This window comes from Castor canadensis, unplaced genomic scaffold (assembly GCF_047511655.1).
Source record: "Castor canadensis unplaced genomic scaffold, mCasCan1.hap1v2 HAP1_SCAFFOLD_66, whole genome shotgun sequence".
Lineage (NCBI taxonomy): Eukaryota > Metazoa > Chordata > Mammalia > Rodentia > Castoridae > Castor > Castor canadensis.
This window is the reverse complement of record NW_027395332.1, coordinates 10,317-154,495: the sequence shown is the minus strand read 5'-3', so window position 1 is coordinate 154,495 and position 144,179 is coordinate 10,317. Positions and strand designations below refer to the sequence as shown.

Below are 144,179 nucleotides of genomic sequence, written 5' to 3'. Positions count from 1 at the left end.
CCCCTCCAAACTCCAGTGAACAATCCTTTGGAGAATATCTCTTTGAGTGGTCTATGGACCTGAGGTCTCCATGATGCACACACACAGAAAGCTGACAGAGTAGAAAGAACCTGTAGAAACTGAAAGAACAAAGTACTGTGTCCACTTCACAACAGACATGGAGTCTCTGACTGACCATGGTGGCTCACACCTGTAATTCTGGCTCCCCAGAAGGAGAAACCGAGGCCAGCCAGGCAAGCACAAGACCCTGTCTGAAAACAAACTAACAGCAAAAGGACTGGAGGCATGGCTCAAGTAGTACAGTGCTTGCCTAGCAAGTTCAAGGACCTGAGTTCAGCTCCCAGTACTGCCAAATAAAAACCAAGTCTCTGATCACTGACTTGAGATGTAACCAGAGCAGTGATTTGGACTTGGGCAGCCTCCCCCTCCCCCAGCACATGAGCAGCACAGGCTGACAGGAGGGAGCCAAGCCTGTGAAGGACCCTGGTGTGAAAACAGGGAGCTTCCGGTCCAAATGGTAAAGAGACCCAGGGGTAATGGAAGCTGAGTGCCTGCCTGAACCTAACCCAAGATCTTCAGTGAAGTGCTGGACATGAAAGAAAAAGTACTGTTCCTTAGTAGAACCAGAAAACAAAGTCCATAGAGCTGTTTCATGCAATCAGCCCGTTCATGTCCTTAGCAGGTCAGGTTAACTTGCGGCTTCTCCTCATCCCCCTAAACCCAGGAGTGACCCGGAGACCGAGCTTAAGCCATCCCAAGGTTTTGTAGCCATCGTCTACATTTTAAGAAAGCTTTTGGGGAAATTGTTTGGGAGGGATTTGAGGCCGTGGTGCAAAGGGTGTGCTGGGGGAGAGGCAGTCAAGTGGGATGAGAGACAGGGCCTTGGGTTCCTGGGCACTCTGAACTACTTCCTCTTCTCTGCGGAGCTTACACCCTCCTCACACCCACTTGGACACTTACCCAAGTCCTCCTCACCCTTGGGTTCCACCTCAGTGGACTTCATATCCTCCAGCTCGGTGAGGAGAAGGTGAACACGGACTGCCAGGTCTGAGCAGGGCATGTTGAGCAGCACATAGGCCATAAGCTGATTCAGGCAGGCCAGATCCATGGACTGGCAAAAATCCTCGGGGTACTTGTCTAGCCATGTTCTCAGGATGGAGCAGATGGCTCTGGGGGGAGGTGGGAGGGCAGCAGAGTCAGGGCTTGGCCTCTGCTTCCCCAGCCCCTCCACCTTGCAGAGGTTGCTCAGCCCATGTGCAGCTGGGCATGGTGGGCAGAGGTGTAAAGCCTTGTGAGCAAGGTGCTCCCCTTTACCTCTGTCCAGGCCATGATGGAACACAGTGCTGGACAAGCCTGTGGTAGGGTCGGATTCTCACAGGGGCTGAATCTGAGCCCCCAGCCTCCCCTCTGCTCCCTGGGCACCCAGGACTGCATCAAATCTGTTTTTCTCTGCTTCCATGTGAAGCCCCAGGCCTCAGCCCTCTAATGGAAATCACAAGAGGGGTTCCCAGTCTCCAAACCAAGTTCCCCAAATACTCCTACTCTGGAGATGGGAACCCTCCCCCTTGACCGAACGCCCACTCACTTCTTAACTTGCTCATCCTCCTCACAATCAGGGTGGAAGAATCCATACCTAGAGGAAGCCAGGAGAGTGTCACCTTTAATGATCTGTGTCCTCACCTGCCAGGACATATAGGGGGCTGGTTGACTCCAGATAGAAATGGAAAATTGGGGGGGAAAGGAAATTTCTCTGCACTCTTCCCTGAATTATATTTTAAGTGACTTTTCTCACAGTATGTGCTTCATATATGTTTGTGCGAGGAGTGAGCCCAACCAGCTCCTTCCCAGATATCTCAGTGGACACAGGCCTCTCTCAGTCCTCCCTTGGGGTCCCTGCTTTGGCTACATATGTCAGACACTCTGCAGATGGATTTTGGAACCTCCTTACAAATGAGAAAAGTGCTACCCATGAGGCTCAGATAAGGGAACCCTAGGGAAGATGGCTTCTATGTGGAAGGGGAAAGTCACACATATCGGGCCTACAGCCCTGGGCAGCCCATTCTGCAGGGCTAGACCCAGGGCAAGCACTTCCGGGGCTCGTCCTACTTGGTTCTACAATGTCCTATGTGAACACACGAGCTCAGAGCAGTGCAGAACATTCCTGGCCAGGAAGAGGACAGCTCCATGGGCTTGGAAGGGGCACTCACCTCTTGAACAGCAGCTCTAGCACCTGCTGGGTGGTGGCAAACCTTCGGTAGGCACACAGGAAGGCAGGGACAAAGAAGGGGTCCCCACTCTGCATGGAAGGCACCAGGTGGTTCACCAGCTTCTCCAGTGTGCCTACCTCGAGGGGCCTTACCCTGCAGGCCTCATCCAGGCTCGGTGACTCATTTTCACCCTGGGATGTCCAAGGAGGGTTGATTCAAACATGGAAATGATATCAAATTGCAAAATGACTGAATACCACACAGTGACATGAAAACTGCAAAAACACTGCTTGACATTTTCATTCCAACACACTTATCTGCGGAGGGTTGTGACTAGGGCAGGGGGAGTCAAGAGAGGTTTCCTGTCGTGTGTGAACCTTCCTTGAGTCACGTTTGAGTCCCTGTGGAAAAATGGCTAGAAACGTTGAGGTCGGGGGCAAGGGCTGACCCACCATCTCCAGATTCAGACTAGGCAGCCACTCTGGGTTTTCCTGAGGCCTGAGCACGAAGCTGAGACACAGCAAAGAAACATCCTGCTCTCTCCAGGTCCCTGGACTAAGGGAGCTGGCCTGGGCTCGTTCTGTTATGCAGCTGTGTAGCTACAGAGTTCCAAGTTCTGTGTAGTGCACTGTCAAGGAAATGAGGTCACCATCCAGGGTCCCCTACTTGAAACTCTTCGTCACACAAGACCTCCCCAAGGACTGCTGCCTGCTGTTCCCTCCCCCATCAGCATGAGCACATCTGGACAGTTCTGCCAACTTACCCCACCCCACTCCACCTTATCTGGGCAGAGTGGGTGCAGAGAGCACCTCAGCTTCAAGCAGACAGAGCTGAGTTCAGACCTGGGCCCTCCCTTGCACCAGGTGTGTCATTCTGAACAGATCATGTAGTCTCTCAGGGCCTCTCCTGTTTCTTCACCTGCTCCTTCAAGATTACTGCAGCACCTACTTCCTACATTGTCATCAGTTGTACATGCCCATAAATGCCTTTATTACCTATGAAACCTGAGGGCTGGTGTCATCTGTTGCTATCATACAAAGTTAAGAGATGAGACAATCACAGTATATGAATTCATTGCCACAGAGACACACGTACACACACGCAGAGACAGAAATGCAGACACAAACATACACGTGCACACATGCACGCAAATAGATGTGCATAGGAGGACCCAATGCTGTGGCTGGCAGCCAAGTGGGTCAAAATGATGGGGCCCTGGCCTGCTGGGCACCCTGGGAACTCTCACCTGCTTCCTCCGTGGCCAGTAGAGTGGAGGGAGCTGGGCCTCTGAGCACACAGTGCTCTTCAGGACTGGTGCCTTCCCGACAGACTGCAACTGTTTTCCCTTTCTGGGAAGAGGAAGAGTTACAGAAACAGCCATTACTAGCAAGAAGATCAAGAGGAAGTAAGGGTTTGTTCACAATCGAGTCACAACTGGGTTGGCCACACTTTTGAGGGTGGAAACAGGGGGTCCTTCTTGCCTCCATGATCATGGAGTCCACATAGAATCTGTCACAGATCCAGAGTGTAAAACTCCTTAGTGGCTGGTCCACTTGGGTTTCTGGAAGCCTGACTGGGCTAGGGTGGCCAGGCCATGGACTGCACAGGCTGGATGCACCTCTGTCTCAAGTCCAGACACACCAATGGCAGGTCAACACCTCAGGCCCTGATCACGATAAAGGACACATTGAGGGTCAGCTTTTAGCATGGGTGACAAACAGCAGCCCAACTCCACAGAGGTGTGCTGTGCAATAGCCTGCCCACAGCCTCCTCCCCCATGGCCTGCCTGGCAGACACACTGAGCTGCTTCTGCCACGGTGCCATATCTCACTGCCTCTGGTTCCCTGGCTTGCTTGCTGAGGCCTTGGAAGACAGCCTGGGATCCTGTCTCTCTGTGTGAAGGCCTCACACTACAGAATCCCTCTTCTAGATAACACTGCTACCTGGAAGACCAAGCCCGCAAGACCCCCTGCTCACCCATGGGCAAGGCCTTGTCCTCTGTGGACTTATCCACACACACTTGTCCCAGACTGGGGTGCTGTACTAGCCCAGGGCTGACCAGAACCAAGTAGGTCCTGCAAGGCAGATGCCCTCACTCTTTAGGGCTGTGTTGACAGTTCCACGGGGTGTGGCTTTCAATCTGCCTGAGCCAAGGTCAAATGCCACTCACCTGGTGAGAATTGGCTCCAAGTCTCCTTGACTCTGGGGAATGCTGGGCGACTCAGGGGAGACAGCTGTGACAGAGGACGAGAGAGCACATGAACCCGTCTATCCCATGTAGACGCTCCCCACAACCTCCCCAGCTACTTAGCATCTCAGTGATACCCAGAGACCTTGCTCTGGACCCCACAGGAGTAGTTTTCTTCTGACACACCCTGCCCCTGCTCAGAAATCTCTCTGTGGGTGCGGGGATCTAGGGGTGGCTCTGCCAGAGTCCTCCTTGACTTTGCCCTCAGTGTACATGTTGCCTGACTCCCCTTGTTCTGTTCACCAAGCCATCACCCCTCAAAACACATGTCCCGATTTTCACATTTTGGTTTTGCTGGAGCTAATCTCGCAAGGGCAAAGGCATGGTGTGGTTGGGCAGAAGACCCACCGTGAGTATTGGTGACCATGAGGGGGTTCCCAAATCTCCCCTGAGCATGGATGAGGAGGGTCACAACTTGGGAACACTGTGCTACCTCCCCCTCCCTCTGGGCTCAGCTAGGGCTGACACTGACCTTGGTGAAGATGGCTGCTGTCCACCACAGGGAGGGGGCTGTGCCTGGGGAGGGTGCCAGTGACAGCAGCTGATCTACCATTTTTACTGACTGGAGGTCTTTGCTGAGGGGAGCTCCACTGAGGTGCTTGTGGCTCACTTGGCTTGTGGGGCTGGCATGTAAGAGCTATGGCTGTGTCCTCTGGCGTAGGCCCTGCTGTGACCTTGTGGCTCTTGTTCAGCACAGATCTCCTAGGGATCTGCTCAGCTGACAACGGGTTGGATGTGACATCTCTATTGTCTACCATGAGGTCCTCAAACTTCTGGCACAGGGCACGACTGCGTGTCCTGGAGGTGTGCGTTTTCTGATTACACTTCTCAACGTCCCTGGGGCTGAGCTTGGCATGTCCTGGGGAGCCTAGGCTCTGGGGAACATCAATGTTGCTTTCTTGGAATTCTTCCCCATGCCACTGTGGCTTGGGGAGGCCACAGGAGCCTTGGACCTGGATCCAGTCCTCATTGACATACAGCCTTCTCTCCTGGGAAAATGTCTGCATAGCCATGGCACTCCTCATAAGGAACGAGGTTCTGGTGTCTTGGAAGGAGGTGGCATTCCTAATAGAAAGAAAGGAACAACAGTCTGTTAGTCACCTACTTGCTGTTATAACAAAATACCCCCGATGTTAACAACTAAAAAGGAATGGTCTGTCTCATGGTTTTTGTGCTTTTAGTCCCCCATGGAAGGGCGTGTGGCAGAGCACAGTAGCTCACATATGGCAGCTAGAAAGCAGAAAGGCAGCACATGCCTAGGCTCCCAGCCTTCTCCTTTTCCCCCTTTCATTCCATCTGTGCCCCCAGTCTACGTGATGGTCCTGCCCACATTTGGGCAGGTCTTTCCCCCTTAGTTAATTCCTCTGAAAATGGCCTCACAGACACACCCAGAGTGTGCCTTTCTAATCTCCCAAGCACTTCTTAATCCAAGCAAGTTGTCAGTCAAGGTTCACCATCAGCAGTCCACCACAAACACTTCTTAAGCTGTAAGATGTGGATTTATTCAGTGATGTTAAGGTTTTTTAGCTAAACTCACAAGACCAGCAATATCAGTTGAGTTTGTCTTTACAATTCTGAAACTACAGCCCCTGATGCCTTCCCATGACTTCTCTCTTTTTGCTTTTTTGTGGTGCTAGGGATAGATCCCAGGGCCTTATGTATTTTAGGCAAGTGCTTTACCACTAACCACATTCCTAGCCCTTGGTTTATTTGAGACAGAATCTCGCTATGTATCCTAGGCTTTATTCCAACTTGTGATCTTCCTGCCTCAGTCTTCCGAATGAGTGCTGGGATTAGAGAAGTGTACCACCATGCTCGGCTTCCCTTTCCATGATTTGGGATGGAATCAAGTCACTATTACTGAGACAGACACCACCCTTAGTGTGGTTCCATAAGGAAGGACACATTTTGTATTGCATTTAATAAAGGACATTTCAATCCCTTGTCTTTAGGGTTATGAAGCAGAGGCTGAGAACCACAGGCCCCGAGCATGGTCACCAGCTGGTGTTCACAACAGGCCCCTACCTTGAATTTCCTGCTCTCCCACTCCAGCACTGATTCATTTGCACATGATCCCCAGATGCTGTAGAGGACCAGGTGCGATGCACGTTGGACACAGGCAGATCAGATGTGGGGAAGGTGGGCTGACCACAGCGTGACAATGCCGAGGGCTTCTGTTCTTGAGGAAGGGGTTGAGTGGAGCTGCTGAGCTCAGCTGCAGAAGAGCTGGGTTCTGGACTGGCTGAGGACACATTTCTCAGGGAGTCTGTAAATGAACAGGAGAGATGTCCTTATCCAATAGTGGGTTGTCAGAGAAGACCAAATGACAAGTGCAGAGGAAGCAATCACCCAGATTTCCCTCTTCCCAGAGAAGAGGTGAGACCCTGGTGGTCTTGGATGGAGAGGGGCTGTTCCTCCCCCTAAGCCCCTAGAGCAGGTTGCAAGGGTATCACTCCCAGTCCTTAAAGCAACGCCTGTCCCTTGCAAGCTCAGCCCCTGGAGCTGTGAGTACCACCTCCCTTCTGTTAAAGCTTCACCTGCAAAGCCTTGGATGGGCTCTACTCCATGTGCAAGCAGCTCCTCCTGCCTGGTACTCCAAGTTCCCCAGGGACAGTTATGCTTGCTCATGCCCCCTACAAAAGGACCACCAAAACAAACCCCACACATGCAATACAAAATCTTCTTCATGCTTTACTCAGACTTGCTTTTCCTTCCTGAGCTCATCCCTAGGAAGAGAACTCTATCAGGAGGTAGCTGTTTCCCCCAGCATGAGGTCAATATGCAGACTTACTTCCCTTCCCAGTGTGGTCTTAATCCTTCAGGCTTTCTCCTAGACCTGTCCCTATGGAATATGGAAGGACTTGGAAGGTAGTAAAAGCAATAAGGATCCAGGAATGAAAAGAAGGTTAAAAAAACAATGACAGCAGGACTTGGAGGAATGTGAGTCCCTCACCATTCAAAAAACTGAGGTAAGAGGATCAGTTGAGCCCAGGAGTTCAGGTCGACCTTAGGGAACACAGTGAGACCCAATCTCTAAAAAAAATTTCCTTACATAAAAGACAGACTCCACTTGCTACAAATGTAGCTGAAAGAAAAAGAAAAAAAAAAAAAACCCACAAGTTTTTTGATGGGTCCCTCTGAAACCCTTAAAAAAAGAATAAAAAACAGAAAAAGGGAGTGTGTTCTGGGGAGCACCTCACATGAAATCTCACAGGCTGAGGGGTGCAGGGGACTCCCCTCCAAACTCCAGTGAACAATCCTTTGGAGAATATCTCTTTGAGTGGTCTATGGACCTGAGGTCTCCATGATGCACACACAGAGAAAGCTGACAGAGTAGAAAGAACCTGTAGAAACTGAAAGAACAAAGTACTGTGTCCACTTCACAACAGAAACGGAGTCTCTGACTGACCATGGTGGCTCACACCTGTAATTCTGGCTCCCCAGAAGGAGAAACCGAGGCCAGCCAGGCAAGCACAAGACCCTGTCTGAAAACAAACTAACAGCAAAAGGACTGGAGGCATGGCTCAAGTAGTACAGTGCTTGCCTAGCAAGTTCAAGGCCCTGAGTTCAGCTCCCAGTACTGCCAAATAAAAACCAAGTCTCTGATCATTGACTTGAGATGTAACCAGAGCAGTGATTTGGACTTGGGCAGCCTCCCCCTCCCCCAGCACATGAGCAGCACAGGCTGACAGGAGGGAGCCAAGCCTGTGAAGGACCCTGGTGCGAAAACAGGGAGCTTCCGGTCCAAATGGTAAAGAGACCCAGGGGTAATGGAAACTGAGTGCCTGTCTGAACCTAACCCAAGATCTTCAGTGAAGTGCTGGACATGAAAGAAAAAGTACTGTTCCTTAGTAGAACCTGAAAACAAAGTCCATAGAGCTGTTTCATGCAATCAGCCCGTTCATGTCCTTAGCAGGTCAGGTTAACTTGCGGCTTCTCCTCATCCCCCTAAACCCAGGAGTGACCCGGAGACCGAGCTTAAGCCGTCCCAAGGCTTTGTAACCATCGTCCACATTTTAAGAAAGCTGTTGGGGAAAGGGTTCTGGAGGGTGATATAGTGTAAATACCGTGTACACACGTGTAAATGCAAAAATGACACCTGTTCAAACTATTCCAGGAAAGGAGGGGTAAAGGAGAATGGTGGAGCAGGTGAGTTCACGGATGATACATTGCAAATCCCACAATGTACTCCCACCCAGCCCAACAATAAAAAAAGAAAAGAAAGCTGCTTGATTAAAACAAAACTTATTAGGTGACCAGATTCCCCTTTCAGAAGGAAGAAAATCGGCTGCCATCATCAGAAAGAGTTCCCAAAGAACCAACTCTCTCTTAAGACAACTCATATCCTTGCTTGGCAATTAGACCAACAGACAGCTAATAAAACAACTCCTCAGAAAAGGAAGCCAGGGTCTTAAGGGAACATATCCTCTAATAGACCAAGAACTTGATAAAATATTCAGTTGATTACTTCCTACTGAGGATCTTCCTGACCACGTAACACTCCCAAATCCTCCTTCCATCACTAAGTTTGAGGAGCCCAAGCCAGCGTCTCCGACCCTGGTGATGCCTGCTGCAGACGCCCCATGAGTACGGCTGCACATCAGCGCCTCCACCAGGTGGGGACCTCTGCACCCCGGAGGCTTGCTGTTCACCTTTACGTCCTCATCGGTTACGACAGGGATGGCACAAAGTGCTCAATAAACATAGACCGACAGAACGCGTGAATGAATAACCTGAGAAGGAGCAAATGAATCTTCCCACCAATGAAAGCAAGCCCAGAAAATGTGGATTCCACACTTTCGTTGTGCTTAACCCCTACTCAGTAAGAGCAAGGACTCAACAACATCCTCACATATGTGACTGCTCGAAAAGGCATCTGCACCACAGTAAGTTTTCTGCATCTCAAGGATGTGTTTGCACTGCTGTGAATACCTCCGACCCCTGAGGAAACAATTCAATTAAAAGCAACTTGCTTTCTGGCTACTTTCCTCCTGCTCAGACCTATTTCCTAAAAAGATGAGGTACTTCTTGGGCATATTTCTCACATTTATAAAGGCTCTGAGGCTGGTGGTTGTGTGGAGTTTTTCTACTGCCTCCTAATCCCCTGATTTTCTTTTTTTAAATGTGAATGAATTGTTCTTCAAAATGAAGAGGAGAAACAAAATAAGGTGTATGAAACGTATAAGTGACAAAGATTTGCCGAAAACAGAAGCAAAGATTGAACCAAAGAACTTAAGAGGAGATGGGCTCATTGTCCTTCTGTAAGGATGACAGAAACCGCGGAGCTCAGCCGTCTATCCAGGCAGTCTGGTTACCATGTAAGAGACACAGAGCCCTTGCTGAACCATTCACAGGAACTGACATCACAGTGCTGAAGCCAGTGTGGCCCTCTACAAAGAACACCGTTGAATCCGCTGGCCTCACTTCTTCTCTGAAACTGCTCCTAAATCTAGGGCTCCCATACTTAGCTGGTCTTTAGAATCATCTGAGGAACTTCTTTCCTGTTTTTTTAAACTGAGTTAAAACTCATCCACTCCAAGTAAGGGTCACAATTTTAAAATGCAATAACCAGTGGTTTTTAGTTTATTCAGGTGTGCAATAGCCATCACTATCCAATTCAGAGAGAAGTCCTTTAATCATTAGCGGTCATCTCAGTCCCCAGCACACTGCCCTTCTACTTTCTGTCTCTATAGATTCGCCTTTTCTGAGCATGGCTTACCAATCCCAAACATAAGCCACTGCTTCCTTGTCTCACCTGCCTTTTCCTAGGAAAATGAATTATAATCCACAGTAGTCACAAGGGATCCCAAACAAATGAGAGTATAAAATTCACCCCTCCTTCAATGCCTTTAAAAGGCCACAATACTAAGGAATGGGACTGCTGGTCAAGGGTAACTGCAGGGTGGAATGGAAAAAGTGGGATGGACAGGCAGAGATAGGCCAACAACGACATTCCGACAAGGGCCAGGAAGAGCCTGGTGGGAAAGAACTAACAGAAGGGAGAATGACAGAGGATTGTGAAGGTGGTGTCAAGGACCCTGAAGAGCATCCCAAAATTCCTTTTGATTCATGATAGCCCACATTTCTTGTTTTTCATTTGAGTGCAATTAGGGTCAGGGGTCTCTCTAAAGTTTGAGCAATCCCTTCATCCTATTACCCTTTGATACCTCTGCCAAGGAGCAGTGCTTGGCCAGAGCTGCTCTCCCAATCTCAGCCCTCTGGGGTCTGCTTACCTGTGTTCTCCATGTCCTGTATGAAGCCACAGACCTGGCAGATGCTCTGCACCCACTTGTTCATGTCCTCCCTTGTCTTGGTCACAAGATAAAAGGTACGCTCAGTGGTCTGGATGTCAAACATAAAACCAGCTGGCACCTTTATCTTATGGAGGGTCACTCCTGAATGCATGCGCTCACACAGGTTCAGGTCGATACTCCGCAGGGGCTTCTTGGAGTGCTCTTTCTTGAAGTATTCCAGAACATCTGGGTCATCGCTTGTCTGGCCACGCCGCAGGATAAACCAGCGTTTCCTCCAGGCCTAGATCCCATCAGGAAGACAGAAGGGGGAAGAGATTCACTAGTTATTTCAAAGGTTTTCAAAGGCTGCTAAGTTAAGGATAGAGGCTGCACATGGTTTCCGTCTCCCTTTCAATTTTCCCTAGTGTCAGAAATGACGGATAATTTAAAAATGCATGTTAACACAGCATCTCTGGCAAAAGGTCTTAGCACTGTAAAATAGGACTTCAGGTAAGGACATTGGCTGAAGACCTAGTACATCACAGCAACCATGTACTCAGGTGCAAAGACAGATCCAGGTACACTGTACTTTCAGGCACCGTAGAACTTGCCATGCCACGAAGTCTCAGTGTACAGATAGGGGCATCCCTCCTCTAAGACATGTTCAGATGAAAAAAATGTCACACAATGAGTATGAAAAAATCAAGTTTCCTTCTTTTAGTACAATATACTTTATACCAATTCATGATTTCTTGGAGGAATTGTGAAGAAACCCCTCTGAAACCTCAATGTTTTTCCCTGTCTTATTCACTGATGTATCTCAGGTACTTATAGTGATGCCTCATAAATAGTAGCCAATCAATATAATGAGGGTTTGTACACGTAAGCAGTCAATATGTATCACTGATGAATAAAGTCCTCACAGCATTTCACACTTTAAAACCTAATACTTCACTGAGTGAATAAAGCCCTAATAGCATCCTATACTGCAGAACCTAAAATTGATTGGTTTTCCCTTGAACTCTATTTTACATTCCATTTCTGAAGAGGACTGAGCAACCCACACACAGACCTGAAGGAAGTGGGAGAAATTCAGCACACACAGAGCTATGGCCAAGTCTGTGCCTTACCACTGTCTTCCTATGTGACTTTTGATTAAGTCCATTAATTCTTGGGATCGTTCATCATCTATATAATGAGAATCACTAGTACCCACCAACCTTACTCTGTTTTTCTTATGTCTACATTCCAAAGCACATTGTATACCACTCCAAAGCATTGCAAATGCCAAGATTCTGATGATTTTTCACAGCTTCTTAGGTCCCAAGGAAACTAGTCTCTCAATCCTGCCCCCTTTTGCTGTCTCCTTTTCCAACTTTGCTTCTGTGATCCATCACCATCAGCGTCCCATGCTACATTCTCTACTTCTCATATGTGGCAGAACCACAACCCCAGCTCAGTCTAAGTCTCTTCCTGTTGTCACTTACATGTGCACACCTGGGACATCATAAAACCATGCAAGCATCTCACTTGACCTTCAAGTGAGCCTTGCACTGCCCAACAGTCCTAAGGCACTGACCAAGGCCAAGGCTGACTCCTGATCTGTGGTCATAGACTCAGAACTTCTCTATGAATCGCCAACACCTCTACTCTGTTGTCCCTTATTTCCCGAGAAAACACAAGCAATCTAAGAGTTCACATAGGGTCCACCTCCACTTGGCCAATGACCCTGTGTTTGGATCCTGGACAGATACTCATTCAACCAATGCCAAACTTCCACCTACTCCACTTGCACCTTCATGACACCACTTCCCCTCAGAATTTGTAGTCTTTTCTTCCCTAATAGGCTCACTGCCTTCAAGCTGCAACTTCTTTGCTCTTAGAAAAAACAACTAGAAGCTGAGGTGGCAACACATTCCCCACATGGGTGGCTGAGCTTTTCCAACCTTTTCACATGGAAAATTCAAGAGTTTACTGGACTATCAGCCACTGTGTCCTCTCCTCCATTTCTTTTCTTGAAAGGCTCTTTTCTGCAGTACCACTGACCTCCAAAGCTGCCATGTGGACAACGAGCTCATGGCCTCACTTGATCACATCATAAGTAGCCTGAGAGCGAAATGAAGATGGAGGTGAAGAAAGTAAAGTACTATTTATGTGTAGTCACCTAAGATTTTATCTATGAAGGTAAAACCATTGAACAATTATGGATTTTTCATCAGAAAAAGGAGGCCAGAAAGAAGTGGCATAAAATTTTTAGGTTCAGAAAGAAAAGAACTGTCAACCCAGACTTCTACATCCACTGTCAGTATGCAAAGATGATCCAAGGTAAAGGAGAGCAGAGAATCTGCTGCAGGCTGACCCAGCCTAAAAGAATGTAAAGGGAATTCTCTAGAGTAAAAAAGAACAATGGAAGGAGGACTGAGACATCAGCAAGGAAAACAATTCATAGCAGACACAAATATAAGTAAACACCATAGGCTTTCCTTTTCTATTTTAGTCCTCTGAATTGTTTGATGATTGAAGCAAAACTATAGTACTATGTGATGTAGAGAAAATATGTAAGACATTTATACATGGAGGAGGACAAAGGAACAAAAACAGAGGCAAAGTGTCCATGCCTCTCTCAAACTCTCAAAGGATGACATGAACAAACTATTGTACATACAAGGTGAAATCACAGCAGCTGCTGAAATGCTGTACAGAGAGTTCCACTCAGAACAATTAATTCAACATGAAATTCCAACAAATGTCCAAGAAACCCTCAGAAAGAAAAAAAATGAAAACAGAAACAAAAAACCCTAACAAGTATAAACAAAAGCAGACTTAAGCTGTAACTTATAATCATATTTAATGTAAGTTTCCTAAGCACACCAATTATTATTTTTTTTAATTTTTATTTTTTTATTATTCATATGTGCATACAATGCTTGGGTTATTTTTCCCCCCTTCCCCCACCCCCTCCTTTACCACCCATTTTGCCCCCTCCCCCCCACCCCCTCGATACCCGGCAGAAACTATTTTGCCCTTATCTCTAATTTTGTTGAAGAGAGAATATAAGCAATAATAGGAAGGAACAAGGGTTTTTGCTGGTTGAGATAAGGATAGCTATACAGGGCATTGACTCACATTGATGTCCTGTGCGTGGGTGTTACCTTCTAGGTTAACTCTTTTTGATCTACCCTTTTCTCTAGTTCCTGGTCTCCTTCTCCTATTGGCCTCAATCTAAACACACCAATTAGACAGAAGTTGCCACAGTGGATTTAAATCAGGACTCAACTATATGTTGGTATATGAAATGTCTAATTCAACAATGCAGATGGGTTGAAAGAAAAAGATGGAAAATGATGTATCCTGTGAACACTGATAAAAGGAAACAGCTGCATTTTCAGATGTAGGCTACTGCATCAACTAGCAAGTAGACTTCAGAGCAAAGAAAATTACTACGAGAAACTCAGAAGGCTAACATGTAATGAAAAAAGGTCAGGCCTCCAAGAAGACATTGTAATTCCCAACACACACGCACCAAACGACTGAGTCCCAAAATACGTAAAGCAAAACCTGACAACACTGAAGTGAGGAATGGACAGATCCTCAGGTGTAGATGGAGACGCCAACATCTGCCTCTCAACAACTGAGAGAAGAGCTGGACAGAAATTTGACCGACTCTAGAAGAATTCCACAGCACCATCAGTCAAAAGCACATTTTAGGACACTTTGCCCAATGAAAGCAAAATAAACAATCCAGTACCCATGGAACATAAAGCAAAACAGGCTTGCACAAAAAAATAAAACTCTACAAACTGAACACAGTCAAACTACGCAGTTTTTCCTAATCCCACAACAGAGTGAAAATGAAATCAGTCCAGAAAGACAACAGAAAAACCTTCCAATATTTGGAAATGAAACCACACACTTCCAAGTACTCCATGTGTCAAAGAAGAAATAACACGACACACCAAAGCAAAGAAGAAATTAAAATGCAACTTTACAAAAGTTGGGGGACATAGCTAAAGTAGAGCTGAGAACTATCCAAAATAGCCAAGTTATGGAAACAGCCAAGATGCCCCACCACTGACGAATGGATTAAGAAAATGTGGTATCTATACACAGTGGAATTTTATGTAGCCATGAAGAAGAACGAAATGTTATCATTCGCTGGTAAATGGATGGAATTGGAGAACATCATTCTGAGTGAGGTTAGCCTGGCACAAAAGACCAAAAATCGTATGTTCTCCCTCATATGTGGACATTAGATCAAGGCCAAACACAACAAGGGGATTGGACTTTGATCACATGATAAAGCGAGAGCACACAAGGGAGGGGTGAGGATAGGTAAGACACCCAAAAACCTAGATAGCATTTGTTGCCCTCAATGCAGAGAAACTAATGGAGATACTTTAAAGTGACAGAGGCCAATAGGAGAAAGGAACAAGGAACTAGAAAAAAGATTAGTTCGAGAAGAATTAATTTAGGAGGTAACACATATGCACAGGAAAGCAATGCAAGTCAACTCCCTGTATAGCTATCCTTATCTCAACTAGCAAAATCCTTGGTTCTTCCTATTATTGCTTATTCTCTCTCTACAACAAAATTAGAGACAAGGGCAAAATAGTTTCTGCCTGGTAGTGAGGGGGTGGGGGGGAAAGAGAGAGGGCAAGGGGGTAAGGGAGGGGGTGGGGGGAAGGGGGGAGAAATGACCGAAACATTGTATGCACATAGGAATAAAAAAAATTTTTTAAAAACCTTAAAAAAAATAGAGCTGAGAAATTTGTAGACATCAATGAACAATTACACAAGAAAAGTTTCAAATCAAAAATCTAGAATAACAAAATCAAAAGAAATCTAATGCAAACACAAGAAAGTATGTAATAAAGTGCAAAAATAAATGAAATTAAAAACAGAATCAACAGAGAAGATAAATGAACCAAACAGCTGGTTCTTCAAAAGAGCAACAAAACTGACAAACCTCTAGCAAGACTGACAATCAGAAGACACAAGCTACTGGTACAAGAATGAAGCCAGAACCCAGTGCTGGAGGCTCAGCCTGTGATCCTAGCTACTCATGAGGCAGAGATCAGGAGAATGGTGGTTCAAAGTCAACCCAGGCTAATAGTTTGTGAGACCCTATCTCGAAAACAGAAATCAAAAGAAGGGCTAGTGGAGTTGCTCAACATGTAGTACCTGAGTGCAAACCCTAGCACTACACACACACACACACAAAAGAATGAAGTCAGGTGTGGTGGCGCACATCTGTGATCCAGCACTCAGGAGGTGAGGCAGAGGGATCACTAGTTTGAGGCCAGTCTGGGCTATGATGCAGCAAGTTCAAGGCCAACCTGGGCTACATAGCAAGACCTGTTCTGAAAACCACAGGGCAGAACCTGTAGATATTGAGAGGAAAATAGGGACTACAACAACCCTACACACATGTGTTTAATGACTCAGATGAAGTAAAGTGATCCCTTCCAAACATAAACTAGTATAATTCACCCAATATGAAAAGGTAATTAATGCAGAAATTGAATAAATACTCTAAAAGATCCCTAGCAAAGACAATTCCAGGCCCAGATGGTTTCATTTGGAGAGTTTAATCAACTATGCAGTGACTTACACCAATTGTACCCAATCTCTTCAAGAAAATAGGAAAGAAGGGACCATATCTCAGTTCAATATCCTTTTGATGGTGGTGGGATTTAAGCTCAGGGCTTAACACTTACTAAGCAGGCACACTGTCACATGGGCCATGCTTCCTGCCCTTTTTGTTCTACTTACTTTGGTGACAGGGTCTCACTTTTTCTCCTTGCTGGCCTTGGCCTTGATCTTCCTATTTTACTCTGTCTGCTGTATCTTGGATGACCAGTGCACCACTGTACCCAGCTGTTAGTTGACATAGGGTCTCCTAAAGTTTTGCTTGGACTGGCCTGGAACCCTATCCTCCTGATCTCAGGCTCTCAAGTAGCTAAGATTACAGGCACAAGGTCAGGTCAATTTTTGAAAGTAATATTACCTTGAAACTAAAAACAAAAAATGACAGTGCAAACTAAAAAAATCTATAGGATGATATCCCCCATAAATAAAGGTGTAAAAATTGTTAACAAAGTATTGCTAAGCAGATTTCACCAATACATACAACTATGTACTATAACTAACCAGGTTTCATTCCAGAGGCTCAAGTTTGTTTCATTATTTGTAAATCAAGCATTGTATCAACTGAAATAAAACAGGCACTCCACAAGATTTAACATCAGTTTAAAATAAAATACTCTCAGAAAAGGAGGAACAACTTCCTCAATTGATAAAGAACAGGTACAAACCCCCACAGCTGACCTTATACTGAGTAGAAGAAAAACAGGGTTTCGTTCTGGGTATGGTGAGTTTCTGTTGACTGATGACACCCAAACAAGGCTGTCCAGTTCATAGTGGATACACAAGAGTATGCATTTGACCTACCTCTAGACAACAGGGAAGGGTGAGTGTCGACAGTGAGCAAGCAGTGAAGGCATTAATGAAACTGAGAGTGAAAAGCTATCTTATGGATTTAGTGACTTAGATTATTGGTGCCTTCATGGAAACATCTTTGATGAAAAAGGACAAGGTAGGTCTCAGGCACAGCTGATTGAGGAAAAAGTGGGCGCAATGAAGACAGATTAGACCTCATGGACAAGCTTAGTCCAGAGAAAAGGAAAAGCTTAGTGAGCAGGAGGGGTGACACTGAGGGACAGTTTTGTTAGGAGCAGTGGGGAGGAACAGGTAGGGAACACGTTGATGATTCCTGACAGGAAGGCTCATTAGGTCACAAGTTTGTCCACTGGGATCTCCACATGGTAGCAGGCCAGCTCAGACTGAAGCAGCTGTGTTTTCCAATCAAAAAGCAACTTTTGCCAGGCACTGGTGGCTCAAGCCTGCAATCCCAGCTACTTGGGAGGCAAAGATGAGGAATATCATGATTCAAAGCCAACCCTGGGCTAATAGGACCAAAGGCTCTGTCTCCAAAAAACCCATCACCAAAAAAGGGCTGGTGGAGGGGCTCCAATGGTAAGGGTGTCTGCTTGTAAATACAAGGTCCTGAGGTCAAACCCCAGTGTCCCCAATGTCATAGAAGCCCTGGGGAGTGGTGCTGCCACTTTTTTTGTTCCTAAATCTTTTAATTCAGTGAAATTAATGGGAACTGAGGGTACAGTGTTCACTTAGATCATCTCTGGCTTTGGACTGTGGGAGTCAAGCAACCCCCAGAGGTGGACAGAGGAAAGACTGGGACTGCACCTCCCGGTGCCATGTCCCCAACCCACGCTGCTCAGGGTAAGGTGGCCTAAGCTGAGACAACCCACTGTCTCTGGCTCCTGTATGGTACAAACTCCGAATTCAATCAGTGTTCAGGGAGGGTGTCTGGGGAGGAGCTGGTGACCATCCCCCATGGAGAAGGATCAGCAACCCTGACCTCTGCTGGCACCTGCTGCCCCTGCCACCCTGTCTACAGCCTCACTTGGAGCCACCAGAGCTGGGGAACGTGCTCCTCACAAAGAAGAACCACCATGACCCTTGACTGCCAGCCAGGGTCCACCTGTGGATCCTCCCAGCCTCTGCTGGACCCCAAGCTGGGGACCACGCAGTCCCCTGCCCGCACTCACAAAGAATCTCAGCTTCTTCTCTGGGGGCGACTTCCTCAGCCAGCCAGAGCACACCACCTGCCCTCCGTCCATGGCGAGAGCGCAGCAGCACACGGGCGAGGTCTGGAGAGCGAGGAGCAGAGGGCTGGGCCACGCGGGCGTGCGCATGCGCGTTGCCTCCCGTAGACCCCCCCCACCCGCCGGAACTCCCTCCCGCGCCCACAGCCGGAGCCCCAGGCCTTGCACCCGGCTCAAGGCTTTCGACCCCCCTGGCCAAGGCGGGAGGACAAGGGGCCCCCAGCTGCCCTTGGTGAGGGTGGGGTGGACAAGGGGTGCACTCTTCCAGGTAGATGGAGTTTTCTTGGAGGGTCAACTGGGAGGGAAGTTGAGGACGGCTGAGCTTCTTACCCATTCCTACTGTAATGCTCCAGTGGGTGAGGATCCCCCCAAATTTGGTGACCTTCTTCCAAGCAAGTCACGATCTCCAGCAGCCCTTGGAGGGAGAAAGAAGGGAACACCCCCTTGATGCTACAAGCTTTTGTGGTGGTCTTTGCCTCCAGCATTATGTCACACAGCCACCAAGCAGACAGGCAGTGGTACTTGCACTTCACAGGTAGCCAAAGTTCCCAGATGTGCAGAGCCAAGTTCTAAGTCAGCGGTGTGGGAAGTGGGGAAGGGTCCTGCTTGTCTATTTGCAGTGTATTTTTTACAGGGGGGCCTTGAAATGTGACAGTTGCAGAGTGTGACACCCCCCTTCCAAATGGCCTTAGAAAGAAGCTCTTCTTAGCTTTCCTGCCTTTCTCACTACTATCAAACTGAATTTGTCTTGAGTCTCTGTGCTAGAAACGTCCATTTAACTAGAAGTCTCACTCAGGTGAGACTCTGTAACAATCTGCTCAGTCTCTGCGAGGCTGGGTGGCAGTGATTCAGAGGAGACAGCACTTGCCATCTTTGTATCCAGTTAAGCTGTTCTGTCCTCACTTCTGTGTTCAGGGCATAAAGTGTACATCACCATGTTCCCACGGGAGTTCTGTGCCCCTGTCCTGATATAGTGGATCTTTTTACCTTGTTCAAATAAACTGCTGAATTGACTTTCTCTAAGGGTTCCTGTTAACATGACTGTAGGATGAAACTAAAATTTAATTTTAACACAATTATGGATCTGAGTCTTTCTTTTATGCTTACAATAATATGTTAAACAAATCTAGGAGTGACACTGAAAATAAAACTGATCACATAGGGTTTGTGAGGCATATTGTACTTTTTAAGATTTTTGCCTTTAAGCCAGCACTTGGGAGGCTGAGACAAGAAGATCCAGGGCAGACCGAGCAAGCTTGAGTCAGCACTGTAGACAGAGTGAGAGCCTCTCTCCAAAACACCACCACCACAAGATTTTCCCTTTAAAACAAGTAAGTGTAATTATTTTGAAATGAAGGATTTAAAAATTAGTTAGTGGCATATATACAGAAAAATAACTTTGAAATATTTAAGTGCAGAAAATCATATTGCCCATAGTCTACGGTTTTCAGCTTTGACTGATTTTGGCCAGTTTTGCATCCAAATGTCATGCTTGTAATAGAATGATTTATACTTAATTTTTTTTTTGGTGCCATCCATTGAATGCAGGGCCTTGTACATGGTAGGAAGCCCTGTGCCACTGAACTATTCCCTCAGCCCCTAATTTTAATTAACACAGTTCTGGTCAATGTCATCATAGGTAATACCGGTAGTTTGTAATGATGTTTGTTTAACATTTGAAGCCACAGTCTTACCGCCAATCCGCTGGCTGGGGTTGGTTTCTGGCCAGATTGGAGTACTGGGTAGGGGAGGAAAAGCACTTCTAGCTCTGGTAGTCCCGGTCCTTGAGTGTCCAAGGCACAGGGGCTGAACCCAGAGCCTTACAGCTCCCAGGCCTGAGAGCTAAGAGCCCATTGCTTCAGCTGTAGGTCGTGGCTCTAGGCACTCAGCTGGGAGGTTAACTGGTTCTGGCTTAAGTAGAAGCACTTGGAGGCGGTGGGATCCTTGGCTTCCAACAGCAGTGGACAGAAGACAGCAGCAAGCAACAGGCAACACCTGAGAGAGAATAGGTAGAATAGCTAACGGGCCCCAGGAACATTCCACTCGGAAGCAGACCCAGTAACATTTTATCTTGCAAAACAGCTTTGCACTCAAGGTTGCACAAAATGTTTGAAATCACTGAGGATCTCTCAACGTCTTCCCCAGACCAGGAAAAAAATGTTTTCTTGGAGTTTTTCCCTCTGGCCTGAAAAGGGGGGGGTGAGGAGGGAGGCAGCAGGGACCTAAATGGGACAGTTGGTTGCCCTTGATGCGAATAAGGCAAACCTAGCTCTGCGATCTGTGCTTGCCGTGATGGCGATCAGCCATGAGCATAGCTCATTTCATGCACCTAATGATCATGTATGTTGAGCCATATTTAGAACCAAGTCTATAAAAACCCTAGGCCTCCCTTCCCAAGGGAGCTTTTGCTTGTTTGATTCATAAACTTTGCTACTTTTACACTAACCCGTTGTGAAGTTCATTCTTCGGCTTCCCGAGACCAAGGAAGAACCTGGAATGCCAACGCTCACCACTGGGTCAAAGTCTTTAAGTTGGTTACAATTTACTGCACATCATTAGTTGATGTGATAGAAATAAGAAAATCCTAACAGATCAGAGAAAGTGCAGATAACTCACTTCTGAAAGGATATAAATTTATTATAAAACCAAAGTTACCTTTGACCTTACTTTGAAAAATTGATGGAAACACAACACTCACATAGATTATTACATCAGAGAAACAACATTCTCAGTGGGTGCCATTTAAGTGCCTTGGGCAGATAGCATTTAGATTCTTAATGTTCTGTATGGTCCTTCTTTGAGTGTGACTCTTTACAGAGTCTGCTGGGAATTTGCTGTTATTGACCCAGGACAGCACTGCAAACCAGAAGACGAGTGGCTACTTTAGGGTGGGTGCTTGGGGAAGGCAAGCTGAGGCTGAGTCACTAAAGTGAGCCATCCTTGAGTAGCGCATATGGAAACGGATCCAGGATGGGAAGAGCCAGAGCCAGGCCAGGAGGCAACAGGAGATTGGAGCTTTGTTAGATGAAAGGAAGGCCTGGGTGGTCAGAGGCAGTGGATGAAGGAGAAGAACACAGAGGTAGCCAGAGGCCAGGTCAGGTGGAAATCTGCCTGTGGTTGTTAAGAAAGGGATCAACATGGCCTGCTTAGAGTTTTGCATCACCCTCTGGCTGCTGAGTGAAAATGAACTGGTGGATAAATGGATCATGGTAGGTACAGGAAGTTCTCTTGCCCCCCCCCACCTTGTCTTTTAGCATCTCTGTCATCTTCCATTGTGTGATGACTTATTCAACCACCAGTGGAATCACACATATTTGGCATGTGGGTTATAATAATTCTTCTGTGAATATCTTCTTCACGAGTCACTACGCTTGCTGTTTATTTCTTCTGCTGATCGTCCCCGCTTTCCGTTTTCCTTTCTTTTGCTTTTGGAGCGGTGCAATTATACCCAGGCCCTGTGCATGCTAGGCTGGCCCTCTGCCATCCCCAGATGAAGGCATCTGCTTCCTAGGCCCTTCTTTTTGTGATATGTGTGTCCTTTCCAAGTTATGTTTCCCTAGTTTCATTTGATCAGAAATTTCCATTGTCAGGAAACCATTGTAGGCCAAGAGACCCCTGACTAGAGGCCCCTCCCTGGAGAGGGCAGGCAGCTCCATGACAGGACAAATGCCAGTGGCTGATGATTTCCACAGGACAGCGAGAAATTAAGTCCTGGGTGGGTGGCTTGTTTCTTTATGACTTTTTTTGTGGGAAGGGTGTGAGGATCCTTACTGAGATCAAAGGGTTAATTGATCGCATCTCAGTTCACAGCCCTTTATACATAACTGGGTCACGTAAGACACCTTACTATCTTTATGTATTCCCTTGTTTTCCCAACTCGATTGCCTTTTCTTTCCTCATCCCCCCAGTTACGCTGTGCTTTATTAGTAGTCTTTTACTGCTGTGTGTTTGCAAAATGTGGATTGTTCTGGAAGCTGTTAAAGATGCAGACTCTGAGTCCATCTCGCTCCATAATGGTACTGTACATCTTCAAAAGAACTAGTGTCAGAACCTCAATCCTTACAAGATGCTTTGTTTCATGCTTATTAAAGTTTAAAACAAACTTGATACACAAAACTACCTCGGTGCTTCTTTTACCATTTGCGTTTATGTTTGAGACACAGTCATGCTCTGTAGCCCAGCCTGGCCTCTAACTCACAGTCTTCCTGCCTCAGCCTCCTGATTGCAGGCATTACAGACGTGTACCTCACATCCCACCTGTTAACCATTTCTGTTATGAAAATTCAAACACAGGTCGGCGTTGAAAGAACACTACCAGTGGCCATCACCCAGAACTTGCTACTGGCATTTTACTACAATTGCTTTATCCCAGTGTCCATGTTTTCATCCCCTATGCGACCACGAGTGCGTCTTATTTTTGGTATATCTCATGGTATAATTTAGATGTCAGCAATCTTTCTTTACACACTTCAGCTTGTCAGCGTGTATATCGCTAACTCGTGTTCAGTGTTTGTTAGCAGTTGTGTGTGTGTTTTGCTGGTATCGGTATTTGAACTTGGGTCTCGCACTTGCTAGGCAGATGCTCTGTACTTGACCCTCACCCCCTGCCCCTTGTGTTTTTTTCTTTTTGGCTTGGCCCTCCTCTCTGTTAATGCCTACTCTCCAGGGCTGCTGAATGATTCATGTGGTAGAGTGCCTGTCTCGAAAGCATGAGGCCCTGAGTTCAAACCCCAGTGTTGCCAAAAAGAAAATAGAATTGAAAATGTTTACCTTTCCTCCTTCCCTTCCTTCCACATGCTAAGCAGGTGCTTTCCCAGCAATCCATGCGCAGCCCTCTCAACGCTTCCTTTTGAGAAGCAGCTATTTCTGCCTTTACGTCTCTCTGTTTTATAATTTTCCTTCAACTGATTTTTGTGTCAAATCTGGTAACTTGCTTTGGGTTTGTAAGTCTTTAGTGTTCTGCTGGTTTACTTTTCTGTACTTACGCCAGCACTATATGTGCAGCACCTCTTGCTATGCAGTTGCTGTCATTTTCAAACAGACTGTGTTTACACCTATGAGCATGATTACTGGATTGTGTGGTCATCTAACTTAGCTTCATAAGAAACTCTTCCAAAATTGCTGTACCATTTTGTGTCCCCCAGCAGTGGATAAGAATCGTTTTGCTCTACATCCTTGTCAGAGCTCGGTGTTTTCTATTTTGCTATCCGAATGGTAACGGGTGTGTAATGTATCTGCAATAGGTTTTCTAATAGGCATGGGACATCATTTCAGTGTGCTTTTCAGCCACAGCTCCCTAGTTGCTAGCATTACTGAGATCTGCTCATGTGTGGTTTCACTCTCTGTATATCTGCCGTGCAGTGTGTTTGCAGAGATTGCCTCGTTTTTAAGCCAGTTGTTTCACTGTAACCGAGTTTTAAGAGTTCTTTGCATAATGTGCCTGAAATCCTTCATCAGAAAATGATTTGCTAATACACTCACCCCATCTACGGCACGTCGTAGATTTTCATTGTCATAACCCTCCTGTTTTCCATGCAGTAAAATATTTTCACTTTGACGAAGTTCATTTTCTGAATTTTAACTTTATAAACGGATCATACCTCTGGTATCATATTTAAAACCCATCGCCCAAACAAAAGCACAGAAATATTGTCTTGTTTTCTAGGACTTTGACAGCTTAACTTTTTACCCCAAAGTCTATGATCCATTTTGCGTTAGTTTTTATATAGGGCATAAATTATGTGTAGAATTTCATTTTTTTGTGTATAGATTTACAAGTATTCCAGTGCCATTTGCTTAAAAACATGTGTTTTTTCCATTGGATTGTCCATATAAAAACTCAGGAGAAATGTGTTTTTTGAAGATAGTTTGTTTCTAGATCAACTATTCTGTTCATTCACCTGTGTGTTTAATTTTTCACCAGAACCACAGTGTGTTGCTTATATAGTAAGTCTTAAAAGTGATGATGGGGCTATCTTTCCTTTGTTTTTCTTTAGAATTGCTTATATTCTTTAGAATTTCTGAAATTTCTTTCAGAAAGCTTAGAGCAGTTTTCTTTAGAAACTATGGGCTGGGCACTGATGCATCATTCTGCAATCTTAGATATTTTGGAGGCTGAGATTGGGAGGATTGCATATTGAGGCCAGTCCTAGAGACCAGAACAAATTGGACTAGAGGTGTGGCTCAGGCCATAGAACACCTGCTTTGCAAGTATGAAGCCCTGAGGTCAAACATCAGTACCACCAAAAAAAGAAGCCATTGAAGGTTTTATATTGCCTTTCCCTAGAAATTCTAGAAAAGTTGTAAATAGCTAATAAAATGCCTTCTTGCTCACATTTTGGTTAGTTTCCATTGAATCAACAGAACACATTCAGGGGATTTTACATCTGAATACTACTGAATTTTCCAATCCATAGACACAGTGTGCCCCTCATTGTTTAGATTTTTGTTCTTTTCTTTTTTTAATGTATTACTAGGATCAGGGTCTTACTATGTTGCACAGTCTGGTTTGTAACTCATGGAACCAAACCATCCTCCAACCTCAGCCTCACAAGTAGCTTGGGCTACAGGGAATGCCCCATGCACCTGGCTTCTCTGAACTTTCCTAAAAACAGTGTTTGTACTTTTGAGCATAAAGATTCTGCACAGGTATTTAGTTGTGGTCTTCATGGTTAATTGAGGTTGTTATAAAAAGCAGTGACTTCTTAATTTCAACTTCTCATTCTTTTGTAGTGCCACTTAGGCATACCACCAACTTTTAACCTGTGTCTTTATTTTGCTAAACTCATGTGTTATTAAACACAAACATTTCAAATGGTCTTGGGATTGTTCTTTATAAACAATCATGCCATGTACAGAAATAAGTCCAGTTTTCTTTCTTTCTTTCAATCTGTCTGCCTTTAGCTGCAAAATATGGAGTTTTTGATTAAGGTGCTGGGGATCTGACCATGGGCCTTGTGCATGCTGGACAAGTGATCTGCCACTGGGCTCCACTCCAGCCCCAGCTTATCTATTCTTGAGTTAGCTTGAGAATTTACGACTTCTGTGGAATATGTTAAGGTACAGAATTTATCTAAATAAATTTATTTATTTAGCATTTTTTTCTTTGGGATTTGATAGTGAGATCCTCTTTTGTTTCTGACATTTGTAATGTGTCTCGTCTAACCTTTTTCCTGTACATAGATTTCATTTCATGTGGGTAAATACCTAAGAGCACAGTTGAATGATTGTATCATAAAAGTATGGTTAGCTATGCAAACAAAGTGACTGCACCATTTTGTGCCCCAAACAATGATCAATTAAAGTTCCCATGGTTTCCACATCCTCTCCAGCTTTGACTTCTCATTGCAATTCCATATTTATCTTTGATTCCTGAGACAAAACAAAGTTTCATTCACTCTCATGTTATCTACATCTAGTTCAATATCTGGGGCCTACAGGTCAGAAACTGCTGCAGTTGGCAGGCGACTGATTGTCCTGGTTTGCATTGTGCTCTGGGGGCCTTTTGCCCAGGGAACACTGTGGAGATGGTCCTTAGGATAGCATGAAACTGTAAAGAACAGTTACTACAGTTCTCATGTGTGAATAAAGAGATGTCTGGTTTTGTGCACAATCATGGATGTTTCGATTCAATTTTTGAGTTCTCATAAAGGGGAATTCAAACAAATACCTTAACCAGCTTGTTGTTTTCTAGAAACTCAGTAAGCTGAATTGTGATTGGGTGAATGTCTTCTATTTCAGGGACCACTGTCATCCATGGACTAGTGTGTGGATTTTATGTGGAAGGTGTGGTGGCCATTTGACCCTGCACAGAAGACCTTGTAAGCGGTGGGATGATGGCAACAACAGACACCTGGTGTCCCTGTGTGGGTGCTCCTCCACTATGGAGGAGTGTGTACAATCCTCAGGCCTCCCCACAATTGATGAAAGCTTGGGTTCTTCTGTGAAATACTTAGTAATGTTAGACTTTCACACTTCAAGGTCAGATTTTCTTAGTCGCCCACTTGCATGGGACACCAGCATGTGCAGGTCAAATAGTCTTTGCTTTGCCAAAGTGCAGCTACATCACACCATCTGTGAAGCAAATCTTTCCAGTCCCTGAATCCCAAGCAGTTTTGGTGTAGGTTGTCTATGGCTGTGTGTTCAGCAGGTATCAAACTCCAAACCTGTCTTCAATCTGGAACAAGGAGAAGAACGGTGAATGGTGCAGGCCCAAACCCCACACAGGGCCCTGAGGTGAGTGGTGGAGATGCCTAGATCCTTTCCCTCATTCAGAAGTGATGGATTCTGATGTGATGTGCCCTCTCACTGGTACTGTTTTTCTCCCATTTATGGCCCTGTTCTCCCACGATCTCTTAGTCCCTGTCTCTCCCTGGCCCTGTGTTTTCCTTCAGACTTCTAATAGTGGGCCCAATATGCTTTCATACTGCACTGTGATAGTGAGTTGTGACTGGTGAAGTTGAAATGGACGGTGTTAAGAAGGTGTGTAAAGGGAATTTTCCCTAGAAAAGAAGCAGACACCTGAGGAAAGCCACCTTGTGCTTTTTACCCTTTCCCGTTTTTATTGCAACAGGAATGGTGTTTGTAGATACAGTGGCATTCCAGGACCCAAGTGCCTCTTGAGGATGTGCAGCAGAGAGATGGAGTGACCTGGCTCTCTGACAACTCAGGAGCTTCTGTTCCAGCTTAGGACACCTGCATCTGGTTGTTTATCACAGGAAAGAAAGATGGACCTCTGTGTTTGAGCCACCTTTGTTGTTTTTGGTAGGAGGGGAGTTGGTTCTGTGAGGTGTAGCTGACCTTGATCATAATTGGAACACTGTATGCTGGGAAGGTTTGTATTAGGAAATCTTTTAATGTAATTAACCACACTCCTATGTCCTCTGAGAAGGCAAAGCTCTATCATATAGAATACAAAAGTTCAATCCTAAAGGAAATATGATATATCAGATTTTATTAAGATCAAGCAATTTAATTTTTCCAAATGACATCTTCAAGATACCGATAAGCTTGACTGGAGGTTTAGGTCAGTGTGAGACCACATGTTAATCATGCCCAAGACCTGGGTTGAATCCCTAGGAACACACACACACTCAAGGCTGCCATCTGGAAAGGAGTTTCTTTAGGGACGTATGACAGAGAGCATAGAAATCAGGGCTGCAGTGTATCGGTGGTAGAGCTCTTAAACAACATGCATGGGTCCCTGGCTTCAATACTCAGCAACCCCAGAACTCCTCCTCCAAAAAATGAAAACCGCAGAACATAGCAAAGAAATCAGTATGAAAAGGTAAGACAATCCCGTGTAAATTGGCAAAGGACTTGAGGCAAGACTTCACAGAAAAGGGTAACTAAATGAACAGTGTGCACATGAAAATGTGCGCATCAGAACATTACAGAACACAAACGCCAGAAATGTTGTTGCACCACACACCCTCCAGAATGACTGAGATGAAGACTGAAAATACGAAATTTATGTAGGATGAGGAGAACCTCGAACTCTCATGCACTTCTGAAGGAAGTGCATTTTTCTGCAGCTACTTAACAAATTGAACTTTTCTTCTAAGGACAAATTTGTGGCTCCACCATATTTCAGCATTTTCACTCCTAGGTGCTTACTCAAAAGGAAAGAGTGCATGCATCTACTAAAAAGCATTACAAGAATGTCCATAGCATCTTTAATAATACACAAATGGCAGACAATTCTCATGTTCACTATTGAGTGCATGGATAATTTGTGATGTATTAAACCATAGATTTCTTCACCACAAGAAAAAGTAATGAACTATTGCTATTTGCGACAACACAGATGCATCTCAGAACACCGTTGAGCAAGGTAGCCAGACTCAAAGGAAAATATCCTCCATAATTTTGTTTCCATGAAATTTTAAGTTAGGCAAAACCAGTCCTCAGCAGTAGAAGCCAAAACAGTGACTGTCTTTGGGGCACTGCCTGGAAGGGACACAGTGATGTCTCTGAGGTGCTGTGTGGATCTGAGTGCGAGGAGAGGATTCCAGTTCTGAAAGGTGCAAAAGCAGGTCAAGGGTCAGGGAGAAGTGTGGCTACTGCTGGGGGTACCAAGTGGACATCGGTATGAGAGAGCCTTAAGGGTCCTAGAAATGGTGAGAACATAAATATACACATGTGCAGAAAATTCCGAGATGCACGCTCATGATGTGTGCACTTTCTATAAATTGTACCTTCACAGAAAAGTATAGAATAAAAATCTTGCACACTCAGAACTTTTACTACACACTGATTTTTTTGCACTTGTATTTGTAATCCTTTCTCACATGTAATATTTAAGTAAGTTTAATGCTCTAGTTAAGAACTTTTATGGATTGCTCAGTCACTCTTTTGCAACAAAAATATACAAATCAATTTTTCCTGCTCAAACATGGGTAGGAAATCAGCAAACTCTTTCTTAACAGGATAGAGTCCTCAAAACCAGGGACCGTCATTTAGCTCTGAAGTTGGGAACCTAAGTGTCAGGACAGTTTGCAGCGTGAGGACAGAAGGTACGTTCCGATGACCTTTCCCTGCTGTCCTGCCCTCCATGCACACACACCCAGTGTGCTGCTGGGTGACATGAGAACTGGGGAGAAACCAACCCCTCACTCCCAAGAGTTACTCCTGATAGCGCAGGCTTCCGTCCCAGAGGCAGTGGCCATGTTGTCTAACATCCATTCTTTGGAGCAGATGGACCTCACACTGCACTCTCCTGTGATGGCAGGCCAGTGACTGGACCTCTTCAGTGGGCATTGATACGTGGGAATGAAGGCAGAACACCAACTCACAGATTCAAGGAACGCAGTGGCTGACTTGAGCTGCCCTCTGCTGATATGCCCAATAAACGGTGCTTGTGCTCTAAGTCCTGTCAGCACAAAACCTGGCATCTGACTCTCAACCAGAGGAAAGAAAGGATCGGATCTGGTGAAGAGCCTCAGGAAAAGGGAAAGAAAACTCTGTAAAATTGGTCTTGTCTTTATTTAAAATTTAGGTATTTCATTAATCATGGCATATGTTTTGATTTTTCATAATATTGCATTAAATGTTATTTTCATTGCTGGGTTTCGGGTGCATCACTTGCTTCACCCTAGTCCCAGCCTTATTTAGAAGGAAATCCAGATTCCGGGAGTGCTGGTCCCCATCTGCTGGGTCACTGCACTTGGAGAAAGGCTGGGATCCAGGAGGCTGAGGAGGCCCATCACAAGGGAGGCCAAAGCTTGCTTCCCCAGATCTCAGCTGGAGGGGCAGTCAGAGTGGTCTGAGCTTGCGAAAGGATGGCTTCCAACCCTCAGGCATCGCCTGTTATAACCACGACAGGTTGTTCTTACTCTGCTCTGGGTCAGTATGTGGGGACATTTTCAATTGAAGATCCTGTGTTCCTATTTTCTGCCCCCATTCACCCCTGTCTGTGAGGGACTTCCTGTCTCCAAGAGAGTAAGGATAGTGGAGTTGCTCTAAGCTGTTACATTCCCATTTCCATTACGGGATTCTGTCCATACTTCGGGCGTCCCTAACACAGAATTTTATTGAAGTTTAACGGCCTTGGAGTGTCAAGTCACCTCCCCAGGACCAGCCTATGGGGAGTGATCAACATGGAGATTGTAAAAGAAATATGAAATGCCTCAAGAATCCCTTTGCATATGCAATTACCACCTAAGAAAACCTCACAGTCAGAGAAGAAATTTAAAATACGAGAGATTATAATGACACGGTAATGGGCAAAAAGCAACTCTTAGTCAAAGTAGCCCATCTTAACAGGATTAGACCAGAGCTTGTTGTGTATTTGGAACCATGCATAGGGAGACATATGAGGTATACATCCCACAGCTAACCCAATCTCGAGGAGGGTGCAGCTGCATCAGGCCTCTCCCTTACCGATCTACACCAGCCCTCAACCCTGTTGGTTGTATCATTGTCTCTTTTTAGTTTTGCAAGGATATAGAGTCAAAAGCTCACGTCAAGAAAAGTTTAATTTGCAGCATGCAAGCAAACAGGTCACGAAGGAGAGAATGGGCTCTCAGCACGTACGCACTGAACCATGGATCTCCATTTTAGCTTCCTTTTGCATATCCCATCACTGTGTCTAACTGGTACCTATCAGTTCAATAGCAACAAATAATAATCATAAAATTAATTCAGTTTACTTCAGTTCAATAACGTAGGTACTTGCACATTTTAGCTTCCATTGAGGTTTAAAATTCATTGGTACATTGTGATGTGCGCAATGAGAGGCATTTCCACGGACCATGTAGTGTGTCCTCTGTGAGTGAGGAGCTCTCCGCAGACCACCTCTCATTTCTGGTCTGTTCTGCACTTCAGGGCTTCTCCAGCTTCAATACACTTGGGCAGTCAGGATTGCTACCCCCGCAACCCTGTCCTGTTTCCTCTTTCTACTCCTTGAAAAAAATTTCAAATACAAAACAAAAACTATAATTTTATAAAAAATAGAAAAGATAAGGAAAAACAAAATTTAAATGTCTAATACAACACTGTCAAACACTTCTGTTCTCTCTGGCGCAATCATGATGCAGTGTACACAGTTCTTTCTCTGATTTCCGAATGGGCTCACTACATTCCCACAGTCTCTGCACAACTGTGTGGTTCTTTCATGCATCGTGGTCATGCAACCTCTTGAGCGTGAGTGATAACCAGAGCACAAAACAGGAGTGTGTCAGAAACACGGTGCACTTAGCAAATCTTCCCAGGTCTGCTTGGGTTGCATTGATTCTCACTGCCAGGTAGGTGTTTGCCCATGCCTTTTGTATATGCTTATGTACCTGATGGGACATCAGAGAAATTGTTCTTCCAGTCAGGCTTTGGTAACCCTTTGAAGCCAGCTACAGGTGCACCAGAACTGCCTTTCCCAAACTCTCCCTCGCTGTCCTCATCCAACATCCATACAGCTGCAAACTCTACAGGCTGTGACTCTCCAATGTCTGAACATCCTGGATGTGTCCTGGGTGTTCCCTGATTTGGCCTAGGTCCGTGGGAATGGCTGCAAGTCATTGTCCTGCTGGGCCCCCTAAGTGGCACTTCCTCAGGGTCTCAAGGGATGATGCCCTTCTTCCCATAAGGCAAGGGACTGGATGAAGCTCTGGGAATAGGCACCAGCTTGACTGCAGCCCAATTCGGCTCATAGCCCTCCAGGATGCAAGTGAGTCATTCCTGGGTCACAGCTCCCTTCGACTCCACTGTCAAAGAGGGTTCATGGCTCTGTCCCCATCACCCAGCCTGGCCTGGGTCTCCAACGTGGCTGAATCTGCCTCAGCCTGGACACTTTGGAGCATCTTGCCTGGCCCAGTACACCAGCTGGTGTGCACTGATGGAACCAGAGCTAGGGGGCTCTAAATGGGACCAAGCCCAGGATCTAGGATGGTTGCCTGCTTGGGACCTCAGCACAGAGCTAATGTTCTATCTTTAACTGGGTGAGGCTCCATTAGTGCCAGGACGGCTCAGCCATGGACTTCACAGGAGCCCTAGCTTCCTTGGTTGAGCATATAATCTTTTTGGGACCCAGCCCTATTCGTCCCACGCTCTGTCCTACTCCCTAGCTAGTGGGAGCAGTGGAGGAAACCTTGCTTCTGGCAGGGCACCTTCCCTCTGTGGACACCCTAGAGGCCCCGGTGGAGGTGCGATGAGGGCATAGAGTAAACCAGAGCGCCTCACCGTGGGGGAGAACCATCCTCAGGGAGGCTCATCCTTCAGGACATCTGTGACATTAGCTGGGGTGGTAGTGCCAGAAGCAGCATCGCACTGAGAAGGTGTGTGTAGGTAGAAGGAGCTTTGCCACCCTCTATGCCTCTGTTGAACCTGGAGGCCTCAGGAGACAGAGCGTACCTTGTCCCAACTGGTGTCAGGGACTGGAGGAGAAGACAGGGAACAGTGGCCTGGGGCAAAGGGAAGGCTCAGAGTAGAGAGATGGAAGGTGGCAGAGGCACCACGGTTAGTGGTCTGTCCACAGCCACCTTTGCTATACAAGGAAGTATTTTGGGGGGTTCATTAGAGTGAAATTCTCCATGTGTGTGAGATCACCCTATCTTTTCTCAGGTGAGCTATTACCTCGCTTTGCAAATGTCTGTGGCCTGAGAGTCAGCAATCACCTGTCTCCTGGAATTGGTCTGAGGACTGATGGACTGGGAGGCCGTGGTTGCTGATGGTGCGCTCTTCACAGTTCTGTGTTGGCAGAGTGGCTGTTCTCACACAGGGCGCAGATTGTCCTGTTGCTGTAGAAGGAGCATTGGGCTAGCCCTCATCAGAACTGGTGACCTTCATGGGCAGGCTGTGCCAGCACCTGCAGGACAATTTTTCTGAGATGCAGCCTTTGGTGGCAGCTGTTCTGGACAGCCACCTAAGTGAACGTGGCCTTGGTGTGGATCCATGTTGTGGTCCAGCAGGAGCAGCAGGCGGCCTGTTGACTTCTGGAGGAAGGACTGGGGGAGGGATGAAGAGATCGGCAGCCTCCACCATCACCAGCTAAGTCCGGATGGCCCACTCTCCCTTGGCCAAATGATAACCAGCTAGGCAATCAAGTAAAACTACCCATTTATCAAGTCCGTATTTAGTGGTGACCGTGAGGCAAGGCCTTTGCCAACTAATGAACAAAGTGACTGCATAAAACATGGACTCCCTTTGCACTGCTGCCACTCTGACAAGCAGGATGGTCACACGGACCAGGATCTCCATCCCCTGTTAGGATGAAACCAGACCTTTCTTGTACTCATGTAGTGACATCTTGAACCTCAGTACATTTGGCACCAAACCCTGACATGAGGCTGGGCATTCTGGACACAGCTGTAATCTCAACACTTCCAGCATTAGGATGGCTGAGGCAGGAGGCTCACACATTTAAGGCCATCCTGAGTTACACAGCAAGTTTGATGCCAGCCTGGGCTACATAGTGAGACTATCTCAAAAAACCAAAATACAAATTAAAATTAAATAACCAAATCTGGCCTGATTTGCTGTAGAGCTACCCCTGGTATTTGTTTGTTTTCCTCTTGCTGCCTAAATGGTGGTTTGCTTGTGTAAACTGTGCTGCTGCGTTGTGCTGGCCTGGTACAAACTGTGTATGATATGCCTTTCTTCCTGAAAACCGACAAATATGAAATCTTGTAAACATCTGATACAAAGAGTCTTGGAAAAGGGATTTGGGATCTTGTTTTTCCCTCTCTTTCACCTACAGTACAACCCATGCATAATTCATTGTGAGTTTAACTCCACGACATCAGTTCCCTCCAAATCTACTTCTACCTTTCACTCCTAGAGCTAAAGCCATGTTCTGCCCCCTCAAACTGTTCAGCAGCCAGAGGGAGTTTTAAAGTGTAGAGGGATAAACCTGGCAGCGCTTGCTGTCCAGTGTCCTCCCTGTCCCATCCCAGCTGTCTCTAGGGCTTGTGACCTCCTTTCCTGCCCTGGCACTGCTAAAAAACAACCAAAAAACAATGGGGTCAACCCTCTGCTGTGATGCCCAGTGACTCCCAGACCACGAGGCTGAGCCACGTTGTCAAGAAAGCACAGGCCACAGGAATGAGGGTTTGGTCTGTCCTGTCCTGGCCAGTGTTAGCTGTGAGTCTAGCTCTTGCAGCTGTGACGTATTAACATGGCCACTTCTGTTTCCAACAATTTTCCTAACACAGATTAGGTATTTCTAAATTAATTAAGGACCATGATTCGTGGTATTCTGACTGTGGAGCAAGTGGGAACCAGCTCTGGCAAGGCCGACTGTTTGCACACACGATGGGAGTAACAGGTGATGGGGATACACACAGGTTCTCACCTGTGAGAGAGCTGGTGGGGTTAGGAAAATCCAGGCCATGTCATAGAGCTGAGTCCTTACTCCAGAACTTTGTGATGATGGAAGGGTTTCTCTGTGATGGGCACCTGAGCACATGGGATGTGACTGACACAATCAAGGAGCTGGACTTTAAACTTCCCTTAGTTCTAACTAATTTAAATCTGAATAGCTCATGTGGATAGTAGCTTCCAGAAGGAATGGCACAGCTCCACAGAAAAAGTGAGATGTGGATTTGTTCAGTGATGTTAAGGCTTTTACCTAAACTCACAAGAGCAGCAAACTAGTTGAGTTTGTCTTTACACTTACGAAACTCCAGCCTCTGATGCCTTCCCATGATTTCTATCACTTTGCTTTTTTGTGGTGGTGGGGATAGATCCCAGAGCCTTGTGTATTCTAAGCAAGTGCTCTACCACTAAGCCACATGCCCAGCCTCAGTTTATTTCAGGCAAAATCTTGCTATGCTGCCTAGGGTGTATTCTAACTCATGACCTTCTGCCTCAGCCTTCAGAATGAGTGCTGGGATTACAGATGTGTCCTACCATGTTCGCCTTCCTCATCCATGATTCTGGATGATAGGAAGTTTCTCTGGGACCCAATGGTCATTGTTAGTGAGACAGACACCATTAGCTGTGGTTACATCAGTAAAAAAAAAAGGTGTTTTTTATTACATACTGAATGCAAGACTTTTAATTTGTTGTCTTTTGAATTACAAAGCAGAGGCTAAAATGCATAGCCCTGAGCCAGGTCACCAGATGGTGCTCAGTGCAGGCCTCTCTCTCCCTCTCCCACTCCGACGGAATCGGACGTAATTCCCAGACCCTATGGTGAACCAGGTGCCATGCATGTTGGACACAGGTGGATCAACCATGAACAAGGTGGGCCGGCCACGGCATGACTGGACTGAGGGATTCCGTTCCTGAAGATGGGGCTGAGTGGCGATGGTGAGCCCAGCTGGAGAAGAGCTGGGCCCTGGACTGGCTGAGGACACATTTCTCAGGGAGCCTGTAATAAAAGAAGAGAGGTGTTTTTATCTTAAATTGGGTTGTCAGACAAAAGCAAATGCTAAGTGCAGGGGAAGCAATGACCACACCTTTCTCTCCTCCCACATACATGCTACCACTCTCTGCTCCCAGGGAGAGGTGAGACCCTGGCCATCTCAGCTGGACAGGGGCTGTTCCTTGCCCTGCTGCCCCTGGAGCAGCTTGCAGGGGTGTCGCTCCCACTCCAGAAGTCAATCCCATTTCTTGTAAGTTCACCCACTGGAGCTGTGAGTACCATTTCCCTTCTGTTAAAGTCTCATCAGCAAACACTTGGTTCAGGCTCTACGTGTGAAACAGGCTCCATCTGCCTGATATTCCCACTCCCCAGGGATAGTGAAGCGCTGACCAGGCTCCACTGCACGTGTCACTGGCTCCTCCTGCCTGACATTCCAAGTCCCCAGTTATGCTTGCTCATGCACCCAACAAAAGGACCACTGAAATAAACTGCACACACGCAACAAAAAATCTTCTTGCTGCTTTACTCAGAATTGCTTTCCCATCATGAGCACATCCCTGGGTCCCTTGGGCACAGAACTCTGTCAGGAGGTAGCTGTTTCCTCTAGGCTGAAGTCAACATGCAGACACAGTTTCCCTTCTAGTGTACTCTTAATCCTGCAGGATTCAGACTACACACTTTTGTATGGAATATGGAAAGAATTGGAGGGTGGCAAAAGAAATGAAAATCTGGCAACAGCAAGGGAGAAAAAAAAAATAACAGCTGTGCAAGGAATCATATGCCTGTCTCTCTACTGATAAAGCTTAGGCAGGAGGATCAGTTGAGCACAGGAGTTCAGGTCCAGCCTGGGCAACACTGTGAGACCCCCATCTCTCAAAAAATTTCCCCAGTGAAAAGAAAGACTCCACTTTCAACAAAACTAGCTGAAAGCAAAAAAGCATAAAATGAAAAAAATAAAAACAAAATAACAAAACCTGAAGTTTTTATCCCTTGATGAAGGGATAAAGAGACAGAAAAAGGAAGTGTATTATAGAGAGTGACTGTGAGAGGACTCTCACAGGTTTAAGGGTGCAGGGGACTCCCCTCCAGACTCCCAGTGAACAGTCCTTTGGAAATGTTCACCTTGAGTCGTCTGTGAACCTGAAATCTCCATGGTACACCCAAAGAGAAGCTGGAACAGTAGGGGGAGAACAGAAAGAACTCTGCCCATTTCACAAAAGAAACGGAGTCTCTGACTGACCACGGTGGCTCACACCTGTAATTTTTGCTACTCAGAAGGAGAAACCGAGGCCAGCCAGGCAAGCACAAGACCCTGTCTGAAAACAAACTAACAGCAAAAGGACTGGAGGCATGGCTCAAGTAGTACAGTGCTTGCCTAGCAAGTTCAAGGCCCTGAGTTCAGCTCCCAGTACTGCCAAATAAAAACCAAGTCTCTGATCATTGACTTGAGATGTAACCAGAGCAGTGATTTGGACTTGGGCAGCCTCCCCCTCCCCCAGCACATGAGCAGCACAGGCTGACAGGAGGGAGCCAAGCCTGTGAAGGACCCTGGTGCGAAAACAGGGAGCTTCCGGTCCAAATGGTAAAGAGACCCAGGGCTAATGGAAGCTGAGTGCCTGTCTGAACCTAACCCAAGATCTTCAGTGAAGTGCTGGACATGAAAGAAAAAGTACTGTTCCTTAGTAGAACCTGAAAACAAAGTCCATAGAGCTGTTTCATGCAATCAGCCCGTTCATGTCCTTAGCAGGTCAGGTTAACTTGCGGCTTCTCCTCATCCCCCTAAACCCAGGAGTGACCCGGAGACCGAGCTTAAGCCATCCCAAGGCTTTGTAGCCATCGTCCACATTTTAAGAAAGCTGTTGGGGAAAAGGTTCTGGAGGGTGATATAGTGTAAATACCGTGTACACGCGTGTAAATGCAAAAATGACACCTGTTCAAACTATTCCAGGAAAGGGGGGGTAAAGGAGAATGGTGGAGGAGGTGAGTTCAAGGATGATACATTCGATATATTTTAAGAACTTTTGCAAATCCCACAATGTACTCCCACCCAGCCCAACAATAAAAAAAGAAAAGAAAGCTGCTTGATTAAAACAAAACTTATTAGGTGACCAGATTCCCCTTTCAGAAGGAAGAAAATCGGCTGCCATCATCAGAAAGAGTTCCCAAAGAACCAACTCTCTCTTAAGACAACTCATATCCTTGCTTGGCAATTAGACCAACAGACAGCTAATAAAACAACTCCTCAGAAAAGGAAGCCAAGGTCTTAAGGGAACATATCCTCTAATAGACCAAGAACTTGATAAAATATTCAGTTGATTACTTCCTACTGAGGATCTTCCTGACCACGTAACACTCCCAAATCCTCCTTCCATCACTAAGTTTGAGGAGCCCAAGCCAGCGTCTCCGACCCTGGTGATGCCTGCTGCAGACGCCCCATGAGTACGGCTGCACATCAGCGCCTCCACCAGGTGGGGACCTCTGCACCCCGGAGGCTTGCTGTTCACCTTTCCGTCCTCATCGGTTACGACAGGGATGGCACAAAGTGCTCAATAAACATAGACCGACAGAACGCGTGAATGAATAACCTGAGAAGGAGCAAATGAATCTTCCCACCAATGAAAGCAAGCCCAGAAAATGTGGATTCCACACTTTCGTTGTGCTTAACCCCTACTCAGTAAGAGCAAGGACTCAACAACATCCTCACATATGTGAGTGCTCGAAAAGGCATCTGCACCAAGGGTAACATTTGCTGTAGCCGAAGAATGAATTTGTATTTATGTGAATACCTCTGACCAATTCAGTTAAAAGCAACTGGCTTTCTGGCAACTTTCCTCCTGGCCAGACCTATTTCCTAAAAGATGAGATATTTCCTGGGGACATTTGTAACATTTATAAAGGCACAGAGACTGGTGGGCTGGTGGCGTTGTTCTGCACAAGTTTAATTCCCATCTTCTTTTCCTTTTACCAATGAGCATGAATTATTTTTCATTAGAAACAAAATAAAGAGGAGAAACAAAACCATAAAGCCTGTAAGTGACAAAGATTTGGGGTAAACAGAAGCAAAGACTGAATCAAACAACTTTAGAGGAGATGGGCTCATTGTCCTTCTCTAAGGAAGACAAAATCCATAGAGCTCAGAGTGGGATGCACAGGGCAGGCAGTGTGGTCACACTATTTGCAGGGAGGGCCTGGAGTATGAGGGCCACAGATCCTGTTGAACCATTCACAGGAACTGGAGTACAGAGCTGAAGCCAGTGTGGCCCTCTGTGAATGACACACTTGAGACCAGCTGGCCTCACATCTTTGCCTGAAGTTGCTGCAAAGTCCAGGGGCTCCCAAACATGGCTGGTCCTAGAAACATCTGAGGAAATTCTGTATTAAAAAGACTAAGATAAAAATTCATCTACTGTAAAGGTCACCATTTTAAAGTGCAATAGTCAGTGGTTTTTAGTCTATTCACACAGGTGTACAACAGTTATCACTATCTCATTCTAGAACATTTCTCCCCTTCAAAGAGAAATCCTGTCATCAGTAGCAGTCATCCCACTCCCCAGCCCACTGTCATTCCACTTTCTGTCTCTATGGATTTCCTAATCTGAACATGGCTCACGAAAACCCAAAGCTAAGGTACTGCTTCCTTCTCTCACCTGCCCTCCTCCCTCACAAATGGATTAAACAACCACAGTACTCACAAAGGATCTCAAAAAACAAAAGAGGAGGATAAAATTCACTAGTCACTTCAATGCCTTTAAAATGCCAAAAATTAAGGGACTGTTGGTAGAGGATAACTGCAGGATGGGTTGGAAAAAGTGGGATGGACAGACAGAGATGGAGCACTGGCCAGCACAAAAGAGCTGAATTTCAGAGGACTACCACTGGTTTCCTACTGGAGCATAATTAGGGCCAGGGATCCCTCTACTATTTACCAACCCCATCTTCCTTTTACCCTTTGACAACTCTGCTGAGGACGAAGGCTGGGCCACAGCTGCTCTCCCCACCTCAGCCCTCTGGGGTCTGCCTACCTGTGCTCGCCACGTCCTCTGTGAAGCCACAGATCTGGCAGATGCTCTGCACCCACTTATTCATATCTTCTCTTGTCTCGGCCACCAGGTAAAAGGTGCGCTCTGCGGTCTGGACGTGAAACACAAAACCATCTGGCAGCCTCTTCTTAGGGAGCGTAGCACCTTCATCCACTCGCTCACACAGGCTCAGGCTGATACTCCGCAGGGGCTTCTTGGAGTGGTCGTTCTTGAAGTATTCCAGAACATCTGGGTCACCGCTCGTCTGGCCACGCCGCAGGATAAACCAGCGTTTCCTCCAGGCCTAGATCCCATCAGGAAGACATAATGGAGGTCAGATTCTCTAGTTATTTCAAAGCTTTGAAAGGCTGCTAAGTTAAGGATAGAGGCTGCTCATGGTCTCCATCTCCCTTTGAGATGTCCCTAGTGTCAGAAATGGAGGACAATTTCAGAATGTACATTAGCACAGCATCGCTGGCAAAAGGTCTCATTTTGTAAAATAAGAGGTGGCACCCCACACTTCAGGTCAGGACATTGACTGAAGACCCAGCACCTCACAGCAACCATCTACTCAGGCGGGAATAGAGATCCATGTACACTGTACTTTCAGGCACGGTAGATCTTCCCACACTATGGGGTCTCAGTCCACAGCTAGGGACATCCCTTCCCTCAAACATGTAGAGACGAAAAAATGTCACACAATGAGAATGAAAAACTCCTGTTTCCCTTCTTTTAGTACAATGCACTTTATGCCAATTCATGATTCTTTGGAAGAATCATGGAGAAGCCCCTCTGAAACCTCACCATGTTTTCCCTGTCTGTTTCACTGCTGTGTCCCTTGTACTTACAGCAGTTCCTCATACATAGTAAATGTCACACAATGAGAATGAAAAACTCCTGTTTCCCTTCTTTTAGTACAATGCACAAAAAACATGACAACCATAAACAAAGCACACTTAAGGTATAACATACAATTCTATTAAATGTAAATTGTCTAAACACACCAATTACACAGAAGATGGCAGAGTGGATTTAAATCAGGACTCAACAATCTGCTGTCTATATGAAATGTCTAACTCAACAATGCAGATAGGTTGAAAGCAACAGATGGAAAATGATGTATCCTGTGAACACTGATGAAAGGAAACAGCTATCTTATCAAATGTAGGCTACTTTATCAAGTAGCAAGTAGACTTCAGTGCTAAGAAAATTACTATGAGAAACTCAGAGGGTTAGCATATAATGATAAAAAGGTCAGGCCTCCAAGAAGACATTATAACTCCCAACTAATATGCACCAAACGACTGAGTTCTAAAATGCATAAAGCAAAAGCTCACAAAACTGAAGTGAGGAATGAACAGATCCTCAGCTGTAGCTGCAGATGCCAACACCTGCCTCTCAACAACTGAGAGAAGAGCTGGACTGAAATTTGACCGGCTGTAGAATTCCACAACACCATCAGTCAAAAGCACATTTTAGGACACTTTGCCCAATGAAAGCAAAATAAACAATCCAGTACCCATGGAACCTAAAGCAAATCAGGCTTGCACAAAAAAATAAAACGCTACAAACTCAAAAGAGTCAAAATATTCAATTTTTCCTAATCAAACAACAGAATGACAATGAAATCAGTGCAGAAAGAGAACAGGGAAACCTTCCAATATTTGGAAATGATACCACAATCTTCCAAATTCTCCATGTGTCTAAGAAGAAATAACACAACACACTAAAGCAAAGAAAAAATTAAAAAACTACTTCACAAAATTTGGGGGGCATATGAAAACAGAGCAGAAATTTATAACCTATAATGGACAATTAAACAAGAAAAGTCTCAAATGAAAAATCTAGGAAAACAAAATCAAAGAAATCTAATACAAGCACAAGAAAGGATGTAATAAAGAGCAAAGATTACTGAAATTAAAAACAGAAAAACAACACAGAAGATAAAGGAGCAATGAAACTGACAAACCTCTAGCAAGCCTGACAATCAGAAGACACAAGCTACTGGTACAAGAATGAAGCCAGAGCCCAGTGCTGGAGGCTCAGCTGTAATCCTAGCTACTCAGGAGGCAGAGATCAGGAGAATCGTGGTTCAAAGTTAACTCAGGCCAATAGTTTGTGAAACGTATCTTGAAAACACAACTCAGTGAAAGGGCTGGTGGAGTTCCTCAAAATGTAGTATCTGAGCTCAAACCTTAGCACTACAAAAAAAAAGTATGATGTCAGGTGTGGTGGTGCACATCTGTGATCCAGCACTCAGGAGGTGAGGCAGAGGGAAAAGTGGTTTGAGGCCAGCCTGGGCTATGCAACAAGTTCAAGGCCAACCTGGGTTACATAGCAAGACCTGATCCGAAAAACTAAGGCAGACCCTGCAGATAATGAGAGGAAAATAGGGACTGCAACTCTACACACATATAATTAACGACTGACAAAGTAAAGTGATCTCTTAAAAATTATAAACTAGGATCATTCACCCAATATCAAATAGGTAATTTACATAGCTCTATAACTAATAAAGAACTTGAATAAATAATTTTTTAAAATCCCTAACAAAGATAATTCCAGGCCCAGATGGTTTCGTTTGGACAGTTCAATGAACTATTCAGTGACTGATACCAATTGTACCCAATCTTTTCAAGAATATAGGAGAGAAGGAACCATATCTCAGTTCAATATTCTTTTGGTGCTAGTGGGATTTAAACTCAGGGCTTCACACTTGCTAAGCAGGCACACTGTCACATGGGCCATGCCTCCTGCCCTTTTTGTTCTACTTATTTTGGAGACAGGGTCTCATTTTCTGTTCAGGCTTGCCTTGACCTCGCTCTTCCTATTGTACTCTTCCTACTGTACCTTGGATGACAGGTGCACCATTCTATCAGCTGTTAGTTGACATAGGGTCTCCTGAAGTGTTGCCTATGCTGCCCTGTAACCCTATCCTCCCAAGCTCAAGCCTTCCAAGTAGCTAGGATTACAGGTGTGAGCCACTAGCACGTGGCTTAGTTCAATTTTTGAAAGTAATATTACCCTGGCATTAAAAACAAATAGTGACAGTGCAAACAAAAAATCTATAGGACGATATCTGCCATGAATAAAGGCACAAAAATGGTTAACAAAGTATTACAAAACACATTTCAGCAACACACAACTCTGCACTATGACTAACCAGGTTTCATTCCAGAGGCTCCAGTTTGTGTTTATTTGAAAAACAACCATTACATCAACGGAAACAAAACAGACACTCCACAAGATTCAACATCTATTCATCATAAAATACTCTCAGAAAAACAGGAGCAACTTCCTCAATTGATAAAGAACAGACACAAAAACCCCACAGCTGACCTTATGCTGATGGTGGAAGACTGAAAGCTTTCTCCTGAGATTGGGACTTAGGACAAGATGTCCACTTTCAACACTGTTATTCAACATCTAGCCAGCTCAAGAAGGCATGAAAATGAAACAGAGCTTACAGATTAGATAGGAAAATATAAAACCATATGCCAAATCCTATATGCAAATGACAGATTCTCTACGTAGAAAAATTCCAAAGAATTCTCTATTAAAATCCTACAACAAGTGAAGTCTTTAACATCAGAAGAGCCAAGCAAAATTCAGCACCTACAGTTTTACTTCAAGATATAGCCAAGCGCCAGTGGCTCACGCCTGCAATGCTAGCTACTAGGAATGCGGAAATCAGCAAATCATGGTTCAAAGTCAGTCCCAGGTAAAAAGTTCCCAAGACACTATTGTTAAGAAAACACCGCACACCGCACACAAAGGAGGATACTAGAGTTTTCTCATGTCCAAAGTTTACTAAGCATGCTGGGTGGCCCAGAAGAAAAAAATGGCACAGCAGCTTTTCTCCGGGGGTCTGGCCTTAAGTAGCATTTGGGAGAAAAGAAGGGCTAGGGAGGGACAAAGAGAGGTGGCAGGAGATAAGGGGCCTTGGGGCTTTGTTCTGCAAGGGATGAACCCAGCTGCGACTCAGGCTGCAGAATGGTGGCAAAGGGGCAGTTCTTAACACCTATCCAAAAAACCATCAAAAAAAGAAAAAGCAACTTTCTTCATAGAAGAACTGGCGAGTAGTGCTGCCACTTTTTTGCCCTTAAACCTTTTAATTGATTGAAATTAACGGGAACTGAGGGTACATCCTCACTTAGATCAGCAGTGGCTGTGGACTGTGGGAGGCAGACGACCTCCATCCCCCCGGGGGTGCACAAAGGGAAGGGTGGACTCAACCCGCTCCTGGCATGTCCTCAACCCACACAGCTCACGGTAAGGTGGCCTGAACTGTGACAATGCACTGTATCTGGCTCCTATATGGTACAAACTCCACATTGCAATCAGTGGTCAAGGAGGGGTCTGGGCGGGAGCTGGTGACCGTCCCCCATGGAGAAGGACCAGCTGCCCCGACCTCTGCCGGCCACACCTGCTGCTCTGTCTGTGCGCAATCCTGGAGCCCCTGGAGCTGGGACTGCGCGGCCGCCTGGTGTCCACCTGCCACTGGGTCAACCCCTCCTGAAGCCCCAGAAGACGCCACCCTGACCCCTTCCAGCCACCCGGGGTCCACCCGTCCCGGCCTCTGCTGGACCCCAAGCTGGGGACCGTGCCACCCCCTGCCCGCACTCACACAGAATCTCAGCTTCTTCTCGGGGGGCGATTTCCTCAGCCAGCCAGAGCACACCACCTGCCCTCCGTCCATGGCGAGAGCGCAGCAGGACAAGGGCGAGGCCTGGAGAGCAAGGAGCAGTGGGCCGGGTCCACCCGGGCGTGCGCATGCGCATTCCACTTGCCCCCCCCCCGCCCCCGAGCTGGGAGGGACCTCCCTCCCACACCCACACCCACAGCTGGAGCCCACATGCCAAGGTGGGAGGACCCAGAGACCCCCAGCTGCACCCCACAAGATTTTGCACAAAATGTTAAGTTTAATTATTTTCAACACCCAAGTAGTAGTTTAATAATTGGCACACATACAGAAAAGTAGCTTGATAACTTCATCCAAATTACATAAAAAATAAAAACAAATATTTTTAAACAAAATTCGAAGGGAAAAATAACCTTGAACTAGTAAGGTGCAGAAAATAAGATTGCTTACAGTGTTCAGTTTTCAAGTGCCTTTGACTGATTTAGGCAAGTTTTTCATTAAAACGCCATTCTTGTAATATTTACGGAGAATGATATAATTTGGTTTTCTGTGTGTGTTAGCAATTGCATCTAGGTCCTTGCACATGTTAGGAAACCCTCTACCAACAAGCTATTCCCCAAATCCCTAATTTTAATTTAAAAAGTCTATTCATTTCATACAATATTGGTAGCAGCTAACTTTGTTTAAGATCGGAAGTTACAGTGTTACCAATGTGCTGGCTGGGGTCTTTTTGCTCTGGCCAGATTGGAAAAAGGGGTAGGGGAGGAAAAGCACTTCAGCTCGGCAGTCTGTGGTCTCTGAGTGTCCAAGGCACAGGGCTGGACTGCAAGACCCCCGACTTTCAGCTCCAAGTCCCGAGAGCTAAGAGCCCATTGCTTCAGGCTGTAGATTGCAGGTCTGGGCACTCAGGCGGGAGGTTTATGCCTTAAATTAACTTCCAGTAGTTCCAGCGCTTGGAAGCCATTGGGATCCTTGGGTTCCAAAGGCAGTGGCAGAAGACAGCAGCCAGCAGCTACAGGTGGCACCTTATACAGAATAGGTGGAAAAGCTACGGGAACCCAGAAAAATTCCTCTAGGAAGCAGACCCAGTAACAGTTGATGTTGCAAAAGAGCTGTGCACTCAAGGTTGCACAAAATGTTTCAAATCACTGAGAAAAACATCCTGCTTTCCTGGAGACTACCCCTTAGGTTAAAGGGTGGTGTGTGTAAGTATAAGGGACAAAAGGTAAGAGGGGCATAAATGGGAGATGTTGGTGCCCTTGATGGTGATAAGGTAAATCTATCTCTCCAGTATGTGCTCACTATGTTGGCAATTAGCCAGTGAGCATAGCATCCCTTCAAGCACCTAATTAGCATGTATGTTGAGCCACCCCTAGAACTCGGTCTATAAAAACCCCTAGACCTGCCCTTCCATGGGACATTTACTTTTTTTCCTTAATACCCTCTCAATTTTAGCTTGGCCTTCAGCTAGCTGTGTGACAGAAAGAACACAGAATTCAGACATTCCCTCTGACTAAAACCCTGTGACATTTAAGCCAGCAGTTGGGGCAAAGGCTTTTGGTCCTGCACAAATCTCCCTTATCATCAGTGTGACAGCTCTCATACAGACCACAGGTGCGGGGACCATCAGCCCTGCAGTAAGAAGTGTTAGAGTTCTGGAGTTTTTAACACATTAGTCCTTAGGCTATTGGCAGCTCTCTGAACCTCTTGCACTGGCCAGGGACCACAGTTGTCCATCTTCATCTCTTCACAGCCCTTTTTGTCTCTGTGGCCTCTGCTCCCCATCATTTCTGCCCCAGCTACTCTCTATACATCTTCAGCTGTCCACTTCATTGCTACTGCCACTGTCACCACCGTCACTGCCACTACTCTGCTGCATTTCCACTATGGTCTCTTTGTGTTGCCAGCTCAGCCAGCTCTACTAATGATAAAGATAAAAGTAAGCAATAATAGACCACTGAAGTGAAGCTATAATTACCAGAATATTTGTATTGATGAGAAAACTTTGAATGTAATGCAACCCATAAAAAGTATAATGTTGGCTTAAGTCCTGGTTCACATCAGCGTACTCATTTTCCAGAGAACCTTTGCAAAAGTAACAAATGTGGGAACATCTTTCATCACTACTCAAAGTCTTATATTCAAGTCTTATATAGAGACTTATAAATGTAAAGACTGTGGCAAAGCCTGTCATGAAATATTTAACTCTCAGACATTAGCGTTTATACTGGAGAGAAACCCCTAAAAATGTAAACAATGAGAAAAACGTTTACCAAGTGTTCAAGCCTCAGTACCTCATGCTTCATATGTTAAGAAAATCATTGAATGTGAAAATACGGCAGAGCTTTCCAACGTTGTTCCCACCTTAGTGTACACCAGACATTCCATGCTGGAGATACCCTACAAATATAAGAGTGTGTCAAAGCCCTTTCCAAATGTTCAAGGATCAGACAGCATCAAAACTCATATTGGAGAAAACCTCTACAAATGTACACAAGTCAAAGTTTTTAACCAGAGCTCAAACCTTACTGAATTACAGAGAATTCATACTGGAGAGAAGTCCTACAAATGTAGTGGGCAATACATCGAACAAGTATTCAACCTTTACTCAAAATTAGATCATTCATAGTGGAGGAAAACCAAAAAAATCTAAAGACGACAACAAGGCCTTTATTCAATTTTCAAAACTTATTCAACTTCAGAGAATTCATACTGTATAGAAATCTCATACATATAATTACTATGGAAAAAGTTAGTTCCAAAATACACAGCTGGGAGGACAGTAAAATATTTACACAGGAGAAAATACTTTTTGCAAATGTAGTATATAGTTAAGCTATATACTAACCCTAACCCTAACCCTAACCCTTTCCCCACCCCCTCACTTACCACCCACTCCACCCCCTCCCTTTCTCCCTACTTGCTTGCTACCCAGCAGAAACTATTTTGCCCTTATTTCTAATTTTGTTGAAGAGAGAGTATAAGCAATAATAGGAAGGAACAAGGGTTTTTGCTGGTTGAGATAAGGATAGCTATACAGGGAGTTGACTCACATTGATTTCCTGTGCGTGGGTGTTACCTTCTAGGTTAATTCTTGTTGATCTAACCTTTTCTCTAGTTCCTGGTCCCCTTCTCCTATTGGCCTCTGTCACTTTAAAGTTTCTGCACTAGTTCCTTTGCATTGAGGACATCAAATGCTATCTTGTTTTTTGGGGGTGTCTTACCTATCCTCACCCCTCCCTTGTGTGCTCTCACTTTGTCATGTGGTCAGAGTCCAATCCCCGTGTTGTGTTTGCCCTTGATCTGAAGTCCGCATATGAGGGAGAACATATGATTTTTGGTCTTCTGATGGTCTCCAGTTCCACCCACTTACCTGGTGGTCTCTGAAGCAGTCAGGAGCTGGCGTCTGGCGGCACGGGAGCCCTCCTAGTTTCTCTGTTTAACACGGTGTGTGGATGCCGTGCACGGGCTGGGGGTGTGGAGCTGTCACAGTTTTGCCTCTTCTTGGTGGTTGTTCCTGCCAGGTGTATCTTCAGCATCTGTCCAAGAGTTTACTTTAGGAAACACGCTTTCTGCTTCCTCCCTCTGGTCACCATCTTGGAATCTCCTGTCAAAAATGTTAAAGACAATTATTGAAACGTAAACCAATAGCTTGGGAGTATACTAAAAACATCCAGGCTTTCAGTAAACAAACACAGGCTGTGGTTGCCCAGCTTTGAAAACATTCTCTTCCAGGCAGGAGTTGAGTCTGTTGGAAATCAGATGCATGTTAGCAAGAATCAGATATTTACATTCTTGCCAGTGAACAAGGACGAAGTTTGCATTTAAGCTTCATGGAGTAATAAGAGCCTTGTTTCCAACTCTGAAAAACAACATGAATACCGTAAGCATGATTCTTGGCTTTATTGATCTTGTCTCTCTGCCACAAAGGAACTTGCATAGAGGAGGGCATTTTATGGGAGGGAATTTCCAGTTGTAAAGTCTCTGTGCAGTGGCCATGGAGCTCTATGTCAGAAACACCAGGTTGACAGCAGTAGATGAAGAAGCTTGCGGAGCTGTTAAACGTGCAAGTCACAGGCTGACTCACCGAGGTTTCAACGAACTCCATCTCATGTTGGATAAACACGATCATGTCACCATGACTGACTTCCCATTACAATGCTGAATGGTATTTCAGCAGAGGCGTAAAGTGCATTAGGAGTGTCTTCTTTCCTGCCTGTGAAAGTGAACTTTCTCCAACCATTAGTGACACCAGGAGCGAGGATTCCTTTGATATTGAAGTTTCTGTCAGCAATTACACAAAAAATGCAGACTAAGGATAAACTGCTTCATCCAGCAGCTCCAGATGGTAAAAATATTGAAACAGAGGAGGGATCTCATTTCTCATTAACTGATGAAGGGTGTGAGACAACTCAAAGCTTTGTGAGTCAGAGAGAGAAAGTGAAGTCAGGCGGGTCAGCTGTCTTCTGCTGCGGCGCCTCTGGACACCTTCAACAGCTAAAGGAAGCCAGTTCCTCAGAGCAGACTGCACATGATGTTCAAATGACAGCATGCAGTGAAGCTTTAGAGGAAACCAAAGGGCAGGTTTTCTGAGGACAAGAACACAACTGACAATGACATCACGTTCAAGGAGGAAGCCCCTGGCTCTGAAGAACACCAAGATGAATGCGCTCCCCTGAATGTCTTGTCATCATTAGCAAGGAATCCGAGTCTTTCTGACATGAGGAACACATGAGAAGAATTAGTCACCACAGGTAAGTGTTACTGGGGGTTTCTTCTGCAGGCAGTGTTGTAAGCTGGGCAACAATTTCCCCTGTCCACACCTGAGTTCAAACCCCAGTCCCACCAAACCAAAATAAACAAAGCAAGCAATTTCCCTGGACCTGGAGAAACAGACCGTGGAGCAGTTACACTGAAGAGAGGCACAGAAGGATAGGTAGGAAGCGGCTCAACATCAGCACAGGCTTTATTCGGGAAAGAGAGCCTGCGGAGGGGGTCTCCAGCTAGACCCTACTGCCACGTATGGTCTTGGGTAGATGTAGCGGCGCTGGTGGAAAAGTGCCAGGAAGGTCACTCACTGGCTGGAAGAAGCTTTTGTGGGTCACAAAGGGATGCTGTTGGTGGGCGACTAAGGAAGGTAAGTTGTAAATAAGTCATCTGTTCAACTGTCCTTCGTGCCTACCCAGAAATAAATGTTAACAACTGTCCCGTCGTCAGTCTTTGGGGTGGGTGGGGTGTTTCCAGCCACCTGTGATAGGGAGGGGTTCTGGTCCTAACATGGCTGCCATTGCTGTTAAGCCTACAAGAAATGTTAACTAACTAAAAAGGAAAGGTGGCTGTCAGATGTCGATTACAGAAAGAAGCAAATATGTTCACCAAGCAATGGAAGGAAAATAAGCAAAATATTACATTAAGTGTGGAAGCAGCAGGATTTGGGGGAAAATAATTTAGTTTAAGATCTTGGATATTTCTAATATGTATTTTTTTAAGTTACTGTAACCCTATTTTCAGCCACTTTTGGCGTTCCTTTTTTCTTTTTTTTTCCAATACTGGGGTTTCATCTCGGGGCCTTATGCTTGCTATCAGGTGCTCTACCACTTGAGCCATTCTGCCATTCTGTAATTCTGTCAGCCCTGTTTACGATCCCCTCATTTTGGTCTTTTTAGGACCAAGGCCACTATATTAATAAGTAAACCCTTTTTCATCTATAAACTTGATTCATTCTCAATGTCTTCTGAAGAACTATTGTAACAATTCTGCTAAGCAATCTATTTTTAAAGTAACAAGATAACTATGGCAAATCTAAAATAGCTTTTTTCAAAATAACTTAAATAGAGGTATTGCATATTTAAAAACTTCGCATCAGCATTTTTGTTTTGTTTTGGTTTGTCTGTATGATAAACAGGTAGATCACTCGATTTCAAATCCCGGCCATGGGCACCTGGTCCCGTGGTTTAGTCACCAACATGCAGCTCTTCACTGGCACCCAGGAACTACATGCACACCCTCGAGGTGCCCGGACAGGAGACTGTGAACCAGGTGAAGGCTCATGTGGCCTCACCCAGAAGATCAGTCGTGCTCCTGGCAGGCACGCCTCTGGAGGAAGAGGCTACCGTTGGCCGGTGTGGGGAAGCGGTGCTGACCACTCTGGAGGGAGTAGGCCACGAGCCTGGAGGTAAAGTCCATGGGTCCCTGGCCTGTGCTGGAAAAGTCAAACAGGAGGAAAAGAATCCTGGCCGGGAGAAGTGGTGGAACCAGCACCTTCTCAATTCAGTGTCCTCCTTCGACTACAAGAAGGGCCACAGTGCCAACTCTTAAGTCCTATGTAATCCTGGCTTTCTCTAATAAACCCCCATCACTCCCCAAAAACCAAATGCCAGCTATAAGGGGAAATGCAAATATGATGGAGGGGGTAAGAATTATTACACTTAAATTTCCTCATATTATTAAAATATGCTAATTCATTTAAAAAGAGCAAAAAAGTAACAGCTTAAAAGAGAAACAACTTAAACAAGTCATACTTCTCTTCCTCTTTCTCTCCTTGAGCCTGAACTTTCTGAACATTATAATTGCATTGATAATTTATAAAGACCAGGCCCTTAGTAGACATTCATTGAATTAATGCAAAAGCACTCGATTTCATATATTCCCAATGTAATTAGAATAAGCAAATCACAGGACCAAGACAAGGGGAAGACCACAACTGAGCACCTTCCTACTGCCAATCAATCCCTGTGTAAGACTTGAACAATCACCTCCAGCACTGGAAAAGACCTCACAGGTCGGTTGTTCCTGGTGCTGTAGTCTTGTAATCCCAGCTGCACGGGAGGCAGACATGGGAGGAGCATGGCTTGAGGGCAGCCCAGGCAAAGTTAACTTGAGACCTATCCAGAAAGCAAACATAAAGCAAAAGAACTGGAGTGCGTCTCAAGTGATAGAGGCCCCGAGTTCAGCCTCCAGTATTGTGCAAAAAGAAGCAAGCAAACACAAAACCCTCACTCGTGGTGCTGGCAGTGAGTGGTAGGGCACTCCTGCAACCCAAGCTACTCAGGAGGCTGAGGCAGAAGGACCTCAAGTTGGAGGCCAGCCTGGGTTACACTGTGGGACCATGCCTCAAAAACCCCAAATTACTGCTCAACAGCAAAACAAGAGAAGTCATCAGCACCCCAAACGCTGCTGCTGAAAGTCTTAATTATAAACGCTGGGTCCACACTGTACCCTCAGCATGAGGCAGTAATTCAGTAGCTGACTGTGTCTCCACGGGAAATACAACCCCAAGTTCAAAAGCACCAGGTAAGGCTCCAGAGCAGAGGACCAGAAACCCTTCAAACTGAGTGTCCCCTGTTGGCGAAGTGTGTCCAAATTCCAATGCCCACTTAAAAGCAAACTGATAGCCTGTCAGGTGTTTCCGACAATTGCCTAAAAGTCAATATATCCAATAGATCGTCAACTCGCTAACAAGTTGTTACTGTCAGCAGGCATCTGATACTGTCGAGCATCGAAACAGGCTTATAAAAAAATGACTAAGGAGGGCTAAAGGAGAGGTGAAATGATTGAGGTGTTTTACATGCATGTACAAAACTAGGATAACGAAGCTTATTAAAATTATTTTAAAAGAGGGAGATAAGAAAGCAAAAGGGGTAAATTTGATTGAACTACATTCTATGCATGCACGGAAACTCACAATTAAATCCATTTACACAAGTAAGATAATGAAATAAATATTTCAGAAAAAAGAGTGTGGAAGAGAAGAGAATGCAGACAAGTGGGCTTTGGAGGCTTACTGGCAAAGCTCCCCATGTCGGTGAAGCCCAGAGGATGAGGTCTAGGCAAAGGGGAGAAGGCTGGGTGCTCAACAAGGACCCAGGAGAGGGGTGGGCCCTGAGCCAGAAAAGCCCAAACGCTGCTGCCCCCTCGTGGCTGCTTGTAGGTTCACGTGGAAGATGGGCCACAAGTCTCTGCTCATGAATGCAAACAAGGAAGTTTTCTCCCTGGGGAGTTGTGATGCGAAGTCAGCACAAGGCTTGTCCCTGCCTCAGGAAGAAGGCTGGCAATGCGGCCTGAGCTTCCATGGTTTGAAAGAACTTTGCAGCTGTTCCCGAGTGTGAACACATTCTGCTTTCAGCCACTTCTTTCAGGCCTGGGGGAAGTGGACATGGAGCGTCAAATTAGAGAAAAGCCGCCAGAGTGGCCTGGAGAGATCATCAGCTGCCTCCTGGGCAATGTCCAGTGTGTGTGCAGGAAGAAGCTGATTGCTACCTTGCAGGAGGCAGCTTGCTCGCAGAGAGGCTGACACCAACTGTCAGGGTGACCAGCCCAGGGGCAGTGCACCCCAGATCGCTGCCTGTGTCACATGTCCTTGCCTCAGCATGGCCTGTGTGCAACATGCAGTTGGACATTTGACTGTGAGCAGCAATGAGATGCCAGCACTCATGCAGTACAGCAAAGTGTCACAGCATGTGACAGACAGCCATGTGCACATGGGGAGTGACATGGGATGAGGACATGGACACAGGAGCCTGACACAGAGTACAGGGGATGTGCACATGGACACCTGGAATGAGGTGGAGATGTGTGCATGGACACCTGAGAGGGGTGGGGACATGCGTACGGCCGCCTGACTGGAGGGTGGACATTCATGTGGGCACCTGACTCAGCATGGGAACCTGCACCTAGTGGGTGGGGACATCCACACAGGTATCAGGCAGGGGAAGGGGAGCATGCATGTGGTCACAAGATGCCTTCCTGGGTGCATGGCCTGTGAGAGCTGTCTGCCTGAAAGGGCTAACCCCCTGCAGACATCTTGTTTCCTGAGCTGTGCTGAGAGGTCAGTACTGGAAAAAACATGAAATAAAAAAGGAAAAGGCAAGGAAATCTCCTGTCCTCAGTTCACCCAGGAGGAGAGCCCTGGAAACCTCAGGTTGGGGGCCCACTTTGGGTGCTGCCTCCAGCCACCATCAGGGGAGCTTAGAGCCCAGGGTGGCTCCTGCGCCCCCTCCTCACCAGGCACTGTCCTCAAAGGCAGAAGCATCACAGGCAGTGGACTTGCAGCCAGGCTTCCCCTCTCCTGTGCCGCCTTTCGGAGGAGCCCCTGACTCCCTTAGTGTCTCCTTCCTCCCGCCCCTCCTGCTGGGCAGCTCTTCTGGGCTCCTGCTCTTCCCACAGGCCCCACACTTGTCATTTCCTGCTCCGTGCCTGCTGGCCAAAGCATGCCTCATTCTTCCCTGATTTGTTCAACTGCCACTGGGCCACTGTGCCATGCACAGGCCTGCCATCTCAGGAGGACTAGGTGAGCAGCCACACAGCCCTTCTTCCTTTGTGGGAAGGAATCTTACACCTGGCACCTGCAGAGCCCCATCAGAGCCTTGACACCCAGAACAGTGCCATGGCTGTCTGACCTATTCTTCCCTGACACCAGTTTCAAATACCACTTCCTCCAGGAAGACTTCTTGGACTCTGTCAGAACAAATCCTAGTCCTTGAACTTCGAGCATTTTCAGAACTTGCTGCTCAGGCTCTCACAGGAAGCCTATCTTCCCAATCGGAAGTGAGCTCCGAAGGATTCTCGTCTATGCTCCAGGCCACCTGTCACTTGGGTGGCCTTGGTCATTCCTTGGCTAAAGCAGATGTAAGTAGGATTCAAGACCCATGGAAACCACTGGGCACTGTCCTGCTGCCTAGCCATGCATGGCCCAAGGTCCATCTGATCTCTAGACCCTTTAAGGTCCTGGGGCTCCAGGTGGAGCCACTGTGCCTAGATACCTGCAGACGCCACCCACCCGTGTGTACAAGAGTGGCCTGCTTCCCTCCTTGGACACCAGCTGGGTTCCCAGAGGTCATTTCCTTGCTCTGCATTTTACCCTACTTTTCTGCTTTCTCTGCCCCCTGCCCTGGGATGCAGCCTCTTCACTTTGTCGTCTGTGTAACCCTTCCCTGGCCACCACACCCACACCCCGCACCCCACATGGCCTCCCACCCAGGCTCAGTCTCCAGCTCCAATGAGCACACGTGCACCAACAAGGGTACACAGCAGATGTACACAGAACATGGCTCTTGCCATGCTGCATTAACACTATTTGCCTGGTTTCCCTTTCCCATGCCTGGAAACCCTGAGTGGCGAGCTCCCATTCCTAGTCTGCTCGCCTCAAGACTGACCTCATTTAACCCTGACCGAGTTGAGCGATTCTATGGTGAACATGGTTCAGGGTGTTATTGAGGGAGTGGGGGCAGTGATCACCTCGCTGCCTCCTCTTCTGACAGGGAGGCTGGAAGAGGCAACTTTTTGCCTCGTATGGAGGGGTGACACGGCGGGAGGGGGAGGAGGAGGTAGCCCCAACAGGCTACAGGTTGCATGCGTGGCAAGGCCACAGGAGTGGAGAAGGCAGAGGACACAAACCAGTCTTCCCTGCTCAGGTCCCCAAGGAAAACAGAAGGAGGCAGCAGAGCTGTGGCCATCCCCAAAACACTGCCCAAGGTGGAGGACCCAAGGGCCCTAAATGATGGGTAGAAAGGTGGGAGACAGGCAGTTGCCTCCTGTCCACACTAAAAAGCACTGGGACCCTTCCCTTTGAACCAACATCTTTGCGGGTGACCACTCTCATCACCTTCTCCCCAAATGCGTATTTATTTTTTGACAGTGCCATTATCTCAAGCTCTCCCACATTTGTCAAAGTAACACCTGCCAAAACTTTGGGAGCCTGGAGTCTCTTCGAGGTGATCCAGTTGGGAACCTACCCCCTTGGCTAGTGTGCCTGAGGAGCTGCCAGACCCACTGCCTCCAAGGTCCAGGCACAGGGGGCAGTTGAAGGGCTAGATAGTGGCACAGCTGGAAGTCACAGGGTGCCCAGAGAAAGCCCCAGTCTATTTTGCCCTGTGAGGCTCCTGGGGGTGGAGGGTTAAGTGGACCCAGCCCCTGTACTAAACAAGTCCCAGCCTCTGAGGTGACCAGCCCTCCCTGACATCACATCAGCAGCTTCACGAGACCAAGCAGGTGATACCTGGCTGGACATGGGGTCAGCCCCACAGAAGTGACCCGGGTATCTCCTGATGTGGCTGGCAGGCACAGTACAGGGCAACAAATGGAGCCAACAGTCAACAGTGCTGTCACCCTGTAATCAGCTTGGGAGAATGGTGGCTGGGTGTCACTGCTGTGGGAGTAGAGCTGTCCTCAGGCAGCCAGCAGTCCCTGGAGACCACCCTAGGCATGTCACACAAGTCTGTGTGGTCACATACCTGTAGAACCCCCAGACTTATCACTTGTGTGACCCATTCCCACTACGCTTGCTTATCCAGTCCCTCCCCAGAGACAGGGAAGCTGGCTTGAGTGGAGACCAGGCAGAGCCTATGTGTTCAGCTACAGTCAGGATCACCTGTCAGAGCTGCAGGTTGGCCAGTGTGGGTCCCAGGCCACTGAGAGCACCACTCCTCCTTGCCAGTCTTCCCAGGCCTGTTTTGCTTTTTGCCAGGCTGTCCAGTCAGAGGCAGGGCCATGGTGAGCTGGCCTTGTCTTAGGAGGAAGAATGTCTTTCAGGCTGTCTACTGCTGGGACTTGAGAGGCCCAAAGACACGCTCGAGGTCTCGAGACCTCCTGAGGCCACATCAGCCTCTCAGCTAGTCAGATCAGTGTGGATGAGCTCCTTTCCTACTCGGACGAGGGAAAATAGGCAGAGATGGGTGTACACCAACATCCTGCCCCTCAGCCTCCTCCATCCTGGCCCTGGGGACACAGAGAAGACCCTGGACTATTGTGTTGTGTAGCACCACGGGAGATGGTGACAGAAGAACCCTGACTTCAGGTGTGAATATGAATCCCCTGCATCTCTGCAGCACCCAGTCCATCCAGAGGAGGAGCTCTGAAGAGGGTGAGGACCAGGGCTGGGCCACACCCGCAGGTGACAACTGTGACATCCACAGAAGGTCTTTCATCTTTTCAAACAGACAAGAATTGTACGTTTATTCTGCACATGCTTCCATACAGACATTATTAAACGGCTAATCTACCTCATTAACAACTGCTTTTTATCACACACAGACCACTAGTGGGAGAGTTCTGATCCGTTTCCTGAGTGTTAGTGGAGACAGGACAGGGAGGACCCAGCCCTGGGGCCCCTGCCTCTGGCCTCTCCTTGGATGCGGGCCTCATCATGGCTTGGAGCCCTCGTAAGGGCCTGGGACTGTCGCACGGCCGTCCACTCCTCGATGGTGCGCTGTAGGCCCCGGGTCTTGACCCAGTCCACCACAGCGTACTCTGCCCGCTCACTGGAGCTAAGCGATGATGAGGATGGCTGAGGGGTACAGTGGCTGAGTCACTAGTGGGGAGGGCAGGAAGGTGCCGCCCAAGGACAGGAGGAAACCTCGCCGGTCCTTGTGAGTGTGACCTTTGAAGCCTGCCCTCCAGGACAGGTCTCTCTCTTGGAGGAAACAGCTGTGCCGACTTCTGAGGGGTTGCAGCCCTTCCTTGACCTGGGCTGTGGGTGCAGGCCTTCATTTGCGTCCCCTCCCACTCACCCAGGGGAGGGAGCATGCCTGGCGCTGGCCACAGGACTCTACCTGTGCCCGGGGGGCCCCCATGATGCCCACAACGTGGGGTGGCCTCCCTGCTGTCTAGACTGGCTGGAAAGAAAGATTCCCTTGGGGGTTTCTGAGGCCCAGAGTCTGCATGAAGGTTCCTCCTTCCCACGCACTTCACACCCATTACCCTCCCCAGAGAAGAGCACAGACCAGAATGGGGGACACTAGGCTCAACCTGCTGTTGACCCCGTGACTTCTACACAGATTAGGCCTGTGATGGGGCAACATGACTAGGGCTGGGTGAGAAGGCTGAGACTGAGAGGGGAAGCTGATTAAAGCAGGTTGCATCACTGGAACTGGGTATGGAGTGGGAAAGGCTGAGGGCCCTGGTCACTGCCTGCAGGACCCGCCCTAGCCTTTCCCACTCCATACCCTGCAACCCATAGACGGTCCCCAGAATCTAGGACCTCTCCCCAGCCTCTGGGACCTGTCCACAGCCTCCAGGTCCCCTCTGAGTCTTCTTCCCAGTCTTCATGACCCTCCTCCTCCTCCTCCAGGTTTCTCCCCCACCTCCGGGACTCCTCCCAGTCTCTAGGACATCTCCTCCTCCTCCGGGACACTTCTGAGACTTCTCCCCAGTATTCGAGATCTTCCCCTGCCTCTGGGAACCCTCCCTGGGCCTGAGCTCTGGCTGACCCACCAGCCACCTTGCGGCCATGACTTGGGGAGCTTGGCGGAAAGTCCAGGACCGCATAGTTGACATCACTGGGATCCCTCCTGGGAGCGGGGCCAAAGTCACGCTTGGCAGCTGGAGATGTTGCCTTCTGCCTTTGCTATCACAAGGAGGAAAAGCCATGAGTGACTTCACGCAGGGAGCCTGGCCAGGGGAAAGTAGCCAAGCTGGCAGTGGGGCTCAAAGGACTCACATTAAGAATGCTCACCCCCTTGCTGTCTTGCGGGTCTGTGCTGCGGATCCTCGGTTTAACACGGGGACGGCAGTCCTGCGAGTAGCTGGGGTTCAAGGGTTCGCTGCTGTAGGAGGAGACAGGTGAGCAAGGGGCAGCCTCCAGCTGCCCTCACACAGCTGGGCCTGGCCTCCACTCCACGATCAGCTGGGATCTGCCCTGGGGCAAGGGTATTTACCCTCCTCAGATGAGGAAACCCACTCCCAGGAGAAGAGACTCCATCAGCCAAGGGCACCATTCGAAGGGAGTGTCTACAGCAGCATCAGTGACCTGACCCTCCTGCCACCAACGTCACATCACCTCCCCAAGCTCCACACAAGCTAATGACACTCACGTGGCACTTGCTGATCTGCAGGGGGGCTGTTCGAGGATGGCCTTGCTGCGCAGGTCCTGTGGCACTGGCTTTACTGGGATGAGAGCAGGGACTTGGTGACCAGCAAAAGCAACAGTGCCACACATACTGCACTTGCACACCACGTTCCTGCAGCCCTCAGTGTCATGTGGGGAAACCAAGGCACAGCACTTGAGGTAGTCATCAGGTTCCAAACTATACGTTCTAACCACTCTATCTATGGTAATAGTTATTTTCAGAATGCAAACTGGGTGGATTCATGGGGTCAGGCCACAGCTTTTCCTCCCCAGATTTATGACTTTATATGAAACGAGAGGCCATATTTGAAGTGGTCACTGGGGCGCTACACTGCTCCGAAGCAGGCTAGGTGCCCATGTGGAGGGAGGCAAATAGCTCTGAGGGCTGAGGACTCACTTCTACACTCTGGGAGACAACTCTCCACTGGCGAGACTCAGAGGGCCAGTCACTTGCTCCTCTGTGAGTCCTGCCACTGACCTGCAGCTCACAGAATGAGGCGGAAAAAACCTGTACTTTGAAGTGCTTCCTCCCGGTCCATGCAGGAATGCCGGCCTGACTATAGCCAACGACTGCAGTGCCAGCCCCTGCCCTGGAGCTCCCTGTGGCTCTCCTTCCCATACCCTGGATAGAGGCCACTCCCACACTTTGCAGACAAGAAACCCAAAACCAATGCTCACGGAATTGACTTTGTCCATAGTCACTGACCCTAAGTCCAGGATACACCTGATACATAAGCAAATGCAAACATCCCCAGCTATTGTCCAGATATGGACAGGGCACATACACTTACTTTTCCTGCCTGGCTTAAGGTGATGGTTGACAGGAGATAGGTGGATCTCGTCTGCTTGAACGAGGCCTTGGTGCAGAGGATGGGCTGGGGGAGAGAGAGCTAATTAAGTGATAGAGATAGGGCCCTGGGTTCTTGGGTACTCTGGCTTCCTCTGGAGGATGCTGTTGGCGTTCAGGCATAGCTAAAGAGACTGTAAATGAGGAGGACAAAGGTGAGGGCACCTCCTCCAAAACAGATGAAGGCATCTGTTTGCTGTTTTCTCTCCACAAGACATGTGGATGTAAATCCTGACCCTATCTGATCTTAATCTGCTATGCTAAGTGCCTTTCCCTGTTGCTAGTGGTGTAACAGATTGGTAGCAAACATACCTTTTGACCATTTGCTGCGCTCAATAAAAGCCACAAAGCAAATGGATTCAATGAAGTAGCCTTGAGCTGTTTTCCACCTCTGTCTCTCTAACACATATTCCTGTGTCTGAATGATCGTTCATCTGCCATTTCAATTGTGCTGGACACAACCCAACAGGCTCCTCTGAGTGGGACCCAGTGCATATCCCTCCTCACACCTCTCAGGTACCCACCCAAGGCCTCCTGACTCTTGGGTTCCACCTCACTGGACTTCCGGTCCTCCAGCTGGGTGAGGAGAAGGTCAACAGGGACTGCCAGTTCTGTGAAAGGCATGTTGAGCAGCACATAGGCCATAAGCTGATTCAGGCAGGCCAGATCCATGGACTGGCAAAAATCCTCGGGGTACTTGTCTAGCCATGTTCTCAGGATGGAGCAGATGGCTCTGGGGGGAGGTGGGAGGGCAGCAGAGTCAGGGCTTGGTCTCTGCTTCCCCAGCCCCCCACCTTGCAGAGGTTGCTCAGCCCATGTGCAGCTGGGCATGGTGGGCAGAGGTGTAAAGCCTTGTGAGCAAGGTGCTCCCCTTTACCTCTGTCCAGGCCATGATGGAACACAGTGCTGGACAAGCCTGTGGTAGGGGCGGATTCTCACAGGGGCTGAATCTGAGCCCCCAGCCTCCCCTCTGCTCCCTGGGCACCCAGGACTCCATCAAATCTGTTTTTCTCTGCCTGCAGGTGAAGCCCCAGGCCTCAGCCCTCTAATGGAAATCACAAGAGGGGTTCCCAGTCTCCAAACCAAGTTCCCCAAATACTCCTACTCTGGAGATGGGAACCCTCCCCCTTGACCGAACGCCCACTCACTTCTTAACTTGCTCATCCTCCTCACAATCAGGGTGGAAGAATCCATACCTAGAGGAAGCCAGGAGAGTGTCACCTTTAATGATCTGTGTCTCCACCTGCCAGGACATATATGGGGCTGGTTGACTCCAGATGGAAATGGAAAATTAGGAGGGACAGGAAATTTCTCTGCACTCTTCCCTGAATTATATTTTAAGTGACTTTTCTCACAGTATGTGCTTCATATATGTTTGTGCAAGGAGTGAGCCCAACCAGCTCCTTCCCAGATATCTCAGTGGACACAGGCCTCTCTCAGTCCTCCCTTGGGGTCCCTGCTTTAGCTACATATATGTCAGGCACTCTGCAGATGGATTTTGGAACCTCCTTACAAATGAGAAAAGTGCTACCCATGAGGCTCAGATAAGGGAACCCTAGGGAAGATGGCTTCTATGTGGAAGGGGAAAGTCACACATATTGGGCCTACAGCCCTGGGCAGCCCATTCTGCAGGGCTAGACCCAGGGCAAGCACTTTCAGGGCTCGTCCTACTTGGTTCTACAATATCCTATGTGAGCACACGAGCTCAGAGCAGTGCAGAACATTCCTGGCCAGGAAGAGGACAGCTCCATGGGCTTGGAAGGGGCACTCACCTCTTGAACAGCAGCTCTAGCACCTGCTGGGTGGTGGCAAACCTTCGGTAGGCACACAGGAAGGCAGGGACAAAGAAGGGGTCCGCACTCTGCATGGAAGGCACCAGGTGGTTCACCAGCTTCTCCAGTGTGCCTACCTCGAGGGGCCTTACCCTGCAGGCCTCATCCAGGCTCGGTGACTCATTTTCACCCTGGGATGTCCAAGGAGGGTTGATTCAAACATGGAAATGATATCAAATTGCAAAATGACTGAATACCACACAGTGACATGAAAACTGCAAAAACACTGCTTGACATTTTCATTCCAACACACTTATCTGCGGAGGGTTGTGACTAGGGCAGGGGGAGTCAAGAGAGGTTTCCTGTCGTGTGTGAACCTTCCTTGAGTCACGTTTGAGTCCCTGTGGAAAAATGGCTAGAAACGTTGAGGTCGGGGGCAAGGGCTGACCCACCATCTCCAGATTCAGACTAGGCAGCCACTCTGGGTTTTCCTGAGGCTTGAGCACGAAGCTGAGAGACAGCAAAGAAACATCCTGCTCTCTCTAGGTCCCTGGACTAAGGGAGCTGGCCTGGGCTCGTTCTGTTATGCAGCTGTGTAGCTACAGAGTTCCAAGTTCTGTGTAGTCCACTGTCAAGGAAATGAGGTCACCATCCAGGGTCCCCTACTTGAAACTCTTCCTCACACAAGACCTCCCCAAGGACTGCTGCCTGCTGTTCCCTCCCCCATCAGCATGAGCACATCTGGACAGTTCCGCCAACTTACCCACCCCACATCTGGGCAGAGTGGGTGCAGAGAGCACCTCAGCTTCAAGCAGACAGAGCTGAGTTCAGACCTGGGCCCTCCCTTGCACCAGGTGTGTCATTCTGAACAGATCATGTAGTCTCTCAGGGCCTCTCCTGTTTCTTCTCCTGCTCCTTCAAGATTACTGCAGCACCTACTTCACACATTGTCATCAGTTGTACATGCCCATAAATGCCTGTATTATCTATGAAACCTGAAGGCTGGTGTCATCTGTTGCTATCATACAAAGTTAAGAGATGAGACAATCACAGGAAATGAATTCATTGCCACAGAGACACACGTACACACATGCAGAGACAGAAATGCAGACACAAACATACACGTGCACACATGCACGCAAATAGATGTGCATAGGAGGACCCAATGCTGTGGCTGGCCGCAAAGTGGGCCAAAATGATGGGGCCCTGGCCTGCTGGGCACCCTGGGAACTCTCACCTGCTTCCTCCGTGGCCAGTAGGGTGGAGGGAGCTGGGCCTCTGAGCACACAGTGCTCTTCAGGACTGGTGCCTTCCCGACAGACTGCAACTGTTTTCCCTTTCTGGGAAGAGGAAGAGTTACAGAAACAGCCATTACTAGCAAGAAGATCAAGAGGAAGTAAGGGTTTGTTCACAATCGAGAGTCACAGCTGGGTTGGCCACAGTTTTGATGGTAGAGACAGTGGGTCCTTCTTGCTTCCATTGCCACTGGGGTTCACTTAGAATGTCACACATCCAGAGTGCAAAACCCCTTGGTGGTTGGTCCACTTGGGTTTCTGGAAGCCTGACTGGGCAGGGATTGCTCAGAACATGGCATAAGGCTTTACTGCAAGTCCTGAATGTGTGTACTTCCTCATTTTATTTATCAAGGCCTATGAGGCTGCCCTTGGTGTGTTCTGGGGAGGCTAGGCTCTGGGGGACTTCAGTGTTGCTTGATTTGAACCCTGTTCTATGTCATTGTTCCTTGGGGAGGCCACAGGAGCTTGGACTTGGCTCTGGCTCCACTGACACATTGCCCACTCTCCTGGGAAAATGTCTGCATGACTGTGACATTCCTCATGAAGAATGAGGTTCTGGTGTCTAGTGAGAATATAGCACTCCTAATAGAAAGAAAGGACTAACATTCTGTTTTTCACCTACTCATTGCTGTCTCAGAATATCCAATGTAAATAACAAAAAAGAAAGTTTTTTCTCATGGTTTTTGTGCTTCACGTCTATCATGGTAGGGAGTGTGGCAGAGCACAGTAGCTCACATATGGCAGCTAGAAAGCAGAAAGGCAGCACATGCCTAGATTCCCAGCCTTCTCCTTTTCCCCCTTTTATTCCATCTGTGCCCCCAGTCTATGTGATGGTCCTGCCCACATTTGGGCAGGTCTTTCCCCCTTAGTTAATTCCTCTGAAAAATGCCCTCACAGACACACCCAGAGTGTGCCTTTCTAATCTCCCAAGCACTTCTTAATCCAAGCAAGTTGTCCGTCAAGGTTCACCATCAGCAGTCCACCACAAACACTTCTTAAGCTGTAAGATTCCACCCTGGGCCTTTGAAAAGTTCCTGTCCTTCTCATCATGCAAATTGCATTTAGTGTGTGGGAAAACATTACATACTAAATCTCTATGTCCACTATCGGGGGCATGGGGTGTCATGATGTGAGCTCCAAAGGTCTTGGGAAGCCTTGCCCCTTGGCATTGCCATTTGCAGTCCACCTGAGAAATGTGGTTCCTCAGCTTGGCTGTATCTTCTGCCTGAGGCTTTCCTTGGCAGTTGATTCATTTTTTCCTGGCATCTCCAACATCATGGGTCTCCACTGTGGCTTAGGCTTCACACTCATAGCTTTCCTTACACATCACCCTCTTAGGGACTGGCCTCATGGAGTTCAACCCTGCCATACAATGCCTGGTTTCCAGGCCTGCCTTTGAAATCTGAGTGGAAGCCTCCATGACTCTGCAACTCTTGCATTCTGTATGCCTGCCAAACCAACAGCATGTGGGCCATGGCCAGGTCGGCTGTCAGCTCAAGCAGTAGACGGGTCCCCTTCATCCACTGCTGCAGCTGCATCTGAAGCCTGGGTTCCTGGATGTGGGGAATGCTTCTCTAGCAAGCCCTCTGCAAGCAGAGTGTTCTGTTGCACTCTTCTCAAGCAACCTTCCAAATGAGCAAAACCTCTGCACCCTTAAACCAGGGATGGGTGGAGTCCATCAATTCCCATGATGACCTGAAGGCATCTTTCTGATCATTCTAGTGGAAATTATTGGATTTCTTTAAAGGCACTGATCTGGGGTTTTTTTCTTCATTTTTTTATTCTTTTTTACAATGTTTGGGTCATTTCTCCCCCCTTGGCACTGATCTTTTTAAAGGACACTTTCCTTGTCCATCCTTTTCAATATGTTCCTTTCCTCAACAAACTGCATGTTTTTCAAATCCTTCTGCTCTACTTTCTGCTCACAATTATCAATGTAAATCATTTACAATATAAATTATAAATGTAAATTTTCAGTGTAAATGAAGCCAGAAATATCTATGTCACCGTGTTAATGCTTGGCTGCCTCGAAATTTCTGTCCCCAGATTAATTAGTCCAGTTCCTTTAAACTAAGCCTTCTACAATTCTTAGGGCATGTACAAAATGTAGTAAAGTTCTTTGCCACAATGTCATAAGTGGTCTCAAATGCAACTCTCAATAGAGTCCCCATTTCCCTCTGACCTCATGAGTGGTCCTTACTGTCCATATTCCTAAGTGTTCTGTTCTGAGATCAAACCAGAAAGTGCCCTTTAATCTCTGTATATGCATTCTGGACTTCCCTAGCCTCTATCTCCAAACATTTCCAAATTCCTCCACAAAATGCCATTAGGTAGCTGTTCATTGCTGTGACAAAGAACCCAACATAAATGGCGTAAAAGAAGAACAATTATTTGGGCTCATGGTTTCAGGGCTTTCAGTCCATCATGGTGCAGAGGGTGTGGCGAAGCAGAATAGCTCACATCATGGCAACCAGGAAGGAGGGAGAGAGAGAGGGGAGAAGAGGTCGGGTGGAGAGAGGGAGGGAGGAAGGCAGAGAGAAAGACAATGAATGGATGGATGAATGAGACAATGAAAACACACGCGTCTGTGCTCTTCTCTTTCTCCTTTTTCCCTACTTATTCCATCCAGGCCCCTCGCTTATGGGATGATGCCACCCACTGAGGGCAAATCACCCTCCCTTAGTTAACCCTCTCTGGAGACACCCTCCCAGATGCACGGAGGGTGTGCTTTGTTGATCTCCTAGGCATTTCTCAATCCCAAGCTGATAATCAAGATTAGCCATCACAAACAGGGCTGGGAGGAGATCACGATGGCCAGGGAAACAGTTCGGATTTCAAGACCATAGAGTCAAGTGGTGAGGAAAAAACACAGGCAAGGCCTAGGGTGCCTGAGGGCCATCTGGGACCTTCAATTTTTCAGCTCTGATTTGACCAAGGCACTTTCTGAACCTCTGACTGCACATGTGCAGAATGGTGATTAAAAACATGCTGTGAAGGTTGTTTCTGAATCCAACTGTGGTACATCCAGTGTGTGGATATTCAAACAGTATTGGTCTTTATCCTCCTCACACTCCTAGATAGCTGTGATAAGCAGGGTTGGTCTTCTCTGCACCCTCAACAGACACCATCAAGCCCTTCTCACTGCTGAGTTGCCACTGTGTGCAGACCACAGTATCATGTTTGCACTCAAAGGCTGTAAGGTTGTGGAATGAGCCCTGCAGAGGGTCAGAAGTCCTGTCAGCATAAATAAGCTAGGTAATGTGCTGCTGCTTGTTAAGTTTGAAAGAGCCATTAGAACTTAAAACACACTTCTTCTACCACACACTATGGTTTGTTGAGAGGCAGCCACAGGGGGAAATATCTATTTTCAAAACCTAAAAATCTATATGAAATAAATTTTCTGTTTGGGAGCTGTATTCAGGATAGAGTAAGTCTTTATATATATTTTTAAATACAGGATTTAAGAAGTAAAGAGTAAGTGGTAAAGAGTTGTCAGAGGGCACTGCACAGTTTCAAGGGCTGCGCTAGACAGGCTCCCTCAGCACCCCCTCCCCAGGTGGTCTCAGGATTTCTAAGGTCCATCTACAAGCTTTAACCTTTACAAGAGTGGTTTTACTCTCTGTAGGTGCTTTGGGGAATTGAAAGGGGAGTTGTAACAAAGTAGGAATCCAGGTCCTCTTTGTATTTTTCACCTTTCTACATTATGACTCTTCATAGGATTCTATTTGGATTTAGAAAACAAGTCAGTAATTTACAGCCATGATTACCAGGTACAACTCGAAGAAGCAACAGCTGTTCCTGGAGGGTCATACCTTGGACTCATGGCACCTCTGCCTCACAGCTCGTGGAGCTCACTATTTACAGAAGTGGCACAAAGAAGAAGGGAGGCAGACATGCAGGCCACATGTCCCCTGATGGCTGGGTGCTCCATTTCAGGCCTGAAGCCCAACCAGGCTTCTGGGGTCTCTGCATTCCTTCTCCATTCTGCACACCAGTCCAACAGCTATGGAAAGTTATGGTGACCTACTTTATGTTATTTAAGAGCAGGTGCAGCCTCACCGGACTGAGCTCAGCTTCTGCTACCAGTGCTCCCAGGCCCTCATGGCTGGAGACTCAAGATTCCTTCTGACCCCTCTTGCTTCTCCTGAAGATCATCCTGGCATTTCCTTAAGTCAGATCTGGAAATTCTCTTCTGAGAATATTTTCATTTAATTCCTTCTTGAAGGATCTTTTTGCAGGAAGTATCCTTCTAGGTTGACAGAGGCTTTTTTCCTTCCTTCCTTTAAATTCAAGTGTGTTCCATTATCACATAGAGTGTTGCTTTAACAAGGACTTTAGAATCTGTCTGATCATTCCAACATCTGGATTATGCCTTCCACTGAGAGTTGGTTCTATTTTGTTGGTTTTCTGTGTGTGGAGATTTTGGGTAATGTAGTGAATGCTGTCGATGTTATATTGCGCAGGTTCTCCATTCTGTTACAATCCTCCAGAGGAGAGGTGAGCATTCTTATTTCTGTAAGAAGTCAGTCTGGTTAGGTTAAGACAACAAGCTCTCTCTCTAAGTCAGAGTGTTCCCTAAGTGTGGAAGTCCTGAACACACAGCTCAGGCTACTGACTCACACCTGTGTGGCTTTGGGGGAGCCTGGAACATGATGGTATCACACACAGAGTAGGCAGACCTTCCTCCAACTTTCCCCCCTGGGATGCTCACTCCTTTCCAGCCTTCCTGGGCTCCTTTCCTGATGTCTGCACCTTGAAAGATGGGGTTTGCATGAGAACATTAGCCACTTGCTCCCCTCTGCCTTGTGATGGGACACCACCTGGGGGCAATTCAGGAGAGACAGAAAATGCACCCTATAGGTTCTGCAAGTGTTCTTCTTCTACAATATGCCATTTTTGATCTACTGTTCAGTCTTCAAGAGACTACACTATGGATTTTGTTCAGAGTCCTCCATGGAATCAGGGAAGATTTTATAGAGATGCTGCCACTGGAGCAGAGCTGGGTGGGGTATTGAAGTTGCTGGTATTCATACTGACCAAGTAGGATCTGCAGAAGAGCCACACAGCACCACTTGTAGTTGATCAGACTGGTGGCCTCTTCAGTCAGAAGGAGCATTCCAACCAGAGCCTCAGGACTTTCATGCACACAGTGGTTTTCAGACCCTAATGTTAAGTACTTATCTAGAACTGTGATGCCAAGACCTATCCCTCTACACCCAGTAGTCCCACACATGCTGGCAGGAGATGTGGCACAAGGATAATCAGAGACAAGCACTGAAGATCCACAGCTGTGCACCTAGTGTTACCATTTACACTCCTTAGTCAGCTTTGACTTAGGAATTCCAATGCTGGAGATGAAGAGACTGGAGACAGGGAGGTTAAGAGAGTGCTCTATGATCACAAAGGAAGTGGAAGGACCTGAATTTGGATCCAAACCTGACTGATCCCAAAGCCACCACTATCTGGATCTCTGTGATTTGAGAATCAGGGACCATTTTCAGTTGTGTGGCTGAGGTCAGTGGCCTTTACTGGATTAAGTGGCCTTGACTGGCTCACCCTCTCTGCTGAGAACTCACTTCACGTGTGAATGGTTGGACAACCAACCTTCACAGAACAAGGTATCAGGCTGCCTCAGGAGATGGGTCCTGAGGCAGTCTCAAGGTCTGAACTAGGCAAGTGCTTGCAATTCCAGTTACTTAGAAGGCCAGAGCAGGAGGATCCAAGTTTGAAGCTTGCCTGGGTAACCTAACAAGCCCCCATCTCAAAAAATAAAAAAAAACAAACCAACCAAAAAACAATGGGGTCAAACCCTCTGCTGTGATGCCCAGTGACTCCCAGACCACGAGGCTGAGCCACGTTGTCAAGAAAGCACAGGCTACAGGAATGAGGGCCCCGGTCTGTCCTGTCCTGGCCAGTGTTAGCCGTGAGTCTAGCTCTTGCAGCTGTGACGAGGTACTTGCCCACGTCTACATCTGTGTTTGACTGGCTCAAGTGAGGTTATGTATGAAAATGTCTTCGTGGACATCATGAGGTGATGTATTAACATGAGCACGTCTCTGTTTGCAACAATTTTCCTAACACAGATTAGGTATTTCTGAATTAATTAAGGACCATGATTCGTGGTATTCTGACTGTGGAGCAAGTGGGAACCAGCTCCGGCAAGGCCGACTGTTTGCACACACGATGGGAGCAACAGGTGATGGGGATACACACGTTCTCACCTGTAGAGAGCTGGTGGGGTTAGGAAAATCCAGGCCATTGTCATAGAGCTGAGTCCTTACTGCAGAACTTTCTGTGATGATGGAAGGGTTCCTCTGTGATGGGGCCCTGAATACATGGGATGTGACTGACACAACCAAGGAGCTGGCTTTTAAATTTCACTTAGTTCTACCTAATTTAAAGTTGAATAGCTCATGTGGATAGTAGCTTCCAGAAGGAATGGCACAGCTCCAGAGCAAAACTGAGATGATTTTGGATGGTAGGAGATTTCTCTGGGACCAAAATGTCACTGTCAGTGAGACAGACACCTCCAGTAGCTATGGTTACATAAGCAAAACACAGAACAACCATTTTGCTGTAGATTTAAGAATCCCTTGTCTTTGGGATGATAAAGCAGAGGCTTAGAAGCCACAGACCCTAAACATGGTCACCAGCAGGTGGCCACAGAAGACCCCTACCTTGTACTTTCTGCTCTCTCACTCCAATAATCATGCAATTTGAGGTACTCCCCAGATGCTGTGGAGGACCAGGTGTGATGCACGCTGGACACAGGTGGATCAGACATGAACAAGGTGAGAAGTCCACAGCATAACAGAGCCCAGGGCTTCCGTTCTTGGAGAAGAGGTTCAGTGGAGCTGCTGAGCTCAGCTGGAGAAGAGCTGGGACCCAGACCGGCTAAGGACACATTTCTGAGTGAGCCTGCAAATGAAAAGGAGACAGAAGTCCTTATCCTAAGGTGGGTTGTCAGACAAGGGCAAATGCTAAGTGCAGAGGAAGCAACTACCACTGCTTTCTCTCCTCCCACATCCGTGCTCCTGCTCTGCACTCCCAGAGCAGAGGGGGTTGAAGTGGTGTCACTCCCAGTCCCAAAGGCAATCCTGACCCTGGCGAGCTCAGTCCCTGGAGCTGTGACTACTACCACCTGCCTTCTCTTCTGTTAAAGGCTTATCAGTAAAGCCTTGGACCAGGCTCTATATGTGCAACCAGATCCCCCTGCCTGATATTCAAGCCCCTAGGGACAGTAAAGCCTTGGACTGGGATCTACTGCATGTGTGACTGGCTCCTCTTGCTTCATCTTCCAGGTCCCCTGAGAACAGCTATGCTCACTCATGCTCCCCACCCCCAAAATCAAAGTAAACCCCACAAATATGATATAAAATCTTGCTTTACTCAGAATTGTTTTTCTTTCATGAGCATCATCCCTGGATCCCTTTGGGAACAGAAGTCTATCAGGAGGTACCTGTTTCCTCTAGGCTGAGATCAATATTCAGATTCAATTTCCCTCCTATTGTGGTTTTGAACCTGCAGGCTTTAGGCTAGACACGTTTGGATGGAATATGGAAGGAACTAAAGGGTGGCAGAAGAATAAAAATTCCAGCAATGGCAAAAAGAATTTAAAAAAACAACTGGGCGTGGAGGCATATACCTGTCCCTCCACTCAGAGAGCTGAGGCAGGAGGGTTGCTTGAGTTCAGGAGTTTAGGGCCAGACTGGGAAACACAGTAAGACACGAAATCTTAAAAAATTCTTTCATGAAAAGACAGAAAGACTCCACTTGCAGCAAAACTAGCTAAAAGCAAAAAAAGAAAAAAAAAACAAGAAGGTTGTTGATGGATCCCTATGAAACCCTTAAAAAAGGAAAAAGAAACAGAAAAAGGGAGCATCTTCTGGGGAAGAGCCTCACATGAAGGAATCTCAGAGACTGAGGAGTGCAAGGGACTCCCCTCTAGATTCCCAATGAACAGTCCTTTGGAGAATATCACCTTGACCTGAGGTAGCCATGATGCACAAACAGAGAAGCTGAAACAGAGGGGGAAACAGAAAGTACTGTGTCCACTTCACAACAGAAACGGAGTCTCTGACTGACCATGGTGGCTCACACCTGTAATTCTCGCTACTCAAAAGGAGAAACCGAGGCCAGCCAGGCAAGCACAAGACCCTGTCTGAAAACAAACTAACAGCAAAAGGACTGGAGGCATGGCTCAAGTAGTACAGTGCTTGCCTAGCAAGTTCAAGGCCCTGAGTTCAGTTCCCAGTACTGTCAAAGAAAAAAAAAGTCAAGAATCTGATCACCAATTTTCTCACATAACCAGAGTGGTGACGTGGACTTGGGCAGCCTCCCCCTCCCCAGCACGTGAGCAGCACAGGCTGACAGGGTGTGTAGGCTGACAGAACGTGTGAATGAATAACCTGAGAAGGAGCAAATGAATCTTCCCACCAATGAAAGCAAGCCCAGAAAATGTGGATTCCACACTTTCGTTGTGCTTAACCCCTACTCAGTAAGAGCAAGGACTCAACAACATCCTCAAATATGTGAGTGCTCGAAAAGGCATCTGCACCACAGTAACTTTCCTGCATCTCAAGGATGTGTTTGCACTGCTGTGAATACTTCCGACCCCTGAGGAAACAATTCAATTAAAAGCAACTTGCTTTCTGGCTACTTTCCTCCTGCTCAGACCTATTTCCTAAAAAGATGAGGTACTTCTTGGGCACATTTCTCACATTTATAAAGACTCTGAGGTTGGTAGGTGTGTGGAGTTTTTCTGCTGCCTTTTTTTTTTTTTTTTGCAGTACTTTTAGCCACTCCACCCTCCCTTTTTGTGTTACATATTTTCAAGATAGGGACTTTCGAACTATTTTCCCAGACTGGCTTTGAACCGTTATCTTCCTGATCTGTGCCTCCTAAGCAGCTAGGATTACAGGTGTGAGCCACTAGCACAGGCTCTGCTGCCTTTTAATCCTCTTCTTATTTCAAAATGAAGAGGAGAAACAAAATAAAATCTATGAAACCTATAAGGAAAGATTGAACCAAACAACTTAAGAGAAGATGGGGCTCACTATTTTTCTCCAAGGAAGATAAACAGCACAGAGCTCAGAGTGGGTGCCACTCCAGGCACATCTGCTTACACTATTTGCAAGGCCTGAAGTGTAAGGGACACAGACCTCTGTTCAACAGTTCACAGGAACTGGCAGCACAGTGGTGAAGCCAGTGTGGCCCTCTACACATGACACCCTTGAGATCGGCTGGCCTCACATTTATTTGTGAAGCAGCTCGTAAGTCCAATGGCTTCCAAACCTGGTTGGTTCATCTGAGGGACTTTTTTTTAACTGAGATAAAATTCATCTACTGTAAATGTGTTTATTTCAAAGTGCAACATTCACTGGTTTTCAGTCTATTCACACAGGTGTGTAATAGCCATTATTATCCAATTCTAGAATTTTTCACCCTTCGAAAGAGAAATCCTGTCATCATTAGCAGTCATCCCATTCCCCAGCCCACCACCATTCCTCTTTCTGTCTCTATGGATTGGCCTGTTCTGAGCATGGCTCACCAAACCCTAACACAAGTCACCGCTTCCTCCTCTCACCTACCTTCTCCCAGGCAAATGGATTATCTACCCACAGTAGTTATAAAGAACCCCAGACAAACAAGAAGAGGATAAAGCTCACCAATCACGTCAATGCCTTTAAAAGGCATGGAACTGCTGGCCAAGGATGGAATGGAAAAGGTGGGATGGACAGGCAGAGAAGGACCAGAGGGGAGCATCCAAGAAAAACGTTCCCAACTAGGGCCAGCAAGTGGCTGGTAGGAAAGAACTAATGGAAGGGAGAATGACAGAAGATTGTGAAGGTGGTGTCAAGGGCCCTGGGAAGCATCAAGAATTCCTTTTGATTCATGATAGCCTACATTTCTTGCTTTTCATTGGAGCATAATTAGGGCCAGGGTCTCTCTAATATTTAACCAACCCCTTTTTCCTATTACCCTGTGATACCTCTGCCAAGGAGGAAGGGTGAGCCAGAGCTGCTCTCCCCACCTCAACCCTATGTGGTCTGCCTACCTGTGCTCCCCATGTCCTGTCTGAAGCCACAGATCTGGCAGATGCTTTGAACCCAATTATTCATGTCCTCTTTTGTCTCAGCTACAAGGTAAAAGGTGCGCTCTGTGGTCTGGATGTCAAACACAAAACCAGCCGGCAGCCTCATGTTATGGAGGGTCACTCCTGCATCCATCCGCTCACACAGGCTCAGGTTGATACTTCTCAGGGGCTTCTTGGACTGATCATTTTTGTAGTATTCCAGAACATCTGGGTCATCACAAGTCTGGCCACGCCGCAGGATAAACCACCGTTTCCTCCAGGCCTAGATCCCACCAGCAAGATATAAGGGAGGGGGAATTAATTAGTCATTTCAAAGCTTTTGAAAGGCTGCAAGTTAGGGATAGAGGCTGCACATGGTCTCCATCCTCCTTCCAGATTTCCCTAGTGTCAGAAATGGAGGATAATTTCAGAATGCACATTAGCACAGCATCGCTGGCAAAAGATCTTATTTTGTAAAATAAGAGGTGGCACCCCACACTTCAGGTCAGGACAGTGACTGAAGACCCAGCACCTCACAGCAACCATCTACTCAGGCAGGAATAGAGATCCATGTACACTGTACTTTTAGGCACGGTAGAACTTGCCAAGACATGAGGTCTTAGTCTACAGATAGGGACACCCCTCCTCTAAGACACGTTGAGATGAAAAAGAAGTCACAAAATGAGTATGAAAAACTCAAGTTTCCCTTCTTTTAGTACAATGCACTATATGCCAATTCATGATTCCTTGAGGAATTGTAAAGAAACCTCTGAGAAACCTCAGCACGTTTTTCCCTGTCTGCTTCACTGCTGTGTCCCTTGTACTTACAGTGGTTCCTCATACACAGTAAATGGTCCATATAATGAGGGCTTGCACATAGTAAGCAGTCCATATGTATTGCTGACAATAAAGTCCTCACAGCATTTCACACTTTAGAACCTAACACTTCACTGAGTGAATAAAGTCTACAGTAGTAGGTTCTACTACTGCAGAACCTAAAACTTGATTGCATGACCCTTGTGCTCTATTTTACATTCCATCTCTGAAGAGGACTGAGGAACCCACACACAGACCTGAAAGAAATTTAGCACACACAGACCTGTGGGGTGAGTGTATGCTTTACCACTGTCTTGTTGTGTAACTTTTGATTAAGTCTTTAACTTTTGGGATCTGTCCTCATGCATACAATGAAAATCACTAGTACCCACCTACCTTATTGGGGTTTTCTCATGCCAAATCCCCAAAGCATACTGTATACAACACCAAAGCACGGCAAACGCCAAGATGCTGACAGCTTTCACAATTTCTTAGATCCGAGGGAAACTACTCTCTTAATCTTACCCCTTTTCACTGTCTCCTTTTCTAAGTTTGTTTCTGTGATCTATCACCATCAGCATCCCTTGCTACTTTCTCCATTCCTCATATGTGGCAGAACCACAACCCCAGCTCAGTCAAAGTCTCTTCCTGTTGTCACTTACCTGTGCACACCTGGTACATCATAAAACCATGCAAGCATCTCATCAAGTGGGCCTCACACTGCCCAACAGAGTCCCAAGGCACTGACCAAGGCCAACGTTGACTCCTGGTCTGTGGTCAAAGACTCAGAACTTCTCTCCATAAACCTCCAGCACCTCTGCTCTGTTGTCCTTTATTTCATGAGAAAACACAAGCAAACTAAGAGTTCACACATGGTCCACCATTACCTGGCCAATGACCCTGTGTCTGAACCATGCACAGACACTCACCCAACCAATGCCAACCTTCTACCTATCCCACTTTCATCTTCAGAGCATTGTCTGTCCAACTGCTCTTCCCCTTGGGATGTGGTCTTTTTCTTCCCTAACAGGCTCCTTGATTTCAAGATGCCAATTCTCCTTTATTAGAAAAAACTAGAAGCTGAGGTGACAACACATTCCATGGGTGGCCTAGCTTTTCCGTACTTTTCACATTGAAAACTGAAGACCCTGTCCTCTCCTCCCTTTCTTTTTTTGAAAGGCTGTTCTCTGCAGTACTACTGACCCCCAAAGCTGCCATGTGGGAACTCAGCTCATGGATTCGCTTGACCTCAGCACTAGGAGCCTAAGAACAAAATGAAGATGGAAGTGAAGAAAGTAAAGTACTATTTACTTGTAGTCCTCTAAGGTCTTATCTACTGGGAAAGCCATTTGAATGACTATAGAGTTTTCATAAGAAACAGGAGGGCAGGAGGAAGTGGCATAAAATTTTCAGGTTCTGGAAAGAAAAGAACTGTCAACCCAGACTTCTAAATCCTCTGTATCCAGAGATGTTCCCAGGTAAAGGAAAGCAGAGATTCTGTTGCAGGCTAACCTAACCTAAAAGAATGCAAAGGCAATTCTCTGAGTAGAAAAGAACAATGGGAGGAAGACTGAGACATCAACAAGGAAATCAGTGCACAACAGACACAAATATAAATAAACACCATAGGCTTTCCTTTTCTAGTTGAGTCTTCTGAATTGTTTGATGATTGAAGCAAAAATTATAGCACTATCTGATGTAGAGAAAATATACAAGACAATTATACATGGAGGAGGGCAAAGGAACACAAAGGGAGGCAAAGTGTCTATGCCTCTGTCAAACTGTCAAATGATGACAGGGACAGACTGTTGTACATACAAGGTGACATCTGAGAAGCTGCTGAAATGCTGTACAGAGAGTTCCACTCAGAACAATTAATTCAAAATAAAATTCTAACAAATGTCCAAGAAACCCTCAGAAAGAAAAAAAGTGAAAACAGAAACAAAAAATCTATAAACAAAAGCAGACTTAAGCTGTAACATATAATTATATTAAATGTAAATTGTCTAAAACACACCAATTAGACAGAAGTTAGCAGAATAAATTTAAATCAGGACTCAACTGTCTGCTGTGTACATGAAACATCGAATTCGAGAAAACAGGTTGAAAGAAAAAGAGGGAATATGATGCATCCTGTGAACACTGATAAAAGGAAATGGCTAATTTTCAGATGTAGGCTACTGCATCAACTAGCAAATAGACCTCAGAGCAAAGAAAATTACTATGAGAAACTCAGAGGGTTATCATATAATGGAAAAAAGGTCAGGCCTCCAAGAAGACATTGTATTCCCAACACACACGCACCAAACGACTGAGTTCAAAAATACATAAAGCAAAATGGACAGATCCTCAGCTGTAGCTGGAGACGCCAACACCTGCCTCTCAACAACTGAGAGAAGAGCTGGACAGAAATTTGACCGGCTGTAGAATTCCACAACACCATCAGTCAAAAGAACATTTTAGGACATTTTGCCCAATGAAGGCAAAATAAACAATCCAGTACCCTGGAACATAAAGCAAAACAGGCTTGTACAAAAAAATAAAACTCTACAAACTCAAAACAGTTAAAATACGCAGTTTTTCCTAATCCCACAACATAATCAAAATGAAATCAGTCCAGAAAGACAACAGGAAAACCTTCCAATATTTGGAAATGAAACAACACACTTCCAAGTACTCCAGGTGTCAGAGAAGAAATAACACGACACACCAAAGCAAAGAAGAAATTAAAATGCAACTTTACAAAATTTATGGAGATAATGAAAGTAGAGCACAAATTTATAACGTATAATGAAAATTAGAGAAGAAAAGTCTCAAATCAAAAATCTAGAAAAACAAAATCAAAAGAAATCTAATGCAAGCACAAGAAAGTATGCAATAAAGTGCAAAGATAAGTGAAATTAAAAACAGAGAAACAACAGAGAAGATAAATGAACCAAACAGCTGGTTCTTGAAAAGAGCAACAAAACTGACAAACCTCTAGCAAGCCTGACAAACAGAAGACACAAGCTACTGGTACAAGAATGAAGCCAAAGCCCAGTGCAGGAGGCTCAGCCTGTAATCCTAGCTACTCAGGAGGCAGAGATCAGGAGAATCGTGGTTCAAAGTCAACCCAGGCTAATAGTTTGTGAGACCCTAACTCAAAAACACCCATCAAGAAAAGCACTGGTGGAGTTGCTCAACATGTAATACCTGAGTTCAAACCTAAGAGTATGATGTCAGATGTGGTGGCGCACATCTGTGATCCAGCACTCAGGAGGTGAGGCAGAGGGATCACTGGTCTGAGGCCAACCTGGGTTACCTAGCAAGACTTGGTCTCAAAAACAGGGCAGACCCTGCAGATACTGTGAGGAAAATAGGGACTGCAACTCTACACACATATATTTAATGACTTAGATGAAATAGAATTATCTCTTAAAAATATAAACTGACGTAATTCACCCAATATGAAATAGGTAATTTAAATAGCCATGTAATTAATACAGAAATTGAATAATCTAAAAAAACTCTCTAGAAAAAAATCCAGGCCCAGATGGTTTCATTTGCACAGTTCTATAAACTATTCAGTGACTTACACCAATTGTACCCAATCTCTTCAAGAAAATAGGACAGGAGGGACCACATCCCAGTTCAATATTCTTTTGGTGCTAGTGGGATTTAAACTCAGGGCTTCACACTTGCTAAGCAGGCAAACTGTCACATGGGCCATGCCTCCTGCCCTTTTTGTTCTAGTTATTTTGGTGACAGGGTCTCACTTTCTGTCCAGGCTAGCCTTGGCCTCGATCCTCCTATTTTACTCTGTCTGCTGTATCTTGGATGACCGGTGCACCACTGTACCCAGCTGTTAGTTGACATAGGGTCTCCTAAAGTTTTGCTTGGGCTGGCCTGGAGCCCTGTCCTCCTGATCTCTGGCTCTCAAGTAGCTAAGATTACAGGCACAAGGTTAGTTCAATTTTTGAAAGTAGTATTACCTTGAAACTAAAAACAAATAATGACAGTGTAAACAAAAAAATCTACAGAACTATATTCCCCGTGAAGAAAGGCACAAAAATTGTTAATAAAGTATTCCTAAACAGATTTCAGCAATACACACACTATGTACTATAACTAACCAGGTTTCATTCCAGAGGCTCAAGTTTGTTTCATTATTTGAAAATCAAGCATTATGTCAACTGAAACAAAACAGGAACTCAACAAGATTCAAATCAATTCATAATAAAATACACTCAGAAAAAAGAGGAACAACTTCCTCAACTGATAAAGAACAGATACAAAAACCCCACAGCTGACCTTATGCTGATGGTGGAAGACTGAAAGCTTTCTCCTGAGATTGGAACCTAGCCCAAGATGTTCACTTTCAACACTGTTCTTCAACATCTAGGAGGTAAGAAGGCATGAAAAGGAAACAAGGCATACAGATTAGACAGGAAAACATAAAACCACCCCTATATGCAAATGACAGCTTCTCTACATACAAAAATTCCAAAGAATCCTCCCCCCATTAAAATCCTAGAACAAGCAGATTCTTTAACATCACAAGAAATAAGTCAAACAAAACCCAGCAGCTTACATTTTACTTTAAGATAAAAACACAGAAATAATTGATTTCCACACCTTAGCATGAACCCAAAGACTCTGAAAGTTGTCTTTGCAACTTCTAGAAAGCAAGGAATGAAATCAGTCATGGTGGTGAATGCCTGAATAGCTGTAATTCCAACTACTCAGGAGGCTGGGGCAGGAGATCCAACCCCAAAGGAATGAACTACTGATCAGGTGGAAAGACAGCAAAACATGAAAACATGTTGAAGAGGATTTGAATGGTGAAAACTATAGAAGGCTGATGAAAGAAATCAAGAAGACAAACATGAAATAATTGCATGGATTATGAGACTCAGCATAGTAAAGATGCCATTTTTCTCCAAAGTGATACACAGGTTTAATGCAGTTCCTACCAAAATCCCATCAAGACATTTTAGACATAAACTGATTATTGCAGCCCAGTGTGGTGGTACAGGTCTATAATCCCAGCACTGGGTAGGCCAAGGCAAGAGGACAAAGAGTTTGAGGCCAACCTAGGATACACAGCAAGAGTTTGCTTCTAAAAAACCCCGGTTTTGTAAGAGGTGTATTCAAAAACCAAAGAAGTAGAATAGCTGAACATTGTGAAAAACAATAAACCACAGGCCTCCGTCTCCCAGATTTCAACTCATGACATGGCAATAGTTATCCAGCCTGAGCAGCACAGACAGAGGGCAGACACATGGGACGGGGACCAGAGCACGACACCCAGAAAGAACCCACAGAAATATGCATGGCTGATTTTTGACAGTTTTTGAGCAATTTGATGGAAGGAAAGCCTCGTCAACAAGGGTGCTGGAGCAACTGGTATCATCCATTGCAGAAAAGCAAAGAGCTTCCCTAAGTGTCACATCTTCTACAAAAATTAACTCAACGTGTCAGGTCATGGACTTAAAAACCATAAACTTAAAATGTTTGGAAAAACACAGAGGGCCTCGGACTAATCAAAGCATTATCAGGTTTGATCAAAAAATGTACAACCAAGAAAAGGAAAAGCTGATAAGCTGGAGTTATCCAAATGAAAACCTTCTGCCCTTTGGATCCCTGTTCAGTAGGTAAAAAGCAAACTACAGACTAGGAGGAAATGCAAACCACACACTCAGCAAAAGAGTACTATTTACCATATCAAGATCCCTCAAAACTAAAGAGTGACAAACCAAAAAATCCATACAGAAAACAGGCAGAAGACATGAAATGCATTTGGCCAATAAGGATCCGCTGCTTCTAGGTATCACATTCCAAGACGCTCAACATCTTAGTCAGGGAAAAGTGAGTTAAATCTAATGGGTGAATGGTTACGTGATCAAACTCTGGCATTCACATCTTGGAGCGCTGCTTAGCAATGACATAAATATCACAACGAAACCCTCTGTACAATTACTATATACCAACAAATTACAGAAATAACTTAAAATGAACTTTTAATACATGCAACCACTTGCATGAGTCTCCAGAGAACTATGCACAAAGTTCAGAGAATGAACACAAAATTTCAGTTTTGAACTGTCCGAATTCACTTCTGTAACATGCATGCAATGACAATTATAGAAACAGAGCAGTTTAGCAGCTGTTGTGGGTTAGGATACAGCAGGGGTGGATGTGGCTACAAGAGGGTGACTTGGGGCTCTACAGTGAGGAAACCTGTATCTTGATTGCACTGTCAGTTCCTTGATCATGTTGTCATACTGCAGTTTTTCAAGATGGTCTCATTAGGGACAACTGGATACAGGTTACCTGGGTCTATGTTCACTATTTGTTACACCTTGTCACGCATCTACACTTACTCCAAAATAAAATGTTTTTCTGACTGCCACCCGGGGTCCACCTGCGTCACCGTCCCGGCCTCTCCTGGAGCCCCAAGCTGAGGACCACGCTTCCCCGTGTCCGCACTTACACAGAATCTCAGCTTCTTCTCTGGGGGCGACTTCCTCAGCCAGCCAGAGCACATGACATCGCTGCCGTCCATGGCGAGAGCGCAGCAGCACACGGGCGAGGTCTGGAGAGCGAGGAGCAGAGGGCTGGGCCACGCGGGCGTGCGCATGCGCGTTGCCTCCCGTAGACCCCCCCCAACCCGCTGGAACTCCCTCCCGCGCCCACAGCCGGAACCCCAGGCCTTGCACCCGGCTCAAGGCTTTCGACCCCCGCAGGCTAAGGTGGGAGGACAAGGGGCCCCCAGCTGCCCTTGGTGAGGGTGGGGTGGACAAGGGGTGCACTCTTGCAGGTAGATGGAGTTTTCTTGGAGGGTCAACTGGGAGGGAAGTTGAGGACGGCTGAGCTTCTTACCCATTCCTACTGTAATGCTCCAGTGGGTGAGGATCCCCCCAAATTTGGTGACCTTCTTCCAAGCAAGTCACGATCTCCAGCAGCCCTTGGAGGGAGAAAGAAGGGAACACCCCCTTGATGCTACAAGCTTTTGTGGTGGTCTTTGCCTCCAGCATTATGTCACACAGCCACCAAGCAGACAGGCAGTGGTACTTGCACTTCACAGGTAGCCAAAGTTCCCAGATGTGCAGAGCCAAGTTCTAAGTCAGCGGTGTGGGAAGTGGGGAAGGGTCCTGCTTGTCTATTTGCAGTGTATTTTTTACAGGGGGGCCTTGAAATGTGACAGTTGCAGAGTGTGACTCCCCCCTTCCAAATGGCCTTAGAAAGAAGCTCTTCTTAGCTTTCCTGCCTTTCTCACTACTATCAAACTGAATTTGTCTTGAGTCTCTGTGCTAGAAACGTCCATTTAACTAGAAGTCTCACTCAGGTGAGACTCTGTAACAATCTGCTCAGTCTCTGCGAGGCTGGGTGGCAGTGATTCAGAGGAGACAGCACTTGCCATCTTTGTGTCCAGTTAAGCTGTTCTGTCCTCATTTCTGTGTTCAGGGCATAAAGTGTACATCACCATGTTCCCACGGGAGTTCTGTGCCCCTGTCCTGATATAGTGGATCTTTTTACCTTGTTCAAATAAACTGCTGAATTGACTTTCTCTAAGGGTTCCTGTTAACATGACTGTAGGATGAAACTAAAATTTAATTTTAACACAATTATGGATCTGAGTCTTTCTTTTATGCTTACAATAATATGTTAAACAAATCTAGGAGTGACACTGAAAATAAAACTGATCACATAGGGTTTGTGAGGCATATTGTACTTTTTAAGATTTTTGCCTTTAAGCCAGCACTTGGGAGGCTGAGACAAGAAGATCCAGGGCAGACCGAGCAAGCTTGAGTCAGCACTGTAGACAGAGTGAGAGCCTCTCTCCAAAACACCACCACCACAAGATTTTCCCTTTAAAACAAGTAAGTGTAATTATTTTGAAATGAAGGATTTAAAAATTAGTTAGTGGCATATATACAGAAAAATAACTTTGAAATATTCAAGTGCAGAAAATCATATTGCCCATAGTCTACGGTTTTCAGCTTTGACTGATTTTGGCCAGTTTTGCATCCAAATGTCATGCTTGTAATAGAATGATTTATACTTAATTTTTTTTTGGTGCCATCCATTGAATGCAGGGCCTTGTACATGGTAGGAAGCCCTGTGCCACTGAACTATTCCCTCAGCCCCTAATTTTAATTAACACAGTTCTGGTCAATGTCATCATAGGTAATACCGGTACTTTGTAATGATGTTTGTTTAACATTTGAAGCCACAGTCTTACCGCCAATCTGCTGGCTGGGGTTGGTTTCTGGCCAGATTGGAGTACTGGGTAGGGGAGGAAAAGCACTTCTAGCTCTGGCAGTCCCGGTCCTTGAGTGTCCAAGGCACAGGGGCTGAACCCAGAGCCTTACAGCTCCCAGGCCTGAGAGCTAAGAGCCCATTGCTTCAGCTGTAGGTCGTGGCTCTAGGCACTCAGCTGGGAGGTTAACTGGTTCTGGCTTAAGTAGAAGCACTTGGAGGCGGTGGGATCCTTGGCTTCCAACAGCAGTGGACAGAAGACAGCAGCAAGCAACAGGCAACACCTGAGAGAGAATAGGTAGAATAGCTAACGGGCCCCAGGAACATTCCACTCGGAAGCAGACCCAGTAACATTTTATCTTGCAAAACAGCTTTGCACTCAAGGTTGCACAAAATGTTTGAAATCACTGAGGATCTCTCAACGTCTTCCCCAGACCAGGAAAAAAATGTTTTCTTGGAGTTTTTCCCTCTGGCCTGAAAAGGGGGGGGTGAGGAGGGAGAAAAGGCAGCAGGGACCTAAATGGGACAGTTGGTTGCCCTTGATGCGAATAAGGCAAACCTAGCTCTGCGATCTGTGCTTGCCGTGATGGCGATCAGCCATGAGCATAGCTCATTTCATGCACCTAATGATCATGTATGTTGAGCCATATTTAGAACCAAGTCTATAAAAACCCTAGGCCTCCCTTCCCAAGGGAGCTTTTGCTTGTTTGATTCATAAACTTTGCTACTTTTACACTAACCCGTTGTGAAGTTCATTCTTCGGCTTCCCGAGACCAAGGAAGAACCTGGAATGCCAACGCTCACCACTGGGTCAAAGTCTTTAAGTTGGTTACAATTTACTGCACATCATTAGTTGATGTGGTAGAAATAAGAAAATCCTAACAGATCAGAGAAAGTGCAGATAACTCACTTCTGAAAGGATATAAATTTATTATAAAACCAAAGTTACCTTTGACCTTACTTTGAAAAATTGATGGAAACACAACACTCACATAGATTATTACATCAGAGAAACAACATTCTCAGTGGGTGCCATTTAAGTGCCTTGGGCAGATAGCATTTAGATTCTTAATGTTCTGTATGGTCCTTCTTTGAGTGTGACTCTTTACAGAGTCTGCTGGGAATTTGCTGTTATTGACCCAGGACAGCACTGCAAACCAGAAGACGAGTGGCTACTTTAGGGTGGGTGCTTGGGGAAGGCAAGCTGAGGCTGAGTCACTAAAGTGAGCCATCCTTGAGTAGCGCATATGGAAACGGATCCAGGATGGGAAGAGCCAGAGCCAGGCCAGGAGGCAACAGGAGATTGGAGCTTTGTTAGATGAAAGGAAGGCCTGGGTGGTCAGAGGCAGTGGATGAAGGAGAAGAACACAGAGGTAGCCAGAGGCCAGGTCAGGTGGAAAGCTGCCTGTGGTTGTTAAGAAAGGGATCAACATGGCCTGCTTAGAGTTTTGCATCACCCTCTGGCTGCCGAGTGAAAATGAACTGGTGGATAAATGGATCATGGTAGGTACAGGAAGTTCTCTTGCCCCCCCCCACCTTGTCTTTTAGCATCTCTGTCATCTTCCATTGTGTGATGACTTATTCAACCACCAGTGGAATCACACATATTTGGCATGTGGGTTATAATAATTCTTCTGTGAATATCTTCTTCACGAGTCACTACGCTTGCTGTTTATTTCTTCTGCTGATCGTCCCCGCTTTCCGTTTTCCTTTCTTTTGCTTTTGCAACGGTGCAATTATACCCAGGCCCTGTGCATGCTAGGCTGGCCCTCTGCCATCCCCAGATGAAGGCATCTGCTTCCTAGGCCCTTCTTTTTGTGATATGTGTGTCCTTTCCAAGTTATGTTTCCCTAGTTTCATTTGATCAGAAATTTCCATTGTCAGGAAACCATTGTAGGCCAAGAGACCCCTGACTAGAGGCCCCTCCCTGGAGAGGGCAGGCAGCTCCATGACAGGACAAATGCCAGTGGCTGATGATTTCCACAGGACAGCGAGAAATTAAGTCCTGGGTGGGTGGCTTGTTTCTTTATGACTTTTTTTGTGGGAAGGGTGTGAGGATCCTTACTGAGATCAAAGGGTTAATTGATCGCATCTCAGTTCACAGCCCTTTATACATAACTGGGTCACGTAAGACACCTTACTATCTTTATGTATTCCCTTGTTTTCCCATGCTCGATTGCCTTTTCTTTCCTCATCCCCCCAGTTACGCTGTGCTTTATTAGTAGTCTTTTACTGCTGTGTGTTTGCAAAATGTGGATTGTTCTGGAAGCTGTTAAAGATGCAGACTCTGAGTCCATCTCGCTCCATAATGGTACTGTACATCTTCAAAAGAACTAGTGTCAGAACCTCAATCCTTACAAGATGCTTTGTTTCATGCTTATTAAAGTTTAAAACAAACTTGATACACAAAACTACCTCGGTGCTTCTTTTACCATTTGCGTTTATGTTTGAGACACAGTCATGCTCTGTAGCCCAGCCTGGCCTCTAACTCACAGTCTTCCTGCCTCAGCCTCCTGATTGCAGGCATTACAGACGTGTACCTCACATCCCACCTGTTAACCATTTCTGTTATGAAAATTCAAACACAGGTCGGCGTTGAAAGAACACTACCAGTGGCCATCACCCAGAACTTGCTACTGGCATTTTACTACAATTGCTTTATCCCAGTGTCCATGTTTTCATCCCCTATGCGACCACGAGTGCGTCTTATTTTTGGTATATCTCATGGTATAATTTAGATGTCAGCAATCTTTCTTTACACACTTCAGCTTGTCAGCGTGTATATCGCTAACTCGTGTTCAGTGTTTGTTAGCAGTTGTGTGTGTGTGTTTTGCTGGTATCGGTATTTGAACTTGGGTCTTGCACTTGCTAGGCAGATGCTCTGTACTTGACCCTCACCCCCTGCCCCTTGTGTTTTTTTCTTTTTGGCTTGGCCCTCCTCTCTGTTAATGCCTACTCTCCAGGGCTGCTGAATGATTCATGTGGTAGAGTGCCTGTCTCGAAAGCATGAGGCCCTGAGTTCAAACCCCAGTGTTGCCAAAAAGAAAATAGAATTGAAAATGTTTACCTTTCCTCCTTCCCTTCCTTCCACATGCTAAGCAGGTGCTTTCCCAGCAATCCATGCGCAGCCCTCTCAACGCTTCCTTTTGAGAAGCAGCTATTTCTGCCTTTACGTCTCTCTGTTTTATAATTTTCCTTCAACTGATTTTTGTGTCAAATCTGGTAACTTGCTTTGGGTTTGTAAGTCTTTAGTGTTCTGCTGGTTTACTTTTCTGTACTTACGCCAGTACTATATGTGCAGCACCTCTTGCTATGCAGTTGCTGTCATTTTCAAACAGACTGTGTTTACACCTATGAGCATGATTACTGGATTGTGTGGTCATCTAACTTAGCTTCATAAGAAACTCTTCCAAAATTGCTGTACCATTTTGTGTCCCCCAGCAGTGGATAAGAATCGTTTTGCTCTACATCCTTGTCAGAGCTCGGTGTTTTCTATTTTGCTATCCGAATGGTAACGGGTGTGTAATGTATCTGCAATAGGTTTTCTAATAGGCATGGGACATCATTTCAGTGTGCTTTTCAGCCACAGCTCCCTAGTTGCTAGCATTACTGAGATCTGCTCATGTGTGGTTTCACTCTCTGTATATCTGCCGTGCAGCGTGTTTGCAGAGATTGCCTCGTTTTTAAGCCAGTTGTTTCACTGTAACCGAGTTTTAAGAGTTCTTTGCATAATGTGCCTGAAATCCTTCATCAGAAAATGATTTGCTAATACACTCACCCCATCTACGGCACGTCGTAGATTTTCATTGTCATAACCCTCCTGTTTTCCATGCAGTAAAATATTTTCACTTTGACGAAGTTCATTTTCTGAATTTTAACTTTATAAACGGATCATACCTCTGGTATCATATTTAAAACCCATCGCCCAAACAAAAGCACAGAAATATTGTCTTGTTTTCTAGGACTTTGACAGCTTAACTTTTTACCCCAAAGTCTATGATCCATTTTGCGTTAGTTTTTATATAGGGCATAAATTATGTGTAGAATTTCATTTTTTTGTGTATAGATTTACAAGTAGTCCAGTGCCATTTGCTTAAAAACATGTGTTTTTTCCATTGGATTGTCCATATAAAAACTCAGGAGAAATGTGTTTTTTGAAGATAGTTTGTTTCTAGATCAACTATTCTGTTCATTCACCTGTGTGTTTAATTTTTCACCAGAACCACAGTGTGTTGCTTATATAGTAAGTCTTAAAAGTGATGATAGGGCTATCTTTCCTTTGTTTTTCTTTAGAATTGCTTATATTCTTTAGAATTTCTGAAATTTCTTTCAGAAAGCTTAGAGCAGTTTTCTTTAGAAACTATGGGCTGGGCACTGATGCATCATTCTGCAATCTTAGATATTTTGGAGGCTGAGATTGGGAGGATTGCATATTGAGGCCAGTCCTAGAGACCAGAACAAATTGGACTAGAGGTGTGGCTCAGGCCATAGAACACCTGCTTTGCAAGTATGAAGCCCTGAGGTCAAACATCAGTACCACCAAAAAAAGAAGCCATTGAAGGTTTTATATTGCCTTTCCCTAGAAATTCTAGAAAAGTTGTAAATAGCTAATAAAATGCCTTCTTGCTCACATTTTGGTTAGTTTCCATTGAATCAACAGAACACATTCAGGGGATTTTACATCTGAATACTACTGAATTTTCCAATCCATAGACACAGTGTGCCCCCCTCAGGAGACAGAGGGTACCTTGTCCCAACTGGTGTCAGGGACTGGAGGAGAAGACAGGGAACAGTGGTCTGGGGCAAAGGGAAGGCTCAGAGTAGAGAGATGGAAGGTGGCAGAGGCACCACGGTTAGTGGTCTGTCCACAGCCACCTTTGCTATACAAGGAAGTATTTTGGGGGGTTCATTAGAGTGAAATTCTCCATGTGTGTGAGATCACCCTATCTTTTCTCAGGTGAGCTATTACCTCGCTTTGCAAATGTCTGTGGCCTGAGAGTCAGCAATCACCTGTCTCCTGGAATTGGTCTGAGGACTGATGGACTGGGAGGCCGTGGTTGCTGATGGTGCGCTCTTCACAGTTCTGTGTTGGCAGAGTGGCTGTTCTCACACAGGGCGCAGATTGTCCTGTTGCTGTAGAAGGAGCATTGGGCTAGCCCTCATCAGAACTGGTGACCTTCATGGGCAGGCTGTGCCAGCACCTGCAGGACAATTTTTCTGAGATGCAGCCTTTGGTGGCAGCTGTTCTGGACAGCCACCTAAGTGAACGTGGCCTTGGTGTGAACCCATGTTCTGGTCAAGCAGGAGCAGCAGTTGGCTTGTTGACTTCTGCAAGAAGAACTGGGAGAGGGTTTGAGAGATTGGCAGCCTCCACATCACCAGCTAAGTCCGGATGGCCCACTCTCCCTTGGCCAAATGATAACCAGCTAGGCAATCAAGTAAAACTACCCATTTATCAAGTCCGTATTTAGTGGTGACCGTGAGGCAAGGCCTTTGCCAACTAATGAACAAAGTGACTGCATAAAACATGGACTCCCTTTGCACTGCTGCCACTCTGACAAGCAGGATGGTCACACGGACCAGGATCTCCATCCCCTGTTAGGATGAAACCAGACCTTTCTTGTACTCATGTAGTGACATCTTGAACCTCAGTACATTTGGCACCAAACCCTGACATGAGGCTGGGCATTCTGGACACAGCTGTAATCTCAACACTTTAAGTATTAGGATGGCTGAGGCAGGAGGCTCACACATTTAAGGCCATCCTGAGTTACACAGCAAGTTTGATGCCAGCCTGGGCTACATAGTGAGACTATCTCAAAAAAACCAAAATACAAATTAAAATTAAATAACCAAATCTGGCCTGACTTGCTGTAGAGCTACCCCTGGTATTTGTTTGTTTTCCTCTTGCTGCCTAAATGGTGGTTTGCTTGTTTAAACTGTGCTGCTGGGTTGTGCTGGCCTGGTACAAACTGTGTATGATATGCCTTTCTTCCTGAAAACCGACAAATATGAAATCTTGTAAACATCTGATACAAAGAGTCTTGGAAAAGGGATTTGGGATCTTGTTTTTCCCTCTCTTTCACCTACAGTACAACCCATGCATAATTCATTGTGAGTTTAACTCCACGACATCAGTTCCCTCCAAATCTACTTCTACCTTTCACTCCTAGAGCTAAAGCCATGTTCTGCCCCCTCAAACTGTTCAGCAGCCAGAGGGAGTTTTAAAGTGTAGAGGGATAAACCTGGCAGCGCTTGCTGTCCAGTGTCCTCCCTGTCCCATCCCAGCTGTCTCTAGGGCTTGTGACCTCCTTCCCTGCCCTGGCACTGCTAAGATATTTCTGTCAGGACCTTTCTAAGAATGACACCCTCTGCTAGAGGCTCGAGCTGTGACTCGTTCCATGTGACCCTTTGGATTCTGTATGAGTGTCAGCCCCACAGGGAGATCCTGCCTGCTCCTGTGAACCCCGGTTGCCCTTCGGTGTACTTCCTCAGTTGTTAAAGGCCTTGTCTTTTGTCATCCCTGTGCAAGGGAGGGGCACTCAGTTCTGCTCTTTGCAGGATCTGTAAATAAAGACGTGTACACTACTGATACTGGCTGCCACAGCCATGTGCCAATGTAGTGCTTTCAACTCAAACCCTTGAGGCATTTCTGCTATTCTGTTAAAAGCAGGATTTTAGCGCTTGCCATTATCAGATGAGAAGTTCAGAAGCAGCGTTTCTCTGGAAAGTAAGAATAATTTGTACAAAGCAGAGAAATAGCCAATTATATAAAAACTTTTGTATACTTTAAACTTAGTTTTAAAACGAGCAAAGTGACATTGAGGCATGTCAGTTAAATGGGAGCTGGGAAATGTGTCCCAGGGGCTCACATAGCAAGAGGTGAAGACAGAGGAAGAGGAAGAGCAGGAGCAGCCTCACCAGACTGAGCTCAGCTTCTGCTACCAGTGCTCCCAGGCCTTTGCTGGGGAACCTGTCTACTCTGGTGCTCCTCCCTCATGGCTGGAGACTCAAGATTCCTTCTGGCCCCTCTTGCTTCTCCTGAAGATCATCCTGGCATTTCCTTAAGTCAGATCTGGAAATTCTCTTCTGAGAATATCTGCATTCTTCTTCCTTCCTGAAGGATCCTATTGCAGCAAGTATCCTTCTGGGTTGTCAGAGGGTTTTTTCCTTCCTTCCTTTAATTTCAAGTGTGCTTCTTAATCACATAGAGTGTTGCTATAACAAGGACTTTAGAATCTGTTTGATCATTCCAACATCTGAATTATGCCTTCCACTGAGAGTTGGTTCCATATTGCTGGTTCTCTGTGTGTGTAGATTTTGGGATATGTACTGAATGCTGTGGATGTTATGTTGTATAGATCCTCATTTCTGCTACAGTCCTCCAGGAGATGAGAGGATTCTTCTTTCTGCAAGAAGTCATTATGGTTAGGTTGAGATGAGTTCTGTCTCCTGAGTCACAGACTGAGGCTCTCCTAAGTGTGGCAGTCCTGAACACGTAGTTCAGGCTACACAGAACTTTAGTGCTGGTTTGGGTCAGCCCCATACCTGTGGCTTTCAGGGAGCCTGGGATATGATGGTGTCACATCCAGAATAGGCAGTACGTTCTCCAACTTTTCCCTCTCCGGGATGCTCACTCCTTTGTAGTCATATAGGTCTCCTTTCCTGGTCTCTCCACCTTGAAAGATGGGGTTTGTATGAGAACATCAGCCATTTGCTCCCTTCTGCCTTTTGATGAGGCACCACCTCCTGGAGATAATTCAGGAGAGACAGAAAATTCACCCTATGGGTTTTCCAAATTTTCTTCCTCCACAGTCTGCCTTCTCTCATCTACTGTTCAGTTTCTGAGACTATACTATGGATTTTGTCTGGATTCTCCATGGTATCAAGGAAAATCTTTCAGTGCAGCTGCCACTGTAGAGGAGGTGGGTGGGGTATTGCAATTGCTGGCATTACACAAAGTCCAAGTGAGATTTGCAGACGAGCCACACATCACCACCTGTTTTCGAGCATTCCGGTGGCTTCACTGGTCAGGAGAGTGACAACAACCTTAGGAACTCCATGTGTATAGTGATTTTCAGGCACTGATATCAAATACTTTGTCCAGAACTGTGATGCTGAGGCCTGTTCCTCTACACCCAGCAGTCCCACAAATGGTGGAAAGGAACAGAGCATGAGGATAATAGGAAAGCAGAAGTGAGGATCCACTGCTGTACACCTGGTGTTGTCATTTTACACTCCTTAGTTGGCTTTGAGTTAGGGATCATCATGCTGAAGATGAGGAAACTGGAGACATAGATGTCAAGATAGTGGCCAAAAATTCCAAAGGAAGTTTCAGGATCTGAATTTGGACCGAAACTTGACTGATCCCAAAGCATACACCTGTGGCTTACTAGGCTACTGTCTGGATCTCTGTGATTTGAGAATCAGGGACCATTTTCAGTTTTGAGCCGAGGTCAGTGGCCTTGACTGAAGCATCCTCTCTGCTGGGAACTCACTGCATGGTGTGAATAGTTGGACCATCAACCTTCACAGAAATGGGTCCAGAGGCAGCCTCAAGGTCTGAACTAGGCAAGTGCTTGCAATTCCAGTTACTTACGAGGCCACAGCAGGAGGATCAGAGTTTAACATGCCTTGGAAACATAGCAAGCAGCCATCTCAAAAATAAAAACAAGTTAACCAAAAAACAGTGGGGTCAAACCTCTGCTGTGATGCCCAGTGACTCCCAGACCACGAGGCTGAGCCACGTTGTCAAGAAAGCACAGGCCACAGGAATGAGGGCCCCGGTCTGTCCTGTCCTGGCCAGTGTTAGCCGTGAGTCTAGCTCTTGCAGCTGTGACGAGGTACTTGCCCACGTCTACATCTGTGTTTGACTGGCTCAAGTGAGGTTATGTATGAAAATGTCTTCGTGGACATCATGAGGTGATGTATTAACATGACCACGTCTCTGTTTGCAACAATTTTCCTAACACAGATTAGGTATTTCTAAATTAATTAAGGACCATGATTCGTGGTATTCTGACTGTGGAGCAAGTGGGAACCAGCTCTGGCAAGGCCGACTGTTTGCACACACACGATTGGAGCAACAGGTGATGGGGATACACACAGGTTCTCACCTGTAGAGAGCTGGTGGGGTTAGGAAAATCCAGGCCATGTCATAGAGCTGAGTCCTTACTCCAGAACTTTCTGTGATAATGGAAGGGTTTCTCTGTGATGGGGCCCTGGGCACATGGGATGTGACTGACACAACCAAGGAGCTGGACTTTAAGTTTCACTTAATTTTAACTAATTTAAATCTGAATAGCTCATGTGGATAATAGCTTCCAGAAGGAATGGCACAGCTCCAGAGCAAAAGTGAGATGTGGATTTCTTCAGTGATTTTAAGGTTTTTTAACTAAACTCACAAGACCAGAAAATCAGTTGAGTTTGTCTTTACAATTATGAAACTCCAGCCGCTGATGCCTTCCCATTTCTTTTTGCCTTTTTGAGGTGGTGGGGATAGATCCCAGGGCCTTATGTATTCTAAGCAAGTGCTCTACCACTAAGCTACATCCTCAGCCCTTGGTTTATTTGAGAAAGAACCTTGCTTTGTTGCCTAGGCTTTATTCTAGCTCGTGATCTTCCTGCCTCAGCCTTCAGAGTGACTGCTGGCATTACGGATGTGTCCTACCATGTTCAACTTCCCCTCCATGATTCTGGTTAATAGAAAGTTTCTCTGGGACCCAATGGTCATTGTTAGTCATACAAACACAATTAGCTCTGGTTACATAAGTTTAAGAAAGTGTTTTTTATTATGCACTGAATAAAAGACTTTTAATTCGTTGTCTTTTGAATTACAAAGCAGAAGCTAAGATGCACAGCCCTGAGCCAGGTCAACAGATGGTGCCCACCGCACCATCTTTTTCCCTCTCCCACTCCGACGGAATTCGATGTAATTCCCAGACCCTCTGGTGAACCAGGTGCCATGCATGTTGGACACAGGTGGATCAACCATGAACAAGGTGGGCCGGCCACGGCATGACTGGGCTGAGGGATTCCGTTCCTGAAGATGGGGCTGAGTGGCGATGGTGAGCCCAGCTGGAGAAGAGCTGGGCCCTGGACTGGCTGAGGACACATTTCTCAGGGAGCCTGTAATAAAAGAAGAGAGGTGTTTTTATCTTAAATTGGGTTGTCAGACAAAAGCAAATGCTAAGTGCAGGGGAAGCAATGACCACACCTTTCTCTCCTCCCACATACATGCTACCACTCTCTGCTCCCAGGGAGAGGTGAGACCCTGGCCATCTCAGCTGGACAGGGGCTGTTCCTTGCCCTGCTGCCCCTGGAGCAGCTTGCAGGGGTGTCGCTCCCACTCCAGAAGTCAATCCCATTTCTTGTAAGTTCACCCACTGGAGCTGTGAGTACCATTTCCCTTCTGTTAAAGTCTCATCAGCAAACACTTGGTTCAGGCTCTACGTGTGAAACAGGCTCCATCTGCCTGATATTCCCACTCCCCAGGGATAGTGAAGCGCTGACCAGGCTCCACTGCACGTGTCACTGGCTCCTCCTGCCTGACATTCCAAGTCCCCAGTTATGCTTGCTCATGCACCCGACAAAAGGACCACTGAAATAAACTGCACACACGCAACAAAAAATCTTCTTGCTGCTTTACTCAGAATTGCTTTCCCATCATGAGCACATCCCTGGGTCCCTTGGGCACAGAACTCTGTCAGGAGGTAGCTGTTTCCTCTAGGCTGAAGTCAACATGCAGACACAGTTTCCCTTCTAGTGTACTCTTAATCCTGCAGGATTCAGACTACACACTTTTGTATGGAATATGGAAAGAATTGGAGGGTGGCAGAAGAAATAAGAATCCGGAAATGGCAAGATGGATTAAAAAAAATAACAGCTGTGCAAGGAGTCATATGCCTGTCCCACCACTCAGAATGCTGAGGCAGGAGGATCAGTTGAGCCCAAGAGTTCAGGTCCAGCCTGGGCAACACTGTGAGACCCCCATCTCTCAAAAAATCTCCCCAGTGAAAAGAAAGACTCCACTTTCAACAAAACTAGCTGAAAGCTAAAAAGCATAAAATGAAACAAACAAACAAAAATAACAAAACCTGAAGTTTTTGGACTGGTTCCTACAAAACCCTTGAAGAAGGGATAAAAAGACAGAAAAAGGAAGTGTATTTTAGAGAGTGTCCCAGAATGACTCTCACAGGTTTAGGGGTGCAGGGGACTCCCCTCCAGACTCCCAGTGAACAGTGCTTTAGAAATGTTCACCTTGAGTCTCCGTGGTACACCCAAAGAGATGCTGGAACAGTAGGGGAGAACAGAAGGCACTCTGCCCATTTCACAATAGAAATGGAGTCTCTGCCTGACCACGGTGGCTCACACCTATAATTCTTGCTATTCAGAAGAAACCGAGGCCAGCCAGGCAAGAATGAGACTGTGTCTGAAAATAAACTGAAAGCAAAAGGACTGGAGGCATGGCTCAAGTAGTACAGTGCTTGCCTTGCAAGTTCAAGGCCCTGAGTTCAGTTCCTAGTACTGACAAAAAAAAAAAAAAAGAAGCGAAGAATCTGATCACCAAGTTTCTCACATAACCAGAGTGTTGACTTGGACACATGAGCAGCACAGGCTGACAGGAGGGAGCCAAGCCTGTGAAGGACCCTGGTGCGAAAACAGGGAGCTTCCGGTCCAAATGGTAAAGAGACCCAGGGGTAATGGAAACTGAGTGCCTGCCTGAACCTAACCCAAGATCTTCAGTGAAGTGCTGGACATGAAAGAAAAAGTACTGTTCCTTAGTAGAACCTGAAAACAAAGTCCATGGAGCTGTTTCATGCAATCAGCCCGTTCATGTCCTTAGCAGGTCAGGTTAACTTGCGGCTTCTCCTCATCCCCCTACTCCCAGGAGTGACCAGGAGACCGAGCTTAAGCCATCCCAAGGCTTTGTAGCCATCGTCCACATTTTAAGAAAGCTGTTGGGGAAAGGGTTCTGGAGGGTGATATAGTGTAAATACCGTGTACACGCGTGTAAATGCAAAAATGACACCTGTTGAAACTATCCCAGGAAAGGAGGGGTAAAGGAGAATGGTGGAGGAGGTGAGTTCAAGGATGATACATTCGATATATTGTAAGAACTTTTGTAAATCCCACAATGTACTCCCACCCAGCCCAACAATAAAAAAAGAAAAGAAAGCTGCTTGATTAAAACAAAACTTATTAGGTGACCAGATTCCCCTTTCAGAAGGAAGAAAATCGGCTGCCATCAGAAAGAGTTCCCAAAGAACCAACTCTCTCTTAAGACAACTCATATCCTTGCTTGGCAATTAGACCAACAGACAGCCTATAAAACAACTCCTCAGAAAAGGAAGCCAAGGTCTTAAGGGAACATATCCTCTAATAGACCAAGAACTTGATAAAATATTCAGTTGATTACTTCCTACTGAGGATCTTCCTGACCACGTAACACTCCCAAATCCTCCTTCCATCACTAAGTTTGAGGAGCCCAAGCCAGCGTCTCCGACCCTGGTGATGCCTGCTGCAGACGCCCCATGAGTACGGCTGCACATCAGCGCCTCCACCAGGTGGGGACATCTGCACCCCGGAGGCTTGCTGTTCACCTTTACGTGCTCATCGGTTATGACAGGGATGGCACAAAGTGCTCAATAAACATAGACCGACAGAACGCGTGAATGAATAACCTGAGAAGGAGCAAATGAATCTTCCCACCAATGAAAGCAAGCCCAGAAAATGTGGATTCCACACTTTCGTTGTGCTTAACCCCTACTCAGTAAGAGCAAGGACTCAACAACATCCTCACATATGTGAGTGCTCGAAAAGGCATCTGCACCACAGTAACTTTCCTGCATCTCAAGGATGTGTTTGCACTGCTGTGAATACCTCCGACCCCTGAGGAAACAATTCAATTAAAAGCAACTTGCTTTCTGGCTACTTTCCTCCTGCTCAGACCTATTTCCTAAAAAGATGAGATATTTCCTGGGCACATTTCTAACACTTATAAAGGCTGTTTTTACCAATGAGCATGAATTATTTTCCATTAGAAACAAAATAAAGAGGAGAAACAAAACCATAAAGCCTGTAAGTGACAAAGATTTGGGGTAAACAGAAGCAAAGACTGAATCAAACAACTTTAGAGGAGATGGGCTCATTGTCCTTCTCTAAGGAAGACAAAATCCATAGAGCTCAGAGTGGGATGCACAGGGCAGGCAGTGTGGTCACACTATTTGCAGGGAGGGCCTGGAGTATGAGGGCCACAGATCCTGTTGAACCATTCACAGGAACTGGAGTACAGAGCTGAAGCCAGTGTGGCCCTCTGTGAATGACACACTTGAGACCAGCTGGCCTCACATCTTTGCCTGAAGTTGCTGCAAAGTCCAGGGGCTCCCAAACATGGCTGGTCCTAGAAACATCTGAGGAAATTCTGTATTAAAAAAACTAAGATAAAAATTCATCTACTGTAAAGGTCACCATTTTAAAGTGCAATAGTCAGTGGTTTTTAGTCTATTCACACAGGTGTACAACAGTTATCACTATCTCATTCTAGAACATTTCTCCCCTTCAAAGAGAAATCCTGTCATCAGTAGCAGTCATCCCACTCCCCAGCCCACTGTCATTCCACTTTCTGTCTCTATGGATTTCCTAATCTGAACATGGCTCACGAAAACCCAAAGCTAAGTTACTGCTTCCTTCTCTCACCTGCCCTCCTCCCTCACAAATGGATTAAACAACCACAGTACTCACAAAGGATCTCAAAAAACAAAAGAGGAGGATAAAATTCACTAGTCACTTCAATGCCTTTAAAATGCCAAAAATTAAGGGACTGTTGGTAGAGGATAACTGCAGGATAGGTTGGAAAAAGTGGGATGGACAGACAGAGATGGAGCACTGGCCAGCACAAAAGAGCTGAATTTCAGAGGACTACCACTGGTTTCCTACTGGAGCATAATTAGGGCCAGGGATCCCTCTACTATTTACCAACCCCATCTTCCTTTTACCCTTTGACAACTCTGCTGAGGACGAAGGCTGGGCCACAGCTGCTCTCCCCACCTCAGCCCTCTGGGGTCTGCCTACCTGTGCTCGCCACGTCCTCTGTGAAGCCACAGATCTGGCAGATGCTCTGCACCCACTTATTCATATCTTCCCTTGTCTCGGCCACCAGGTAAAAGGTGCGCTCTGCGGTCTGGACGTGAAACACAAAACCATCTGGCAGCCTCTTCTTAGGGAGCGTGGCACCTTCATCCACTCGCTCACACAGGCTCAGGCTGATACTCCGCAGGGGCTTCTTGGAGTGGTCGTTCTTGAAGTATTCCAGAACATCTGGGTCACCGCTCGTCTGGCCACGCCGCAGGATAAACCAGCGTTTCCTCCAGGCCTAGATCCCATCAGGAAGACATAATGGAGGTCAGATTCTCTAGTTATTTCAAAGCTTTGAAAGGCTGCTAAGTTAAGGATAGAGGCTGCTCATGGTCTCCATCTCCCTTTGAGATGTCCCTAGTGTCAGAAATGGAGGACAATTTCAGAATGCACATTAGCACAGCATCGCTGGCAAAAGGTCTCATTTTGTAAAATAAGAGGTGGCACCCCACACTTCAGGTCAGGACATTGACTGAAGACCCAGCACCTCACAGCAACCATCTACTCAGGCGGGAATAGAGATCCATGTACACTGTACTTTCAGGCACGGTAGATCTTCCCACACTATGGGGTCTCAGTCTACAGCTAGGGACATCCCTTCCCTCAAACATGTAGAGACGAAAAAATGTCACACAATGAGAATGAAAACTCCTGTTTCCCTTCTTTTAGTACAATGCACTTTATGCCAATTCATGATTCTTTGGAAGAATCATGGAGAAGCCCCTCTGAAACCTCACCATGTTTTCCCTGTCTGTTTCACTGCTGTGTCCCTTGTACTTACAGCAGTTCCTTATACATACTAAAAGGTCCATATAATGAGGGCTTGTACATAGTAAGCAGTCCATATGTGTCACCAAGAATAAAGTCCTCACAGCATTTCACACTTTAGAACCTAACACTTCACTGAGTGAATAAAGTCCTTGTGGCATCCCATACTGCAGAACCTAAAACTTGATTGCATGTCCCTTGAGCTCTATTTCATATTCCACACATAGACCTGAAAGAAGTGTAAGAAACTCAGCACACAAAGAGCTGTGGGTGAGTCTACACTTTATCACTGTCTTATCGTGTGACATGGATTAAGTCTTTACCTCTTGGGATCTGTCCTCATCTATATAAGGAGAATCACCAGTACCCACCTAACTTACTGGGCTTTTCTTATGCCAAAACCACAAAGCACATTGTACACAACTCCAAAATACTGCAAATGCTAAGATTCTGACAGTTTTTGCAATTTCTCAGATCCCAATTAGTCTCTCATTCCTGCCCTCTTTCATTGTCTCCTTTTCCAAATTTCTTTCTGTGATCCATCACCATCAGCGTCCCTTGCCACTTTCTGCATTCCTCATATTTGGCAGAACCACAACCCCATATCCGTCTAGGTCTCGTTCTAGTCCCACTTATGTGTGCACACCTGGAACATCATAAAACCATGCATGCATCTCACCTGACCTTTAAGTGGGCCTCATACTGCCCAACAGTCCTAAGGCACTGACCAAGGGCAAGGCTGACTCCTGGTCTGTGGTCATAGACTCAGAACTTCTCTCCATAAGCCTCCAGCACCTCCACTCTGTTGTCTCTTATTTCCTTAGGAAACACAAGCAATCTAAGAGTTCACACATGGTCCAGCTCCACATGGCCAAAGAACCTGTGTCTGGATCGTGCACAGATACTCGCCCAACCCATGCCAACCTCCACCTGTCCCACTTTCACCTTGAGAGCATCATCTGCTCAACAGACTCTCCCCGAGGATGTGGTCTTTTTCTTCCCTAACAGGCTCCTTCCCTTGAAGATGCCATCTTCTCTGCTCTTCGAAAAAGCTGATAGCTTGAGTTGACAACACAGTCCCTCCATGGGTGCTCTAGTTTTTCCGAACTTCTAACATTGAAAACTTAACAGTTTTCTGTGTTAACCCTTGCGTCCTCTCCTCCCTTTCTTTTTTTTTTTTTAGAGGTCGGAAAGATTTTATTTGCAGAGAATTTAGTTGGAGAAAAGAGAAGAGAAAGACTGCATATTGGAGAATGCAGGGGGACCTGGAAACCAGTGATCCCCTCTTTTATTTTTAAAGACTGTTTTCTACAGCACAGCTGACTCCCAAAATTACCATGTGGGAAACTAGCTCATGGCCTCATTGATCTCAGCATAAGTAGCTTGAGAGCGACACGAAGATGGAGAAGAAGAAAGTAAAATAATATAGATAGCTAAGATCTTATCTACTGGGGAAAAGCTATTTGAATGACTATGGAGTTTCCATCAGAAAAAGGAGGCCAAGAGGAAGTGACAAAAAATTTCAGGTTCTGAAATAAAAGAACCGTCAACCCAGACTTCTACATATACTGTCAGTATGCAAAGATGATCCCAGGTAAAGGAGAGCAGAGAATCTGCTGCAGGCTGACCCAGCCTAAAAGAATGTAAAGGGAATTCTCTGAGTATAAAGGAACAATGGAAGGAGGACTGAGACATTAGCAAGCAAAGCAGTTCATAGCAGACACAAATATAAGTAAACATCATAGTCTTTCCTTTTCTGAAACGAGTCTTGTGAATTCTTTGATGACTGAAGCAAAATTATAATACTATGTGATGTGGAGAACATATATAAGACATTTATACATGGAGGAGGACAAAGGAACAAAAACAGAGGCAAAGTGTCTATGCCTCCCTCAAACTGTCAAATGATGACATGAACAGGCTGTTGTACACACAAGGTGAAATCAGAGTAGCTGATGAAATGTTGTACAGAGTTCCACTCAGAACAATTAATTCAAAATAAAATCCTAACAAATGTCCAAGAAACCCTCAGAAAGAAAAAGATGAAGGCAGAAACAAAAAAACCCTAACAACTATGAACAAAAGCAGACTTAAACTGTAACATGTAATTATATTAAATGTAAATTACCTAAACACAAATTAGACAGAAGTTACCACAGTGGATTTAAATCAGGACTCAACTATATGTTGCGTATATGAAATGTCTAATTCAACAATGCAGATGGGTTGAAAGAAAAAGATGGAAAATGATGTATCCTGTGAACACTGATAAAAGGAAACAGCTGCATTTTCAGATGTAGGCTACTGCATCAACTAGCAAGTAGACTTCAGAGCAAAGAAAATTACTACGAGAAACTCAGAAGGCTAACATGTAATGAAAAAAGGTCAGGCCTCCAAGAAGACATTGTAATTCCCAACACACACGCACCAAACGACTGAGTCCCAAAATACGTAAAGCAAAACCTGACAACACTGAAGTGAGGAATGGACAGATCCTCAGGTGTAGATGGAGACGCCAACATCTGCCTCTCAACAACTGAGAGAAGAGCTGGACAGAAATTTGACCGACTCTAGAAGAATTCCACAGCACCATCAGTCAAAAGCACATTTTAGGACACTTTGCCCAATGAAAGCAAAATAAACAATCCAGTACCCTGGAACATAAAGCAAAACAGACTTGCACAAAAAAATAAAACTCTACATACTCAAAACAGTCAAAATATGCAGTTTTTCCTAATCACACAACAGAATCAAAATGAAATCAGTCCAGAAAGACAAGAGGAAAACCTTCCAATATTTGGAAATGAAACAACACACTTCCAAGTACTCCAGGTGTCAAAGAAGAAATAACACGACACACCAAAGCAAAGAAGAAATTAAAATGCAACTTTACAAAATTTATGGAGATAATGAAAGAAGAGTACAAATTTATAATGTATAATGAAAATTAGAGAAGAAAAGTCTCAAATCAAAAATCTAGAAAAACAAAATCAAAAGAAATCTAATGCAAGCACAAGAAAGGACGTAAAAAAGAGCAAAGATAACTGAAATTAAAAAGAGAAAAAAACAGAGAAGATAAATGAAACAAACAGCTGGTTCTTTGAAAGAGCAAGGAAAGTGACAAGCCTCTAGCAAGACTGACAAACACAATGAAGCCAGAGCCCAGTGCCGGAGGCTCAGCCTGTGATCCAGCTACTCAGGAGGCAGAGATCAGGAGGGTCATGGTTCAAAGTCAACCTAGACCAATAGTTTGTGAGACCCAAACACCCATCCAAAAAAGGGCTGGTGGAGTGGCTCAAGATGTAGTCCCTGAATTCAAACCCCAGCACTACAAAAAAACCAAAAAACAACAACAAACAAAACAATGAAGTCACGTGTGGTGGTGCACATCTGTGATCCAGCACTCAGGAGGTGAGGCAGAGGGATCACTAGTTGAAGGCCAGCCTGGGCTATGCTGCAAGTTCAAGGCCAAGTTGGGCTACATAGCAAGACTTGGTCTGAAAAAACATAGGACAGACCCTGCAGATACTCAGAGGAAAACAGGGACTGCAACTCTACACACATAGAGTTAGTGACTGAGACGAAGTAGAGTGATCTCTTTGAGGATCATTCACCCAATATGAAATAGGTACTTTACACAGCTCCATAACTAATTCAAAACTTGATCAAATGATGTTTAAAAATCCCTAGTGAAGATAATTCCAGGCCCAGATGGTTTCATTTGGAGAGTTCGATCAACTATTCAGTGACTGATACCAATTGTACCCAATCTTTTCAAGAATATAGGAGAGAAGGAACCATATCTCAGTTCAATATTCTTTTGGTGCTAGTGGGATTTAAACTCAGGGCTTCACACTTGCTAAGCAGGCACACTGTCACATGGGCCATGCCTCCTGCCCTTTTTTTCTACTTATTTTGGTGACAGGGTCTCATTTTCTGTTCAGGCTTGCCTTGACCTCGATCTTCCTATTTTACTCACCTACTACACATTGGATGACAGGTGCATCACTGTGCCCAGGTGTTAGTTGACATAGGGTCTCCTGAAGTGTTGCCTATGCTGTCCTGTAACTGTATTCTCCTAAGCTCAAGCCTTCCAAGTAGCTAGGATTACAGGTGTGAGCCACTAGCACGTGGCTTAGTTCAATTTTTGAAAGTAATATTACCCTGGCACTAAAAACAAATAGTGACAGTGCAAACAAAAAAATCTATAGGACGATATCTGCCATGAATAAAGGCACAAAAATGGTTAACAAAGTATTGCTAAACACATTTCAGCAACACACACAACTATGTACCATGAGTATCCAAATTTCATTCCAGAGGCTCCAGTTTGTTTCATTATTTGAAAATCAACCATTACATCAACGGAAACAAAACAGACACTCCACAAGATTCAACATCTATTCATCATAAAATACTCTCAGAAAAAGAGGAGCAACTTCCTCAATTGATAAAGAACAGACACAAAAACCCCACAGCTGACCTTAAACTGATGGTAGAAGACCGAAAGCTTTCTCCTGAGATTGGGACCTAGGCCAAGTGTGCATTTTCAACACTGTTATTCAACATCTAGCCAAGTCAAGAAGGCATGAAAATGAAACAGAGCTTACAGATTAGACAGGAAAATATAAAACCATATGCCAAATCCTCTATGCAAATAACAGATTCTCTACATAGAAAAATTCCAAAGAATCCTCTCACTATTAAAATCCTAGCACAAGTGAAGTCTTTAACATCACAAGAAATAAGTCAAAGAAAATTCAGCACCTAACATTTTACTTCAAGATAAACATACAGCCAAGTGCCAGTGGCTCATGCCTGTAATCCTAGCTACTCAGAAGGCAGAGATAAGGAAAATCTTGGTTCAAAGCCAGCCCAGGAAAATAGTTCATGAGACCCTATCTTGAAGAAACCCTTCACATACACACAAAAATAGGGCCAGTTCTATTGTTCAAGGTGTAGGCCCTAAGTTCAAAACTAAGTACCAAAAAAAAATATAAACCACACAGAAATCATTGCATTTCCACATCTTAGCATGAACATGAAGACCCTGAAATTAAAAATGCAATGCCTTTGCAACTTCTGGAAAGAAGGGAATGAAATCTGTCATGGTGGTGAATGCCTGAATAGCTGTAATTCCAGCTACTCAGGAGGCTGGGGCAGGAGATCCACCCCCAAAGGAATGAACTACTGATCAGGTGGAAAGACAGCAAAACATGAAAACATGTTGAAGAGGATTTGAATGGTGAAAACTATAGAAGGCTGATGAAAGAAATCAAGAAGACAAACATGAAATAATTGCATGGATTATGAGACTCAGCATAGTAAAGATGCCATTTTTCTCCAAAGTGATACACAGGTTTAATGCAGTTCCTACCAAAATCCCATCAAGACATTTTAGACATAAACTGATTATTGCAGCCCAGTGTGGTGGTACAGGTCTATAATCCCAGCACTGGGTAGGCCAAGGCAAGAGGACAAAGAGTTTGAGGCCAACCTAGGATACACAGCAAGAGTTTGCCTCTAAAAAACCCCGGTTTTGTAAGAGGTGTATTCAAAAACCAAAGAAGTAGAATAGCTGAACATTGTGAAAAACAATAAACCACAGGCCTCCGTCTCCCAGATTTCAACTCATGACATGGCAATAGTTATCCAGCCTGAGCAGCACAGACAGAGGGCAGACACATGGGACGGGGACCAGAGCACGACACCCAGAAAGAACCCACAGAAATATGCATGGCTGATTTTTGACAGTTTTTGAGCAATTTGATGGAAGGAAAGCCTCGTCAACAAGGGTGCTGGAGCAACTGGTATCATCCATTGCAGAAAAGCAAAGAGCTTCCCTAAGTGTCACGTCTTCTACAAAAATTAACTCAACGTGTCAGGTCATGGACTTAAAAACCATAAACTTAAAATGTTTGGAAAAACACACAGGGCCTCGGGCTAATCAAAGCATTATCAGGTTTGATCAAAAAATGTACAACCAAGAAAAGGAAAAGCTGATAAGCTGGAGTTATCCAAATGAAAACCTTCTGCCCTTTGGATCCCTGTTCAGTAGATAAAAAGCAAACTACAGACTGGGAGGAAATGCAAACCACACACTCAGCAAAAGAGTACTATTTACCATATCAAGATCCCTCAAAACTAAAGAGTGACAAACCAAAAAATCCATACAGAAAACAGGCAGAAGACATGAAATGCATTTGGCCAATAAGGATCCGCTGCTTCTAGGTATCACATTCCAAGACGCTCAACATCTTAGTCAGGGAAAAGTGAGTTAAATCTAATGGGTGAATGGTTACGTGATCAAACTCTGGCATTCACATCTTGGAGCGCTGCTTAGCAATGACATAAATATCACAACGAAACCCTCTGTACAATTACTATATACCAACAAATTACAGAAATAACTTAAAATGAACTTTTAATACATGCAACCACTTGCATGAGTCTCCAGAGAACTATGCACAAAGTTCAGAGAATGAACACAAAATTTCAGTTTTGAACTCTCCGAATTCATTTCTGTAACATGCATGCAATGACAATTATAGAAACAGAGCAGTTTAGCAGCTGTTGTGGGTTAGGATACAGCAGGGGTGGATGTGGCTACAAGTGGGTGTCTTGGGCTCTGCTGTGATGGAAACCTTCTGTTCCTTGACTGCACTGCTGTTGGTTCCTTGACAATGATGTTACACTACAGGTGTCCCTGATGCAATCATTAGGGACTTCTGGATACCAGGTACCTAAATCTGCTTTCACTATTTGTTACACCTGGTTGTGCATCTATAATCTCCTCAAAGTAAAATGTTTTTCTTTACAAAACTCAGGCCTTGGGCCAATGCTAGACCACTTTGGGCACGACACCTCCCTTCTCAAAGTGTGCAATGGATGTAGTTCCATATAAATATAAATGGTCTAAACACAAGGCCTGGCATAGGAGTGTCCAGCGGGTGGCTGTTAAAAAATGGCCACAGATGTTAAGAGTCAGGGAACTGAGGATGGAATTGTGTCAGCAACGGCAAATCTTGTGGGTCTGTTGATGGTTTAGATGTGGGAAAACTACTGCTCTGTAATGAGCTAAAATCTGGGAGACTGGGGCCTCTGGTTGATTTTTCTTTTTCACAATGTCCAGCTATTCTACTTCTTTTGTCCCTCAATACAACTCACATATCCTCGTCTTTTATTGGAGTGAGTGGCTGGCGAGGGGCACCATTCACTGAGAGGATGGCGGGGAGGAGAGGCGGGAAAGACAGGGTTTAGCTCTGGGTGTGGTGAGTTTGTATTTACTGAAGACACCTAGCAGGGCTGTCCAGCTCACAGTTGGATACACAGGAGTGGGATTCAGAACACACCCTCAGGTGGAAATTTAAGGTGGCAATGACAGCATGCAAACAGTGTGACCGAAGTCAGGAGAATGGACAGGCCAGTGAAGGGAGAAGGCATTTGGGACAGGGAAAGGTAGGTTTGGCTGAGGACTTTCAGAGAAGTAGCAAAGCAACAGTGTGCATACGGCCTTCCTCAAGACAATAATAGAGAAGGGTGGGTGTCAACAGTGAGCAAGCAGTGAAGGCATTAATGAAATTGAGAGTGAAAAGCCATCTTGTGGTGATTCCTGACAGGAAGGCTCCATTAGGTCACAAGTTTGTCCAGTGGGATCTCCACACGGTAGCAGACCAGCTCAGATAGAAGCAGCTTGTGTTTTATCAAAAAGCAACTTTTGTCAGGCACTAGAGACCCACGCCTGTAATTCTAGCTGGTCAGGAGGCAGCGAACAGGAGGATCATGGTTCAGATAAAAAGTTCCCAAGACCCTATATCCAAAAAACCTACCACAAAAAAGGGCTGAGAGAGTGGCTCAATCCATCAAAAAAAGAAAAAGCAACTTTCTTCATAGAAGAACTGGCGAGTAGTGCTGCCACTTTTTTGCCCTTAAACCTTTTAATTGATTGAAATTAACGGGAACTGAGGGTACATCCTCACTTAGATCAGCAGTGGCTGTGGACTGTGGGAGGCAGACGACCTCCATCCCCCCGGGGGTGCACAAAGGGAAGGGTGGGACTCAACCCGCTCCTGGCATGTCCTCAACCCACACGGCTCACGGTAAGGTGGCCTGAACTGTGACAATGCACTGTATCTGGCTCCTATATGGTACAAACTCCACATTGCAATCAGTGGTCAAGGAGGGGTCTGGGCGGGAGCTGGTGACCGTCCCCCATGGAGAAGGACCAGCTGCCCCGACCTCTGCCGGCCACACCTGCTGCTCTGTCTGTGCGCAATCCTGGAGCCCCTGGAGCTGGGACTGCGCGGCCGCCTGGTGTCCACCTGCCACTGGGTCAACCCCTCCTGAAGCCCCAGAAGACGCCACCCTGACCCCTTCCGGCCACCCGGGGTCCACCTGCCGCCCTGTTTATGGCCTCACTTGGAGCTACCGGATGTACGGACTAGGCTGCCCCAGAGAAGACGCCACCCTGACCCCTTCCAGCTACCCTGGGTCCACCCGTCCCGGCCTCTGCTGGACCCCAAGCTGGGGACCGTGCCACCCCCTGCCCGCACTCACACAGAATCTCAGCTTCTTCTCGGGGGGCGACTTCCTCAGCCAGCCAGAGCACACCACCTGCCCTCCGTCCATGGCGAGAGCGCAGCAGGACAAGGGCGAGGCCTGGAGAGCAAGGAGCAGTGGGCCGGGTCCACCCGGGCGTGCGCATGCGCATTCCACTTGCCCCCCCCCGCCCCCGAGCTGGGAGGGACCTCCCTCCCACACCCACAGCTGGAGCCCACATGCCAAGGTGGGAGGACCCAGAGACCCCCAGCTGCACCCCACAAGATTTTGCACAAAATGTTAAGTTTAATTATTTTCAACACACAAGTAGTAGTTTAATAATTGGCACACATACAGAAAAGTAGCTTGATAACTTCATCCAAATTACATAAAAAATAAAAACGTAAATATTTTTAAACATAAAATTTGAAGGGAAAAATAACCTTGAACTAGTAAGGTGCAGAAAATAAGATTGCTTACAGTGTTCAGTTTTCAAGTGCCTTTGACTGACTTTGGCAAGCTTTGCATCCAAACACCATTCTTGTAATATTTACGGAGAATGATATAATTTGGTTTTCTGTGTGTGTTAGCAATTGCATCTAGGTCCTTGCACATGTTAGGAAACCCTCTACCAACAAGCTATTCCCCAAGTCCCTAATTTTAATTTAAAAAGTCTATTCATTTCATACAATATTGGTAGCAGCTAACTTTGTTTAAGATCGGAAGTTACAGTGTTACCAATGTGCTGGCTGGGGTCCTTTTGCTCTGGCCAGATTGGAAAAAGGGGTAGGGGAGGAAAAGCACTTCAGCTCTGCAGTCTGTGGTCTCTGAGTGTCCAAGGCACAGGGCTGGACTGGAAGACCCCCGACTTTCAGCTCCAAGTCCCGAGAGCTAAGAGCCCATTGCTTCAGGCTGTAGATTGCAGGTCTGGGCACTCAGGCGGGAGGTTTATGCCTTAAATTAACTACCAGTAGTTCCAGCGCTTGGAAGCCATTGGGATCCTTGGGTTCCAAAGGCAGTGGCAGAAGACAGCAGCCAGCAGCTACAGGTGGCACCTTATACAGAATAGGTGGAATAGCTACGGGAACCCAGAAAAATTCCTCTAGGAAGCAGACCCAGTAACAGTTGATGTTGCAAAAGAGCTGTGCACTCAAGGTTGCACAAAATGTTTCAAATCACTGGGAAAAACATCCTGCTTTCCTGGAGACTACCCCTTAGGTTAAAGGGTGGTGTGTGTAAGTATAAGGGACAAAAGGTAAGAGGGGCATAAATGGGAGATGTTGGTGCCCTTGATGGTGATAAGGTAAATCTATCTCTCCAGTATGTGCTTACTATGTTGGCAATTAGCCAGTGAGCATAGCATCCCTTCAAGCACCTAATTAGCATGTATGTTGAGCCACCCCCAGAACTCGGTCTATAAAAACCCCTAGACCTGCCCTTCCCATGGGACATTTGCTTTTTTCCTTAATACCCTCTCAATTTTAGCTTGGCCTTCAGCTAGCTGTGTGACAGAAAGAACACAGAATTCAGACATTCCCTCTGACTAAAACCCTGTGACATTTAAGCCAGCAGTTGGGGCAAAGGCTTTTGGTCCTGCACAAATCTCCCTTATCATCAGTGTGACAGCTCTCATACAGACCACAGGTGCGGGGACCATCAGCCGTGCAGTAAGAAGTGTTAGAGTTCTGGAGTTTTTAACACATTAGTCCTTAGGCTATTGGCAGCTCTCTGAACCTCTTGCACTGGCCAGGGACCACAGTTGTCCATCTTCATCTCTTCACAGCCCTTTTTGTCTCTGTGGCCTCTGCTCCCCATCATTTCTGCCACAGCTACTCTCTATACATCTTCAGCTGTCCCCTTCATTGCTACTGCCACTGTCACCACCCTCACTGCCACTACTCTGCTGCATTTCCACTATGGTCTCTTTGTGTTGCCAGCTCAGCCAGCTCTACTAATGATAAAGATAAAAGTAAGCAATAATAGACCACTGAAGTGAAGCTATAATTACCAGAATATTTGTATTGATGAGAAAACTTTGAATGTAATGCAACCCATAAAAAGTATAATGTTGGCTTAAGTCCTGGTTGACATCAGCGTACTCATTTTCCAGAGAACCTTTGCAAAAGTAACAAATGTGGGAACATCTTTCATCACTACTCAAAGTCTTATATTCAAGTCTTATATAGAGACTTATAAATGTAAAGAATGTGGCAAAGCCTGTCATGAAATATTTAACTGTTAGACATTAGCGTTTATACTGGAGAGAAACCCCTAAAAATGTAAACAATGAGAAAAACTTTTACCAAGTGTTCAAGCCTCAGTACCCCATGCTTCATATGTTAAGAAAGTCATTGAATGTGAAAAGTACGGCAGAGCTTTCCAACGTTGTTCCCACCTTAGTGTACACCAGACATTCCATGCTGGAGATACCCTACAAATATAAGAGTGTGTCAAAGCCCTTTCCAAATGTTCAAGGATCAGACAGCATCAAAACTCATATTGGAGAAAACCTCTACAAATGTACACAAGTCAAAGTTTTTAACCAGAGCTCAAACCTTACTGAATTACAGAGAATTCATACTGGAGAGAAGTCCTACAAATATAGTGGGCAATACATTGAACACGTACTCAACCTTTACTCAAAATTAGATCATTCATAGTGGAGGAAAACCAAAGAAATCTAAAGACGACAATGCCTTTATTCAATTTTCAAAACTTATTCAACTTCAGAGAATTCATACTGTATAGAAATCTCATACATATAATTACTATGGAAAAAGTTAGTTCCAAAATACACAGCTGGGAGGACAGTAAAATATTTACACAGGAGAAAATACTTTTTACAAATGTAGTATATAATTAAGCTTTTATGAGGTATGAACCTCATATCTTGATATATGTAAGAGAATTATTACTGGACAAAATCCCATAAAAATAACCAATGTGTCAAAGTGTTTATGTATTGTTTCAAATTTTCTGCACTTCACTAGTTAATGTGGTAGAAATAAGAAAATCTTAACAGGTATCAAAGAAAGTAAAGATAGCTCACCTCTGAAAGGATATGAATTTATTATAAAACAAAGTTACCAATGACCTTAATTTGAAAAATTGATGGAAACACAACACTCATATAGACCATAATATCAGAAAAAGAACATTCTCAGTGTTTCCCATTTAAATCTGTGAGTAGATAGCACTTAGATGCTTAATATTATGTATGGTCCTTCTTTGAGTGTGACTCGTTACAGAATCTGCTGGGAATGTGTTGTTACTGACATAGGACAGCAGTGAAAACCAGAAGACAGGGTGTTATGTCACAGAATTCAGCTAGTACACTGTAACACAGTGGATGACACCATTCGAGATCTTAGCATGACAGCAGTTACCAGATGTGCCTTACATTAACTTTGAGCTTGGAGAGTCATTTCCACCATAACTGCCTGTTGGACTCATTGTTTTCATTCAGCTTTGAGTATCTGTGTTATACACAGGATTAAACTTTGTTAATGTTCAAGATGGGTGGTGGCTACTTTAGGTTGGGTGCTTGGGGAAGGCACCCAGTAGAAGATGAAACTTGAGCCGAGGCTGAGTCACTAAAGTGAGTCATCCTTGAGTGGAACAGATGGAAACGGATCCAGGATGGGAAGAGCCAGAACCAGGCCAGGAGGCAAGAGGAGATTGGAGCTTTGTTATATGAAAGGAAGGCCTGGGTGGTCAGAGGCAGTGGATGAAGGACATGAACACCGAGGTAGCCAGAGGCCAGGTCAGGTGGAAAGCCACCTGTGGTTGTTAAGAAAGGGAGCTACATGGCCTGCTTAGAGTTTTCCAGGACCCTTCTAGCTGTTGATCAAGAATAAATTTGTGGATAAATGGATAATGGTAGGTACAGAAAGTTCTTTTGCACTCCCCCCTTACTCTTTTAGCATCTGTGTCATCTTCCATTGTGAGATGACTTATTCAACCAGCAGTGGAGTCATAGGTATTTGGTATGTGAGATATAAAAATACTTCTGTGAATATCCTTTTCATAAGTCACTTCACTCACTGTTTATTTCTCCTGCTGATCTTTGCCTCTTTCTATTTTCCTTTCCTTTCTTTTGCTTTTGCAATGGTGGAATTAAACCCAGGCCCTGTGCATGCTAGGCTGGCCCTCTGCCATCCCCAGTTGAAGACATCTGCTTCAACTGGCATGTGATATGTGTGTCCTTTCCAAGTTTGTTTTCCTAATTTCATTTCACTTCATTTAAAATACCAGGTTACACAGTGTGTGTGTGTGTGTCAGAGATTTTGGATGTGTCTTTACTGTCTGACAGCCTCATTTGTTTTCATAATATGTTGTATGGTTTTTCTTTTTTACTGGACTATTAAACCATTCTGGGGCAGGGATGTAGCTCATTGGTAGAGCACTTCCCTAGCATGTGAGAGTTCCTGGGTCCAATTCCAAATCCAAAAATAAGAAGAAATCTTTCTACTGGGGGGCAAGCTGTTTCCCTGTTTAGGGCTGGGATGGAGCAAGGTATCTTTGTCTAGAGTCATTGTTTGACTCCCTTGCTTCTGTTGACACCATAAGGGCTCAACACAATCTGACTCTTGGTGCTGAGTTTCCTCAGGATCTTCATTTCTGCCTCTAACCCTGTGTTTCCCGGAGTTGAACATGCCTGTTTTTCTCATGTGTTTTTCTCACATTTACATGGTACATTTTGTAGTGGAAGTCTTTTCTGGAATAAGCCTCCAACCTTCTCTGTCTCCTCCTAATTAGTAATTAATGATACTCTTGACTTGCAGCACTACAGGTCACATTCCACAGAACTCCTAGCCTGGCTTCCATGTGAGGCTGGGGGAGAAGGAAATACACTCTTCAAAGTGAGTTTCCTCTTGTTTCCTCGCCAGGAAGGAGACAGTTCATGTGGTAGGATCAGAAATCTCCATGGTCAAGAAACTTGGGATGTAACACATTTGTACATGGAAGCAATGCTAGGAATCCCTTTGTATAGCTATCCTTAGCTCAACTCACACACACAAAAGAAGTTTCTAGGCCAAGAGATCCCAGAGTCTGAGGCCTCTCCCTGGAGAGGGCAGGCCGCCCCGTGACAGGACAAATCCCAGTGGCTGATGATTTCCACAGGACAGCCAGAAATTGAGTCCTGTGTTGGTGGCTTGTTTGTTTCCTTTCTTTCTGACTTTTTTTGTGGGAATGAGGTGAGGACCCTTAGTGAGTCAAAGGAATTAATCACATCTCACTTCACAGGCTTTCTATACATAACTGGGTCCCGTAAGACACCTTACTATCTTTATATATTCCCTTGTTTTCCCAACTCGATTGCCTTTTCTTTCCTCATCCCCCAGTTATGCTGTGCTTTATGAGAGTCTTTTATTGCTGTGTGTTTGCAAAATGTGGATTGTTCTGGAAGCTGTTAAAGATGCAGAGTGTCAGAGTCCACCTCACTCCATAATTTAGCTTTCATCTTTCAAAGAACTAGTATCACACTCTTGATCCTTACAAGGTGCTTTATTTCATGCTTATTAAAGTTTAAAACAAACTTGATACACAAAACTACCTCAGTGCTTCTTTAACCATTTGCATTTATGTTTGAGACTCAGTCATGCTCTGTATCCCAGCCTGGCCTCTAACTCACAGTCTTCCTGCCTCAGCCTCCTGATTGCAGGCATTACAGACGTGTACCTCACATCCCACCTGTTAACCATTTCTGTTATGAAAATTCAAACACAGGTCGGCGTTGAAAGAACACTACCAGTGGCCATCACCCAGAACTTGCTACTGGCATTTTACTACAATTGCTTTATCACAGTGTCCATGTTTTCATCCCTCTATGTGACCACGAGTGCGTCTTATTTTTGGTATATTTCATGATATCTTTTAGAAGTCAGCAAATGCTGCCTTTAAACACTTCAGCTTGTCACTATGTATAGCGCTAACTGTGTTCAGTGTTTGTTAGCAGTTTTGTTTGTTTGTTTGTTTTGTGATACTCACGTTTGAATTGGGGCTTTGTTCTTGCTAGGCAAGCGCTCTGCCACTTGAGCTATGTCCCTGGCCCGGCCCCTTGAGTTTTTTTTTTTTCTTTTTGGCTTGATTTTTCTGTTCATGCTTTTCCTTTCTTCCTTCCTTCCGTCCCCCTGCCTTCCCTAGCTTCCTTGCTTGCTTCCTTCCTTCCTTCCTTGTACCTGTGGAGCGAGTGCTTTACTGCTAAGCTTTCCAGCCCATCAATGCTCCTTTCTTTGTTTTTTTTGAGGCTCTGGGGCTTAGACTCAGGACCGCACCTTGAGTCACTCCACCAGCCCTTTTTTTGTAATGGGTTTTTTGCAGATGGGGTCTCAGGAACTATTTACCCAGGCTGGCTTCAAACTGCCTGAGTAGCCAGGATTACAGGTGTGAGCCACTGGTGCCTGGCCAATTTGATAACTTTTTTCTTATCCTAAACTCATGAAGATAATTCCTTTCCTTACTTTATTAGCAGTAGGTTTGTCATGCATTTGGGATGGAGTTCATGTTTGTGAGCAGTTCCAGGTGCTCATATACTCGTTTTGGGTTCGCAAGTCTTTAGTCTGTTCTGCTGATTTGCTTTTCTGTACTGAGGCAGCAGTATCTTATTTACATCTTCTGTGCAGTTGCTGTCATTTTGAGTGACGATGAGTGCCATCAACAGTTGTGTATGGGTTTTTGTGTGGATGGACTTTTCAAATAAACTGTTTTAACACCTATGGGCATGAGTACTGGATTGTGTGGTGAGCCTAATTTGGCTTTGTAAAGACTCTTCCAAAGTTGCTGTATCACTTTGTGTTCCCACCAGCGATGGGTGAGAGTCCTTGTTGCTCTACATCCTTGCCGGTGTTTGGTGTTTTATTTTACTGTCCTGATAGGTGTGTAATATTATTTCATTGTGCTTTTCAATCACATTTCCGTAACTGCTAGCACTGTTGAGCATCTACTTATGTGTAGTGTTGCTCTTGGCATGTTTTTGGTGAAGTGTGTTTTCAGAGACTTCACCATTTTTTAAACTGGTTGTTTCATTGTAATTGAGTAATTGGATTGAAATCCCTCATCAGAAAAATGATTTGTAAATATATTCGCCCATTCTATGACTTGTCTTTTCATTCTCACACAGTTTGCTATTGTTTTTCATATAGTAAAATAGTTTACTTTTGATAAGGTCCATTTTCTCAATTTTAATTTTTATAAATGGATTGTGCTTTGGGTATCTTATCTAAAATCTCAACACCCAAACAAGAGCACACAGATTTTTTCTAGATTTTCTAGGACTCTTATAGTTTTAATTTTTACACCAAAGTCTTTGATCCATTTGCATTAGTTTTTATATAGGGGATGAGGTGTATGCTGAATTTAATTTTTTGTGTTTAGATTTTCAAGTGTTTGTTGTTCCAGTACCATTTTATTAAAAACATACCTTTTTCATTGGCTTGTCTTTGTAACATCTCAGGAGAAATGGGTTTTTGGGGGGAGTTTGTTTCTAGGTCCACTATTCTGTTCATTAATCTGTGTGTTTAACTTTTCACCAGAGCTCATATAGTAAGTCTTAAAATTGGTAATGGGGTTTTCCTTCCTTTGTTTTTCTTTAGAACTATTTATCTGCTTTGTAAATTCTGAAATTTCTTTTAGACATTTTACAGTAGTTTTCTTTAGAAACTTTTTGAGTGGTGCGCTGGTGGTTCACACTTATAATCCTAGCAACTTGGGAGACTGAGATTGGGAGGATTATGGTTTGAGGCCAGTGCAGACAAATAGTTTGAGAAACCAGAGCAAAATGGACTAGAGGTGAGGCTGAGGCCATAGAGCACTTACTGTGCAATTATGAAGCCCATAATTCAAACCCCAGTCCAACCTCCCCCCCCAGAAAAAAACCACATGAAAGCTGTTCATGTTTCTTTGCCTTTCTTTATAAATTTAAGAAGAGTTTGTAAACTGTTGATAAGAACGCCTCCATGCTCACATATTGGTTAGATTTGCATTGAATCTATAGATCAAATTGGAGAGTATTTACATCTTAACGCTACTGAGTTTTCCAACTCATAGACACAGTGGACCCCTCATTGTTTACATTTTATTTTACTTATTATTATTATTATTATTATTTATTCATTTTTAGGAACAGGCACTTACTATGTCTGGTTTGTAACTCATGGTCTCAAACCATCCTCCAGCTTCAGCCTACCAAGTAGCTGGAACTACAGGTATGCTCCACTGGGCCTGTCTTCTTTGAACTTTTCAAAAACCAGTGTTTGTATTTTTGAGCATAAAGATTGTGCACATAATTTTTTGTCATGACCCTGGTGTTTGAACTTAGGGCTTCACGTTTGTTAGGCAGGTGCTCTACCATTTGTGCCACTCTGCCAGACTATTTTGCTTGCGTACATTTTGAGACACAGTCTCGTGAACTCTATTTGCTCTGGCTGGCTTTGAACCACAATCCTCCTGATTTCTGCCTCATGAGTACCTAGGATTTTAGGTGTGCACCGCTGGCACCTGGTTAGCTGCACCTCTTTGCATTTCTGCCAATGATGAATGAAAGTCCCTGTGGCTTCCACATCTCTAGCTTTGACTCCCAGTTGCATTTGCATGTGTATCTTTGCCTCCCAAAGTAATGCTGGATGATTCTTGAGAGCAGAGCCAGGTTTCATTAATTTGCATGTTACCTACACCTAGCTAGATACCTGGCAGCTATAAGTCAGAAACTGCTGCAGCTGGAGGGTGACCATTTGTCCCTGTCTGACTTGAGCTCTGGAGTCCCTGTGTCCAGGGACACTGTGCGAATGGTCCTTAGGATAGCCTGCAACTGTAAAGAAAAGCTACCCTGTTCTCACGTGTGAATGAAAACATGGCTGATTTGATTCACCTTGAGGGATGTTTTCAATATAGTTTTTGTTTTCTCCCAAAGTGGAATGTAAACACACATGCTAACCAGCTTGTTGTTTTCTAGAAACTCATAAGATGAATTGGGTGAATGTCTTCTATTTCAGGGACCACTGTCATCCATGGACTAGTGTGTGGATTTTATGTGGGAGGTGTGGTGGCCATTTGACCCTGCACAGAAGACCTTGTAAGCGGTGGGATGATGGCAACAACAGACACCTGGTGTCCCTGTGTGGGTGCTCCTCCACTATGGAGGAGTGTGTACAATCCTCAGGCCTCCCCACAATTGATGAAAGCTTGGGTTCTTCTGTGAAATACTTAGTAATGTTAGACTTTCACACTTCAAGGTCAGATTTTCTTAGTCGCCCACTTGCATGGGACACCAGCATGTGCAGGTCAAATAGTCTTTGCTTTGCCAAAGTGCAGCTACATCACACCATCTGTGAAGCAAATCTTTCCCAGTCCCTGAATCCCAAGCAGTTTTGGTGTAGGTTGTCTATGGCTGTGTGTTCAGCAGGTATCAAACTCCAAACCTGTCTTCAATCTGGAACAAGGAGAAGAACGGTGAATGGTGCAGGCCCAAACCCCACACAGGGCCCTGAGGTGAGTGGTGGAGATGCCTAGATCCTTTCCCTCATTCAGAAGTGATGGATTCTGATGTGATGTGCCCTCTCACTGGTACTGTTTTTCTCTCATTTATGGCCCTGTTCTCCCATGATCTCTTAGTCCCTGTCTCTCCCTGGCCCTGTGTTTTCCTTCAGACTTCTAATAGTGGGCCCAATATGCTTTCATACTGCACTGTGATAGTGAGTTGTGACTGGTGAAGTTGAAATGGACGGTGTTAAGAAGGTGTGTAAAGGGAATTTTCCCTAGAAAAGAAGCAGACACCTGAGGAAAGCCACCTTGTGCTTTTTACCCTTTCCTGTTTTTATTTGTAACAGGAATGGTGTTTGTAGATACAGTGGCATTCCAGGACCCAAGTGCCTCTTGAGGAGCAGTTGAGAGTTGGAGTGACCTGGCTCTCTGACAACTCAGGAGTTTCTGTTCCATCCTTGGACAACTGCATCTGGTTGTCTTTCTCAAGAAAGAGACATTGACCTCTGTGTTTGAGCCACCTTTGAATTTTTGGGTAGGACAGGAGTTGGTTCTGTGAGGTGTAGCTGACCTTGATTGTAATTGGGACACTGTATGCTGAGAAGGTTTGTATTAGGAAATCTTTTAATGTAATTAACCATACTGCTATGTCCTTTGGGAAAGCAAAGGTCTATCAAATGAAATACAAAAGTTCAACCATAAAGGAAATATGATACATCAGATTTTATTAAGATCAAGAAATTTAATTTTTCCAAATGACATCTTCAAGAAACCAATAAGCTTGACTGGTTTGAGCTTAAGCTTGAGTGTGTTAGACCACATGTTAAGCATGTCCCAGCCCTGGGTTGAATCCCTAGGAACACACACACACTCAAGGCTGCCATATGAAACAAGGTTTTCATCATGGAAGTACGACGGAAATCATGGTGGGATGTGGATCAGTGTTGGAGCTCTTATATAGCATGCATGAGACCCTATGTTCAGTACTCAGCACCCCAAAAAACTCCCCCTCCAAAACATTAAAACTGCCAAAAATACCAACTAGAAATCAGTAAGAAAAAGTAAGACAACACAATGTAAAGTTGGCAAAGGACTTAAGCCAGCACTTCACAGAAAAGGGTAACTAAATGAACAGTGTGCACATGAAAATATGCTCATCAGAACTATTAGGGAACACAAACGCCAAAAACATGCCACTACACACCCTCCAGAATGGCTAAAATGAAGACTGACTATTCCAAACTTTATCAAGATGAGGAGGACTTGAAACTCTCATGAATTGCTGAAAAAGTGTAAGTTTGTGCATCTACTTAAAAAATTGACTTTCTAAAGACAAATTTGTGGCTCCACCATATTTCAGCATTTTCACTCCTAGGTGCTTACTCAAAAGGAAAGAGTGCATGCATCTACTAAAAAGCATTACAAGAATGTCCATAGCATCTTTAATAATACACAAATGGCAGACAATTCTCATGTTCACTAGTTGAGTGCATGGATAATTTGTGATGTATTAAACCATAGATTTCTTCACCACAAGAAAAAGTAATGAACTATTTATATTTGCAACAACATAGATGCATCTCAGAACACTGTTGAGAAAGGTAGCCAGATTCAAAGGAAAATATACTCCATAATTTTGTTTGTATGAAATTTTAAATTTGGTCAGACCAATCCTCGGCAATAGAAGCCAAAACAGTGACTGTCTTTGGGGCACTGCCTGGAAGGGACACAGTGATGCCTCTTAGGTGCCATGTGGATCTGACTGCAAGGGGAGGATTCCATTTCTGTAAGGTGCAAAAGCAGGTCAAGTTCAGTGAGTAGTGTGGCTACTGCTGGGGGTACCAAGTGGATATGGTCCTGGAAATGGTGAGAACATAAATATACACATGTGCAGAAAATTCAGAGATGCATGCTTATCATGTGTGCACTTTCTATAAATTGTACCTTCACAGAAAAAATACAGAATAAAAATTGAACACTCAGAATTTTCACTATATGTTCTTTGTCCGTCGGAGTGAGGTTTTTTCTCGCTCCCTTGTTATTACTGAACCTAAGTGGGGCTAACTGGGTGGTGACAGGAGATGCAGAAAAGACACAGGATAGACAGACAGACAGAAGGTGGGATCAGGTATGCTGGGCGCTCAGGTAGAAATGCACAACTGCCTCACTGCTTTTTTATGTCTATTAATCTCTTTACTCTGCTTCTTTTCTCTATCTTTACTCTTTAAGGCCTTACTCCTTTAAAATTCTTTTTAAAAATTCATTTATTCATATGTGCATACATTGTTTGGGTCATTTCTCTCCACCTTGGCCCCCTGCTTCTAAACTCTTCTTTAAAACCTTGCTTCACTATTCATTAAAACTCTTTCCTTAGACTAGCTCTGTCCCATGTTTTGTCTTAGCTTTTCTTTAGCATAATCTCTCAAAGGGTTTGCCCCCAGACTTGTACTCTCTTTAGCTTTCTTAAAGCCTTTGGTGCTCAGACTTGCAAACACTAACAGCCACGCCTAAAACCTGCATATGTATAACTCTTAAAGTTCCAGTTCTTAGACTTGCACTGTCCCATATTCTCTTTAGCTTAGCTTTTCTAAAGCCTATGTATAAAGTTCTTGGTGCAGACTTGCACTGTCCCACATTCTCTTTGTAGCTTTCTTCAAGTCTCAGCCCTTTGACTTGCTAGCAATTCCCCTTTAGCAATTCTCCTTCAGCAATTCTCTTCCCTTCAGAAATCCTCCCTTCCGCAATTTTCTTTCAGCCGTTAATTTTCCCCCTTCAGCAATCCTTTTCCCTTTCAAAGCCTCCCACATCAAAAAGCCTCCCTTCATCCAAAAGCCAAAAGCCAAGAGCAAAAGCCTGGCATTCTCCTTCAGCGAATCTTTTATATCCAGTGGTAAGCAAGGAGGTGGAGCAGTGGCTCTCAGGGAGGGGAGGGGTGTGCCATTGTAACAGGAGAAACCTTCATTCCTGCTTCTCTGTATGTAAGCATCTTAGGAACAGCCACTGAGCTGCATCTCACCTTGCTTATGTCATAGGCTGCAGTCCGTTTTCCCGATGGGCTCACCGCATTCACACTGTCTCAGCACAGCTGTTTGGTTGTTCCAGCATCACGGTTATGCATCTTCCTGAGCACAATTAGTAATCACCAGGATCCCCTCCTCAGAACCATGGCATGTTTAGCAAATCTTCCAACACATGCTTGGATTACATGGATTTTCACTGGAGCACTGCCATGTCTGCCTCTGCCCAAGCCTTTTACAGATGCTTATGCACCTGGTTAAGAGTCAGGGAGACTTTTCTTCCAATCAAGCTTTGGTCACCCTTCAAAACCAACTCTAGGTGCACCAGAGCTGACTTTCCCTAACATTTCTCTAGCCGTCCTCATCCAACATCCATACAGCTGAAAACTCTACAGGTCACGACTCTCCAACTTCTGAACACCCTGGATGTGTCCAGGGTGTTCCAGTGCTGGTCTAGGTCAGCCCCAGGTTATTGTCCTGCTGGTCCCCCTAAGTGGCACTTCCTCAGGGTCTGGGTGGAAGATGGCCTCTTCCCAAAAGGGCAGGGACTGGATGAATTTCTGAGAACAGGCACCAGCTTGACCTCAACACAATTTGGCTCAGGGCCCTCAGGGTGCCATGTGGTTATTCCTGGGTGACTGCTCCCTCCTACTCCACGGCCATCTTTGACAGTGGGTCATGGCTCCCTCCCCATCACCTAGCCTGGCCTGGTTCTGCAGCATGACTGAATCTGCCACAGCTTGGACACTTTGGAGCATCTTGTCTGGCCTAGTGCACCAGCTGGTGTGCACTGATGGAAGCAGAGCTGGGAGGCTCTGAAGGGCACCTAAGCTAGGATCTAGGATGGATGCTTGAGCAGTACCTCAGCATAGACCTAATGTTCTCTCTTATCTTCAGGAGGGGAGGCTCCATCAGTGCACCATGGGTCAGGCCATGGATTTCACAGGAGCCATATCTTCCCCAGTTAAGGGTACCATCCAGTTGGGACCCAGCCCTGTCTTTCTCACCCTTCCTCCTACCTACTAGCTGGTGGGCAGCACTGAAGGAAACCCTGGTCCTGACACAGCCCCCTTCCCCTTCTGTGGAAGCCCTAGAGCCCCCTGGTGGATGGTGGGTGAGGCGCATGGTGTAAAACAGAGCACCTCACAGTGGGGGAGACCAGCTTCAGGGAAACACATCATACAGGAAACCTGTGACACTAGCTGGGTTGATAGAGGCAGAAGCAGTGTCCCCACTATGAAAAGGTGTGTGTAGTTAGATGGAACATTGCCACCCAGCTGACATGCGTCAGGGCCTCTGCTGAAGCCAGGGAGGCCACAGAAGAGAGGAAATGTGGTTACAGCTTGTGTCAGAGATGAGAGGGCACAGTGGCCTGGGGCAGAGGGAAGGCTCAGACTAGTGAGGTGGATAGTTGCAGAGGCACCCTGGTTTGTGGTCTTGTCCACAGCCACCTTTGTTATCGTTGCAACTATGTTTTCGGGGGGGGGGTGATTAGAGTGAAATTCTTCAGGTGTGTGAGATTGAAGGTAAGGACTGCTGAAACCATCCTGAAGATGGTGACTGAGGAAGTGCAACAAATCATCTTCTGCCTAGAAGGCCTTGCACCAACGGCTATGCAACTCCTCAAGCTGTGCCCAGCTCACGACAGAACCTATCAGTGGCTGGCAGTTGTGGCAGTTGAGCGACACCTTGAGAGACCAACCAAGGGTCCAAAAGGGAGGGAGGGGTGGAAGAGGAGGGAGGGCATCACCGGGTCTATAAAAGGAAAAGCCACTTCCCTCAGCAGACTACCTGTTTCCAGGTCCCGCCTCTCTGCTTCTCTGTCACGATGCCTTTACTTCCACTTTCCTATAGTAAAAACTTTTGCTCAGTTTCACTCCCATCTTTAATTCTTTAAAGACTAGGGAACAAGAGCCCACATCAACCGAGCAAGACTACAGCTGGGCACCCTTGTGCATCAAGATCACCCTATCTTTTCTCAGGTGAGCTATTACCTCGCTTTGCAAATGTCTGTGGCCTGAGAGTCAGCAATCACCTGTCTCCTGGAATTGGTCTGAGGACTGATGGACTGGGAGGCCGTGGTTGCTGACGGTGCGCTCTTCACAGTTCTGTGTTGGCAGAGTGGCTGTTCTCACACAGGGCGCAGATTGTCCTGTTGCTGTAGAAGGAGCATTGGGCTAGCCCTCATCAGAACTGGTGACCTTCATGGGCAGGCTGTGCCAGCACCTGCAGGACAATTTTTCTGAGATGCAGCCTTTGGTGGCAGCTGTTCTGGACAGCCACCTAAGTGAACGTGGCCTTGGTATGGATCCATGTTGTGGTCCAGCAGGAGCAGCAGGCGGCCTGTTGACTTCTGGAGGAAGGACTGGGGGAGGGATGAAGAGATCGGCAGCCTCCACCATCACCAGCTAAGTCCGGATGGCCCACTCTCCCTTGGCCAAATGATAACCAGCTAGGCAATCAAGTAAAACTACCCATTTATCAAGTCCGTATTTAGTGGTGACCGTGAGGCAAGGCCTTTGCCAACTAATGAACAAAGTGACTGCATAAAACATGGACTCCCTTTGCACTGCTGCCACTCTGACAAGCAGGATGGTCACACGGACCAGGATCTCCATCCCCTGTTAGGATGAAACCAGACCTTTCTTGTACTCATGTAGTGACATCTTGAACCTCAGTACATTTGGCACCAAACCCTGACATGAGGCTGGGCATTCTGGACACAGCTGTAATCTCAACACTTTAAGTATTAGGATGGCTGAGGCAGGAGGCTCACACATTTAAGGCCATCCTGAGTTACACAGCAAGTTTGATGCCAGCCTGGGCTACATAGTGAGACTATCTCAAAAAAACCAAAATACAAATTAAAATTAAATAACCAAATCTGGCCTGACTTGCTGTAGAGCTACCCCTGGTATTTGTTTGTTTTCCTCTTGCTGCCTAAATGGTGGTTTGCTTGTGTAAACTGTGCTGCTGCGTTGTGCTGGCCTGGTACAAACTGTGTATGATATGCCTTTCTTCCTGAAAACCGACAAATATGAAATCTTGTAAACATCTGATACAAAGAGTCTTGGAAAAGGGATTTGGGATCTTGTTTTTCCCTCTCTTTCACCTACAGTACAACCCATGCATAATTCATTGTGAGTTTAACTCCACGACATCAGTTCCCTCCAAATCTACTTCTACCTTTCACTCCTAGAGCTAAAGCCATGTTCTGCCCCCTCAAACTGTTCAGCAGCCAGAGGGAGTTTTAAAGTGTAGAGGGATAAACCTGGCAGCGCTTGCTGTCCAGTGTCCTCCCTGTCCCATCCCAGCTGTCTCTAGGGCTTGTGACCTCCTTTCCTGCCCTGGCACTGCTAAGATATTTCTGTCAGGACCTTTCTAAGAATGACACCCTCTGCTAGAGGCTCGAGCTGTGACTCGTTCCATGTGACCCTTTGGATTCTGCATGAGTGTCAGCCCCACAGAGAGATCCTGCCTGCTCCTGTGAACCCCGGTTGCCCTTCGGTGTACTTCCTCAGTTGTTAAAGGCCTTGTCTTTTGTCATCCCTGCGCAAGGGAGGGGCACTCAGTTCTGCTCATTGCAAGATTCATGACACACACTGCCCTTGGGTGAAGGTCACTGTACCTCAGCAGGCTCTTCCCAGCAGTGGACCTGGGTGCATGGAGGCCTCCAGGACAGGTGCAGCTCTGAAAGACATCTACTACCACCACCCACGAGGAGGCTGGGTGTAGGTAGTCACTCTGAGCCCGGTGTAGAAGTTTCAGTGAAGGAATTGGTACCTGATGGATTTATCTGTGCCATTTCCTTGGGGTTCTGAGGTCTACATGTATCTCTTGTACCAAATGTTCTGTGGGGAAATAGAGGTGAGGATGCAAGGGCAGGAAATCACAGAAGGAGTCATTGTCACACTATAATGAACAATATGACTTCATTGTGTGTCATGTCCTTCTCTGGGCCACACTCCTCCTGCCACCTCATTCAGATGGTGACTGGAAACAAATGGCAGCATTCAGGATGGCTGAGGCTGAGACCAGAGGTGGGCATCCTGAAAATCCCACTTCCTCCGTTGTCTACCTGTCACTGGCTGGACAAGGAGCCCACGCACATGGACAGTGGACATGGAAGGCAAGTGGGAGCTGCTCAGCTTGTGTCTCAGGTCATACCTTATTCCCACATCTAAGTTCCAGGGGGCCACTTGAGGATTCAGGAACCTTTAAAGAGCTGAGGATGACAATGTTAATACTGGAATGGGTCACATGTAATGTGATCAGAAGCGTGCCCAGCATGGGATAGGCATTACATAACAACGAAATCGTTGTGACAAACATCTATACATTTGTCATGTCAGGGTATCATTTTATTAATATATGTGATAAGAAGTACCTTCATTTTAAACTTGAAGTTGCATAATAGGAAATGAAGCCAGGAAATACTCAGTAATCTCCTCTCTGTCAGACACCTGGCTAGTTACAGGTCTAACCACTTTCATGAAAAGTTGAACTATTTGTGATGCAAATGAGAATGCGTTTTAACCAACTGAGCAATGTCTGGTATGCACCACATTACAGGCAACGTTTCACCGTTTAGAACTAAAAAGCACAGATAGGTGGCATGTTTTTAAAAGAAGAAATGTACTGAATGACCCTGACAAAAACTGGATCCTCTAAAGTTTCATAGACACATGAAATTAAATAGTAAATACATGACAATCGGCATGCTGCAATGCTGAAGTCCGCAGTTAAATCGGTATACAACAAATTGGAATGAAAGGAAATATTGAGAAATATCAGTATGGTACCAATGGGCTTGGGTGTATCTCAGTGCTGGAGAGCTTGGCTAGCCTGTGAGCCCTGTGGATCCATCGCTAACACTGCATGATAACATGCATACATTGTTCAAATGCATCCTGCACTTTTGACACAGTATATTTAATGCTAATATTATGTATATTAAATATAACATATAATAACATATTGTGTCTGTATATATGTAACACGTTTAATACAAATATTAAATTATATGTAATATAATATATGATATATTTAAAAATTGTATATTATATTGTTATAAATTATATATGTTTAATAGAAATTCCTGACTTTTCCAAGAGTAAATATTGAGGCGGATTTAAAACACAGTACAATCCACATAAAAATGTTTAGACATTGAGGACTCAATAGTTAGGGAAGACCATTCAGTCTTATTCTATCTTGTGCATATTTTATTCTTGCAGCACTAGGGTTTGAACTCAGGGCCTAACACTTGCTGGGCAAGCCCTCTTAGCACTTGAGCCACTCTACCAGCTCTTTTGGAACTATTTGCCGGGGCCTGGCTTGAAACTGCAACCCTCCTGATCTCTGTCCCCTGAGGAGCTAATATTACAGCCCTGAGCCACTGATGCCCTGAGTCTATGGTGTAAATATTATGACAAATGAATAAGTAAGTCTCAACTGAGTATTGGTGGCTCATGTCTGTAATACTAGCTACTTGAGAGGCTGAAATCTGGAAGATCGTGATTTGAGACCAGGAAAGGCAAATAGTTTGAGGGCCCGTCTCCAAAAATAACCAGAGCAAAAGGGGTTGGAGGTGTGGCTCAAAAGGTAGAGCAGCTGTTTGCAAGCTGGAAGTCCTGAGTTCAAACCCCTGTCCCCATCCCAACCCACCCCCCCAAAAAAAAATCCAAAAGTGAGTCTCCAGTTAGAACTGTGCTAACCTATGTAAAGCAAATTCATGGCCAGGCGTTGGGGTACATAACAGTAATCCCAGTTACTCAGAAGGACATAGTCAGAAGATTGCAGTCTGAGGCCAGCCCCAGGCAAGAACCTGGGAACTTATCCTAAGGAAACTAAAGCAAAAAAGGGCTGGTTGTGCAGCTCAAGTTTGAGTGCCTGCCTAGCAAGTGCAAGGCCCTGAGTTAAACCCTGGTACCACCAAATAATAAAGAAAGGCAATTCATGGTTTGGACAGGAAGTGTTTGTGGCTTTCAGAAGTATGGTTTCAACACAAACCATGCCGATGGTACATACTGAGTCTCTGTGTGGAGAGAAAGTGTGTAAGCTATTGAATTCTGAAAATTTTTAGTGACAGCATCTTCTTAAAATGTTTTCACATCATTATCCCCCATACAAACCAATACAGAATGCATTTTAAGTGAGACATCATTATTTTTACTTTTTAAGCTCTTTGCTGCTATAGATTATAGCGTAGGTTTTTGTATACTTTTGTGATGTCTCCTTTGATTACTAAGGGAACATCTGACTTTCACAAATCTAATATGTCATGCAATGACACAGAGTTCTGCACAATGCTGGGGGCATAGCTCAAGTGGTAGACATCTGCTTAGCAAGAAAAAGGCCCTGAGTTCAAACCCCAGTGTCACCTTTGACACCCACACCAAAAATGTATTGCCCATAAAATTCCAGGGAGACCTGGAAGGAGGAAAGGCAGCATTTCAACCCATCTTCAGCCATCTTCCATGAACATCTTCCTTAGGTTTTTTTTAGGGGGGGTGTTGTTTTGTTTTGAAGGTAGTGGAGTTTTAACTCACGGTTGTCCACTTGTTAGGCAGATGCTCCACAGCTTCAGCCAAACTTCCATCCCAGAATAGGAGGAAGAACTGGGACAGGGAGTAAGAGGTATGCATAGTTAAGCAGTCCCAGTCACAAGTGTGTTTCAGCGGTCGTAGGTGGCAAGCAGCAGTCACAGGTGGTCTAGCAGCTAATGAAGATTGCTCGGGGGAGGCTTATTATACAAAGAGTCATGGATGCCTGATAGGAGGCCCACCTCTTTCTGGATTCCAAGATGGCTGAAAAGTGACTGCCTTGGAGAATGCTTCAGGATCAAAGGACACATGCATATTGGAGGACGGGGTGTCTAGCTTCTATCGTGCCTTCAATTAATTCATGGGTCCAGTAAGAAGTCAATATTTCTCAACAAAGTTAGCTCTTAAGCACCTGTCACAAAGCCAGGACCTCACACATGTGTACTCTACTACTGAGCTACATCCCCAGCCCAGGAACTGTAAGAGGTGCCTAAACCACTTTTGCTAAAAAGCACTGATGCATTACTTGGGCCTATGAATTAACTAAACACAAGAGAAAAGCCTGGCATCTCTGTCTCCATTTTGCACATGTTGTCCTTGCTCTGAGACATTCTATCTGCAGCCACCTTGAAATCAACAAAGGTCAGCAATGAGCCATACGCTTTTTATGCCAAGGAACTGAAACTACCGCTAGGGAATGGGAAAATCTTGTAGGACATACCACCCCTCCAAATGAGAACAATTACCTGTGATAATGAGGCTGCATCCTGGAGCAGGAATATTCATATCTTGCTAACCAGATTGCTCCCCTCAAGTAATGACAGCCATAACAACTTCTCCAGGCCCTTGAAGAACAAGGCTGAGATAATGGTCAACCAGGCCCTACTCGATCACTGGAACACAACTGTGAGTGAAACTTAACTATGCATACCTCTTCCCCTCTGCCTGCAGTTCTTTGTCTACTTAAACATGTAGCTCACGTCTGTACTTGGAAGATAGCCCAAGATGGGCTGAGTGCTAACCTCTTCCCAGACATGCCCCGAGCCCTGTAATAAGCCTCCTTTCTCTACTCTTTGCCATATCTCTTTATTTGGGGGAGTGTCCAGATCTGAATGTGGAAAGCCAAGAATTTGGGCCTGGAGTCCAAAACTCAGACTTCAGAACTATTTCTAAAGTACTTTATGGAAAGGGAGAAAAAAGTTTTCAGAATTGGAATTTCTACAGAAACATATTCTACTTGACAATAATTTCTTTCCAATATTAGAGATACTTTAGTATGTTTCTTTAAAAGAGGTTCCTGAATACTTTTGTCACCAGTATTAATTCAAGATAAATGAACATCATAGTTCCTCAGGCAATTTATCTGCAAACTTAGAAAGACCATTTTCTGTGCATGCTAGGCAAGTACTCCACCACTAAGAAAGACTTTTCAACATTTTTTCATAAAACGGTTTCTCCTTTACTCTGAAAAGAAATAACCATGGAGCTCTGGGTTTAATTCCTAACACCACGAGCCCACAATCATCCCTAAAACTATGAGGCGTGGAAGGAAACATTCCCTGTTGGTGACCAGGCTCCTCATTGATTTTGAAACCATTTAACTAAAAAGTCCTATGGTTGTTCTCTTGATCAGGAAATGGAGATCACATGTGTAAAAATTTGAAAGTGACGTTCAAGCACGTTCATCAGTAAGCACATATCTGTCACAGAAGGAACCATGCCTTTCCAAACAGGATTTACTAAGGGATGCAGGGTCCCTCAGATTTTCCCAGTGTCCGTGCAGGAAGCTCCAGATTTACTCCTCAAAGAGGCAACCAAGTTTTCCTCTCTTTCCCAGTCACACAGAGGATGACATGCATCTGTGGATTAGGCCAGGCCACTTCAAAACCAAGCCTACTGCTCCTGCAAATATAGGGTTACTCCTCTCTTGGAATCAAGTGGCCTCAAATTCCCCTACTTTGCAAATACCTTCTACTACAAACCTGTATATGTTCCATGCAGAAGGGCCAAAGGAACCCATGGTGAGCAGCACAGGGACACCTTCCTAAAGGGCACACTGGAAAACAGGAGCTGAGAGTTATTCAGAACCATGCATGATGTAATCCAGCAGGAACCACGGCTTTCAGTGGATCCTTCACACTCCCACCCTATGTGCCTCTCTACAGTGCTAGAGAGGGTAGCTGTCATTGCCTGAGCATGCACCAATGGAGGTCAAGTTTGCCAAAAATCGCCACTCCTAGAAGGGAGGGAATCTGAACAACCCACATGCACACACATGAGCTGGGAGTGAAGTCTTGGAGGAAATGCCCAGTGCCTTTCTGCAGTTGCCAGGCATGGGAGCTGGGAGAGGGCACTGGGGGAGGCAGTGAGGTAAGAGTCCAGCATGGTCATGGTCTCCCTCCTGGGTTCTAAAAGTCACTGTGTCCTGAGACTGGGCACATCTTATCTCTTGACCCAGAGAAGTTGGACAGTCCCAACCATGACCTCTGCCCCTAGTGAAGGCTAAGATTGCCTTGAAAATTTGTAGCTGCAGCCCCAGGAATTCTGAAACTTGTGTTTTTGATCCCAGGCCCAAACTCCTGGGCTTCCATGTCAGGCTGGGCCACTCACCCATGTATGACAAATAAAGAGACATGGTGACGGTCAGAAAAAGGGGCAGCTTTGGGAAGAGGGAAGGTGAGCATTTCAGCCCATCTTCAGGCATCTTCCAGAGTACAGGCCTGAGCTTTAGGTTAATTAGACAAAGAATTAGGGCAGGGGACAAAAGGTATGCAGAGTTAAACAGTTCCAAACACAGGTGTGTCTTGGTGGTGAGCGGTGGTATGAGGAAAATGGTCAGGCCGTTCCTTGTCTCAGGGTTGTTTGCGTGGGAACTGCTTGACCAATATCTCAGTCCTTGTTCTTTGAGGATTCTAGAGAAGTTGTCTTTGCTGTTGTCACTTGAGGGGATGACAGGATTACTCCTGGTCCTCATTTCGGGGGTGGTCTGTACTGCAAGGTACCACTGTTCAATGAGGGGGTAGTTTTGGTCCATTGTCATAAGTGTTTTATTGATCAATGCTTTCCTTCTTTGGTTCTAAGGTGACTGTAAGAGAGAATGGCTCAGAGGAAAATAGATACAGAAATGCCAAGTTTTTCTCCTGCTTTAATTAGTTTGTTGATCCACATAAGTGTCAATGCCTTTCAGCAAAAGCAGTTTTAGAACCTCTTAGAAATGCACATCCACCCACACATGCTAGGAGCCCTTTTGGCTTAGCATTTCTCTCTCCTTTGCACAGATATTATTGCTTGATTGAGTGGTTTCCTCCTGTTGGCTGCATTGATCCTCCCTAAGTGTTCTTCCCTACATTTCTCTTCTCTTCTTCCTCCTCCAAGACTGTCAGCCATGAATGGTGCTTCAGATTCAACCTGGGAGTTCACAACAAACCAGAAGAGGTGGGTGGCTCAGGGAGATGTGTACTGAGTGGGAGCTTGGGGTCATATCAGGTGAGTCAAATCCCTGTATGGGCTCAACACATGACAAATGACTCCTGTGTTCACTATCACTCTGTTTGATTTCCAAACCTGTTCAAACCTACCCAGTTCCACCTGAAATCTGGATTAGAAAGAGGCCATTTATGATCCAAGGAGATCATTGTTCCACTTGTGTTTTCCAGACCCTCTTTCAGATAGACTTTTCCAACAAAAAAAGCACTTTCATCTTCCCATTAAGGAAGTCTGCTTTGGTTTTTGGTTTGGGAGTGTTTATTCATGCATGCTTAGAGATTCATAATTTCATTCACAGAATAGGGATAAAAATGAAAAGAAGGTAATGCTCCAATGGATCTGGACAAACTCAACCAGTGTACTGAGCACTATCTCAAAGGCAGAATGCAGTTACACCTTTAATTTGGAAACATGATCCCTGTCTCAGCATTTTGACCTCTGAGTTTTAAGTCTTGAGCTGTGTTTTAGAAAGAGTCCAGATACAGAAGCACTGTGATGCTGGAGTGTTTATCATTATCTATTATGGTACACACACACTCTCTCTCTTTTATTTCCCCTAATTTTCAGTTTCTCTGAAATGTATCCAGTAGATAATCATTCCTTAGTTTTTTCACCTTTTCTCAGAAATTTCATGGGAAGTGTACAGATATTCTTTTCACAACTGGTATTTTACATACTTTACACCTGCTCTGTCATCCTGAGAAAGCCCCCCAGGGTTCAGAAAGGGTTCTGACTGCACAGAAGAGAGAGGTTGGAAAATGGAAGATGGAAGCAGTGCCATCATTTTCAAAGATGGTGCAAAGGGTGTGCCCATGTTGGGACCTCCCACTCCTCCTTTGATCCGGAAGCACCAGCTTATTACTACCACCTTGAGTTGAATTCAAGACCCTGCTACTCAGTGGAAGAATCAGATCATTTCCCAATTGGTCAGCTGAGTGGTGGACATGACAGTGTGCCAGATTCTGTGTCCAGGCACAGGGGGCAGTTGAAGGGCTAGATAGTGGCACAGCTGGAAGTCACAGGGTGCCCAGAGAAAGCCCCAGTCTATTTTGCCCTGTGAGGCTCCTGGGGGTGGAGGGTTAAGTGGACCCAGCCCCTGTACTAAACAAGTCCCAGCCTCTGAGGTGTGACCAGCCCTCCCTGACTGCCCATCAGCAGCTTCACGAGACCAAGCAGGTGATACCTGGCTGGACATGGGGTCAGCCCCACAGAAGTGACCCGGGTATCTCCTGATGTGGCTGGCAGGCACAGTCCAGGGCAACAAATGGAGCCAACAGTCAACAGTGCTGTCACCCTGTAATCAGCTTGGGAGAATGGTGACTGGGTGTCACTGCTGTGGGAGTAGAGCTGTCCTCAGGCAGCCAGCAGTCCCTGGAGACCACCCTCGGCATGTCACACAAATCTGTGTGGTCACATACCTGTAGAACCCCCAGACTTATCACTTGTGTGACCCATTCCCACTACGCTTGCTTATCCAGTCCCTCCCCAGAGACAGGGAAGCTGGCTTGAGTGGAGACCAGGCAGAGCCTATGTGTTCAGCTACAGTCAGGATCACCTGTCAGAGCTGCAGGTTGGCCAGTGTGGGTCCCAGGCCACTGAGAGCACCACTCCTCCTTGCCAGTCTTCCCAGACTGTTTTGCTTTTTGCCAGGCTGTCCAGTCAGAGGCAGGGCCATGGTGAGCTGGCCTTGTCTTAGGAGGAAGAATGTCTTTCAGGCTGTCTACTGCTGGGACTTGAGAGGCCCAAAGACACACTCGAGGTCTCGAGACCTCCTGAGGCCACATCAGCCTCTCAGCTAGTCAGATCAGTGTGGATGAGCTCCTTTCCTACTCGGACGAGGGAAAATAGGCAGAGATGGGTGTACACCAACATCCTGCCCCTCAGCCTCCTCCATCCTGGCCCTGGGGACACAGAGAAGACCCTGGATTATTGTGTTGTGTAGCACCACGGGAGATGGTGACAGAAGAACCCTGACTTCAGGTGTGAATATGAATCCCCTGCATCTCTGCAGCACCCAGTCCATCCAGAGGAGGAGCTCTGAAGAGGGTGAGGACCAGGGCTGGGCCACACCCCCAGGTGACAACTGTGACATCCACAGAAGGTCTTTCATCTTTTCAAACAGACAAGAATTGTACGTTTATTCTGCACATGCTTCCATACAGACATTATTAAACGGCTAATCTACCTCATTAACAACTGCTTTTTATCACACACAGACCACTAGTGGGAGAGTTCTGATCCGTTTCCTGAGTGTTAGTGGAGACAGGACAGGGAGGACCCAGCCCTGGGGCCCCTGCCTCTGGCCTCTCCTTGGATGCGGGCCTCATCATGGCTTGGAGCCCTCGTAAGGGCCTGGGACTGTCGCACGGCCGTCCACTCCTCGATGGTGCGCTGTAGGCCCCGGGTCTTGACCCAGTCCACCACAGCGTACTCTGCCCGCTCACTGGAGCTAAGCGATGATGAGGATGGCTGAGGGGTACAGTGGCTGAGTCACTAGTGGGGAGGGCAGGAAGGTGCCGCCCAAGGACAGGAGGAAACCTCGCCGGTCCTTGTGAGTGTGACCTTTGAAGCCTGCCCTCCAGGACAGGTCTCTCTCTTGGAGGAAACAGCTGTGCCGACTTCTGAGGGGTTGCAGCCCTTCCTTGACCTGGGCTGTGGGTGCAGGCCTTCATTTGCGTCCCCTCCCACTCACCCAGGGGAGGGAGCATGCCTGGCGCTGGCCACAGGACTCTACCTGTGCCCGGGGGGCCCCCATGATGCCCACAACGTGGGGTGTCCTCCCTGCTGTCTAGACTGGCTGGAAAGAAAGATTCCCCTGGGGGTTTCTGAGGCCCAGAGTCTGCATGAAGGTTCCTCCTTCCCACGCACTTCACACCCATTACCCTCCCCAGAGAAGAGCACAGACCAGAATGGGGGACACTAGGCTCAACCTGCTGTTGACCCCGTGACTTCTACACAGATTAGGCCTGTGATGGGACAACATGACTAGGGCTGGGTGAGAAGGCTGTGAGACTGAGAGGGGAAGCTGATTAAAGCAGGTTGCATCACTGGAACTGGGTATGGAGTGGGAAAGGCTGAGGGCCCTGGTCACTGCCTGCAGGACCCGCCCTAGCCTTCAGGATCCTCCTGCAACTCACAGACGGTCCCCAGAATCTAGGACCTCTCCCCAGCCTCTGGGACCTGTCCACAGCCTCCAGGTCCCCTCTGAGTCTTCTTCCCAGTCTTCATGACCCTCCTCCTCCTCCAGGTTTCTCCCCCACCTCCGGGACTCCTCCCAGTCTCTAGGACATCTCCTCCTCCTCCGGGACACTTCTGAGACTTCTCCCCAGTATTCGAGATCTTCCCCTGCCTCTGGGAACCCTCCCTGGGCCTGAGCTCTGGCTGACCCCTCAGCCACCTTGCAGCCATGACTTGGGGAGCTTGGCGGAAAGTCCAGGACCGCATAGTTGACATCACTGGGATCCCTCCTGGGAGCGGGGCCAAAGTCACGCTTGGCAGCTGGAGATGTTGCCTTCTGCCTTTGCTATCACAAGGAGGAAAAGCCATGAGTGACTTCACGCAGGGAGCCTGGCCAGGGGAAAGTAGCCAAGCTGGCAGTGGGGCTCAAAGGACTCACATTAAGAATGCTCACCCCCTTGCTGTCTTGCGGGTCTGTGCTGCGGATCCTCGGTTTAACACGGGGACGGCAGTCCTGCGAGTAGCTGGGGTTCAAGGGTTCGCTGCTGTAGGAGGAGACAGGTGAGCAAGGGGCAGCCTCCAGCTGCCCTCACACAGCTGGGCCTGGCCTCCACTCCACGATCAGCTGGGATCTGCCCTGGGGCAAGGGTATTTACCCTCCTCAGATGAGGAAACCCACTCCCAGGAGAAGAGACTCCATCAGCCAAGGGCACCATTCGAAGGGAGTGTCTACAGCAGCATCAGTGACCTGACCCTCCTGCCACCAACGTCACATCACCTCCCCAAGCTCCACACAAGCTAATGACACTCACGTGGCACTTGCTGATCTGCAGGGGGGCTGTTCGAGGATGGCCTTGCTGCGCAGGTCCTGTGGCACTGGCTTTACTGGGATGAGAGCAGGGACTTGGTGACCAGCAAAAGCAACAGTGCCACACATACTGCACTTGCACACCACGTTCCTGCAGCCCTCAGTGTCATGTGGGGAAACCAAGGCACAGCACTTGAGGTAGTCATCAGGTTCCAAACTATACGTTCTAACCACTCTATCTATGGTAATAGTTATTTTCAGAATGCAAACTGGGTGGATTCATGGGGTCAGGCCACAGCTTTTCCTCCCCAGATTTATGACTTTATATGAAACGAGAGGCCATATTTGAAGTGGTCACTGGGGCGCTACACTGCTCCGAAGCAGGCTAGGTGCCCATGTGGAGGGAGGCAAATAGCTATGAGGGCTGAGGACTCACTTCTACACTCTGGGAGACAACTCTCCACTGGCGAGACTCAGAGGGCCAGTCACTTGCTCCTCTGTGAGTCCTGCCACTGACCTGCAGCTCACAGAATGAGGCGGAAAAAACCTGTACCTTGAAGTGCTTCCTCCCGGTCCATGCAGGAATGCCGGCCTGACTATAGCCAACGACTGCAGTGCCAGCCCCTGCCCTGGAGCTCCCTGTGGCTCTCCTTCCCATACCTTGGATAGAAGCCACTCCCACACTTTGCAGACAAGAAACCCAAAACCAATGCTCACGGAATTGACTTTGTCCACAGTCACTGACCCTAAGTCCAGGATACACCTGATACATAAGCAAATGCAAACATCCCCAGCTATTGTCCAGATATGGACAGGGCACATACACTTACTTTTCCGGCCTGGCTTAAGGTGACGGTTGACAGGAGGTGGCTGGATCTCGTCGGCTTGGACAAGGCCGTGGTGCAAAGGGTGTGCTGGGGGAGAGGCAGTCAAGTGGGCTGAGAGACAGGGCCTTGGGTTGCTGGGCACTCTGAACTGCTTCCTCTGGAGGCTCTTCCCTGAGGAGCTTATATCATCCTCACAGCCTCTTGGACACTTACCCAAGGCCTCCTCACCCTTGGGTTCCACCTCACTGGACTTATGGTCCTCCAGCTGGGTCAAGAGAAGGTCAACAGGGACTGCCAATTCTGAGCAGGGCATGTTGAGCAGCACATAGGCCATAAGCTGATTCAGGCAGGCCAGATCCATGGACTGGCAAAAATCCTCGGGGTACTTGTCTAGCCATGTTCTCAGGATGGAGCAGATGGCTCTGGGGGGAGGTGGGAGGGCAGCAGAGTCAGGGCTTGGCCTCTGCTTCCCCAGCCCCCCACCTTGCAGAGGTTGCTCAGCCCATGTGCAGCTGGGCATGGTGGGCAGAGGTGTAAAGCCTTGTGAGCAAGGTGCTCCCCTTTACCTCTGTCCAGGCCATGATGGAACACAGTGCTGGACAAGCCTGTGGTAGGGGCGGATTCTCACAGGGGCTGAATCTGAGCCCCCAGCCTCCCCTCTGCTCCCTGGGCACCCAGGACTCCATCAAATCTGTTTTTCTCTGCCTGCAGGTGAAGCCCCAGGCCTCAGCCCTCTAATGGAAATAGCAAGAGGGGTTCCCAGTCTCCAAACCAAGTTCCCCAAATACTCCTACTCTGGAGATGGGAACCCTCCCCCTTGACCGAACGCCCACTCACTTCTTAACTTGCTCATCCTCCTCACAATCAGGGTGGAAGAATCCATACCTAGAGGAAGCCAGGAGAGTGTCACCTTTAATGATCTGTGTCCTCACCTGCCAGGACATATAGGGGGCTGGTTGACTCCAGATGGAAATGGAAAATTAGGAGGGACAGGAAATTTCTCTGCACTCTTCCCTGAATTATATTTTAAGTGACTTTTCTCACAGTATGTGCTTCATATATGTTTGTGCAAGGAGTGAGCCCAACCAGCTCCTTCCCAGATATCTCAGTGGACACAGGCCTCTCTCAGTCCTCCCTTGGGGTCCCTGCTTTGGCTACATATGTCAGACACTCTGCAGATGGATTTTGGAACCTCCTTACAAATGAGAAAAGTGCTACCCATGAGGCTCAGATAAGGGAACCCTAGGGAAGATGGCTTCTATGTGGAAGGGGAAAGTCACACATATCGGGCCTACAGCCCTGGGCAGCCCATTCTGCAGGGCTAGACCCAGGGCAAGCACTTCCGGGGCTCGTCCTACTTGGTTCTACAATGTCCTATGTGAGCACACGAGCTCAGAGCAGTGCAGAACATTCCTGGCCAGGAAGAGGACAGCTCCATGGGCTTGGAAGGGGCACTCACCTCCTGAACAGCAGCTCTATCACCTGCTGGGTGGTGGCAAACCTTCGGTAGGCACACAGGAAGGCAGGGACAAAGAAGGGGTCCCCACTCTGCATGGAAGGCACCAGGTGGTTCACCAGCTTCTCCAGTGTGCCTACCTCGAGGGGCCTTACCCTGCAGGCCTCATCCAGGCTCGGTGACTCATTTTCACCCTGGGATGTCCAAGGAGGGTTGATTCAAACATGGAAATGATATCAAATTGCAAAATGACTGAATACCACACAGTGACATGAAAACTGCAAAAACACTGCTTGACATTTTCATTCCAACACACTTATCTGCGGAGGGTTGTGACTAGGGCAGGGGGAGTCAAGAGAGGTTTCCTGTCGTGTGTGAACCTTCCTTGAGTCACGTTTGAGTCCCTGTGGAAAAATGGCTAGAAACGTTGAGGTCGGGGGCAAGGGCTGACCCACCATCTCCAGATTCAGACTAGGCAGCCACTCTGGGTTTTCCTGAGGCTTGAGCACGAAGCTGAGAGACAGCAAAGAAACATCCTGCTCTCTCTAGGTCCCTGGACTAAGGGAGCTGGCCTGGGCTCGTTCTGTTATGCAGCTGTGTAGCTACAGAGTTCCAAGTTCTGTGTAGTCCACTGTCAAGGAAATGAGGTCACCATCCAGGGTCCCCTACTTGAAACTCTTCGTCACACAAGACCTCCCCAAGGACTGCTGCCTGCTGTTCCCTCCCCCATCAGCATGAGCACATCTGGACAGTTCCGCCAACTTACCCCACCCCACTCCACCTTATCTGGGCAGAGTGGGTGCAGACAGCACCTCAGCTTCAAGCAGACAGAGCTGAGTTCAGACCTGGGCCCTCCCTTGTACCAGGTGTGTCATTCTGAACAGATCATGTAGTCTCTCAGGGCCTCTCCTGTTTCTTCACCTGCTCCTTCAAGATTACTGCAGCACCTACTTCCTACATTGTCATCAGTTGTACATGCCCATAAATGCCTTTATTACCTATGAAACCTGAGGGCTGGTGTCATCTGTTGCTATCATACAAAGTTAAGAGATGAGACAATCACAGTATATGAATTCATTGCCACAGAGACACACGTACACACACGCAGAGACAGAAATGCAGACACAAACATACACGTGCACACATGCACGCAAATAGATGTGCATAGGAGGACCCAATGCTGTGGCTGGCCGCAAAGTGGGCCAAAATGATGGGGCCCTGGCCTGCTGGGCACCCTGGGAATTCTCACCTGCTTCCTCCGTGGCCAGTAGGGTGCAGGGAGCTGGGCCTCTGAGCACACAGTGCTCTTCAGGACTGGTGCCTTCCCGACAGACTGCAACTGTTTTCCCTTTCTGGGAAGAGGAAGAGTTACAGAAACAGCCATTACTAGCAAGAAGATCAAGAGGAAGTAAGGGTTTGTTCACAATCGAGAGTCACAACTGGGTTGGCCACACTTTTGAGGGTGGAAACAGTGGGTCCTTCTTGCCTCCATGATCATGGAGTCCACATAGAATCTGTCACAGATCCAGAGTGTAAAACTCCTTAGTGGTTGGTCCACTTAGGTTTCTGGAAGCCTGACTGGGCTAGGGTGGCCAGGCCATGGACTGCACAGGCTGGATGCACCTCTGTCTCAAGTTCAGACACACCAATGGCAGGTCAACACCTCAGGCCCTGATCACGATAAAGGACACATTGAGGGTCAGCTTTTAGCATGGGTGACAAACAGCAGCCCAACTCCACAGAGGTGTGCTGTGCAATAGCCTGCCCACAGCCTCCTCCCCCATGGCCTGCCTGGCAGACACACTGAGCTGCTTCTGCCACGGTGCCATATCTCACTGCCTCTGGTTCCCTGGCTTGCTTGCTGAGGCCTTGGAAGACAGCCTGGGATCCTGTCTCTCTGTGTGAAGGCCTCACACTACAGAATCCCTCTTCTAGATAACACTGCTACCTGGAAGACCAAGCCCGCAAGACCCCCTGCTCACCCATGGGCAAGGCCTTGTCCTCTGTGGACTTACCCACACACACTTGTCCCAGACTGGGGTGCTGTACTAGCCCAGGGCTGACCAGAACCAAGTAGGTCCTGCAAGGCAGATGCCCTCACTCTTTAGGGCTGTGTTGACAGTTCCACGGGGTGTGGCTTTCAATCTGCCTGAGCCAAGGTCAAATGCCACTCACCTGGTGAGAATTGGCTCCAAGTCTCCTTGACTCTGGGGAATGCTGGGCGACTCAGGGGAGACAGCTGTGACAGAGGACGAGAGAGCACATGAACCCGTCTATCCCATGTAGACGCTCCCCACAACCTCCCCAGCTACTTAGCATCTCAGTGATACCCAGAGACCTTGCTCTGAACCCCACAGGAGTAGTTTTCTTCTGACACACCCTGCCCCTGCTCAGAAATCTCTCTGTGGGTGCGGGGATCTAGGGGTGGCTCTGCCAGAGTCCTCCTTGACTTTGCCCTCAGTGTACATTTTGCCTGACTCCCCTTGTTCTGTTCACCAAGCCATCACCCCTCAAAACACATGTCCCGATTTTCACATTTTGGTTTTGCTGGAGATAATCTCGCAAGGGCAAAGGCATGGTGTGGTTGGGCAGAAGACCCACCGTGAGTATTGGTGACCATGAGGGGCTTCCCAAATCTCCCCTGAGCATGGATGGTGAGGGTCACAACTTGGGAACACTGTGCTACCTCCCCCTCCCTCTGGGCTCAGCTAGGGCTGACACTGACCTTGGTGAAGATGGCTGCTGTCCACCACAGGGAGGGGGCTGTGCCTGGGGAGGGTGCCAGTGACAGCAGCTGATCTACCATTTTTACTGTCTGGAGGTCTTTGCTGAGGGGAGCTCCACTGAAGTGCTTGTGGCTCACTTGGCTTGTGGGGCTGGCATGTAAGAGCTATGGCTGTGTCCTCTGGCGTAGGCCCTGCTGTGACCTTGTGGCTCTTGTTCAGCACAGATCTCCTAGGGATCTGCTCAGCTGACAACGGGTTGGATGTGACATCTCTATTGTCTACCATGAGGTCCTCAAACTTCTGGCACAGGGCACGACTGCGTGTCCTGGAGGTGTGCGTTTTCTGATTACACTTCTCAACGTCCCTGGGGCTGAGCTTGGCATGTCCTGGGGAGCCTAGGCTCTGGGGAACATCAATGTTGCTTTCTTGGAATTCTTCCCCATGCCACTGTGGCTTGGGGAGGCCACAGGAGCCTTGGAGCTGGATACAGTCCTCATTGACATACAGCCCACTCTCCTGGGAAAATGTCTGCATAGCCATGGCACTCCTCATAAGGAACGAGGTTCTGGTGTCTAGGAAGAAGGTGGCATTCCTAATAGAAAGAAAGGAACAACAGTCTGTTAGTCACCTACTCACTGTTATAACAAAATACCTGATGTAAACAAATAAAAAGGAAAGGTCTGTCTCATGGTTTTTGTGCTTTTAGTCCCCCATGGAAGGGAGTGTGGCAGAGCACAGTAGCTCACATATGGCAGCTAGAAAGCAGAAAGGCAGCACATGCCTAGGCTCCCAGCCTTCTCCTTTTCCCCCTTTTATTCCATCTGTGCCCCCAGTCTATGTGATGGTCCTGCCCACATTTGGGCAGGTCTTTCCCCCTTAGTTAATTCCTCTGAAAAATGCCCTCACAGACACACCCAGAGTGTGCCTTTCTAATCTCCCATGCATTTCTCAATCCAAGCAAGTTGACAATCAAGGTTAACCATCAGCAGTCCACCCCAAACACTTTTTAAACCATGAGATTCCACTCTGGGCCCTTGAAAAGTTCCTGTCCTTCTCATAATGCAAATTGCATTTAGTGTGTGGGAAAACATTACATACTAAATCTCTATGTCCACTATCGGGGGCATGGGGTGTCATGATGTGAGCTCCAAAGGTCTTGGGAAGCCTTGCCCCTTGGCATTGCCATTTGCAGTCCACCTGAGAAATGTGGTTTCTCAGCTTGGCTGTATCTTCTGCCTGAGGCTTTCCTTGGCAGTTGATTCATTTTTTCCCGGCATCTCCAACATCATGGGTCTCCACTGTGGCTTAGGCTTCACACTCATAGCTTTCCTTACACATCACCCTCTTAGGGACTGGCCTCATGGAGTTCAACCCTGCCATACAATGCCTGGTTTCCAGGCCTGCCTTTGAAATCTGAGTGGAAGCCTCCATGACTCTGCAACTCTTGCATTCTGTATGCCTGCCAAACCAACAGCATGTGGGCCATGGCCAGGTCGGCTGTCAGCTCAAGCAGTAGACAGGTCCCCTTCATCCACTGCTGCAGAGGAAGGGAGGCAGACATGCAGGCCACATGACTCCTGATGGCTGGGCACTCCGTTTAAGGCATGAAGCCCCACAAGGCCTCCTGGATTTTGAATTTCCTTCTCCATTCTATAAAGCAGTCCAACAGCTATGGACAGTTATGGTAGCCTACTTTATGTTTTTGAGCATTTTTCCTTTTCTCAAAGGAGAAAAAGCCATTCAGAGGAACAAAGAAGAATAAAACCAATAGGATCTCTCTTTAGAAATACTGAGAGACTCAGAAGGCTGTAAAATGGCACCCTTTCAATGTGGAAGGAGGACTATCATTCCAGAGCCCAATGCCATAAAATTCTCTCTCAAGAGCAAAGTGACGTTGAGGTGTGTCAGTCAAATGGGAGCTGGGAAAATATGTCCCAGGGGCTCACATAGCAAGAGGTGAAGACAGAAGAAGAGGAAGAGCAGGTGCAGCCCACTGGACTGAGCTTCACTTCTGCTTTGAATACCCACAGGCCTTTGCTGGGGAACCTGTCTACTCTGTTGCTCCTCCCTCATGCCTGGTGATTCAAGATTCCTTATGGCCCCTTTTGCTTCTCCTGAAGATCATCCTGCCATTTCATTAAGTCTGATCTGGAAATTCCCTTCTGAGAGTATTTTTGTTTTAATTCCTTCTTGAGCCATCCTCTTGCAGGAAGTAGCCTTCTGCGTTGTCAGAGGGTTTTTTCTTCCTTCCATTAGTTTGAAGTGTGTCCCATTATCACGTAGTGTTGCTATAACAAGGGCTTTAGAATCTTTCTCATCATTCCAACATGTGTGATGCCTTCCACTAAGAGTAGGTATCATTTTCCTGGTTCTCTGTGTTGAGATTTTGGGATATGTACTGAATGCTGTGAATGTTATGTTGTACAGATTCTCAATTCTGTTACAATCCTCCAGAAGATGAGGGCATTCATTCTTATTTCTGCAAGTCAGACTGGTTAGGTTCAGACAACAAACTCTGCCTCCTACATCAGAAACTGAGCATGTGCTAAGTGTGGAAACGCTGAACTCAAAGTTCAGCCACACAGGCATTTTGTGCTGGTTTGGGTCTGCCCCATAACTATGTGGCTTTGATACAGACTGTGATATAACAGGCTTCCTCAGGAAATGGGTCCTGAGGCAACCTCAAGGTCTGAACTAGGCAAGTGCTTGCAACCCTAGTTACTAAGGAGACCAGAGCAGGAGGATCTGAGTTTGAAACCTGCTTGGGCAACATAGCAAGTCCTCATAACAAAAAAGAAAACGAAAATAAACAAACCAAAAAACAATGGGGTCAAACCCTCTGCTGTGATAGCCTGTGACTCCAATACCACGAGGCTGAGCCACGTTGTCAAGAAAGCACAGGCCACAGGAATGAGGGTCCCGGTCTGTCCTGTCCTGGCCAGTGTTAGCCATGAGTCTAGCTCTTGCAGCTGTGACGAGGTACTTGCCCACACGTCTACATCTGTGTTTGACTGGCTCAAGTGAGGTTATGTATGAAAATGTCTTTGTGGACATCATGAGGTGACGTATTAACATGACCACGTCTCTGTTTGCAACAATTTTCCTAACACAGATTAGGTATTTCTGAATTAATTAAGGACCATGATTCGTGGTATTCTGACTGTGGAGCAAGTGGGAACCAGCTCTGGCAAGGCCGACTGTTTGCACAGACAATGGGAGTAACAGGTGATGGGGATACACACAGGTTCTCACCTGTAGAGAGCTGGTGGGGTTAGGAAAATCAAGGCCATGTCATAGAGCTGAGTCCTTACTCCAGAACTTTCTGTGATGATGAAGGGTTTCTCTGTGATGGGCACCTGAGCACATGGGATGTGACTGGTACAACCAAAGAACTGGACTTTATTTTCACTTAGTTTTAACTAACTTAAATTTAAATAGCTTGTGTGGATAGTAGCTTCCAGAAGGAATGGCACAGCTCCAGAGCCAAAGTGAAATGTGGACTTGTTCAGTGATGTTAAGGTTTTTTAGCTAAACACATAAGACCAGCACATCAGTTGAGTTTGTCTTTACAATTCTGAAACTCCAGCACCTGATGCCTTCCCTTGATTTTTTTTTCCTTTTTGTGGTGCTGGAGATCAAGCCCAGGGACTTTTGTATTTCAGGCAAGTTCTGTACCACTAAGCTACATCACCAGATTATCTGAGACAGAATCTTGCTATGTAGCCTAGGCATTATTCCAACTTGTGATCTTCCTGCTGCAGGCTTCTGAATGAGTGCTAGGATTAAAGAAGTGTACCACCATGCTCAGCTTCCCTTTCCATGATTTGGGATGGTAGAAGTTTTTCTGGGAATCAAGTCACTATTAGTGAGACAGACACCACCATTAGTGTGGTTACATAAGCAAAAACACATTTTGTTATGTATTTAGTAAAGGACATTTCAATCCCTTGTCTTTAGGATTATGAAGCATAGGCCCCGAGCATGGTCACCAGCTGGTGTCCACTGCAGGCCCCTACCTTGAATTTCCTGCTGTCCTGCTTGAGCACTGATGTAATTGGAGGTAATCCCCAGATGCTGTAGAGGACCAGGTGCGATGCACGTTGGACACAGGTAGATCAGATGTGGGGAAGGTGGGCTGACCACAGCGTGACAATGCCAAGGGCTTCTGTTCTTGAGGAAGGGGTTGAGTGGAGCTGCTGAGCTCAGCTGCAGAAGAGCTGGGTTCTGGATTGGCTAAGGACACGTTTCTCAGGGAGTCTGTAAATGAACAGGAGAGATGTCCTTATCCAATAGTGGGTTGTCAGAGAAGACCAAATGCGAAGTGCAGAGGAAGCAATCACCACAGATCTCTCTCCTCCCAGAGAAGAGGTGAGACCCTGGTGGTCTTGGATGGAGAGAGGCCATTGCTCCTGCTAAGCCCCTAGAGCAGGTTGCAAGGGTATCACTCCCAGTCCTTAAAGCAACCCCTGTCCCTTGCAAGCTCAGCCCCTGGAGCTGTGAGTACCACCTCCCTTCTGTTAAAGCTTCATCTGCAAAGCCTTGGATGGGCTCTACTGCATGTGCAAGCAGCTACTCCTGCCTGGTACTCCAAGTTCCCCAGGGACAGTTATGCTTGCTCATGCCCCCTACAAAAGGACCACGAAAACAAACCCCACACATGCAATACAAAATCTTCTTCATGCTTTACTCAGACTTGCTTTTCCTTCCTGAGCTCATCCCTGGGAAGAGAACTCTATCAGGAGGTAGCTGTTTCCCCCAGCATGAGGTCAATATGCAGACTTACTTCCCTTCCCAGTGTGGTCTTAATCCTTTAGGCTTTCTCCTAGACCCTTTTGTATGGAATATGGCAGGACATGGACAGTGGTAAAATAAATAAGAATCTAGGAATTGCAAGAAGGAAAGAAAAATGACAGCAGGACTTGGAGGAATATGACTGCCCCACCACTCAGAAATCTGAGGCAGGAGGATCAGTTGAGCCCAGGAGTTCAGGTCCAGCTTGGGCAACACAGTAAGACTCAATTTCCAAAAAAAATTTTCCTTAAGTAAAATACAGATAGACTCCACTTGCTACAAAACTAGCTGAAAGCAAAAAATAAACAAAAAAACACATGAGTTTTTTGATGGGTCCCTGTGAAACCCTTAAAAAAGGAAGAAAGAAACAGAAAAATACAGTGTCTTCTGGTGAGTGCCTCACATGAAGGAATCTCACAGGCTGAGTGGTGCAGGGAACTCCCCTCCAGATTCCCAGTGAACACGCCTTTGGAGTCCTTGAGTGGTCTGTGGACGTGAGGTCTTCGTGATGCACCCAAAGAGAAGCTGGAACAGTGGGGGAGAACAGAAAGTATTGTGCCCATTTCACAAAAGAAACAGAGTCTCTGGTTGACCATGGTGGCTCACACCTGTAATTCTTGCTACTCAGGAGGAGAAACAGGAGGATAATGGTCTGAGGTCAGCAAGGCAAGCACAAGACCCTGTCTGAAAACAAACTAAAGCAAAAAGGACTGGAGGCATGGCTCAAGTAGTACAGTGCTTGCCTAGCAAGTTCAAGGCCCTGAGTTCAGCTCCCAGTACTGCCAAAGAAAAGAAACCAAGTCTCTGATCAATGACTTGCAGATGTAACCAGAGTAGTGACTTGGACTTAGACAGCCTCACCCCAGCACATGAGCAGCGCAGGCTGACAGGAGGGAACCCAAGCCTGTGAGGGACCCTGGTGGAAAGGGCACGGAGCTTCCTGTCTAAAGGTTAAAGGGACCCAGGGGTAATGGACACTGAGTGCCCATCTGAACCTAGCCCAAGATCTTCAGTGAAGTGTAAGACAGGAACGAAACAGTACTGTTTCCTTAGTAGAAACTGAAAACAAAGTCCATAGAGCAATTACATGCAATCGGCCTGCTCATGTCATAAAATTTTTAGGTTCAGAAAGAAAAGAACCACCAACCCAGACTTCTACATCCACTGTCAGTATCCAGAGATGTTCCCGGGGAAAGGAGAGTAGAGAAGATACAAGCTAAAAGAATCTAAAGGGAATTCTCTGAGTAGAAAAGAATAATGGTAGGAGGACTGAGATAGCAACAAGGAAATCAGTGCACAACAGACACAAATATAAATAAACACCATAGGCTTTCCTTTTCTAGTTGAGTCTTCTGAATTGTTTGATGATTGAAGCAAAAATTATAGCACTATCTGATGTAGAGAAAATATACAAGACAATTATACATGGAGGAGGGCAAAGGAACACAAAGGGAGGCAAAGTGTCTATGCCTCTGTCAAACTGTCAAATGATGACAGGGACAGACTGTTGTACATACAAGGTGACATCTGAGAAGCTGCTGAAATGCTGTACAGAGAGTTCCACTCAGAACAATTAATTCAAAATAAAATTCTAACAAATGTCCAAGAAACCCTCAGAAAGAAAAAAAGTGAAAACAGAAACAAAAAATCTATAAACAAAAGCAGACTTAAGCTGTAACATATAATTATATTAAATGTAAATTGTCTAAAACACACCAATTAGACAGAAGTTAGCAGAATAAATTTAAATCAGGACTCAACTGTCTGCTGTGTACATGAAACATCGAATTCGAGAAAACAGGTTGAAAGAAAAAGAGGGAATATGATGCATCCTGTGAACACTGATAAAAGGAAATGGCTAATTTTCAGATGTAGGCTACTGCATCAACTAGCAAATAGACCTCAGAGCAAAGAAAATTACTACGAGAAACTCAGAGGGTTATCATATAATGGAAAAAAGGTCAGGCCTCCAAGAAGACATTGTATTCCCAACACACACGCACCAAACGACTGAGTCCCAAAATACATAAAGCAAAATGGACAGATCCTCAGCTGTAGCTGGAGACGCCAACACCTGCCTCTCAACAACTGAGAGAAGAGCTGGACAGAAATTTGACCGGCTGTAGAATTCCACAGCACCATCAGTCAAAAGCACATTTTAGGACATTTTGCCCAATGAAGGCAAAAAAACCAATCCAGTACCCTGGAACATAAAGCAAAACAGGCTTGTACAAAAAAATAAAACTCTACAAACTCAAAACAGTTAAAATATGCAGTTTTTCCTAATCCCACAACAGAATCAAATCAAGTCTGTGGTCATAGATTCAGAACTTCTCTGTGTAAATGTCCAACACCTCCACTCTGTTGTCCCTTATTTCCCGAGAAAACACAAGCAATCTAAGAGTTCACACGCTTTGCCACCACCTGGCTAAGGACACTGTGCCTGAAACATACACAAACACTCGCCCAGCTGTTGGAGCCAACATGGCTATTTTTCTGGGATTTACTGTGTGTCCAGAATTTACCTTGAATTCCCTATGGAGGGGGCTACAAGCAGCTCTCTGCACACTCAGTATCACAGACCTCCAGCTAGGCTCTGCAAGGTTTCCTGTAACTGTGACCACATTCTTTAGAGGGGTTGGGGGGAAACTCTGTAACCAACTTGTTTCTTGTAACTGACTTGTCTTTCTGACCACCTGTGAACCACAGACTGCAAAAACTACCTGGTTACACAACCCACCTGGGGTTATAAAACTCATCTCCTGACACTGATGGGGACTCAGGGCTTTGAGAACTTATCTCCTCTGACTCTGCTAGCGTAATAATATTCCTGCTTCCTGCACAGTGGTCTCGGTGACTTTGTATTCCTCGCCGTTTCCCGCAACACAGCTGATGCCAAGTTTCCAGGCCAATAGTTTGCAAGACCTTGTCTCGAAAACACCCATCATAAAAAGGCCTGGTGGAGAGGCTCAAGGTGTAGGCCCTGAGTTCAAAGTCCAGTAATGCACAAAAAAAGTGAAGTTAGGTGCGGTGGTGCACATCTGTAATCCAGCCCTCAGGAGGTGAGGCAGAAAGATCACTAGTCTGAGGCCAGCCTCAGCTATGCATCAAGTTCCAGGCCAAGCTGGGCTACAGAGCAAGACCTGGTCTCAAAAACAGGGCAGACCCTGCAGATATTGAGAGGACAATAGAAATACAACAACTCTACAAACATGTATTTAATGATTTAGATGAAATAGAGTGATTTCTTAAAAACATAAACTAGTATAAGTCACCCAATATGAAACAGGTAATTCAAATAGCCCTGTAACTAATACAGAAATTGAATGAATAATCTAAAAAAACCCTAGAAAAAAATCCAGGTCCAGATGGTTTCATTTAGAGAGTTCTATCAAGTACTTAGTGACTTGTACCAATCCTACCCAATCTCTTCAACAAAATAGGAAAGAAAGGACCATACCTCAGTTCAATATTCTCTTGGTGGAAGAGGGATTTTAACTCAGGGCTTCACACTTGCTAAGCAGGCACACTGTCACATGGGCCATGCCTCCTGCCCTTTTTTGTTCTAGTTATTTTGGTGACAGGGTCTCACTTTCTGTCCAGGCTAGCCTTGGCCTTGATCCTCCTATTTTACTCTGTCTGCTGTATCTTGGATGACCGGTGCACCACTGTACCCAGCTGTTAGTTGACATAGGGTCTCCTAAAG

General features: G+C 46.1%; 2 pseudogenes; one reads left to right on the top strand and one right to left on the bottom strand.

Moving 5' to 3' along the window:
* The first annotated feature begins 43,573 nt into the window (after positions 1-43,573).
* LOC141420252 (serine/threonine-protein kinase RIO2-like) lies at positions 43,574-50,147 on the top strand (annotated as a pseudogene).
* An 11,440-nt stretch (positions 50,148-61,587) lies between these two features.
* On the bottom strand, positions 61,588-104,250 carry LOC109679534 (GRB2-associated-binding protein 2-like; annotated as a pseudogene).
* Positions 104,251-144,179: the final 39,929 nt, after the last annotated feature.